This window comes from Eptatretus burgeri, chromosome 7, assembly GCF_056783735.1.
Source record: "Eptatretus burgeri isolate ZD-2024b chromosome 7, Ebu_testis_v1, whole genome shotgun sequence".
Taxonomy (NCBI): Eukaryota; Metazoa; Chordata; class Myxini; order Myxiniformes; family Myxinidae; genus Eptatretus; species Eptatretus burgeri.
Window position 1 is genome coordinate 80,646,706 of NC_140967.1, and position 144,179 is coordinate 80,790,884.

General features: G+C 44.2%; 5 protein-coding genes and 1 long non-coding RNA gene across 32 annotated transcripts in view; 3 read left to right on the forward strand and 3 right to left on the reverse strand.

Moving 5' to 3' along the window:
- Positions 1 to 3,348: 3,348 nt before the first annotated feature.
- Positions 3,349 to 11,807, reverse strand: CREBZF (CREB/ATF bZIP transcription factor). 5 transcript variants are annotated; one of them, XR_015060304.1, is made up of 4 exons: positions 11,536 to 11,807; positions 11,170 to 11,458; positions 6,810 to 7,608; positions 3,349 to 4,536 (listed from the first exon to the last, which is right to left on the reverse strand). XR_015060304.1 is itself a non-coding variant. In XM_085889211.1 (2 exons), exons 1-2 carry the CDS (start codon positions 11,659 to 11,661, stop codon positions 7,147 to 7,149), a joined length of 954 nt encoding a protein of 317 aa, XP_085745337.1. In that variant the 5' UTR covers positions 11,662 to 11,806; the 3' UTR covers positions 3,349 to 7,146. The 5 variants fall into 5 exon arrangements, 1 of the variants encoding a protein (XP_085745337.1); XR_015060302.1 differs by having other exon boundaries at positions 6,810 to 6,861; positions 7,056 to 7,608; positions 11,170 to 11,806; XR_015060303.1 differs by having other exon boundaries at positions 3,349 to 6,896; positions 7,056 to 7,608; positions 11,170 to 11,806.
- A 14,427-nt stretch (positions 11,808 to 26,234) lies between these two features.
- EIF4E2 (eukaryotic translation initiation factor 4E family member 2) lies at positions 26,235 to 71,866 on the reverse strand. Of its 8 annotated transcripts, none has more exons than XM_085889178.1 (8): positions 71,533 to 71,858; positions 71,228 to 71,318; positions 59,241 to 59,369; positions 55,901 to 56,050; positions 48,069 to 48,221; positions 29,576 to 29,712; positions 28,343 to 28,426; positions 26,235 to 26,809 (listed from the first exon to the last, which is right to left on the reverse strand). In XM_085889178.1, exons 1-7 carry the CDS (start codon positions 71,544 to 71,546, stop codon positions 28,387 to 28,389), a joined length of 714 nt encoding a protein of 237 aa, XP_085745304.1. In that variant the 5' UTR covers positions 71,547 to 71,858; the 3' UTR covers positions 26,235 to 26,809; positions 28,343 to 28,386. The 8 variants fall into 8 exon arrangements, with proteins under 8 accessions (XP_085745304.1, XP_085745307.1, XP_085745303.1 ...); XM_085889181.1 differs by having other exon boundaries at positions 55,901 to 56,005; positions 71,533 to 71,853; XM_085889177.1 differs by lacking the exon at positions 28,343 to 28,426 and having other exon boundaries at positions 71,533 to 71,857.
- A 432-nt stretch (positions 71,867 to 72,298) lies between these two features.
- MED4 (mediator complex subunit 4) lies at positions 72,299 to 86,973 on the forward strand. Of its 3 annotated transcripts, XM_085889214.1 has the most exons (8): positions 72,299 to 72,403; positions 77,393 to 77,459; positions 79,677 to 79,847; positions 82,593 to 82,640; positions 84,375 to 84,432; positions 84,631 to 84,717; positions 84,872 to 85,003; positions 85,313 to 86,973. In XM_085889214.1, exons 1-8 carry the CDS (start codon positions 72,339 to 72,341, stop codon positions 85,489 to 85,491), a joined length of 807 nt encoding a protein of 268 aa, XP_085745340.1. In that variant the 5' UTR covers positions 72,299 to 72,338; the 3' UTR covers positions 85,492 to 86,973. The 3 variants fall into 3 exon arrangements, with proteins under 3 accessions (XP_085745340.1, XP_085745341.1, XP_085745343.1); XM_085889215.1 differs by lacking the exon at positions 82,593 to 82,640; XM_085889217.1 differs by lacking the exons at positions 72,299 to 72,403; positions 77,393 to 77,459; positions 79,677 to 79,847; positions 82,593 to 82,640 and adding an exon at positions 82,660 to 83,383.
- A 9,644-nt stretch (positions 86,974 to 96,617) lies between these two features.
- On the forward strand, positions 96,618 to 112,136 carry LOC147023620 (transcription initiation factor TFIID subunit 9-like). 2 transcript variants are annotated; one of them, XM_085889212.1, is made up of 8 exons: positions 96,618 to 96,739; positions 96,879 to 96,960; positions 99,961 to 100,097; positions 107,297 to 107,431; positions 107,663 to 107,741; positions 109,398 to 109,508; positions 110,825 to 110,923; positions 111,312 to 112,136. In XM_085889212.1, the coding sequence occupies exons 1-8, from the start codon at positions 96,704 to 96,706 to the stop codon at positions 111,479 to 111,481; spliced, it is 849 nt and encodes a 282-aa protein (XP_085745338.1). In that variant the 5' UTR covers positions 96,618 to 96,703; the 3' UTR covers positions 111,482 to 112,136. The 2 variants fall into 2 exon arrangements, with proteins under 2 accessions (XP_085745338.1, XP_085745339.1); XM_085889213.1 differs by lacking the exon at positions 110,825 to 110,923 and having other exon boundaries at positions 96,623 to 96,739.
- Positions 112,137 to 113,112: 976 nt separating this feature from the next.
- Positions 113,113 to 144,179, forward strand: part of LOC147023621 (FERM, ARHGEF and pleckstrin domain-containing protein 1-like) — an 88,898-nt gene continuing 57,831 nt past the window's right edge. For 3 of the 12 annotated variants that reach the window (XM_085889186.1, XM_085889192.1, XM_085889193.1), the window contains exons 1-6: positions 113,113 to 113,436; positions 115,745 to 115,774; positions 124,917 to 125,060; positions 143,556 to 143,660; positions 143,834 to 143,876; positions 144,050 to 144,128. In XM_085889186.1, the coding sequence (XP_085745312.1) occupies positions 113,305 to 113,436; positions 115,745 to 115,774; positions 124,917 to 125,060; positions 143,556 to 143,660; positions 143,834 to 143,876; positions 144,050 to 144,128 (533 nt within the window). In that variant the 5' untranslated portion in view covers positions 113,113 to 113,304. Of the gene's footprint in view, positions 113,437 to 115,744; positions 115,809 to 124,916; positions 125,061 to 143,555; positions 143,661 to 143,833; positions 143,877 to 144,049; positions 144,129 to 144,179 lie in introns of all 12 variants that reach the window. The other 9 variants (XM_085889187.1, XM_085889188.1, XM_085889185.1 and 6 more) reach the window with 8 other exon arrangements.
- LOC147023622 (uncharacterized) overlaps positions 131,172 to 144,179 on the reverse strand; it is a 78,772-nt gene continuing 65,764 nt past the window's right edge. For both annotated transcript variants that reach the window (XR_015060307.1, XR_015060306.1), the window contains one exon: positions 131,172 to 131,395. This is a non-coding gene — a long non-coding RNA (uncharacterized LOC147023622). The remainder of the gene's footprint in view (positions 131,396 to 144,179) is intronic.

Genomic DNA, 144,179 nt, shown 5'->3' on the forward strand with positions numbered 1-144,179 from the left:
TTCCTTTCGATCATGAGCGCAATTTGATTCTCGGCTCAGCCACCAGGGGGCAAAAACTGAAAACCTAGAAATGGCTATTTCTCCTGAACAAATGGCTGGATCATCGCCAAATTTTTATCACAGGTATATCTGATGAGGATACATGATATATAACCCGGGTTTTTGATTTGACCTACTTTTCAAGGTCACAGAGGTCAAAGTTCATACTTCGGTGTTCAGGCGTCCCTCAACTTTTGGTTTCCGTCAATTTCGAGGAGAACGCCTTGTCCGATTAAATCCATTTTTGCAGGGTGTGTTGGGGTTGAGTAGAGGAAGGTTCCTTTCGAAAATGGGCGTGCTGCGATATTCACTAGCCGCCACAGTAGCCATCTTGAAGTCTGATTGATTTTCGATATGACGTCCAACGTGCTCTAACTGACTGCATCATCGTGATATCACTGCTTCCTTTTACAATGCATGGGCTGAGGGATTACGCCTGCTTTGCGGAGCTATTTTTAATAACTGGTATAAACCCCTGTGAACCTCTCAATGAAAGCATCAGCAGACCGTTCTGGGCTGTTTTCCTTCATAAACTGCATTTTGTCGTACCTTAAAATCCGACACTTGATGGCATCAAAGAGTTTTACAGGAAAGTGTTTTACGGCAGAGTTTCTCACTCCCCGCATTGGTGAATGGCATTCAACAGGTCGCAGTGTACAGAGCTCTGAAGCGGTCATGTTGGCATAATGATTGCTCAACTGGTTCTCCACAAGAGAACCTGAAAGCACACTCGCTTCAATTGAATGTCGTTTGCGTGTTGAAGCATTGCTAAATATGGCTGCCATGTCGATCACCTCACTTGTGACTTTTGCGATGAACCAAAAGCTCTGCAAAGAAGTCATTTTTTCCAAGCTAGCGTGAAAGAGAAATGTTACAGAGTTGTGGTAACGGTTCATTATCATCTCACACTCTGTACAAATGGATGTGCAGAACGTTGTTCCAACTATTCACTCTGTCTGCTTTGAAAAGTCATGCTTGGAAAAAGAGACTTCATCGTTCATGATACACGAATAATCTCACATTGGATTATTTGCTTGTTCATTAGATTCAGTACTTTATCGTTTCACGGATACATGCTTACAAAACGGCATGTTAAGTATAAAAAAAAATCCCGCTGATAAAGGTAATAATGACTCCCCACATTTACAAGTGTTGGCTCTTATCCTTCGAGATTTTAAATTGCACACACCAAAGACAACATGAAATTCAAGATGCATCATTTCATTTGATTTGATCTTTTGTATCTTATTGTAGTATCTATGGCCATATTGGAGACGTGCCCCAAAAGTTTTCACTGTGCATATTTCCATGTACATCCATCCATCCATTGGGACCATACTCTGTGCAGAGCGTTGGTGCTGCCTAAGCAGTCTCCTTGGCTATTGGACACAATTCTGGACGGGTCACCACTCTGACACAGGATACCAGCAAGCTGGCACTCATATTGCCGACCTCAGAAGGATGACGGGCAGAGTCAACCCCACCTGGTATTAATGTAACAGCCAAGTGGGATTTGAACTCAGGATCCTAGGATCCCAAGTCCCCATCCTAACCATCAAGCCAACACCAGACATCAAATTAGGAATGTAAGCTAGTTTCTCTGGCAAACTGCCTCAATGCTCTGCCATCTGAGCTATCTGGGTGACCCATATTTACATGTACATTACTAAAAGGACATATGTTAATTTATTTTTACAATTTATTTAGCCAGAAATATCAGTGAAGTGAGTGAAATGAACTGTTAATTGAATGTGTGCACATCTCCTTCAATGATGTCATGTGTATCAAATGGTAGTTATTCCAGTATGATCATTAAATTAAGTGCAACTGAATAACCAGCACCTGAGAAGTACATCGATTTGATAGTGTTGAGGGAATGATCTTTAGGGTTTAATAAAAACTGCTTAGTGGAACGAAAGTCATTTCTTAGCATTTGTTTCGATAAACCTGACATGGTATTTCCGCAATGGATATGCGTTGCATATATACAGTGAGATGTTTGTTTTCCCAACCCTACTCTTTTGTCCTCTATTCAAACCTCTGGCTGTACATTTTTAATGTTCTTTTTCTCTGTTTATATATCTTTACAAAGTCAGCACAAGAGCTTTGCAGCTCAAGCCATGAGAATGTGCAGGTAGGGCAAATCTGCATTGAAATATCCAGCAATTAGCCTCATCACAGGCACTGATGTATGGGGGGAATCTGCATTGAAGAAGTCTGCAGTTAGTCACAACAAGAGCTCACACAGTGCAGTGCTGGGTTTATCAGTTGATCTCACGCGTGGTTACGTTGACATTAATGGCTGCTCAGAAAGAGAAAGTGCTACTTCGAGGTCAGTTGGTAATACAACTTATGCAGAGGCACACTTTGCGAGACAGCTGGATTTTTGAGATGACCATTTGGAGGAACAGCAAAAGGAAGAACACCTGGATCTCTGGGTGTTTGGGGCTGAGAGTACCAGAGCTGTGAACATTTAATCCCTTGGTACACCTATAAGGCTTTCATCTGCAGCTTAATGGAGTACTGCTCTCCCCTTTGGGCTGGCTCCCCTGCAACACATCTTGCTCAGCTTGATGCTGTGGAAACTAAGGCTTATAAGATTATTGTAATCTCCCATGGTGAAGTTCTGTCTACGGGTCCATCACTGCATCACAGACAGGTCGGTGGTCTCTCTGTCTTCTATCGCCTTCTTTCTGGTCTTGAACCCTCTGCTCTTTCCATGCTTGGTCCCCCCAGGTTTCTGCAAGGCTCACATGGCCCATCATCAACCCCCTTTTGGTGAAGCTACTGAAATCCAGGATCGCTGCTCACCTCCACTCTTTTGTTCCTCTTTCGCACCTGTGGAACCAACTTCCACATCCTCTTAAATGTCATTCTTCCCTCCCAGTCTACAAGACAGCTGTTCACCACAATCTCAGATTGTCTCCAATCCAAAACCATGATCTTTTCTACCCTCGTTAACTACTCTCTCACCTCCCCCACCCCCAAAGCATTCCTACCCAATCCCTCCTTCCAAATGACAGACAACAAAAAAAAACTGCGCCAAAGGCCACTTGGGTGTGGTAATCAAGCTTTTAGGCCGTGTGGTGCACATCAGACCACGAGCTTCACTTGGCACCTGTGAGTCCACGTCCGAGATCCGAGATGTGTTGCTGGCACAAGAGAAATGCTGCAAATGTTATGTTCAAATACATAATTTACTGTGGCCAAAGATACTGCACAGAATCTGTGCATTCATCAATTATGGTTAAATTGGACAACTTTTTTCCAAATTTCATAATTGGAAAAAACAACTACAAAGAGCTTAACTGCAGAGTATCACCAAAGTAAATAGTTTATTTTCAGATCAAACAATCTACAATTCAAGTAGATCTACGTGCAGATGGATGGATGGATGGATAGATGGATGCAAGCACGCACTCCTTCATTGAACCGACAGACTAAGTATGTATTGAAACCCTCATGCACAATGGTCTGGGTAAAAATTTGGCTCATAGTGCCAGCGAGACATTTTGATCGACACAAATACATTGAAAAATAAATGATGAACTTGAACCTATGCATTTCGTTTTAATCTGCAAAAGACATCTGGACTTCATCCTTTGTCTTTTTTTTTTTTAACAGTTCGAAATTAACAGAAACCAAGGTGTGTTCAGCTGCCCACATCGAATAATTTATTACTCCGTGTCCAGGTACCTTTTGACATAAGAAAAGATCAGCTGATTGATACCAAATGTTTTCCTTGATGTGCAATCCTCAAGTTAACAACTTTTAACTGCAGAGTGCAAATGTCAATGATTCCTTTTTTTAAACTATTTTCTTTCTGCAATGGTTAAAAACAAAAAATGAAAAAAAAAATCTTTTGGCCAAGGAAAGCAAAGCATTCCCAAAGGAAGAAAAGATGCACCCGGACTGAGTTTAGACTCATAGTGGAATGTTTTCAGCATCAGAATTCATATACCTACCCTGCATTCTTCCAACACTTTTCTCTTCAAAACACTACTCAAACAGCTCCAGATGCAAGAACGCCAAGCACAGCACCTGTGAAATATCTGCCACACACATGAACCCCCAGAGGGGTGTCTGGAAGAGCCATGACATTTTGTTCCATTTTTTTTTATTTTTATTGACCGGTGCGACATTCACAAAGTACCAGAGAATTCTCACAAGTTTAGTGCCATGTTTCCAATGATGAACATTTACCAACATAGTCGGTTCCATTTGGCATTTGTTTCAATGCACACACACTCACTCACTTCAGTGGTTTGTACAAAGTCCAAACAGGTTTTCCTGTAATGTGGACAATGTGAAAAGGAATTCGTTCCCAAATTTTTGACGAGCCAATCTTCGGAACAAGCCGAGTGCAGTACCACAAATAGATGACAGGTGCATGAACCAACCTTTTTTTTTTTGAACCAACCGTACGTTTTTACACCTTTTTAAATGGACCACACCAAACAGGCAAGGACTGCAGCAGGCACGTCCGGCTGTAGCAGTCTTCGTGTAAAAAGGAAGAGAAGGGAAACAGTCCTTAGAGTTCGTAATCCTCAACATCTGCCAGAAGATTCAGGAAGGGTTTTTGCAAACAGACACTCTACGTGCACCAGGTGGTCAAACACTTTCAGTTTGGTTGGTCTAATCCACAAAACCAATTTGATAAAGGGAATTAAAAAAGAGAAGTTAAACTTTTTATTATTCTTGTGCTGTTCAAATTTGTATGCAAGGGGTAGCAACCATTTAACATAGCCACTTTTCTGAGGAAGTGGTCAACAATGTTGATCCAATCAACTTTAAAATAAATAAAAGTTTGAATTACGTAGTTCAAATTCAAATTTGGATTCACCTGTACACAAGTGTATGTACCGTTAACCCTTCATCAATCCTCTGTTCAAAATGAATCAAACCTGCCCTAACAGCCATCTGATCTCATCAGCAAAAATTTGACCCCTACAAAAACCCCGTGTACAACGCCCTTTAAACAGCGACCACAAAACATGACCTTCCTTGACCCGATCGCTTTTTGTACATGACAGTTATTATTTTATGAGCAACTCAGTTCTCAACTCGAAGGGCACTAGGTAGAGCGCATACCTCCGCCCTGGAATGCCTGATCCACGAGAACATATCAGGCCCAATACATTTTTGAGATATCGTGTCATATGTCATCGTTTTTGGCCCTATCTCTCAATGGTGAAGAATCACTTTAAAAATTTCTAGTTGTCGGATCTGGATCCAGATCTTCACCAAAATCTAATCAGTTTTTCCTTGTCACACGCCCAACCTAATCACAAAATTTTATCTGGATCCGTCCACAACTTTTTGAGATAACCTGCACACAAACAAGCAAACAGAAAAGTGTGACAACTTCACCTTCGGTGGTGTTGGTAAAAAGGCAGTCGACGGCTCATTTGTCAACTCTGGATTTTGTGTTGCCTACTTTTATTCTGATCAATGGAAAATGAAAAATTGTAAAATACCAGTTAAAAAAAAATTAAGTAAATCTATGCCCTGGCCCTGGGTTTAGTTTTGCCTTTAGATCAAGTGGCAAGTCCATGAAATAGTTGAGAGAAAAGCTACGACAATGACATATCCAAATAATAATAATAATAAAATAACCACCCCCCCCTCCTCCACCCCAGAGTCCAATGCATCGGCAAATGTTAAACTGCGTTGAAAATGTTGACCAAGTTTTGTTGTTGAAAATGTTGACCAAGTTTTGTTGTTGAAGTGTCTACGGATGTGAACAACACACACATCACTTTTTATGATACAAAGGGTTTGCACAAACTATCAAAATGATGACATGCAACAAGAGATGAGAATGGCACTCGGTGGAGTGCATACCTTGGCTAGGCTGAACAGTTTGTTTTGTATCCCACTGATAGGCCGGATATTCATCCGGACAGTAACCACAATCTTTACTTCCACTCACTTTTTGAATTAGCATCAAATCTGATAAATAATTTAAAGTTTAAAATTCAATGTGCATTGATTGTTGTTTTTTATCATGTCCAATTCAAAATTAGGAAAATACACTGGTCCAAAATATAAAATAAAAATTCCTGGTTACCTCAGACACCGAAGGTGGACGGAGGTTATGTTCTCACCCGTCTGTCCGTCTATGAGCAGGACATGTCAAAAAAGTTATGGACAGATTTGGTGGATAAGGGTTGGTGCGTGACAAATTGATTCGATTTTAGTGAAGATCTCGATCCGATAATTTTTAGGCGATTCTTCACCATTGAGAGATTGGGTCAAAAAATGACATATCTCAAAAGGTTATGGACGGATTCAGATGAAACTTTGTGGATGAGTTGCGTAGGTGACAAGAACAAGCCGATTAGATTTTGGTTAATGTCCGGATGAATATCTGGCCTATCAGTGGGATCCAAAAACAAACTAACTTCAGCTTGGCAAAGGTATGCGCTCTACTGAATGCCGTTATAGTTTCTTCATGAGTCTGAGAAATATTAGCGACCAATGTTTATATGCATTTTCTCTTGTTTATTGACCAATATGAACAAAATTGGTGTTATCTAATGATGCATACATGTAATGATACAATAAATAATCAATTTTTTTAACCAAAAAAAAAAGTCCACAATGGCCACGATGAGCGTTCCCATTGGGTGGTCGTTTGACAGGTTTGACGACATTAATAATTTTTTTTTTTAAGTTTCACAACAGGCAGGCACGCACATTGTCCTTTGAAGCCTGGAAAAAATATTCCTTCGTTGGGATATATGACAAAGCTTAACCACTTCCCTTACCGAGGGATATGGATGCTGGCAGGCAAATCGCCAGCAGTCTGTTCCGATTCACCTGCAAGGAAGAGATGACAACGGGGTGACAGGATGCTGCTCAGGTTAGAGGTTTGTCCCAATGATCCAAGAGAAGGAACAAAGTAAAATTAAAAAATAATAAATCTGAGGAAAACAAAAAAAACAAAAACAAAGGAATATAAAACAGGAGCAACAACAATTAATTAGGATGTTGTAGCCTTAACATCTCACAACCTATGTTAGTAGCTTGGCATTCCACGAAGAAAGCTGCTGAAAGGCATGAAAGACGACATTTCCTTCCGTAGGTTACATCACAAACAAAACATCATTCCTGAATGTTCTTCGCCTTGCGCAGGTCGGCAGCTTGTTGTGCGCACACAGCACACAACTCCACCGACACCAGACCACGGTCGACATGCAAACACAATCCACCAACAGATACTCCATTCTTGGGAGTCTCACTCTCGGTTAATGGATATCTCGATCCATTCCTTTCCGCTCTCTCCAGCACCGTGTCGACACACTCTGCTCGAAAAGACATTTTGTTTTCGCCACAACCTGCATAATCATGTTCCGCCGCAAGACTGTTTGTTCTGGGTGACGTGTGTGTCTTGAGAAGGCCAGTACGGCCAGCACAGGTCACCAGGTTCAGCAGACCGGCAAGGGCAGAATCGTTGGATAGCACGGAGCGAAGGTACACAACTTCACCTTCCAACTGCTTCACGCGACCTTCCAGATGCTCACACTCGTTTTGTAGCTGTTGTTTCTCATGTTCCAGGTCACCCACCTTAAGGCAAAAAAAAAATCCAAGGTTATTCTCAAAATTCTCGACAGTGGTGAGGGCAAGAGAGAGATTTAGGGGAAGGGGGATGGCAGAGGTGGAAGAAGAACGACTGGGGGAGGGGGGGGGTTGTGTGCAAGAGGAACGACTGGGTGGAGGGGCGGGGGTGTAAGAGGAACGACTGGGTGGGTGGAGGGGGTGTAAGAGGAACGACTGGGTGGGTGGAGGGGGTGGAAGAGGAACGACTGGGTGGGTGGAGGGGGTGGAAGAGGAACGACTGGGTGGGTGTCTGTAAGAGGAACAACTGGGTGGGTGGAGGGGGTGTAAGAGGAACGACTGGGGGATGGAGGGGGGTGTAAGAGGAACGACTGGGGGATGGAGGGGGTGTAAGAGGAACGACTGGGTGGATGGAGGGGGTGGAAGTGGAACGACTGGGTGGATGGAGGGGGTGGAAGTGGAACGACTGGGTGGATGGAGGGGGTGGAAGTGGAACGACTGGGTGGATGGAGGGGGTGGAAGTGGAACGACTGGGTGGATGGAGGGGGTGGAAGTGGAACGACTGGGTGGATGGAGGGGGTTGTGTGTAAGAGGAACGACTGGGTGGAGGGGCGGGGGTGTAAGAGGAACGACTGGGTGGGTGGAGGGGTGTCTGTAAGAGGAACAACTGGGTGGGTGGAGGGGGGTGTAAGAGGAACGACTGGGTGGGTGGAGGGGTGTCTGTAAGAGGAACGACTGGGTGGATGGAGGGGGTGTAAGAGGAACGACTGGGTGGATGGAGGAATGACTGGGTGTGGGGGGTGTAAGAGGAACGACTGGGTGGATGGAGGGGGTGGAAGTGGAACGACTTGGTGGGTGGAGGGGGTGTCAGAGGAACGACTGGGTGGATGGAGGGGGTGGAAGTGGAACGACTGGGTGGATGGAGGGGGTGGAAGTGGAACGACTGGGTGGATGGAGGGGGTGGAAGTGGAACGACTGGGTGGATGGAGGGGGTTGTGTGTAAGAGGAACGACTGGGTGGGAGGTGGGTGGAAGAGGAACACCTGGGGGGTGTGAGAGGAACGACTGGGTGGGTGGAGGGGGTGTGAGAGGAACGACTGGGTGGATGGAGGGGGTTGTGTGTAAGAGGAACGACTGGGTGGGTGGAGGGGGTGGAAGAGGAACGACTGGGTGGGTAGAGGGGGGGGTGTGAGAGGAACGACTGGGTGGGTGGAGGGGGTGTGAGAGGAACGACTGGGTGGATGGAGGGGGTTGTGTGTAAGAGGAACGACTGGGTGGGTGGAGGTGGGTGGAAGAGGAACACCTGGGGGGTGTGAGAGGAACGACTGGGTGGGTGGAGGGGGGTGTGAGGAACGACTGGGTGGGTGGAGGGGGTGTGAGGAACGACTGGGGGGGGGGGTTGTGTGTAAGTGGAACACCTGGGTGGGTGTAAGAGGAACGACTGGGTGGGTGGAGGGGGTGTGAGAGGAACGACAGGGTGGGTGGAGGGGGGTGTGAGAGGAACGACTGGGTGGGTGGAGGGGGGTGGAAGAGGAACGACTGGGGGGGGGGGTTGTGTGTAAGTGGAACACCTGGGTGGGTGTAAGAGGAACTGGGTGGGTAGAGGGGGTGTGAGAGGAACGACTGTGGGGGGGGGGGGGTTGTGTGTAAGAGGAACGACTGGGTGGATGGAGGGGTTGTGTGTAAGAGGAACGAATGGGTAGATGGAGAGGGGGTGGAAGAGGAACGACTGGGGGGGTTGTGTGTAAGTGGAACACCTGGGTGGGTGTAAGAGGAACTGGGTGGGTAGAGGGGGTGTGAGAGGAACGACTGGGTGGGGGGGGGGGGTTGTGTGTAAGAGGAACGACTGGGTGGATGGAGGGGGTTGTGTGTAAGAGGAACGACTGGGTGGGTGGAGAGGGGGTGGAAGAGGAACGGCTGGGGGAGGGGGGTTGTGTGTAAGAGGAACGACTGGGTGGATGGAGGGGGTGGAAGAGGAACGACTGGGGGGTTGTGTGTAAGTGGAACACCTGGGTGGGTGTAAGAGGAACTGGGTGGGTAGAGGGGGGTGTAAGAGGAACGACTGTGGGGGGGGGGGTTGTGGGTAAGTGGAACACCTGGGTGGGTGTAAGAGGAAAGACTGGGTGGGGGGTGTAAGAGGAACTGGGTGGGTAGAGGGGGGTGTAAGAGGAACGACTGGGTGGGTGGAGGGGGTGTAAGAGGAACGACTGGGTGGGTGGAGGGGGGTGGAAGAGGAACGACTGGGTGGGTGGAGGGGGGTGGAAGAGGAACGACTGGGTGGGTGGAGGGGGTGGAAGAGGAACGACTGGGTGGGTGGAGGGGGTGGAAGAGGAACGACTGGGTGGGTGGAGGGGGTGGAAGAGGAACGACTGGGTGGGTGGAGGGGGGTGGAAGAGGAACGACTGGGTGGGTGGAGGGGGTGGAAGAGGAACGACTGGGTGGGTGGAGGGGGTGGAAGAGGAACGACTGGGTGGGTGGAGGGGGTGGAAGAGGAACGACTGGGTGGGTGGAGGGGGTGGAAGAGGAACGACTGGGTGGGTGGAGGGGGGTGGAAGAGGAACGACTGGGTGGGTGGAGGGGGTGGAAGAGGAACGACTGGGTGGGTGGAGGGGGTGGAAGAGGAACGACTGGGTGGGTGGAGGGGGTGGAAGAGGAACGACTGGGTGGGTGGAGGGGGGTGGAAGAGGAACGACTGGGTGGGTGGAGGGGGTGGAAGAGGAACGACTGGGTGGGTGGAGGGGGTGGAAGAGGAACGACTGGGGGGTGGAGGGGGGTGGAAGAGGAACGACTGGGGGGTGGAGGGGGGTGGAAGAGGAACGACTGGGGGGTGGAGGGGGGTGTAAGAGGAACGACTGGGTGGGGGGGTGTAAGAGGAACAACTGGGTGTGGGGGGGATGTAAGAGGAACGACTGGGTGGAAGAATGACTGGGTGGGGGGTGGAATGGAGATGGTTGGGGTGGGGGGTGGAATGGAGATGGTTGGGGTGGGGGGGTGGAATGGAGATGGTTGGGGTGGGGGGTGGAATGGAGATGGTTGGGGTGGGGGGTGGAATGGAGATGGTTGGGGTGGGGGGTGGAATGGAGATGGTTGGGGTGGGGGGTGGAATGGAGATGGTTGGGGTGGGGGGTGGAATGGAGATGGTTGGGGTGGGGGGTGGAATGGAGATGGTTGGGGTGGGGGGTGGAATGGAGATGGTTGGGGTGGGGGGTGGAATGGAGATGGTTGGGGTGGGGGGTGGAATGGAGATGGTTGGGGTGGGGGGTGGAATGGAGATGGTTGGGGTGGGGGGTGGAATGGAGATGGTTGGGGTGGGGGGTGGAATGGAGATGGTTGGGGTGGGGGGGTGGAATGGAGATGGTTGGGGTGGGGGGGTACAGATTGGAGGAGGAGGAAATTGAAGAGGGTAGCTTGGTGCGGAGGTAAATCACAGACGACGTTGCGAACTTCAACAATAACCACATATTTACATTTCCTTCTTCTCATTCTGCACAATAAGAAAGTCCCTCATGAATCAAGATATTTAAAAATAAATTTTCGACTTATAATAAGGTAAAGTAACATTAAAACACACCTGGACCTCTAAACCCTCCACGTAACGTTTCTTTCTCTGTCTGTTGAGACGAGCTGCGATCGCATTCTTCCGATTCTTCTGGAGTTCCTCCTCCTCCTCCTCCTCCTCCTCGTCGTCCTCATCATGAGAAGCTGGTCTTGCGAGCCTCTTACGGCCACGTAGCATCTCCTTCACAGGATGACATCTCCGCCCGGATTTTCGTTCATCAGCCCCTCTCGACCTGGGCCCGGAATCCTCTCCAAGCCCCCGAGTCTCGCCCACATCCAAGGGAAGACCCACCTTCTCGAACCTGTCGGCATTTGTAAATGTCCGTAAACACGCTTCCATTTCCCTATCCTCCAAGCCGGGATCCCAATCCAAGGATACCTCAGGGTGAAGGGCTGTTTCCAGGCTCGTCTGGAGATCCTCAAGCGGTGATTGCAGCGAAAAGCCATGGAACACATCGTCCATGGTAGAAATTTCTGAAAGTTCCTTATTATTATTATTGACCATTACTCCCTGTAGTCGACACAGTTACATCAATATCGCTCCAACTGTTTCCCTCGTTATATTATACGTTCGAATAAGTTTTCAACGCTTGCGCAGGGCAATGGCGACGCACGAATCGACCCTTAAACAAGGGCCACTCTGATTGGTTAAAGTGAGAATGCAGTGAACGTCATTTCCCCCCAACACCTTGTTACCTCCATTGAAAAATGGAAATACAGTATAAACTCGAGGGGGAGCACTCGGTAGAGTGCAAAACCTCCGCCGCCAATACTGCTGGGTCACTTAAGTGAACGCGATATCCTATTCATTGTTGGTCAAAACGGATCAGAATCTACTGAACCACGATTGAATAAACTAAACTAGATCGACGCGCATATAGAAATGCCAAAATAATCAAATCGAAATTTTTTTGAAAAAAAAGATTTAAAATTTCTGGTTTTTTTCTCCAAGTTTTTTTTTGGGGGGGGGGTTGGAAATCACTTAAAACATGTAGAAATGCAAAAAAAAAATTCAAATATTTTTCAAAAAAAAATTTTTTTTTAAAGTTGCAAATTTTTTTTCACTAACAAATTTTTTTGGGGGGGGGTTGCAAATCACTAAAAACATGTAGAAATACAAAAACAAAAATAAGAATATTTTTTCAAAATGGCCGCCATATTGGATTTTGGACCAAGTCCAAAATCTAATGGCATGATCCTTGGACCATACCTAATCCCCGCACCAAGTTTCGTCGAAATCTGTCCAGGAGTTTTTCCATAATACTGTTCACAAACAAACAAACAGACAGGGGTGAAAACAGTAACCTCCATCCATCTTCGATGGCGGAGGTTAACTCGAGGGCACCACTCGGTAGAGCAAGCACACACACATACACACACACACACACACACACACACACACACACACACACACACACACACACACACACACACACACACACACACACACACACACACTCCTCCTCCTCCTCCTCCACCACCATGCCAACATATCTGGCCCAATAACTTTTTGAGATATGTTATATATCGTTTTTTGGCCCAATCTCTCAATGGTGGGGAATCACTTTGGAAATTAAATAATTCACGAAGCCAGATATGGATCTTCACCGACATCGAATCAATTCTTCTTTGTCACACAACCAACGTGTCCACCAAGTTTCGTCCGAATCCGTCCACAATTTTTTGAGATATCCTGCAGAGATGGAGAGCGAGAGGGAGAGACAGACAGACATATATTGTTATGAATCTGGAACCCACTGCACACAACAGCCAGAGTCCTTATAAATCAGTTATATCGGTAAGTATGTGTTTCTCGTTAGGGTCCCGTCCCTTGTTTAATGGGTAATTAAGTGTACGTGCGCTGCGAAGTTGTTTTATTGTCAGGCCTTTAAATCTTTTGATCCGACAAACCAACCACCCTGCCATTCCCATTCACAACTCCTCCACTGAACTAGCACTTTACCAGGCTCCCCTTGCTGTTCAGTTGGAGTTTTCACAGCGCGTCAACACGCTTCATCCCTGTCCAATCAGGAGCAAACAGCACATCAACACACCTGATCCCTGTCCAACCAAGCGCACACAGAGCGCCCCACACCGAGGCTCCGCCCCGCTCAGGGAGCGGATAAAAAGACCAGGCTCCCTTTGGAGGGGAGTTTGTGTTCATGTTCATGTTGGCGTGGGAGCCTGGTTGTGTGTCGGAGCCTGAGGAGAATCACTTGCTTCGCCGCCTCCTCGCTTGTTTTTGCCATCCGGATCATGCTGGCGTCTGCCGTCTAATGCAGGTACTCCTGGTGCCTTCGTCCTTGAAGCCACGTGAAAGCTGCGGGTTTGAGTCCCGCCACTGAGCCAGATCGTCGAAGACCGCACGAGGCGGACAGATCCAAGCACAGGCTCTGGCCTCCATCTCACCTTTCCTCGAGCTGGAAGCCTTCAATAAAGACACGACGGGGTCCGTTTCTTTTGGGTGTGTGTCTGTGTGTGGGCCCATCTCTTAAGTAGAATTGTTAAGTGCTTTTCCTCACTGTATATTGCCTGCCTGATATTCGGATAACTCTGCCCTTACGTGCTTCCCGCCCCGATTATTATTGTAATAAATTTCCATATTGTTGAATATCCCAGCTCTTTCCCTGTCATTTCTTTTATTGGCTTAGCACGGTGCATGCTGAGAAATCGCGAGGCAGTAAATTGTTCATTTGGACCGACGGGCCTTGGTAACCATCAGCTTGGGTTACACACGGTTCAGGCACGGTAACGGCTCGTTCCGCTTGAAGTCTGTCGAGGGTGTCAATTCCCCGGTAGCTTTTCCACGTGGGTAATTAGGGATATTGAAGTTTGGCAATTAACCCTACCCCACGTGGTCGAATTATTGGAAATTTATGGTCCTGTAAGGGACCGTGCCTTTCGGACTTATCCGAGGGTCATGGCCTAAATTCCGGTGTATTCGGTGGAGCCGACTCTACTGCACCCTCTCGCGGTCGTGCTTGCCACTGATACATGGCCCCACAACAATATAACCTCCTTCACCTTCGGTGGCAGAGGTAACTAGACCGGCACTCTTCAACATCGACAGATATGCCTCCACCCACATTATTATTGAAGGCTTTTATGTTAATTAAAAACAAAAAAAAGGCTGCCGTACTACGTGACCCATGACCATCTTTTTCCCAAACAATTTTGCCTTCGATGACCCGTAAAAATTTTCACTCAACAAAGAAAGCGTTCAACGTTTGCAATTATGACATCATAATGAAGCCACGTATGACATTAAAAAAACACACTTTCCGAATGGGGAGTACTTGACATGCCAAGTTTGTTTGTTTTTCCATACAGTGGTTTGAGATACAGAGGTTTTTCCTTTTTTCCAACATCGCTGCCACACTATGTGACCGATGACACCATAATTATCAGGAAACCATTTTACATGAGTAGTTGCACCTGTGGTGAAAATTGTGTCAATTGGTTAAGCAGTTGCAGAGAAAAGAGAAAATTAGCACGGACGGACGTAAGTACGAACGGACAGACAACCGAAAACATAATGCCGCTGGTGACTTAGTCAGCGAAGCCATAAAAAAAAACTTTTGTTGTGATTTGTATTTACCAGCATAATGTTGACAAGTACACGTATGGTAGTTAATGTAGCCGATAATGCGGTCCATACCTCAATGCTAAACATGTACAGAGTTGAAGGAAGAAACCTCCTCATTCAGTGACCTCAAACTACATTCCTTATTGTTCCCCTACTAGTACAGGTAACATGGTAAGGCCTATCTTACGGTTTCAGGGGACTGTTATATACTGATTTTTATTGAAACTATTGGGAAGCAGATATAGTTTGAAGTACTAAGAGGCAGTTCTAGCCAATAGCTAAAAAAAAATTGATATTAAAATAATGAAATAAAAAGCAATACTGACTCCATACTATTGTTACGGTTGTGGGGGTAGATGTTGGAATTTAATCGGAAAGTTAGGATTGAATAGAGTTGCTTGGTCCGTGGACGTGTAGGAGACATCTCGATGTCATTAAGTATGGAAACTGTGAGCTTGTGTTACTTGTCACCACACACGGGGGAGGAGGGGGGGTGGTGCGGTGTTAATTAGATTGGGATTAAGGCCAAGTTCCCCAGTTTGTCATTGCCCCCTGTGACCTCTTCCTACGTTTTTGCATTTACAAGCCAACCAGGAAGAAGTTACGTTTTTATAACAACCACAACCATAACACCAAGCAAGCAAAACATGCCGAGCAGGCAGAAGCCCTGCCCTCCCGGGTTTCGTGCCAGCAAGCTACGCCCAGAGGTGGAAGAAGGGAGAGGTTCGCAGTAGTAGTTGTGAGAGGAATGTGGCTGGGATGGAGGATCTTGCTTTGCTCTCCTCTTGGCACGACAAAATGGCTGAGTGGTTCTCCTGTCGTGCTGTGAATTGGCTCGTGTGGTGGAGTAAGACACTGGTCATCGACTCTTGGCTGGTCGTGAGAGACGGACCTTGAAGCCTCGTGTATGCAACCGAAGGGAGTGGCACCATTCTGCAGAGAGCGCATCGGCAGGTGCGATCGACGTGGAAGCCGCATGGCTGTCTCTGAGCCTTGGTGTTGAATATCGCCTCATGTGCGTTTCATGCTGCGAGACAGCGGCTTGGTGCCATTTTAGGCACGTCTACCCGTGCAGGATGAAGCTCCTCGATCCCAAAGTTCCGTAAAGACAATCTCTGGACCAACCTGAGTGCCAGAATAAAGGGAGGATTTGTTTTTCTTTTATTTCGTTTCCACCTTATCTGCATTTAAGTCCGAGTGGAGGCGCCTCGACTTTCGACCTTAATTACTTCACGTTATTATTATTATTATTACATTTTGAATTACCCTTGTAAATATTTCCATTAAATCCCCATTTATTTTAAGTTGCTGTGTCCATGTATTTGTCGTGGGGTTCGAGTATAAACCCTTGTGCTGTGCATCCATCTGTTCCATCGCTCTGCCAGTGCCACACCCTGCCCCTCCCTCACGCGCAATAATATCTGAGGATCACGTGTCTGCCTCCTAAGGAAAACCCCTCGGCGATCCGGGCCTGGTCGGTGTGAGTAAACTTAACCAACCAGACCCACGACACTATTCTTGACATCATAATAAATGATGAAATGAAACACTGAAGACCATTTGCAATTATTACAGATTTCCAGTGCACAAACTAATTCAATTATGAAATTACAAATTTTGAACAACATCATCTGGCAGGACTCGTAATGGAAAAACATAATACCAAATTGCAAGCATAATACTGAAAAACTTCACAATAAAGCAGTCTGCGGATAACTTGACAGTACACATGTACATGTTATATTATGCAAGAGAAGCATAGATCTGCATGGAAGATGAGTAGTTGCCATATTGCTAGCATCTCCCCACCATGGGTAACCTGTGCCCATGTACAAGTTCCATTCAGAAGCCAACAATATCATCTTCATCTTCACTAAATGCCAGCTGTGTTGTGCTTGAACAACCATATCCTCTGCAGTTTTCACAAGCAGGAGTACACTCAACGTCCTGCTTCTTGCATGTGCACCCCAAGTTGCTGGAGTCGGTCTGGCAGTTGAACATGATGACCCACAGCAGCTCGGTCTGTCTGGAGAGGGACAAGCCCCTCGTCACTCTCCTGTCATCCCCACTCTCTTGGAAGGAATCCATTCCCAGATCCCTTCCACTCTTGAAACTGAAAGTACACACAGAGGCTGTGGTACTTTGCTGCTACTGATGTCAGGTGGTGAGACACGCTGGAAGCCACAGACATTGAACCACGCATCAGATTCTCATCGAGGACAGCAACTTCCTCCAGGTCTATTCTTCCGCTCGTATCTGCAGATGACTTGAACCACCATCAGCTTCAGCAGAAGGAGTTGCAGCTGCTTCCTTCAGAATCCAGATCTTCAGACTCTGTCTTCCGAGTTGTCAGGTTGAACGTGGTAGTGGGACATCAAATGTCATGTGTTCAACAGCCGCAGGGCATTGAGTGCTGCGTCAACAATGAAATGTGCTCGAACTGCGTGAGTAATGACCTTGCCAGTGAGCATGTGGACTACTGCATTAAACGTAAAATGGAATTTGTAAGCATCCATGCATGGTACGAGTGGGGCAACTTAGCTAAATATAGCATAACAATTGTGCATTTGTGAGGAAAGCACCAAATTTGGCACACTAGTAGCCTATCATATTATGAACAGATTTGGAAATTGGGCCATCTCAAATTCAGCCGCTGATGGCTGTGGCAGCCATTTTTCAAAATGGCTGCCAGTGGTTACTGTTATGACACATATCTGCTTTACTGGAGAGGAATGCAGGTTGATAGTGAAAGTTTATTTACTAATAAAGCTCCAATAACGGTCAAAGAAAGTAACAATTTGATTTGGTTGAGAAAAAAAAGTTAAAGTGGACTAATTAGTCTTATTAAGACAGATTCTGAATGAAAACCAATGATAAACATTCATAGCACTATTGGCTTGGCACATGGTAGTAGAAGTGGTGTGCATGCATATTGACCCCAGAATCGCGCACGGTTGAGTTGCCAGCTTACACTTGTTAACTCGATTAATTGTTATTTTGTTCTGTGCCCATAGAGTTATCTATGCTATCCCATTGTTAACCGTAGTTCATCAAGTTGAGTTTGGTTTGTGGGGTGCAGTTTGGTCATAGGATTATCTCAGTCACGGGGTTCTGCATGTATTTTCGTTCCGTCTTCACGGCGCCAGTTCCAGTTTGCTACTGAGTGAGGAAGTTCTCTCTTCGTACCGGCGTGTTGGCGAGATATCTTTACCATGATAACTTGTTAGTTTTCGGGTTATCTTCATTCGATTGATGGCAATGCCAAACCATTTGTAAGTAGTTTTCCATTCTAGTTTCCATTTTCATGGCTAAGCTAATTTGTTTTGGTCAGTTTGTTGAGTAACCCTTCCGTTTTCTGAAACTGCGTTTTTATTGACTCTTACAGTCAATTGCAACACATCTCAGCACATCGGCTCAACACTGGGAGAGGCGAGAGGCCACACGTCATCACGACCAGACACCAAGTGTGCAAACCTCTTTCGCCAAGGATGTCCGTGCCCTTGTCAGCGTCATAGAAGAGCTTGGCAACCCCTTTGAGGAAGAGAGCATGGATCTGGTTGTCTTTGACACAAAGGAAATTGCAGGTCCTGCTGCAGTTGAGAATGTCAGGAATGTGAAGAAGATTGGCCAAGAGCAGTTCCAGGCTTTCACCAGAGAATGCCTGGTGGAAAGGACCAAGCCAATTGATGATGCAATTTGTTGGAACAAGCTGAAGGTGTTTAGCACTTCCACCCCGAGAAGTGTGAGCAAAGGGAAACAGCAGCTGGCCTCTCTCAGGAACGACATGGCACTTTTCTCACGGCTCTACATCGGTTGCCAGACGAGGGATGGAAACCTTGAAAAGTTCTTTAATCATGAGAATCAAGCATGTCCTCCAGCTCTCTCCGATGGAGAAAGTCTCCATCTAGGTATGGAGTGATCTCCTCAAATGCTTTGAAGAGTTCTCCAATGCCCAATCAGAGGCTCCTGATACCACCAGCCTAGTTCTTGATGGGGCAGTCATTGTCCAGATGCTGAAGCCTGTGGTAGCCAAGAACTTTGATGACGATGCCCAGGATGTCTTCATACCGTACCTGTCAACAAAACTTCAGACTGTGTCACGCCTGGACCTGGTCTGGGACCGCTACGTTGCTGATTCACTGAAAGGCAGTGCAAGATCAAAGCGTGGAAAAGGAGTGTGTAGACGCGTGGTTGGAGTTGCAGTTATACTTGGAAACTGGCAGAACTTCCTCCAAGTGGACACCAACAAGACCGAGCTGTTCAAGTTCCTATCAGAAGCTATCATGAGGTGGTTTGACCAGGATGACAAGCAGCTGGTTGTCACTGATGGATAGGCAGTCCTGAGCAAGCCACCGCTGCTAGACCTGGCCTTGCTCGCCCCATGCAGCCACGAAGAAGCTGATAGTCGAATGTTGTTGCATGCATCACATGCATCCAACCATGGTCACCACAAGATACTGATCAAGACAGTTGACACCGATGTTGTGGTGTTGACTGTGTCAGTGGCCCAGGGACTGCAACCAGAAGATGAACTGTGGCTAGCATTTGGCACTGGGAAGAGTTTTCGGTACCTGGCAGCCGACGAAATAGCAGCTGGTCTAGGACCAGAGGCACTCCCAATGTTTCACGCTCTGACTGGGTGTGACACTGTATCTAGCTTTACTGGACATGGTAAGAAGACTGCTTGGACAATCTGGACCGTTCTGCCAGAACTTACAGACACACTGCTGAAGCTATCCTCTGCATCAAGTGGCATACCAGACGATGTCATGCACACCATCGAGAGGTTCGTCATATTGCTCTATGACAGAACCAGCACGTGCAACGACATTGACAAGGCCCTGAAGAAACTCTTCGCGAAGAAGAACAACGTGCAGCTGATCCCACCAACCGAGGCAGCTCTGGAGGAGCATGTGAAGAGGGCGGCCTACCAAGGAGGCCATGTGTGGGGTCAAACACTGCTACCAACGCCAGAGCTGCCTTCTCCATCCAGCTGGGGCTGGGTCAAGAATGACGAGGGGGTGTACGAGCCACACTGGACGAAGCAACCCAAAGCAGCCCACACCTGCTATGAGCTAGTATCGTGCAAGTGCAAGAAGAGCTGTCTGAAGCGTTGCAAGTGCAAAAAGGCCGCACTTGAATGCACAGCTTTGTGTGTGTGTGAGAGGGAGAGTGCTCACAAAATTGAGAGAATATTAACAGAGCAGACTGTGTCACTGATTCAGAACATTTAAATCAGACATCTCTCGATCAATTTCTATGAGTGAGAGGTCGGTATTCATATGAATGAGACACAGCCCATGATTCGTTTGCAACCATGCTCAACAACCACTGACTTTACATAAGCGATGTTGGTATTCATATCAATCAGATGCAGCTCTTGATTCGTTTGCCACCATTCTTAACAACAACCAATTTCTATGAGTGAGATAGTCGTCCGGTACAACAAATAATTAGCAGCCATCTTGCAAAATGGCAGCTATCTTTAAACTTGAGGTGGCTACAGGTTATGTTTTTCTTAATTCAGCTTTTAATAAATGTTCAAACCAATGTTAGAGTGAAATTATAGTAACCGCTCGTGGCCATTTTGGAAAATGGCTGCCACAGCCATCAGCGGCTGAATTTGAGATGGCCCAATATCCAAATCTGTTCATAATATGTTAGGCTACTAGTGTGCCAAATTTGGTGCTTTCCTCACAAAATGCACAATTGTTATGCTAAGTTGCCCCACTATACAGGGAGTTGTAAAGGGTACAAATTTCCTCACTGGGGCTGTCAGAAGTACAGTTATATTAGTGCAATAAGTGCAGTGAATCTAGATACCTTCCTTGGCATGAGGCATTATAGAGGACACCTTCCAAGGTTTGATGCAAAGTGAGATAACTTCTGTTGCAATTGGTTCGCTGATAGTGCATAATGCCTGTACTATAGTGAAAAACACGACAAAAGACAGAGGGATTTCTATTTTTTACATGTTTAGGCCAAGGTAATGATAAGCCGTTACATGTAAACTTCAAATTCAAACCTGCTCGTGTTCTTTTCTGAATAGAGTTGGCCTGTTCAGTGAACCCTTGGCTCATGATGCAGGGAACCCAGGTTCAAATCTCAGATACATTTGCCCATCGTCAGTTAATGTCATAATTCATGCAAAAGTTGTTGCTTTGTAAGCAGCCTATGGCTGCTGGTTGCATTGTTTTCTGCAAATGTGGGTGTGCTGCTGATGCAATGCCAATTACTAGTGAGCTGGTACTCATTTTGCTGACCTTGGAAGAATGACAGGCTGAGTCAATCCAGCTGGTGTTAATTAATGGCACGACAGGGGCTCAAACCCAAGACCCGAAGATGTTAAACCAGCCACCTTAACCGTTAAGCCAACATCAGGCTTGTAGGTCATGTGGAGGTGGGTCGGTTCATTCAGTTTCGTTGTGCAGATCACCAATCTAAACGAAATTCACCCTGTACATTCATGAGAACACACCATTGAAATTCTTACTTGTTTCCACATGCACAAGTTGACACACCGACAGTTATTACCATTTGAAATTACCACCGTGAAGTGGGCATGGCATGCTTGTAATCGCGGAGGAAACGACCAGGAAACAACAAATCAAGATTGCGGCGTCCATGGTTGTCGTGTGATTGAGTGATTTTTGGTCTTTCAACAACCAAATATGCGTTCTTTTATACACTTGGGTGCGGAGGATGATGAGAAAGTGACGCAATTCACGGATAAGAGCTGGTGTAAGGTATGCGAGTGTGCAAAGGCTTGGTGCGACACCACAGAGAGTGAAACTATCAACAAATGCCGTTTGCTGGCTGACCAAATTATGAAACTGCTTCCAATGACTGATCCTCCTGCTAATGCCAGCTGTCACCGGTTCTGCTATGCGTCGTTTTGTAACAAGGATCATATAAAACGCACTGAAGCCAGGAAAAGGAAATCAGAAGCCTGCACTACTGCAGTTTCTGCTGGAGCCAGTGAGGTGGTGGGCAGACTCAAAGAAGAGGGACACTCATACCACAAAATACGTAGAAAATCCCTCAGAACCTCTGTAGAAGGGGTGGCTGTTAAATCAGCTGGTGTACTGCCAATAATTTGTATCATATGCCAGAAAAAAGACAAATTCATCCGTGTCAAAGGAAAATCTCAACGTAATCAGTTGTCCCTGGCAGAAACACAGGATGGAGGAAAGCTGAGGGAAACTGCTGAGCAGAGGAGAGATGAACGTGATGTGAGAATAATGACAACTCTAAAGGATAAAGACTGTGTGGCGCTGGAAGTTTGTTATCACCGTAAATGTTATTACGAGTATGTGAATGACACACCACAGACAGAGTGAAAGTAAACTCCAAACTCAGAAAGTGAACTACGACTCAACATTTGACATTTTCTGTGATAAAGTAATCCAGGTAAGACTCATTGATGGAAAGCAATCTATACATATGAAGAAGTTGTGTGAGATGTTCAATGACCAACTCAGAGTATGCGAAGGTCAGGATAAGGCCAACTACCAGGCAACAAGACTGAAGAAAAGACTGCAGGAACGGTACCCAGACATGATTTTCTATCGTCCACCAAAAATGTCTGAGAGCGAAGTGGTGTACATGAAGGACATTGATATTGGTTCCATTGCTCAGGCTGCTGTTGTAGACAGTCGCTATACAACAGAAACAGTCAACTCCAGAGGATGAAGCCAGCCAGGGTCCACAGCAGGGTGACTCAGGCCTCAATTTACATGTTCTATAATCGGGAGCACTCATGCTGAGGGATGACCTGAACAAACACCAAACTGTGGACATTACATGGCCACCACTTGCTCCTGACTTCGACATTTCAAATGCTGCAAGAGCCATCCCTGTTGCATTGTACAACTTTGTTGCATGGATAGCGGGCCTGTCAGACGAGCCAACCCTGGAGAAATTTGTGGAACTCCCACGGCATATTCATCTGAAAATGCTCTCTGTTCTTCAAGACGTTTCTATAGCATCAAGGGGTAGAACGTTTACTCCGAAGTCCTCTGCATTGGGCCTGACTGTGAAACATTGGACTGGTTCTATTCGACTGTTCGGACTGCTCTACAAGCTTGGGCATTGTGTCTCAGTCAGTACTACACAGGCGTTGGAAACTGCTTTGGCGCTGTTGCAGATTGATCAGGATGGAAAACTGCCCTCAAACTGCCTCAGAAATGTACCGACAATATTTGTGTACGATAACATCGATTTCAGTGAGGAGACCCTCACCGGTCATGGGATCACTCACCACACCAATGGATTGATGATACAAGACGCACCCTCTGAGCCGATTCAGCACGCTCGTCCAGTGACTCCAATTCGCCGTCGTCAGCGGTCATTAGTTGGGAACACGCCACCCATTCTCAAGTATGGTGGTGGGAAAAGGCAAGGGACCACAGCCTTTTACAGTTGTGACATTGACATCAGTCTGTCACAAAAGGACAGGCAATCGCTGGATGTACTCTATTACACAATGAAAACGGTCCAGAAAACGGACAGGCGGTTGCCGACATGGACTGGGTACAACACCATCCTTCGTCAGGATGAAGAGTTGACCAAGTCAGCCATCATCTACCTTCCCATGATCGAGGCATCACCCACGGAACTGGACACCATTTACACGGTCCTACGCCAAAGCATCGATATGGTTGATAAACTGGAACGTGAAGAAGTAGTTCTCGTCTTCGACCTTGCAATCTACAGTAAGGCGCAGGAGATTCGTTGGTTGGCACCCGGAGTTGACAGAAAGGTTGGTAATTCGTCTTGGCGAATTCCACCAACTCATGAGCTTCCTCGGCGTGATCGGCAAAAGATTCAGAGACGCAGGTCTGCTAGACCTCATAATAGAGTCTGGTATTGCCGCTCAGCGTTCTGCAAATTCAGTAATAAACGGCCACCACTATAACAGGAGTCTGCGCTGTCACAAGCTCGTCTACGAAGCGCTAGGAAGACTATGCTTCCAGGCATTCGTGGACTCCCTCGCAGAGGAGACGCGTGCGCGATTCGAGAGGTTATAGAGCGTCTCCAGGAAACGTTTCCGTCTCCGTTGTTCGAACAGTTACTGTCATCGGAAGAGGTCTCTAAAATGTTCACACGCTACAGCAACTTCAGACAGCAGCAATGTACAGCGAGCAAAATATTCACATTCTGGTGCTCCTACTTGGAATTGCTGGAGCTAGCACTAAAGCTTATATGGGCAACTCGTACTTCGAACTGGTCGAAACACCTTGCGATCACGAGAGCGTCAATGCCCTGGTACTTTGCGTACGATCACCTAAACTATGCAAGGTACTTACCCGTTTACTGGCTGGAAATGGCCGGGCTAGAGCACTCCCACCCAGACACCTATCAAGCATGCATGGACAGCAAATGGACTGCCCAACGGCATACTCGTTATGGATTTAGTAGTGTTGGGTGCGATCAGATCATAGAGCAGACTTTTAATAGGGACAGCAAGACCAGTGGAGGCATCATTGGTTACACTCAGAAAAGCACAGCTGTGAAGAAGTGGATCCTGTCCCAACCAGCACTTGCGGAAATCGCAAGGAAATGTGAGTCCATGGCAGGTATCCATGACGAGCCCCGAATGAGAGAGGACTTGGATGTGTCGAGCTCGAAGAAGAACGAAGCAGCGGTGGTACAAGTGATGGACACAGTACTTCAAATGATTAACCCTTTCTCCGGCGCTCACCTTGAACTCGTCAATATTAGTTCAGGTGTCATCACATCGCCAGCCACTTCTGTGGACTTGATGAACGCATATGTCAAGGGAGAGAATGCTGTTGTGCAATTCATGCATGATTGGCTTCTCTCGGGTGAGGTCCCATTCTTCAGTCCGATTTCGAAGGCCAAATTGGCAACTTTCTCGAAGGCGCGAGGCAAGTCAGTGACTCCCCACCTGCAGACGCCGAAGGTTAAAATTGCGAATGAACGTCGTCTTTTCACACGACTGCTGTTGATTGGCGAGAAAAGCAATGTAACACTCCACGATCTGCTCGCGTACCCACTGGCGAACATATCTTTCCCGCTGGCATCTGGTGATGGTTCGATTGCTAAGACGGACAAAGCCAAACTCCGCAACCATATACTGAAACTGTGACCCGATTGCCGTGTGGACGCTCGGCCTATCCAAGGTGCAACGATTGTGGATGGAATGGCGGTTATTCAGGCGATAAAGGCTGGTTCACTGCAAAACACTTTCAGCAAACTGGAAGAGATGGTGCTGAACATCGTAGTGGCCAAAGCACGACATAAACAATCTTCGAGACTGGACGTGGTGTTTGATATTTACCCAAGTATCAGCATCGAGTGCCTGGAGCACGCCAGACGAGTGGGTAGGGCAGGCGATCTTCAGGTGCGAACCATCTACGGATGCGATCAAGCCTTCCAAAACAGTGGGCCAATTATCTCCTGAGCGGAGCCAACAAGGAGGCGTTGATAGAGTTCATCGTCGAATCGTGGACGAGAAACATCTCTCCATCAAAACTGGGCGACATGCTGTTGTACGTCAGTCATGCCGGCAAAAGTCAGAAAATCGAGGCGTCGAATGGTGTCATGACTGTGTCGTCAGTAACTGAACTTGAATGTGACCATGACGAAGCTGACACGAAGCTCCTGCTACATGCCGCTCACGCGTGACAGAATGAAGAGTCGGTGCGCATAGAGAGTTTCGACATCGATGTGTTTGTGTTGGCGTTGGCTCACTCGAAGTCGATTCGAGCACGAAATTTCCATCTGGTCACAGGAAGTCCCAAGGACATTATCGTCGTTGACATTAGGAAGCCGAGTAATGCTTTGGAAAGTTCTGTCTGCGATGCGTTGATAGGTTTGCACAATTTCACGGGAAGTGATACCACCAGTGCATTCCACGGTAAGGGCAAAACAAGCCCATTTGACTTGATGATGAAACAATAATAGGTGCTGTAACTGCCTTTAATAGTCAATGTAACTACCTTTAATAGCCAGTGTGGCTGCCTTTTAAGCAAAAAGTTGCCTTGGTCAACTCGAAGGCCTGTCTGGTCGGGCCAGACGTTTTCGGCAGGTAAAAATATGTAACTGCTTCGGTTTACGACCTTTAATTATAAACATCTTTAATAACAGTGAATTGGGCTCTGTATAAACATATTGTATCATTTTGAGACCTCACAAGAGGTTTTTGACATACATATCAGTCTAACCTTGATTCTTCATTTCTGTGTCAAAATTGTGCTTTAATGTTCGGTGTACCTTTAATTGCCAAAATGACCAATTGCGTCACATCCTCGACGTGGAAACAAGTGGATTTGGACTCAGCGTCTAAAATTATTTAAGTATGCCAAATTTCATTCAGATTGGTGATCTGCACAACGAAAATCATTTTCTGAAGGTAATAGCGAGTACCTCCACATGGTCTATTGATCATCATGTAAAAGTACACTGGTGTCTGTCCTACATGTGATTGATGTCCAACCTTTTCCATGAGCCTTATTCAGAGCACGAAAAACCTTTGGCATTTTCTGTTTATTCACAAAACACACAGTGTTTTTCTTGACCTCCCCACCCCATTTTTCATTTTGTTTATTCATGCACAGCCAAAGCTCTAGCCTTAAAAACCTTTGCACAAAATACTGTAGATAGGCTTCAACTATCCCTTGTTTACAATGACAGAGGGATAAAATTGTAATGGCTGCAAATTTTAATTTGCTTCGACTGTCCCTATTTGCTGGGACGGCAGTGGTCACCCCCCAAATAGCAGAACGCCAACTCACCAATCAAAAATGCATCATTATCACAAAAATCCTTGCAATCACCAGTCTTTTTAAGGAAACAGGATTCCCAGTACCAGACGGCAAGAAATGGGAAGTCAGCAACTACACCAATGGATGCAATTCAGAAAACTTGTTTTGACTGTGCATCTTATGGGGTGTTTTTTTCAGAAAATAGCATCCTGTGTTGATGCAGTCAGCACTGGCCGTAACATGAGAGTGGGAAGAGTGAGGCAACAGAGATGTTTTCTTGCAATCATCCTTAATCTCATCGTCGGAATAGCTCCGTATTCCGGAAGCTGGAGTTGTCCCTAAGGCGGAGAAAAAAAAAGTGACAATGAATGAATAAAATAAAAATACAAGAAGTTGGTTATTTGCTTTGATAATATTTTGTTATTTATGAAGGCAAGCTTACGCAACCATGAAAGATTTCAGCATCTCAGATGGTGACACTTATTCATACATCCGTGTAGTTATTATACACATGGAGAAGGAGGAAGAGTACACTTGAGTATGTGCAGAACTGCACTGCAAAGTCCGACCAATGGTCACGAAAGAGATAGACTTAATGATATGAGAATGCAATAACTCATGGTACCTGAGAGAAACCAGTGCAGAATGTAACTACAGAGCTCAAAGAACACCTTACTCAACCACATGGTCTTGAGAAAAAGGGACATGGTAAGGGTTACCCCCTCCATTTTAAAGTCAAGATGTGAAGCTTCTGGCAGCCTGTTTGGCAGCCCAAATAATGTTGACATCTCATGTATTATAAAGAATGAACTTTGAGAAAAAAAAAAGAGACAATAAACAGACAGATTTTTATGGACGAAGTTAGCTCAGACATTGCATCGCTGAGCGCCACCATTTTGTCTGAATATCGATGTTCCCCTGCCCTGAGAGCTCGAGCGGAAAATTTGAGATGAGATGAGTACAATTTTGCTCGAGTTCTGCTAAACTGAAGCATTTTGAAAAGTACAAACAAAGCGATTTATGGTGAAAAGCATTCAAAAGAAACAATTTAATTGAAATAAAAGAAAAGTTTGAAAGGCTGTAGAAAAATACAAAGCAAACCATCGATTCGGAAGTCAACACCTTCTTTTACACGTCACATTAGTTATTCGTGCCTGTTGTTCGTGTCCTTGATGACGTCCCTAAAAACTCTGCATTTGCCATTTGGAATGATTTTGAATTTATTTATTTTTGACAGATAAACAGACAAACAAATGATTAAAGCAATTGCTTAGTAAACCCCAGTGTGCATGTACACGCCGGATGAGACACCGTACAATTTTGCCAAATTCAAATCCAAAGTACTGCTACGCTGCAGGTTTTGAAAGTGCAAAACAGCCCGTTTGGGTTCTAGAGTTCGAAATATGAAATTAAATTTGAAATAAAGTACCTTCTCGATCACAGACAGACAGACAGACACTGAACCAATTGCTTCCCCCTCCCCCACCCACCCCCCACCTTGCGCTACTTCTGCCAAAAAACAATAAGCAATTTTAAAAGGATGCAAATATTTAATGAATGATGGCGAGGGGTGAGGCAACGAGAAGGGGGGAGGGGGGAGGAGAGGCAATGGGAAGGAGAGGCAATAAGAAGGAGAGGCAATGGGAGTGGAAGCAATGGGAGGGGAAGGCAATAATGTGAGGGGAAGGCAATAATGTGAGGGGAAGGCAATAATGTGAGGGGAAGACAATAATGTGAGGGGATGCCCACCCATCCTCTCTTTAAAAAAGCATTTGCAACCAACATGCCAAAGCTTGCAAAACCAGGTGAAAAGAAGCGCAAGGCAGAATGAGACTTAGGAGAAAAGGACCACCCACACCAGGCATTCTGACCTTGCTTCAAGAGGCTCAAAGGGCAGTCACCCTTCCTGCAAGCCTCATCTGCTCGTTACAAGCCCATGGAATTCTTCCCAGGCCCTAGGATGACGGGCACAAAGTGAGGGGTGGAGGGAAGGCACTGTTTTTTAATACCCGATCATTCCTTTTTTTAAAAAAATTTGTTTACAACATTGAGATGCCAAGTCTGGCTCTTCCCTCCACTTCTTCAAGTTGAACGCCCACTGTCATCATGCCAAAACCAGCACAGATCTGTGACTGCTTTTGCTCCATATCAGGAAAGTGCGGTTACTGTGCGAATGCAAGTAAAAAGTGTTGGTTTAATGTTTCTGTTAGGAGCTTGACATTCGAATTTGAGGTACAAACTTAATGGAAAGAAAATTACTTAATCCATTTAGCATGGCTATATGACATCTACACCATTGTGATAAATCTCTCAGCTTGTCATTCACATTTCCACATTTAAAGGTGTACAATCATGGAACTCAGCAAAAAGAATGGTTGGAGATTAATCATTTGATTAGAATCCAACATGCGAGAAATAACAGGAACAAAGTAGCTTTGTTCTCAGTTGCTTTAAGCTTGAAGCAACTTTTGCCGAGATAAATTCATGACATCATAATAAAAAGCATGCAAAGCCTCGACTATACCTCCACATACTGGCACTGGCTTATCTCTTACTATGGAAAGAAAGAAGATGATGTAACAGAGCAATTCTGAGTATTTCACATAAAGTTCTGCATGAGCTGGGAATGTAGTACAAGAGCATGACAAAGCTGGAGTGGAACCATGATAAAGGTCTGAATAAAGGCTGAATCTGGAACAGTGTCCAAGCCTTATACGGTCTAAAGATTACCTCCTACAACAAAACAAAGCACCCCTCACAGCACACCTGGAAAGCATGCATGCAGAACAAACTCGGAAAACAAAATGCACGTTTAAACTTTCAACACTTTGCACGCTGACAATGACAAATGCAACCCGATGGATGGAGAACCGAAGACCAGGGATTCGTAAGGGCACATTTACAAGCAGTATGTCTTCAGCTCAGCTGTGTTATTGGTCAATCCCAAGGGATTTACGATAAATTCAAATGGAATTAAATTTCAACAAAATAAGCAAAAATAAAACAAGCAAATGCAAAAGAAAAAAATATATATATGTATATATAAAAGTCCTGGAAATGTAAAAGCCTGCAAGCGGAATGTTAACGCCATAAAAGTGACTGACTTGATGCTGTCCGTGTGCGTTTTGTATTCCATGACTGTGTTGGGTGGTAAATTCAAGACTCGACGGAGTGTGTCGCGGATGCGTGATGTGGTTGCATGGTCACTTGCAGTCTTGTTCCAGATCGAAATGATGTCTTCCTGCAGACAAGAAAGTAGAAAAACTTTTCATACTATTTTGCATTTGTTCAGAATGCTTTTTGGGGGAGGCGGGAAGATTATCCATCATATTGTTGCGGTTCTGCAAAACCGCATGCCTCTAAGGCAATAGCACCCAACATACAGTGATCCCCAGGCACTTATTTCATTAGTATTCGTGTATTTAGTCCTCCCCTTATATTGAGTGGGTTCACGGGACGAAGTGCGTTGCGTGGGTCTCGTAGTTAGGTCAAATAAATATATGCGATTGATACTCTGACCCCTATCTAACCCTTTGCTTTTAGCCATAGTACAGGACAAGCACGCAAGCATACACCCCATTCAATAGACAATCGTTAAAAAGCACACCGCGATTCCTCCCATGGCTCGGATCATCCCCATCCTAGTTGCACACAAGACAACCCACACATGGGAATTTGAGCACCATTATTTCGTTCAAATCTGCGTGCCAATTCTCAACGGCACCTCAACTTACTCCACACCTCACTCACCAAATCTCACCACTTTAACCACAAACATCTCCTGCATAGGGGAAAGATATTCCGGCACCTCAGCATCGCTACAATTGACTATTCTATTTTGAGGAGCACCGCGCGGCGTCGGATTGTCCTCGGAGCCACGCGATGCTTGACCACGAAACACGTGTGAATAGCTCCATCGCATCTCACTGGGAACGTCTCAGGTGAGCGTCCAGAATTGTTGAAACCCTCACCCTGTTGTCACACCACGGCACGACCCAAAGCAACGAGGATGGGTTGCGGAAAGGGCGATCCGGAAGTTTGGCTTGGGTCCAGGGTGTGCATTTTGGCTCGTGAAGAAGCCCGTGGGTGGCTGAGAAAGTCTGCTGCCATCCGACATACAGATTACACTCTGTGCACGTTCAGGGCTGGGGCGCCAGCTCAGGGAGCATGCCCTCATGTTGAGTCAGGAGGTCTGAGCCAAGCTGAAGTTGGAAGGCATCTGAGTGTTTCCAGTCCCAGAGCCTGGAAGGGCATGGCTGGAGCCACTGTGGCCCAATAGAGAAGCAAGATTTGGGCCACAGCGCGTCACTTTCTAGTCCTCGCCCCACCCTTCGCCTGGGGCTAAAAAAAGGGGGTAGTGCAAAGCCGTGAGAGCGCGCTCTTTCTTAGAGAACCTGATCCGAGGAGACTGCCATCCTTTGAGACTCCCTGAACTGCTGTCGATGTCCCACCACCCCGCGCAGACAGACGGACCAGTGTGGAGACAAAGTTGCCACGAGCCCTGGCAAATTAATAGGCAGAAAATAACGCGCCATATCACGAGGTGTGAACACTCAGGTGGAGCGTCCCAGAGATACACGCTACACATACAGACCTTTACACGGCTAAGTGAGGGATCTTCCTTCTCACACATCTATTCCTCTATTTTTTTTTCTCACACACACACACATATATATATATATATATATATATATATATATATATATATATATATATATATATATATATATATATATATATTGTTGCGGATTTCGCGCCCGCCGGCGTGCGACGGCCACGTAACTCGAATCGCGGCACGTCGCCCACCGGACGGACAATCCAGTCGTGACCCTCTCGGACTAACGCCGGGAACCAGTCACGGGTGGACCTTTCGGTCTCACCGCGATCGAGCCAATCAGCCCCCGCGTGGGATAGGGTTGCTCGCCAAATTCGAACTACCTAAGTACCCACGCGGAGGGTAGACCGGGCGATCGCACCTCGCCGCAGGTCGACTTCGGACACGGGCCACTTAAGCGACCCGTTCCGTACTATCAGAATAACCGAGCGGTGTTATCGTCGACCTCGACGGTTCGATTAATTATCGGGCGTATTCAGCCCACTACCAACCCTTTACGTGAAGCAAGATGGGGATTCAATGGGGGAAAAGACGAAGCGAAGCGGGAGAACAGTTCAACAATAAAGCACATTTATTCTCGGCACACGGGAAGCACACAAATACAATTCCACCAAATGCACACAAAAAAAAGAAAACACAATTCCATTTACACAAAAAGCAAACATAAAAGTGAAAACACAGTGCAGAGCTAATACCGACTACCGAGCACACGGCAACACTTATACAATTCTACTTCACAGACGGCGCCGACAACACATACCCAAAACCAAGGAAAAGAAATACCCCAAGAATGAGGTAGGCCTGGGGCCGAGACCGGGTCGGGCCTACCCGTCTGGTGATGAGACGCGGAGCGGCGATGGCCCCGCAACCCGCGGGCCTCGTGGACAGTGCCTGGCAGGGGGTGGGAACGGGGCCCCCTTGGTCGCACTATCTCAGCGCGGGGGGAAACAAGAAGGGTTGCTGATGCTCGGGGTATAGAGGATCTTTATTATGTGCGACGAGCGTCTCCACCTCGGCCAGGTCGCGCTGTCGGCCTCCCTCGGGTGCAGCTTCCTGCACGACGCGAGCACCCCCTCGTCTGGTGTCGCCGCCTTTCCACAGCTCCGTCCCCTCCGTTCCGACTCCAACGCACACGACGAGCAGCTCCACCGCCCGCGAAGTCTTGACCCTCTGCTTCCGACTCTCCTCTTCTTGACTCTCCGTTCTCGTTCTGCTGACTCTCCCTCGTTCTCGTTCTGCTGACTCTCCTTTTCTTGACTCTCCGACTCCGTTCTGCTGACTCTGACTCGTTCCCGTTCTGCTGACTCTCCTTTTCTTGACTCTCCGACTGACGAACACCGTCCTTTTATCCTCCCGTAACTTTGCCTTTGACCCCCTCCCTTTGACCTTTCACCTCGCTCCCCATTGGCCCGAGAAAAAGTGGGCGTGAAGGCTTTTTGATCCACAAATTTGCATATATCGATCGTTCTGGAGGTGGGGCCAAATCGCCCCTCGCTCACCGATTGAACGGCAAAAAAGTGGGCGTGTGTCGTTTTTGATCCGTTTTTGAAGCAGAAAATCCGTGGTTTTGTACACGCTGTTCAACGTGCGCCCTACACGAGTCCAGCATCGGTGCCCATGAGTGGCGCGAGATGACGGTGATGCGATGGTGGCGAGTTGTGACGGTAAAGGTCGTGGCGGTTGTGGTGAAGCGGTGGTTGTGGTCGGTGGTTGATGTTGTGGTTGTGATGGTAATCATGGCTGTTGGTCCAAAATAAAGATAGTAAAAGAAAAACGGCTATCCTGAAGAGTCGCAGCACGTATAAATGACATGTATTCCCACTAGACAACGGGTTTGGGCCTAACTACACATGTACTTACCGAGATACCTCACCTAAGGGACCTGAATGGTGGTTTGCGAATCTGGTAACACAACAATATATATATATATATATATATATATATATATTTATATATATATATATTTATATATTGTTACGAATTTCGGTCCGCCCGGCGTGCGATCGGACACGTAACTCAAATCGCGACCGAGTCGCCCACCGGAATGGACAATTCAGTCGTGACCCTCCTTGGAACTATCACCAGGAGCTAGTCACGGGTGGGTCTTTCGACCACACCACAATTGTGCCAATCGGCCACCCGCGCAGGATAGGGTTGTTCGCCAAACTCGACCTACCAATGTACCTGCGCGAGTAGTAAACCTGGCGATCGTACCTTGCAACGAGCCGGCCTAGGACACGAACCGCTTAAACGGTCCGTTCCGTGCTTCAGTGATAACCGAGTGGTGTTATCGCCGACCCCGACGGATGTGATTCTATTTACTGGGTGCTTACACCATTCTACCAATTCCTTCCGTGATGCAAGATGGAACTTTCAAACAAGGGAAAGGACGCAATGAAATGGGGAACAGTTCAACAAGCACATTTATTTCACACTCAGACAAGGCACATATTTACAGCCATACAGTAAATCATGCACGTACACAATGAAATCAAGCAAAGGAAGAATTTACCACGAATAAAGTGTCTTTATTTCACACGCACACTGAGACAATTCTACTTATAAGACGGCGCCACCACATGCATTTACACAAAAGCAAAGAAAAGCCACCCTCCAAGACAAGGGTGGCAGACAGGTCCATGGACCAAATGTACGTGGAACCTGGATGAGCGGCCAGGTCCACGAGACCGAAGGGTCTTACCCACGCCCTCGTGGCGCGATGGCGGGCAAGCCGCGATGTCAGCGTAGCTGCGCCTGGCTTCGTGCCCCTGGCATGGCCGGTGAGCTCTCTTCGGCGTTCTCCGTGCAGGCACGTGTTTCACCGTCGGCACCACGGTTGGGGAGGGGAACGGACGGGGTTACCGGCGCTTTCTTAACGCGGAGCTCGGAAAGGGAGAGGGGAATTGCTGACGCTCCGTCCAATGAGTTGACGCTCTGGACCGTACTGGCTCCGGCGAACTCCTCCTGGCTGTGGCCTCCACAACGCCCATTCTCCGGCAGCGGTCCCCACTCAGCCCTCTGGTTCGCCTCTGAGCCCTCCTCCGCGTCCCTGCTCCACTCAGCAACTCGCCCTCCTAGCCCCTCAACTTCGACCTGAGCTCCGAGCTCCTTCCTCTCCGTCGATCGGCCCCCGTCTGCCTTTCCCCATCTGCTTCGAGCTCCGTCTCCCGACTCTGCCCCACCGACACTGCTCCGTCTCCCGACTCTGCCGCACCGACACTGTGGCGAGCTGCGTTGTGCTCTCGCTTATATAGGCCGGGGGAGGAGTGCATATGTAAATTTGTGGATCTCAGCAGGTTTGGAGGCGGGGCTACACCACCTGATGCTCAGCCATTGGATGGATGAAAAGTGGGCGTACATGATTCCTGATCCGATTTCTTTTGTGAAAGGATCCCATTCACAACCCATGGCATGACGTTCGGTAGAAAGGCGAAGGCGGTGGGAGTTTGCTGTGGTGGTTTGGGAAGGGTGTTGGTGGTGGCCATTTGGTTCTTGGTGGGCGTCGTTTCAGAGTGGGGGTGAGGCGATTTTTGCGGGGTGGGGTTGTGGAGGTGAAGGGGGCGAAGGTGGTGGTGGTTTGGTGTAGTTGTTTGGGGGCGTTGGTGGTGGAGATTTGGTTGTTGGGGGATGATTGGTCCAAAATAACGACAGCAAAAGAAAAACGGCTATCTCAAAGGATCGCAGCCCTGTGAACACGGAAATTCCCTCTAAACAACGGTGGGGAAATCTAACTACACAGATACTTATCGTCATAACTGATCTAAGGTCCTTTATGGTGGTCTGCGAATATCCACAGCCGTAACACTATATACATCTCTGGAAGCACAAAGAAGAACGTTACTGTTTTTCACAATCTCTCGCAATCCAATTTTCCTCTGGCACGACACCGCACCCCTCACATCCCTTACATAGCACCTCCTCACTCCCACACCAAAGACACCGGTATCTTTCCAACTGCCCCTCCCAAAGCGTTTTGGGCCGTGTTTGTCAGCCGACCATGCCAGGTATTTGGAGGGCGCTCATCTTCACGTGTGTGTGTGTGTGTGTGTGTGTGTGTGTGTGTGTGTGTGTGTGTGTGTGTGTGTGTGTGTGTGTGTGTGTGTGTGTGTGTGTGTGTGTGTGTGTGTGTGTGTGTGTGTAATGGCGCCTGTCCTAGATTAAGTAAGATTGAAGAAGATAGTCGGGATAATCCTTCCGTGTCCTCTTTTGTAAGTTGTTGCCTTTTGCCGCACCCACAAATTCCTTGCTATCCCCTGCTGTGCATACAATAAAACCCCATTCACAGTGCCACATCCTTTTCCTCGCTTGGTTGTAAATAAATGAATTGTATATAAATGTTCCCAGCTCGTTTTCGTGTTTTCTTTCATTGGTCCGGCATGGCCCGAACCCTTAGCCGGGACGTTATTCCCCAACGATCTGTTTCCGAGCCGGTACGTGCTTTGTAGTTCCGCTCGGCTGTGTCTGATCTGGTAGGGTGATCCGGTTTGAGCAAGTGCGTATCAAGGGCATGTTCCCCGGTAATTAGATCACATGACCTTTAGATAAACGGTATTAGATGGAGGACCCTAAGTCACGTGGTTCAGTTATTGGCGTTCGCGGTCGATAAGCGACCCACCGGATCACAAAGTTATTCGTGTGCGACGGCGTACGATTGCGGAGAGTCTGGTAGGAACCCGAGGAAGTTCACCCCTCGTGGTCTTCACCCCCGACCCCGGATCCGCAACAGTATCTTATCTGTACAATAAAAACGAAAAACATGGTGAAGCCAGCCGTAAAGCCTCGGTCGACCCACATCACAATGCCTTTTAATTACGTACCATTAGGAACTAACCTTTTAAACCATTAGACCCTTTAGACTGCTGAGAGCCCTTTCTCCTTTAGATCATGACAACCTTTAAACCCTTGAAGATCCTTTTGACACCTTTACACCCCTTCGACCTTTCAACCCAAAAGACCCCATATAACCCTTGAAACTCCAACATACCTTTTACACCAATTTTGACACTTTAGACCCCTTAATCCCCTTTCAACCCAAACTACTATTAGAACATACCCTTTAGACCTTTAGAACTCTTATAGACCCCTACCAACTTGCGAGACCTCTTTAAACACACCACATAAGCATCAAAAGTGCCTTCTTATGCTTATATACACAGACTATACTTTTTTCAGCAAGTAATTTACAAACTTTACCTACCCAGAGGTTGGGTACTCTGCTAGCATCTGCTAGAAGAGGATATTTGCAAAAGATTGGAACCTCTCCTTGAATAACTCTATTACAGCATGAAAATACATGCGATAAAGTGGACACAAGGATGCAACACCAGTGATGAGGAAGGCATATCTGAGTATTTGATAATGATTTGAATTTTATGTACTCCTGATGTCTCCATCTTTGCTCTTTGCTTCTTCAGGTTCCCTCAGATGAATCAAATGCAGTATTTGGTCTTTCATTTGATTACGTTTGTTCCATATCCTGATGCTGTGTGCTCCTCGTTGACAGACCTCTGGTAGTTTATATACCTGTTGTTATGCTTGAGCCTTGGGGAACAGCTGCTGAAATCTATATCCGGGTTCTTCCCAACATCTTTGTTCCTTACTCTTTCACACCTCTTTCTCCCTTTTCATATTTCTTCTCAGTGATGCTAATTATTGCTTTTTCTTTTCTATCATCTCTCTCTTACTTTTAATTTCTCTTTCTTTTTCTATCTGTTGATGGAGAAGCAAATTCTTACAAAAATTTTTTTTAAGCCTCACTTGGCTGTGCTTGGATGGGCTACCTTTGAATGGTGATGGAATTCACAGAACCAAGGTCTTGAAGGGGAAGACCAAGACTGTGCATGTGCCAATTGAAACCAGCAGCCAATGGGATTTAAAGTTTGCCGCTCTCAGGGCTCACCAGCCAAAAAAGGGAGAGGAGTGATGTCATGCAGGGTCATTTTAATTGCGTGTCCTAAAACAGCGAACTGACTTCACAGGTCTTTGAACGACGAGGTTCCATGGACATTCAGCCAGAGATCCAGCAAAGCAATTCTGCAGAAGTCCTTCAGCAAGCTATTCATCCCCAGGTGGTTACTGTCTCTCCAATAATCTCCTGGTAATATAAATTTACAAGTCAAAAAAACTAGCATCCGTTGAAGACAAAGTCTTCAATATCCCCCGCCCCAGTAAAATATATATTTTTTTAATCTGTAAACATCAAAAGGCACGAGTTCACGACTTGCTTGATATGTGTACCAAATTTCGTAAAGATAACTTGAGGGGATTTGTAGTTAAGCTCCGGAAACGAAATGAGACGGACGGACGGACGGCCGTACGGACGGAACCCATTTCTATATCCCCCGCCAACTTCGTTGGTTGGCGGGGATTAAAAAAAAAATGAAAAAAAAAACATGAAGGGATGGAATCCCCTAAAAATAACCAAACAAGGTAGGAAGGAATGACGAGAAATGACAAGGCAGCAATTACACAATAAAACGCCACAATCTTTTATGGATTGCTATCATGACATATTTTGTTATAAATGGTAATAGTAACAACTGTATGAAGATGTCGATGTTAGAGGTCATTGTTGATTTGTCGTGTGGGTTGTTGTAATTGTGTATTATATTTGTTGTGGGATTCAGAAGGAAAAATGTCTCCAACATCTCCGTAGGATTGTACTGCAGCCAAAAGCGGGAAGATAAATCAGTCCACCTCGAAGAAGGACAGACAGGTTAATGACAGGTTAGCCTCAATAACATGTTGGTCTAAACAACACAGGAATCAAGAAAATGACCAAATACCAGGACCTCAAAAATGAAGTGAAAATATTTTGGAAGCTGAAGAATGCTGAAATTGTACCAGTGATAATTTGAGCAGCAGGAATGAAGAATATGAACCTTGAGATCTCAAAAACCATCCCTGGGAAGATTACTACAAATAAACTGCAATTGGAAGCTGTCCGGTATGCTGCATCACGTGATTGGGTTTTCGTATATCATGACTCACCCGCTAGGGGTGGCAGGAATGTACATTAGGACGCGCAATAAAGCGGAGTTGCTGCTAACACTCTTGCTTCTCGTGTTCCACTGCACCTCGTACACCACAGTTGGCTGACGAGGATGGTTGATCAACGAGTCACGGCTCACGGACATGTGCCCGTTTTCGTCGGAGACGACTTCGAATTGTTTTCAGAACAATTGGGATGCTATTTCCATGCGAATGATGTGGTCGACGAGAGCAAACAGAAGTCGATCTTGCTCGCCTCGCTATCGACGGAACATTATCGACTACCGAGTGATTTGGTAGTGCCGGACAAGCCCCGTGATGACGGGCTGTCTTTTCAGGACATTGTGCAGAAGATGAAAGCACACATGGCGCCGGAGATGTCATTACAGCTCGCTCGATACCAGTTTGATCGCCTCTCGAAAGGTGCAGAGGAGCGCATCGCTGATTTTGTGGCGCGAGTGAAGCATTCTTCCGTGGCATGCAAGTTCACAGCGGAGGAGCGTCCAGCTCGGCTCAGAGATCGTTTTATTGCTGGTTTACAAGATGCGAAGATGGTTTCGGAGGTTCTACGGCTGAAGGGTGAAGCCATTACATTTGACTCTGCGTTCGGCACTGCAACAGCTGTCGAGCAGACTCGCGGAGATGTTCGGGCCATCATCGGCCACGCGGGGTCGCGAGCGCCCCGGGACGCACGCACGACCTTGGGTGCGGGTCGGACATCGCCGCGCGGCCGCACGAGCGACGAGGTGACCCCGCGGACGTGTTTGGGATGCGGAGGTCGACACCTGTGCCGTGCGTGCCCGTATAAAGGCACCATGTGTTTAAATTGTCACAAGGTGGGTCATCTGAAGCGTGTGTGCCGTGGGGCGCTGGCCACCGTTAAGGTCATGAACGGCGATGTGCGAGGCGACCCGGGGCGGAACCAGCAGCCGTTGTTGAGCCTGTTTTCAATTGGCCCGGCGGCGGCGCGCCCGATGACGGTGGAAATCGAAGTGAACAAAACGCCGATCACGTTTCAGGTTGATACGGGAGCGGCTGTGTCGATCATAGGCGAACAGACCGCGCGTAGACTCAACAGCCTGAAGCTTATCAGGTCAAACCTCACGCTGTTCACGTACACCCGCGAGAAGATAATGCCAGTCGGGATGGCAGACGTGTCTGTGCGGTACCAAGGCCAGGTCGCCGCGCTTCCGTTGTACGTCGTGCGGGGGAGGGGACCGTCTCTCCTCGGCGGAGACTGGCTGTCCCGCATCAGGCTAGACTGGGCCGCAGTTCACCTTGTGCAACCCATGCCGAGACGGTGGAAGGATCAGTTGGAGAAGATTCTTCAAAGACATCAAGGTTTGTTTTGCGACGACCTTGGGAAACTCAAGGGCGTGGAGGCAAAGCTCTTCCTGAAGGAGGGGGTGGTTCCTCGTTTTTGTAAACCACGATCGGTGCCGTATGCCCTGCGGGACAAGGTCAAGGGTGAACTGGATAGGCTGGAGGCCTGTGGAGTGATCGAACGGGTGTCGAACTCAGATTGGGCCACCCCGGTCGTCACGGTGCTGAAACGGAATGGAGACGTCCGATTGTGCGGGGACTTCAAGGCCACGGTTAACCCGGGGCTCAGCGTGAAGCAATATCCACTGCCGTCAATCGATGAAATATATGCACGATTGGCGGGGAGTCGATACTTCACGAAGCTAGACCTGAGTGATGCATAATTTCACCTGGCGATGGATCCCGGGAGTAGCGAGCTTTTGACAATCAACACGTGTCAAGGGCTCTATCGATATACCCGACTCTGTTTTGGGATTGCTTCGGCCCCAGCCTTGTGGCAGAAAGCCATGGATCAGGTTTGCATTGGCCTGCCCACTCAGACCTACCTGGACGATGTGCTCATTGCGGGGAAAACTGTGGACGAGGACCTTGCGAACATTGCCCAAGTGCTGACAAAGCTAGAAGCGTGCGGCCTGCGCTTGAACAGGGACAAGTGCGCGTTCTTCAAGCAGTGCTTGGAATACCTCGGGAACATCAACACGCCAGAGGGGCTGTTGAAAGGCCCTTGGAAGGTGGAGGCGATTCAGCACATGCCACTGCCTCGCGACAAGACGCAGGTGCGCTCGTTCATTGGTATGGCCCAGTATTACCAAAGGTTCGTGCGCAGGCTCAGCTCACAACTTGCGCCGTTAACACAGTTGCTCAGGAAGGACGAGCGCTGGGCCTGGGGGCCTGCACACCAGGCGTCGTTTTACCGCGTCAAGCGGCTGCTCACAGAGGATACGGTCCTCATGCACTACGAGCCTGCGCGTCCGCTCTTATTGGCATGCGACAGCTCTGCATATGGCATCAGGGCAGTGCTCTACCACAGGATGGACGATGGTTCGGAGCGGCCTGTTTGTTTTGCATCCCGGAACCTGTCCGCAGCAGAGCGGGAATATGCCCAGATCGAGCGCGAGGCTCTCAGCCTCGTCTGGGGTGTGCGGAGGTTTCATCAATACCTGCTGGGGAGGAATTTCACTTTGCAGACGGATCACAAACCACTTCAATTCATCCTGAGACCCGAACGCAGAGTACCGGTGGTAGCGGCCGCGCCATACAGCGGTGGTGTCTGTTTCTTGCTGCTTACAATTACGATATTCAGTTCTGAAGCACCGAGAAGCATGCTAACTGCGACGGGCTCTCGCGCTTGCCGTGTGCGGAGGGTCCAGCTGCGTCTGAGTCGGCCGACCGGGTCGATGTGTTCGCGCTGGGCCAGGTCCAGAGCGGGCCGATCATGGCCAAACAGGTCGCGGTGGAATCGGCTCATGATCCAGTGCTCGCCCGCGTCGTCCAGGCAATTTCTACGGGGAATTGGAGCGATCTGCCTTCGACACCGGCATTTCAGCCTTTCACGTCGCGCGCATCGGAGCTGTCGTTGGTCCAACGGTGCGTTATGTGGGGAATGAGGGCGGTGATTCCGCTGAAGTTCAGGCAGTGGTGTTTGGAAGAACTGCATGTCAGTCACCTTGGCGTCGTGAAGACCAAGAGTCTTGCTCGTAGCCTGTTGTGGTGGCCGGAGTTGGACAAAGACATTGAGCAGTTGGTTAAGCATTGCTCCACATGTCAAACAGATGCTGATAACCCGCGTCGAGCCTCGGGACTATGGCCGACCCCAGACAGAGCTTGGCAGAGGGTCCATGTAGATTTTGCGGGGCCGGTTAATGGCAAAATGTTTTTGATTGTGATCGATGCAATACTACAACCTCCGGCCATTTAGGGAATGCAGCATACATTAGCAAACATTACAGTAGAGAAACTGTGGACGATCTTTGCTAATAAAGGATTACCGGAGATCCTGGTCTCTGATAACGGTCCGCAGTTCATCGCAGGTGTATTTGATGAGTTTATGCGTCAAAATGGTATTCGACATCTAAGGTCCGCACCGTATCATCCTGAGACGAATGGGCAGGCTGAGTCGTTTGTTAAGATGTTGAAACGGGCTTTGCGCAGGGGGGGGGGGGGTGTTGCACCTGTGCAGACGGTGGTCGATGTCTTTTTGCTCCATTACAGGAACGCGATTCATCCTGTCACGGGTGATTCTCCTGCCATTCGTCTCGATGGACGGCCATTGCGGTCCAGACTGGATTTGCTGCGACCTGGAGGGTCGGTGAGTGGGGCGGTGTCACGCTCGACGCTGCTGCACGGTTTTGATGTGGGACAGCGGGTAATGGTGCGTGATTATCTCCACGGTTCCAAATGGGTGCCGGCTGTGGTCTCTGTGGTACTGGGGCCGGCAAACTGCATGGTGCGGACTGATAGTGGGGAGGTGTGGAAGTGGCACGTGGACCAAATGCATGATCGCTGTTCAGCGTCACCCCCCCGTGCAGAGCGATGTGGGACCCCCACCTGTAATGTCGCCGTGGCCAGACGTTGTATCGCCAGGGCCGGATGTGCCGACGCCCACGGGGTCTTCACCTGATTCAGTCCTGCCCGAGGACGTCGGACAGGCTGGTCGGCCAGGGGCGGTTGTTATTGCGGATGGCGCAAGTCCGGCGAGGGTGTCACCTCGAGCGAGCCGGGAGGCGTCTGAGCCTGGGCCATCTGGCGTCGCTGCCCGTCCGAGGCGGGTCAGGATGCGGCCGCGGTACTTGGAGGATTTTGAGTGTTGATTGGTTTCGGTTGGTCATGTTATTATTGTCCTTTCATCATTTGACTTGTCATTTTACGAGGGGAGGAGTGTGCTGTATCACGTGATTGGGTTTTCGTATATCATGACTCGCCCGCTAGGGGTGGCAGGAATGTACATCAGGACGCGCAACAAAGCGGAGTTGCTGCTAACACTCTTGCTTCTCGTGTTCCACTGCACCTCGTACACCACATCCGGGGCTTGGTGACGATCCTGAAAAGAGCCCTCGGAACAAAACTTTGAGACCAAGAAAACGTCACAGCTTGGTCCACGAATTGTGATGCTTTACTGAAACTGAGGTGGATACTGAAGAGACCCAAGGGGACTCTGTTCCACCTTCTGAAACCCACATATGGAGATAGCAACCAAGGACACACACACACACACACACACACACACACACACACACACACACACACACACACACACACACACACACACACACACACGGTCCTTGCTCTTGGCTGATGCCCCTGCTTTCCCACCTTACTCTTCTTGGGATGGTCAAAAGCAAGGCCTTATGCACCATTGGTTTCCAAGGAAGAAGAGGGAGTCACAGCAGTTCATTCTTCCATGGTGGAAATTGGCATGCTCCATTTCATACAGACTTGCACATAGCCTTGCTCCTCCGTGTGACCTCTGTCCTCCCTTAGTCATCCCTGGCTTTTCAGCAGGACTTTTAAGTAGCTTGGCATGAATGGATGACTGTGTGCAACTGTGTTGTTGTGGTGTCATATCTGTGAGGGTCTCAAGGGATAGTGTGTATATTCTCATCCAAAAACCACCTTAGCTCACACCTCACACCCCTCCTTAAAAAGGGGGGAAATCGTTGCTGTTAAGAAATATGATGATTTTGGAATTTCACACGACAATACATGCCTGGTGTTGGCTTGATGGCTAGGGTGGTGGGCTTGGGATCCTCGGATTCTGGGTTCAAATCCCACCCAGCTGTTTAATTAATACGAGGTGGGGTTGACTCTGTGGTGTCGGCGTGATCACGTGCATGCAAGGGATATAGGAGTGCGCGCCGCCTGAGGCGTTGTAGTGGTTGCTGTAGTCGTTGTGGCTTGTAGAGTGCATCGAGTACGTAATAAAGCGGAGCTACGGGCAACGTACGCTCACGCTCCCGCTCGTGCAGCAAAGCGGAGTTGTGTTACCCTCCGGCTCGTGTCTGCCTGTTCGCACCTCTGCCACGACACCACAGTTTGGCGACGAGGCTGTTCGGATCGGCGTGTGCAGGGTGGTTGGGTTCGGATCGGCAGCGAGTAACTTAGCGCACCCCGCGCGGTTCGAGGTCCCGGAGGGGCGCATCGCGAAGAGCGCATCACAGGCTCCGGGGCCAGGCATCTCACCAGCATGGCAGAAGGTCGGGGCACGGCGCACCGACGCGTGCCCGTCTTCGTGGGAGATGAATTCGAATTGTTTTCTGAACAATTGGGCTGCTATTTCCACGCGAATGATGTGGATGATGAAGGCAAACCCAAGTCGATCTTGCTCGCCTCGCTGTCAACGGAGCACTACCGGCTGCTGAGTGATTTGGTAGCTCCAGATAAGCCCAGTGATGACGGGCTATCGTTTCAGGATATCGTGGAGAAGATGAAGACCCACTTGGCGCCAGAGAAGTCATTGCAGCTCGCTCGGTACCAGTTCGATCACCTCGCAAAGGGTGCGGAGGAGGACATGTCGGCTGATCCCGGGGTCCACGCGATGACCCAGGTGCCCCAGGTCGCGCGCGCGTCTGGCGGTGCGGGCCGGGGGCGCGCGCCCGCACCGGGAGCGAGGTGGATTTCTAGGGGTGCTGGGGGTGTGGTGGTCCGCACCTGCGACGAGTGTGCCCGTATAAGAACACCGTGTGTTGCATTGTCACAAGGTGGGACATTTGAAGCGTGTGTGTCGGATGGCGGGGGCCTCCGTTGGGGTCTTGGATGGCGAGGTGCGGGAGGACCCCAGTGACCTGGGGAGCGGCCTGCAGCCGGGGCATAGCGATGCAGGCGGGCCAGAGCAGGAGAGGCAACCAATGTTGAGTCTGTTTTCGATTGGTCCGGAGGTGACAAGACCAATCACGGTGGAAGTCGAGGTGAATGGCGAGCCGACCGTGTTTTACGTTGACACCGGAGCTGCAGTGTCCGTCATGGGCGAGCAGGCGGCTCGTAGTCTTCGCGGTGTTCGCCTGGTCAAGACGACCTTGTCGCTGTGCACGTACACCGGCGAAGCGATTGCACCGCTTGCGGTGGCAGACGTCTCGGTGGTCTACCGGGGTCGAAGCGCCCTACTCTCTGTGTTTGTGGTACGAGGGGAGGGACCCGCCCTTTTGGGTCGGGACTGGTTGGCGCACCTCGAGCTGGATCTCCAGTTCGTGCCTCCAGGTGCGCCGGTTCTTCCTTCGAGACCCGAGGGCGAGGTTCTGGCGGCAGGAGCCGCATCGATGCAACGGGAGCGGCCGTTCGTTGCTTCCTGCAACGATGATCGGCGGTTCGGGAGCAACGGGAGCCGTGCCAGCTCTCGCGCTGAGCTCTCGCGCTTCGGCTGCGCTCATGATGCAATGCGCGCCTGTGTCGGTCAGGCGATTTCAACGGGGAGTTGCAGCGAGCCCGTCGCGTTCAAGAAGTTCGCGGATCGGGACTGTCGACGACAAGCAGGTCATCGCAACGTCGCGACGACAGCCGGGAGACGGACACGTGATGTGGTTCATGGGTTGCTGTTCATTGCTCAAGTGATGCAGTTTAACGTTGTTGAAATAAATGCCGACAGTTCATGTGTGAGAAAATGTTTGGCTGGGATCAATCGATGGGATTTTCGTTATAATCAATGTGGTGTGAAGGCTTTGGGAGCGATCATGACAAATAAAGAGGTTTTATTGGCCTCTCGCGGCCACGGGCCACGGGTTGTTACTTTGTCATGTGCGGGGATTTTATCGGAAGAACGCGCTGTACAAAAAAAGGAGTTTGCAATTGCACAGATGATGTTCTTATTGATTTATGACGAGCCTGGGTTTGATGTGTGGTTTGTATGGAATTGCTACCGTCTAATTGCCGTGTGGGTCTCAGAGATCGACTCAGAGCCGGTGCTGGTTCGCTGTTCAGCGTTACCCCCACCTCTGGTTTCGGCAAGGTCAGACGTGTCTGGCGCCTGGGGCGCGACTCTCTGTTCTCGCCCGAGGCCGTTTGGACGTACGTTGGAATCTCGGCTGATTGTAGTGCGTGGGTTGTTGTGGGGTGATTGGTGCATCCAGACGACGGCGCTGTTCAGCGTCCCCACCCAAGGTCAGTCGGGTTTGGCATTGGCGCCACGGCTTCCAGACAGCGGGCTTCCGGCCTCGGAATGTTTATCTGCTTCTAGTCTGGCTGGGGGAGATGTGCCGCTTTGTCGGCCGGGGGCGTTTTATGGTGCCGGGGGAGGTTTGCTCGGGAGGTCGCCACGACCTCGCCGGAGGGCGTATAAGCATGAGCCGCCTGGGGGCGCTTTTGCTGCGTTGTTATGCTGTGCTTCTCGCCTTGCTGCTTGATATCTGTAACGCGGTCAGAGTTTTTGTGGGTTCATTGGGCAACTCAGTCTTTGGGACCTGGCCGTTGCAGCTCCACTCGCTCGCATCGACACGTTATATGGTGTGATGTGCCTATGCTTTTTCTTTTAGAGGCTATTATCGTTTTTGTACCTTATCTGCTTTTATATCGTGGTATCCTGTGCTGCTTATGCTTATTATGACGATGGTCATTTAATAATCATGGTTTTAGGAGGGAGGAGTGTGGTGTAGCGGGCCTGCGGGGGCAGGGCATGATGTGGAGGAGTGGTCGGCGTGATCACGTGCGTGCAAGGGATATAGGAGTGCGCGCCGCCTGAGGCGTTGTAGTGGTTGCTGTAGTCGTTGTGGCTTGTAGAGTGCATCGAGTACGTAATAAAGCGGAGCTATGGGCAACGTACGCTCACGCTCCCGCTCGTGCAGCAAAGCGGAGTTGTGTTACCCTCCGGCTCGTGTCTGCCTGTTCGCACCTCTGCCACGACACCACAGACTCTGCCTGTCATCCTTCCATGGCTGGTAAAATAAGTGCCAGCTTGCTGGTATCCTGTGTCGGAGTGGTGACCTGTCCAGGATTGTGCCCAATAACCAAGGAGAATTCAGACCTATTATAATTAGCATTCTGACTACGACCCCCGGACGGGATCTCATGGGAGCTACTAATGTCAAGTGTTGTAATTTCAACACAAATATCAGCAGCAAGGTCGACAATCAACTGGTTTGTCTCTTCATCTGGAACTTCGGGGATACCAAACACCCGGATGTTGCCTTTCCTCGAGTACTGCTCACGACAATCCAATTTGAATCTTTGAAGCTGCACTGCTCTGATGAGTCCTGCCAAATGTTTGTCAGACTCTTCTGTCTTTCACCAGCACCCCCATCAGATCAGCCATCACTTGTTTCGTGGATGCAATAATAGCTGCAGTTTTGACACTTACAAGCATCTGTTGCAATACTGACATTACTCGAGTCGTGATCTCACCTACATTAGACCCATCAATCATTAGAGGTTGTTTAACACTGCTGCCATTGACAAAACTATTTTTGCTTTGTGCAAGTTTTCCTCCAACATTTCGTTTACTTTCACAGGTGTTAACTGAACTTGTGTTGCGCTCAGACATAGCCTGGTTAATTGCACTGCTTACATCGTTCAGAGGCTCAGAAGTTATTCCGTCAATCGACCTTTCCGAGTCCAACCTCAGAGCATCAAAACCGCCCACCCATACCAGACGCCATCTTCTTCTTCTTATGTGGCGTTATTGATAGGGGGCCACTTTTGCAGGCCACTGTAATCCATGGTAAGTTTACCCAATCAAAATTTTTGAATAAATCAATAAGTTGTTACACTCATTTTACTCTCTTCTTTTCTTTAAGTGTAAGGTGCACACAACTGAAGATAGTCCTCATTGAACCTCCCATTGAGCTCTTTCAACCAGTGCAAGAACAAAAGGCTTCCCTCTTTTTTTTTAATCATGGTATTTTTACCATGGATTTCTGCAAGTAATAAAATAAAATTATATATTTCCCCACTTTTATTTTAGCACCCTAGGGATATCCCTGATCGTGCCACTTTGTCTCATCCCCACTCCTCTCCTCATTTCTCCAATGAAAATGCATCGTTTTGACAGATATATTTGGTCTGGCGTTGATGTGACGCAGACATGAAAGGCCAAATGGCCTCCTCTTGCATCGAGTTTCTTTGTTGTATTTAATATCCTCATAAATTCCCCTTATTTATTCCCATACACTTGCACATTACTACGTTTCTTTCCATCTACTATCGCTCTCCACATGTTGTCTGATTGTCCCACTGTTAGCTCATGGTTGTTGTGTGTCTGTCTCTCTGTGTCTCCAATTAAAGCCAAGTGAAACAGCCATAATAAATAATCATACTTTCCTAATGATCAACACGTTGGCCTGTTCGTGTTTCCATTTGAACACCTGGCTCATGATGTAGAGACAGAGGTTCAAATCCCATATACCATAAGAGTTTGACCGTTGTCTAATAATGTCCTTAAAATTCATGTAAAGGTAGAATGATGTTCCTGTCTGGAGTTGGTGATTGGTTTGAATACATGCGATTTATGTGCAGGCCACACTAGATTAATGAGAATATTTTTTAAGCCCACACACCACACGCTCTTGATTCAATTTATCTTGCTGAAAGATATGCAATGACAAATCATGATGTGCATTAGCAGTAATCTCAGGAGACAAGCCTCTCACTGATGCAACAATTTTAATAAGAATTTAAGAGTGGCAATAACGAATGATGATGTACTATTAAAAAAAAAAACGACATGGGTCAGGGGTCTGAATGCCAACCTGGAAGCGAATGGAGACGACAGCACCACAAATCTCTTCTCCCACCATGAACTGCTCACCAAGCATGGCCAAGATGAGGTTTTCCCAGCAGCGAGATGCCAACCCTTTTCGCAGCCGCACGATCCACTTCCCACCATTCTTGTTCGCTTCATCCTGTACTCATGCATGGATCCAAGTTCTTTTTTTATATCTTCTTCTTCTTTACAATTCTCACCAAAGTTCAAAATCACACTTCAGTTTAACCACTGTGAATTATCCCAATGCAATTCAGCTTTGGGATTTGCAAGCTATCTACCATAGAGTGGTAGATTTTATCCATTAGGCCTTAGTTATTTTATAACTTGGTTTACGCAGTTCTTCAGCTAAAATGTAGGGTTGGTCGGTCGAAATATAAATATAATTTCCATTTTTAGAAATTAAATATTTTTATGATTTTTTTTCGGTTGTTCCATGGAAAAGACAAGGGTAGGTGGGGGGGGGAATAAATATAAATCCCAGACCAGGAGAATCTAAGAAAACATTGAAGATGGAAGACCATTCAAATGCAGGATGCCCATGTTCACTGTATCATCTGATGTGAAAAACAATAAAGGATTAAAACTTGTTTTTACAATATAGTCTGGCATGTTTTTCTTATAGAAACCTGTTGGATCATCAAACAAATGGAAACAATGCTGAGAAAATTACTGTCCAAGTCGTAGATGTGTGTGTCCACACCAGTGCATAGTGCTGGATATGATTAAAAAAAGGTGTCAACAAGGAATCAACACGCTCAAAACGGTCAATCAGAGCCATAACCAGCTCTTACTTTTCAGTGGGCATCTGATCGTACCGTCTCCCCATCCCCATGAACACATCAAAGGCTGATTTCTGGTCCGTTGAAAGCTTAATATCAGCATCTCGCAGGGAAACTTTGACATAATTGGCCTCAAAATCTTTCAATACGAACAGCGGTGTACAACTTTCGATGGAAACAAAATCGGCACGATCGAGAGTAGCCTGCGAATCATCGCTGCTGCAGCACTGAATTGATGCAATCGTTCGGCCAGAATATTCGTCGTCAAGATGTTGCGTGATTAAATCACCAATACAATCACTCGAATTTATACCGCTGACATACTTCTTAACAATCACTTTCGCCTCAGAAACCACAGTCAATCTGAACCACGCTGGCCACTGCTCAGACGCCATGACCGAAGACGGCTGCACAGTTTGGTAAAGGCCCTGTCACACCTTGACGATTTAGCCAACGTATGCCTGACGTGTGCGAAATTGGGCTAAAACGCCGGCACACGTCGAATACGTTATGGGTAAGTTTGTATACGTTAAGAGCATGCTGGCATACGTCTTAGTACGCTGGCAAACGTCGTAGTTCGCCTAGCTGTTTGACAAATTTTCGATGCTTGAAATTTCCTGACGTATGCCAGCGTATGACTCACACGTTCCGCATAATGCTGGCCATAAGTTGTAGGCATGTTACGCGATCGTTGACACACATTACTTGTAAGTTACTCATAAGTCGAAACACGTCGAGGTAATGTTTAGCATACCCGAAACTTATTTCTAACCTATGAGTAGCGTGTTGTAGGCACGTTACGCGATCCTTGACACACAGACACACTTTACTTGCAAGGTACTCATAAGTCGAAACACGTCAATGTAATGGTTAGTGTCAGTGTTCCAGACTCCCTGGTATTTTTTTTTTTATTTCGGTATGACGGTTATGTTGACACTTCGATTTCTAGTGCGGTTATAATATAATATAATTGGCTGCCGCTCAACGATTTAAATCATAACCATCATACCGAAGGAAAAAAAAAACAAAAAAAAACGGAGTCTGGAACACTGACGCTAACCATTACCTTGACGTGTTTCGACTTATGAGTAACGTACAAGTAACGTATGTCGACGTGTGTCAACGATCGCGTAACGTGCCTACAACTTATGCTAGCGTATGCGGAATGTGCGTCATACGTCGAGAAATTTTCAACATGCTGAAAATTTATCGATGTACAATGACGTATGCCAGGGTACTACGACGTATGCCAGCGTGCTCTTAATGTATACAAAACTTACCCATAACGTATTCGACGTGTGCCAGCGTTTGAGAACAATTTTTCATACGTCGGCATACGCTGGCTAAAACGTCAAGGTGTGACAGCGGCTTCACACTTCGATGTCTAGTGCGGTTATGATTTGAATCGTCGAGCCGCAGCCTATTAATAGCCTACGCCACGTGATCGTCGGCGATACGCTGCCGCGCTATGCATAAGTTAGACTATCGCTGGGCATAGGTTATAAACGCCGACAACACGCTCAGTATTCGTTGGTACAAGTTATCTATATGTGATTAAAACATTCTGTGTACGTTAGTAATACGTTATGCATACGTCCAGCACGTTATTATACGCCCAAAAAAAACCCCAAAAAAAAACATCAACAGTTCAGCGTACGCCAGCGTTTTACATACATGTTGATACGTTGCCATAAGCTGGCTAAAACGTCAAGGTGTGACAGCGGCTTCAAAGGTGACTCGGCATTTTAGTGCGCGAGCACGAAGTTATAATTTGAAAATAAATGCCGACATTTACATTTCGCGTTTTGAAACGTTTGCACCTTCGGCAGAAAATGTATAAATATAAAAGGCTAAAAATGTGTTACGTTTATATTTCTTTTAGGCAAATATACCGTCGGCAGATCTGTAAACAAAGTTATAAAATAACTAAGGCCTTCAGAGTGTTTGCCACACTCGATAAAAATGGGAGATGACAATTCGAGTCATTATCAACAACTAAACATTGCACAGGAGAGAATTACACCGTCATAGGAAATGCTCTCCGAATGCAAAGGGCAATCAATGATGGCTGGGACTCGATCATAAGCAATAATGCTGTATTTGTTCAATGTCATGTTTCAGAGATGGTCAAATTGCATGACACTGCAAGATTTTCTAAAATATTGTTCAAACTTGGTTTTTCTTTCCAGCTGAATTCTTATGGAACCAGAACAGCACTCGGTAGAGCGCACACCTCCACCAGACTGAACGGTTGACATTCTGTATCCCACTGATAAGCCTGGTGTTGGCTTAATGGTTAAGGTGGCTGGCTTAAATCTTAGGGTCTTGAGTTTGAGACTGTTGTGCTGTTAAATAACACCAGGAGTGTTGACTCAGCCTGTCAACCTTCCGAGGTCGGCAAAATGAGTACTAGTTTACTGGAAACAGGGAACATCATCATGCGCAGTCACGCTCCCAGCAATGATGCAACCAGCAGCTACAGGCTGCGTACAAAATAGTAATAATAACAATAATAACAAGAGCAAGAATTGCTTTGCAATACGTGTCCCCCACTGATGTGGTATTTATTTTCTCAGTCTAAAAAGGGCACAACTCTAGAAAAATTGATGAAATGCCCTGAAACTCAAACTTTTTCTGTAACTTATAGCCATGTACCAAATTTCAGTTGAACATCATAAAGGGTAAGGGGGGGGAAAAAAAAGTAAAAAAACAAAACAAAACCCACAGGTGGGACAGATGGACAGACAGGACAGGACAGGAAACCTATAGGCTACAGCCCCCACTGGTGAAATCGGTAAGACACTGACAATCCCACTTGTAACCCAAATCCTTATTAGGACCTTAACCAAAATCCAATCGGCTTGTTCTCATCACCTCCCCAAATAATCTGCCAAGTGTCATCCAAATCCGTCCATAACTTTTTAAGATATCGTAGTATATAATCGTTTTTCGCCTCATCTCTAAATGGTGAAGAATCACTCAAAAAAAAATTCTAGTATCTGGATCCGGATCATCACCAAAATCAAACCAATTTGTCCCAGTCACAGAACTAACCTGTCCACTAAATTTTATCTGAATCTGTCCACAACATTTTTAGATATCCTGCTCGCAGACAAGCAAACCAAACAGACAAGCCAGTAGGTGGCGATGGGTCGTCAAGCATGGAAACTATAAGATATAGACAAAATGGATGTCATATAGCGGATAGGGAATCACCTTAAGATTATGCATATCAAATCTCATCCAGCTCCATCTACTGATAACTACTCTGTATCCATTTGAATGAAAAATACTGAAAATGCGGTTTGAAATCGGAAATCCCCAAAGTTCGAGGGGGTGCTGTGGGTGAACAAAGATCTAAATCGAAAATCCGGCTCGATTGTTTGTGCACAATGTATTCCAGACGATTAGTGTGAATTTTCATGACCATCCGACCATAACCCTAGGATTAGCATTTGGTGCGAAGGCACCTCCAGCTCTCGCATATTATCGATTTTTGCATCAATTGACCCTCGACCTAAGCGAAATCGGTCAATATGTCCTGAGGCAAAGTTGTAGTACTCATTGAGTACCATGAACCTGCAAAGTTTCATTTGTATCGATGCACTCACCTGGTCGCTAGGGGGCCTTCAATTTTCGCCAATTTTCACGCATACCCTAATTGTAGGGGGCGCTGTGGGTAAAGTATTCCATAAATGACAAAAACCGGAATATATATATATATATATATATATATATATATATATATATATATATATATATATATATATATATATATATATATATATATATATATATATATATATATATATATATATATATATATATATATATATATATATCCTGGTGTTGGCGCAGCGGTAAGGGCAGCAGCTTGGGATCCAAAAGGTCCTGAGTTCAAGCCCCGTTGGGCCACTGAATTAATACACCAGGGGGTTGATTCAGCCTGTCATCCTTCCGAGGTCGGCAAAGTGAGTACCAGTGTACTGGGCCGGTGTATACCCCGGTTAGAATAGATGTACCATATCCCTGTGTCGTAAGAGGCGACCAGGGTTGCGTCAGGAAGGGCATCCGGCATAAAACATGTGCCAAATCACTATGCGGATCATACAGATGATCCGCTGTGGCGACCCCTAACGGGAGCAGCCGAAAGAAGGAGAAGAAATATATATATATATATATATATATATATATATATATATATATATATATATATATATATATATATATATATATATATATATATATATATATATATAATAGAGCATCACCTGTAGACCATTCGTGCCAAATTTCATAACCCTACGTGGGATAATGGCTTTCGGAATTGATTTCACGTGAACGGTACAGATTTTGAAGGTTTTTTGGTTGTTGCTGGGGAACCAAAGTGTCCCGAGCAACCATCACAATTTCCAAAGCAAGAGGTCATAAGATGTACCTACCACCCGAGTTTGGTCAAAATCCACCCACGTTTACTACCAATTATGCTGATGACAAACGAACAAACATCCAAACAGACAGAAATACTGACAATAAGGGTCACCTATTTCGGCTACCCAACAGAGGTGAAAACATAACCTTCATCCACCTTCAGTGGCAGAGGTAAAAAGTATTTGCAGTAACCTGTTAACTTTTGCAGTAAACATCATGCAATGCAAAATATAGTATTCCACACTCGATTCAAGCTCAATGAAGAGCAAAGTGAGCCATTTGTCGGTCCACCATGAAAACAAATGGTTGATGGAAGCGTTCATTTGGTCGAAGGTTTCTATCAGAGTATGAACACCTGTTTTGATCGGCTTTCCCAAAAATATTAAAGCAAAAAGTTATATAGTTCCTTTTTACTTAAATTCCGAGAATGGTAACAATAAGACTGCCTGATGAAAAGAAAATACACTGTATTTAATCGTAATACATGTTTGACTTGTATGCACTCCTAAACTGCTGGATGCAATGACTTGAAATTTGGTAGTTATACTTGGGGTGTGCCTGGGGAGGTTTTACGCATAAAAATAAAATAAATAAAATCAGTCATGGGGGGAGGGTGGTTGACTCTACGGTGGTGACTAATCAGCACTTTATCACAAACAGGCTTTAATGTTCTGTCTGTCTGTCAGTCTCTCTCAGCTAACTGCCTGCTACATTATTTTCCTCAAAGCAGACTCCATCTGCCACTTCTACTGCCAATCCCCAACAAATCTCCTTCTCACCACTTTTATACATTGCAGTATTGTATAAAACTTGGGCTCGCCAAACAACCTGTCTAAGTAAGTGAATGTTACTTGCACGGAACAGGGTGGGGTGATGTAGATGGGTGGGGGTTGGGAGAGCAGTCGTATACAAGTGTCTCCTCTCTGCAACTTTGGGTGCTGGGTCTCTCTATCCACTAGCTTCCATCATTATGTAACCCACCTCCACGGTGGAGTCTCGCAACACTCACTACCACATGCATCAAATGAAACACCGTGCCAATTTTGCACCAGCTGTACCAAGCTCAAGTGCTTGGTGGCAATGAAGAGTGGGGTTTGGATTGGAAAAGAGAAAAGCAGGTTATTATAATCAGAAAAATAATTGGGGGTTTACAAAGGCTTTCTGGACACCTTGTTGCTCTCGAACGATTGGCATTTGGCCTTTAACGCATGGTTACAAAACCTCAAGTGACTATTACTGAGGTGAAGCACCAACAACAAAACAGAGACAAACAGACAAACAATAGCAATTTATATAACACTTGTATACGACTGCTCTCCCAACACCCCACCCATCTACATCACCCCACCCTGTTCCATGCAAGTAACATTCACTTACTTAGATGAGTTGTTTGGCGAGCCCAAGTTTTATACAATACTGCAATGTATAAAAGTGGTGAGATTTGTTGGGGATTATTTAGATTTGGAAACCTGTCCAGTTTGCAAGATGGCAACCACACAAACAGCGGTACGGATGGCCCCAGAGCCTTTCACAAAACTGAGAATAATTTTTCAAAATACAGCATTTTTTTGTATTTTTATGCAACAAGTTTAGAAGGTTAGTCAAGCCAACAAATTTATAATTTGGTAATTTCAGCAGCACAAAGGTAAACCACTACCCACGATAATAATTAGAGAATTATGTCTAAAAGCAAGTGAAAACTGATGAAACAGCAAAATGAGACTCTTGAAGGACGGTGTACTCGATGATGCAATGGGCTGACTGAGAAGCATGAGGAGAGCATCTTGCAGTTGCAGACCTTCGTCTCGGGATTTTACAACTCAGATGCATGGATGTATACTAAAGATTTACTTCCAATCCTAAACAGTCAACTCTCGCCAATTTGAATACCTTTTACATATGCTCAGGAGGTTATAGAAATTGGTGAAAATTAGAAATAAAGAAATGCAGAGACGCAATATTATAGAGAAGTGATCATCGTCCTTATCATCATGTATGAAGTCACTTGGCCGGACTGACCGATGCAGAGAGTCGGTGCTGCCGAAGCAGTTACTCGGCCACAATCAGAGTCGGGTCGCCACTTCGACTCAGGAAGTCAGGGCAGAAATTTGGAATTTGGTCATGGTGCTGGCAATAGCTCGCCTACTTTTCATGAAGGACACCATGGGATCTTTATTGTCCACCAATGAATGCTGGCAGATAGAACGCCCGTTTAACATCCATCCAGGGGAAGGCGCACACATTGATGAATCGCCCTGCCTGCGAAACACCGGGATGACAGTGTGTAACTGGGTCGAGATTCAAACACAGGCTAGACAGTTTAGAGGCGAGCGTGCATACCTCTAAGCCATCTTGCCAGCCAGAAAAGTGATAGTTCCAATAGAAAACAACAAGCAAGCAAGCAAACAAACAATAAGTATATTTGAATCAGCAAGAATAGTTGGCACTCATACGACACTATTCAAATAAAAGAGTGAAATGGGAGGGGGCATTTAAATTGGTGACAATCAACTGCGATAATAAAATAATGACAATTCATTCATTCAGAGGTGCTTGATACAGCGTTGGCATTTTGTACAATTTGTCTGGCATGTTAAAATCATACCTCCCACATTGGTTTGATTCCCTCTTTGAAAAGATGGAAATCACTGTGGCCTGTGAGGTCACTTGGCCGGACAATGTGGCTGTAATATCTCCAGAAGTGCTCGACCTGAGGTAGAAAGTGCAGAGGGTTCATAACCCATGAACATTTGAACTGTAAATGGAAACACAAGGGTGTGTTGAAAAGTAACGCCGCCTATTTTTTTCTCCTCCAAAACAGATATAGATATTCAAATGAAACAAAGACAGGTACAAACATCAATCTTTATTTTACCATGGTGCATAGATATTTCTCAACATAATCACCACTGCAGTCCACATCTTCCTGCCAAGGTTCAACTAGTTGTATGATGTTGTCCTGATATAAAAGAGTCCTGCTGACTTAACCAGCATTTGACATCATCGTCAGAAGAAACATGGTCTCTACGAAGGTGTTCTTTAAGTTTGGGGAAGAAAAGTCGGGGCTGGTGATCCTTTGTGGTGGTACTCCATTGACCGTTTCTTCCTCTCAGGATCGTAATGGTGCACCCAACTCCCATCTCCAGCGATTCACAGCACTGACAACGTCGTGCTGCTCTCTGCCACGTTGACCAATGTAGCACTGAGACATCTCGTGTCAGAATCACAAAACTTCGCACCCAGTGGTGGGAGGAACTAATGTGCAGACTGGACTTTGTTTCATTCAAACATCTTTACTTGTTTTGGAGAAAAAGAACAGGAGGCATTACTTTTCAATATTCCCTCACACTATGCATATTACAACAATTGGAGTCATTCAATGCCAACTCGCTTTGCAGACTTTGATATTAAAAAATTTCACCCTCACTACCCCACCAAAATAAATAAATAAATAAAAACTATGGCTCCCTAAAATTATGGAGTTAGGCCTTCTGAAATACGATGTCAATTTTAGCACTCGCTCATTTATTCTATGTTCAATTGAAATTGGATTGAAGATATCTTGCTGAAACTGAAACCCAGGTAATTTTGACGAAAGCTTTCAGATTCTGCTTGTCTCTGTTCTGAGGAAGATATTAGAACACCAAATGTCGATGACTATATTTACATTTTAGGTATCCCCTCTGATTCTGGTGAACTGCAGTCATCTTCAACTTGAAGAAAATTGATGGAAAAGGACAAAATATCACGAACAAAGAAACCTGGATCGACGTCGATCCACGACATGAGGGATGCAGGACAGAATAATTATCCTTGCACAGTGTGACAAAGTTCCAAAATCGTTATCAATTGCATTGCTTCTTTCAAAAAAAAAATGTATTCCACGAAGACATCTGCACTTTGTAAAACACCGTTGTTGTAACTGCCATTTTGGAGGTTCCACCACTGGCAAAGGGAGGTGACTGACCCCAATCACCCCCCCCACCTCAAATATTTCAATCAAATAAAAATTCCAACCGGTGAAGAAAAATTTGTGTCAGTCACATAACCAGAAACAGGCAACCCCCCCCCCCACCCCACCACAAGTGTGTATGTGAAAATCCTGAAAATCCAATCACACGACATATTGTTGTGGGTCGGGTATCGGCGATGAGCACGACCGCTAGGTGGAGCAGTAGAGTTGGCTCCACTGATCACCCGGAATTCAGATCGTTACCCTCGGATAACTCCGAGGGTACGGGTCCCTTACAGGACCGTGAATCGTCAATAAATTAACCGCGTGGGCACAGGGTTATTTGCCAAACTTCAAAATACCGAGGCCCATGTGGCGAACTACCGAGTATTCACACCCTCGACGGGGCTCGAACGGGACGAGTCGTTTCCGTGCTCGAACCGTGCGTAACCTGAGCGGATGGTTACCAAGGTCCCGTCGGTCCAAATGTATTTCTACAGCAGCAACGGACTTTTTAATCACCCAACACGCACCGTGTTAAACCAATGAAGAAAACACAGAAATGAGCTGACACATTCAACAAATGGATATTTATTTACAATAGGTGGGGAAGGAACACATCAAGGGCAGAGTTATCAGACAATAAGAAATGCAGTATGTACAAGGCAAAAAAAGCACTTAACAGTTTCTACTTACAGACAGTGCCCTAGACACAGACACACAGACACACAGACACACAGACACACACACACCAATGGTCTTTATTGAAGGCTTCCAGCTCGAGAACAGATGAGCTCGAGAGCAGAGCCTGCGCTTGGACCTGTCCACCTCTTGTGGTCTTCGACGATCCGGCTCAACAGGACTCGAACCCGCAACACGATGCCGCTCCAAGCACCGGGCACCATGCTCTCCAACCGGCCACGCACCAATCGACCACGGCCAGGGAGAAGATCAGAGGCAATGATGATCCAGCTTGGCGGGACTCGAACCCGCAACACGATGATGACCACCATGACCCCAAGACGACCAACCAACCAACCAACAATATTTTCTTCTTGTCCGGGGTCGGAAAATCACCCTCTGAGGTGGCCTCTACCCTAATTGGCCGGCGTGTCGTGAGAAAAATCGCCCTCTGAGGTGGTGGCCTCCACCCTCATTGGCCGGCGTGTCGTGGGAAAACCGCCTTCTGTGGCCATCTCTACCCTCATTGGCCAGCGCGTCGTGGGAAAACCGCCTTCTGTGGCCATCTCAACTCTCATTGGCCGGCGTGTCATGGGAAAACCGAACTCTGTGGCCTGATTGGACAAGGGGCACGCCCCTGCCTTCCTGAGCGGAGTCCGGGTCTGAGGCGATGGAAATCTCCGCCCACGTTTGTAGACAATGGCGTCGGTGTGAGGAAGCGAGGTGTGATGGTTTCGGTTGGCTGGAGGCTCGTTTTGTATTGCAAAAACCCTGACTAAAAAAGTAATTCGCAGCAAACATTTAATTCCCATTAGACACAGGTAGGGGGCCCTAACTATAAACACACACTTATTGAAATAACTAAGCTTAGGGACTGCTGTCTGTATGCACAAGGCTTCCAGATTCATAACAATATATCAGTTTTTAAAAGGTACACTATATCAGTTTTAAAAGGTAAAAGGTACAATATATTAGTTTTTAAAAGGTACACTTTCAGGGATGGTTAAGGGGACAGATTCTAAAAGACGAGATTAAAATTTCAGATTGATGCATTAACAAAAGGTCAATATATGAGCCTGTCCAAAGGTCAATCAAGCATTGCTATGAAGAGTGATTGCATAAAATGGATGTGAAACCCAATTTTTAGACAGACAGGTAATTAAAATGACTTGTAGCTGGGGTGTTGAAATTTACTGTTCGTTAATATTATCCAAAAAGGTAGTTTTCACCCCAAATAACATTTTGAAAGTCAGACAAGTTGGCATTGAGTAACCCAACAATGATGTGAAAGTGGTGGATCAAAGAAGCTCACCGATGCAAAGCTGCCGATGCATTTGATGTTCTGTTCGTAGTTCTGCGAGCTCGCCTGGCGCCCGGGTGTACGACGCGAAAACCACAAGGAGTAATGATACTGCAAGGGGTGTTCTTCTGGTGCCACCACCTTAAGATTAAAATAAAAATGATAATCAATTATACAAGGCCATCAAGCAGTGCACAGTAATGAGGACAACATGAGCACAATCCTTAGTCTCAAATATACTGTATACGAGCAGTTCTCTTGTGTTCTATAAAATCATTGTTCTTTTGCCCATATTTTGGGCAACATCTGATAGATTGTCCTACCAGAACTCGTTCAGCACAATCTTGTATTGCGTTTTAACACTCAATGAAAAAAAATATATATTCAATTTTTCTTTCTTTTTTAAGTGGCTCTTCAAGGTGACAGATGATCCTGACCAAATGTCAATCAAGAAATTCTGGAAAAAAATGACATCAACAATGTAGAAAACATCAGCAAAGCTTGGAAGAAGTAACCGTCACTGCGATGAACTTTGCGTGATGGAATGTGTGGGCAGAAGCCAGGAACAAGTTCGCCGGGTTTGAGGTGGAGGACGTTGTCACTCAGGAGATTGTCCAGCTAGCTAACTACACTGGTCTCGAGGAAGTTAATGCCGACAATGTTGAGGAGCTACTAGCATCACACGGGCCAAGCTTGATTAATGATGAGTTGGTTACAGGAGCTCGAGAAGCACCATGCCAAGCAAGACAGTGGAGATGAAGACAGTGAAACCGAGAAATTCTTCGGCACCAAAACGTTAAAAGATAGTTATCGGAAGTTGTGCGAGATGATTGATTGAGAGCATCTCGGAAAGTGACCGAGATATGGAGTGCAGTACAGCAGTGAAGAGAGGTCTTTTGCAACATTTCTCAGTACAGGAAGAACAGATGCTTGTCGAGACTTGACAGAAAGAGAAAGAGCAAGCAAACAACCCTCAATAGCTTCCTGATAAAGAAACGAGCTCAGCTTCAGTGGAGGATGAGCCAAAGGAGGGGGAGGAGATTGGGACCATACTCTGTGCAGAACGTTGGTGCTGCTTAAGCAGTCTCCTTGGCTATTGGGCACAATCCTGGATGAGTCGTCACTCCTACACAGAACACCAGCATGCTGGCACTCATTTTGCCGACCTCGGAAGGATGACAGGCTGAGTTAACCCCACCTGGTATTAATTCAAAAGCTGAGGGGGATTTGAACTCAGGACCCAAAGCCCGCCACCCTAACCATTAAGCCAACACGAGGCAGATGAGCCAAAGGTTGGCTCATTAATTTAATACATTTATTTGTGAACAAAGTCTTCGTATTCATAATGAAACACCTTTATACTTAATACTGATTTCCAAGGAAGCTGTCCAATAGTATTTTAGAGGTAATGATTGTGTTGTTGGGAGCATATCTCCAATAGGCACCATGTTATAATGGCCTTGTTTTATGCTATGTTGTAGAACACTCTCCTCAAGAACAAATTCTGAGCATTATACATGGTCTGACTGTATTCACCAATTGAAAGCAAAGAACTTTCCTTTATGCAGTGTCATCGGTGGAAGGGGTGACCACAATGTTGAGGTTCGTTTGTCGCAATGTTCAAATTTGTCATCCATCCATTGGGACCATACTCTGTACAGAGCGTTGGTGCTGCCGAAGCAGTCTCCTTGGCTATTGGGCACAATCCTGGACAGGTCGCCACTCTGACGCAGGATACTTGAATGACTCGGTCATCCCAGCAAGCTGGTACTCATTTTGCCGACCACGGAAGGATGGCAGGCTGTCAACCCCTGGTGAATTAATTCAGCGGGCAATGAGGCTTGAACTCAGGACCCTCAGATCCCAAGCCGCCACCCTAACCACTGAGCCAACACCAGGCTGTGCAGAAGTGCAGCACAGTGTGGACCATCAGCACAGTGTGGACACAAATTTGTCAGGAGGACCATCAAAGAATGAAGCCGCTTCAAATCATCTCCATGTTCTGTGGAACGTTCTACAAGTTTTAGGGGTGCCTTCATTCAACGTTTGAGTCGTAGCCTCCTCGGGTTGTGTGGTTGCATATGATTGTTGAGTGACTTACCCCATCACAAAACCCCTACAAAGCATAACCATGCTGTCAGATCAGAGCAACAGAATGCCTATGACAATGCAGAACCATGTCTAACCTATCTAATGAGTAATTTGTTGTCTCGGTGAAGCAATACAAGTATGTAATAAATTGATCCATCACTTTGTAGCCACCTCATACATTGCGCACACACACTCAAAATCAACAAAGTATTGTACTAATTATTCAAATGAAATATGCCAATTATGACTCAGCAAAAATAAACCAAGAAATTATTTTTGCAATTGAACAACAATATTTCCTATGCGCTGGGTGAAACCTGGTCATGACTACGAACCAAAAATCAATCAAAGCAACAAAGTTCAGTGTGGAAACATTCAAACTCTACACCAAACTAATGAACAATTCTCATGAAGAAAAGTTGGCGTTTTGCAATATTGTTAACGTAAAGCATCACTGGGTTTTATGGTTGAATTACTATTTACAAAACATGTCATGGAGGCACCCAAATTGCATTGAAGTCTTTTGAGATGATTACAATAAAAATGCAGAGTTCCAGGACTGAACACTGGAACACAGAAGAGACAATTTACAAGAGAAGAAGATAGCATATTGCTACGAATCTGCCAACGGCCCAGCGTGCGAACAGCCACTTTAGCCAATGGCGGCCGTCTCGCCCACCGGACGGAAAATTCAGTCGAGACTTTCAGGAACAACGCCGAAAACCAGTCACAAGTGCGCTCCAAGCACATACCACGGCCTAGTCAACACTCTACCTGCGCGCGGCAGGGTCAATCGCCGAATTATCAATATACCTCAGTATTCGCGCGGGCAGACTACCGAGAGACCGTACCTCAACGAAGGCCTGCTTGGACACGAACCGCTTAAGCTGTTCGTTCCGTTCTGGGATAACCGAGCGGTGGATTATCGCCAGGCCTCGTTGGACCCAATTCTATTATCGGCGATTAAAAAGCCAGCTATTATTCCGAAGGCAAGATAGCAGTTCAATGGGGAAAGAGGACACGAACGGGTTAACATTCACACAAGGACATTTATTTATAAAACGACACATATACAATCAAGCATGCAGGTATGGAATCAAAACACCAACATGCACGTAAACAGAGAAGCAATGGAATTGGCGGGAAGCAGCAAGACACGAACAAGGCAAAGCACTACAACCGTCTATTATTTATTATTCACAAGCACTTAACAGGTTCTACTTATTGGACTCGGCACCACAACATTCATTCAAAGAAACAAGGAAAGACCCCCTCAAAGACAAGGGGGTCAGACTGGGCCCGTAGGCCTTTATAACGTGGAGCTTGGTGGACCGAAGGAGTTCCACAAGACCGTTGCAGGTTACCTCCACCCTCGATGGTCCTTCTCCAGCGACCCACCGACTGCGGGGACTCTGGACTCCAGGCTCCAGTGCGGCTACCTACAACTCCGCACGAGCCCAGACCTCCACTACTGCTGACTGACTCCACCGACTCACTTTGACCCAGGCAGAGAGCAACCACTACCTCCAGACCTCCACACTCACAGCCCCACTCTCCACTCTCGACCACTCGTTCCGCGTGCCCTTTTATCTTGACGGCGCATCGCCCTCCCTTCGCGGTGCGCGGGGGAGGAAATTCCAGCAGAGATCAGCTTGACTCATTTGATCGTTGCCCAACCGTCACTTCTGTTTGCCAGTTCTGAGGGGAAATTCCAAGAAGTGTGGTGTCTAATTTTCCTCCTGAGCAATGGGTTTTTTACCGTTTCCGTTCTTTCTTGTTCAGTAACCATCACGTTGGGTGGCAGAGATGTTATTCGATGGTGGTGTCCGTTGTTTGTGGAGATGGTGGTTGTGGTTGGCGCTGTGGTGGGGATGGCGTGGTTGTTGAGAAGGTGGTTGAGATGCAGTTGTGGAGAAGGTGGTTGTGGTTGGCGCTGTGGTGGGGATGGCATGGTTGTTGAGATGCGGTTGTGGAGAAGGTGGTTGAGATGCGGTTGTGGAGAAGGTGGTTGAGATGCGGTTGTGGAGAAGGTGGTTGTGGTTGTTGTGGTTGGCACTGTGGTGGGGATGGGGTGGTTGTTGAGATGCGGTTGTGGACAAGGTGGTTGAGATGCGGTTGTGGTGGTTGTTGCAAAATAACGATAGTAAAAGAAAAACTGCTAACTCAAAGATCACAGCCCTGTCCACACGGATAAAAACCCATTAAACAACGGTGGGGAAATCTAACTGAACACGGACTTATCGGCATAACTGAACTAAGGACCTATATGGTGTTCTGCGAATTTCCAAAGCCGTAACAATATATGTATGTATGTATGTATGTATGTATGTATGTATGTATGTATGCATGTATGTATGCATGTATGTATGCATGTATGTATGCATGTATGTATGCATGTATATATATATATATATATATATATATATATATATATATATATATATATATATATGTATATATATATATATATATATATATATATATATATATATATATATATATATATACATACATACATACATACATACATACATACACACACACACACACACACACACACACACACACACACACACACACACACACACACACACACACACACACACACACACACACACACACACACACACACACACACACACACACACACACACACACACACACACATATACATACAGAGACATGACAGAAGTAAATAGACACCTTAAATCTATTCATTTCATCTGTTTAAAGCAAGTTTTACTCAGTGATTTGTACTAATATTCAACTATATATTTGCAGGAACGAGTTCCTGGGTCATGTATGACAATTAACTCTGCCTCAAACCCAAGGAGCACATGTCCTTTGCGGTTTTCAAAGAGGATGAATTGTTGGCCAATCGGATGGTGGAGTCAACCAGCGTCAGACAGCTCAGAACCTTGGCATTCTGCTTTCTACGGCCAATGAGGTGATTGTGCAATTTACCAGTGAAGTAAAGGAATCCACAGCTTCCCGTTCTGGTTGATCTGGGTCCTCAGAAAGATGTCTTCGAGCTGTCAAGCGGTCCATTGAAAAACTCCCCGTTGCAAGGCAGCAGATGTTGCAGAGGAGGTCCAAGTTAGCTCAAAGAACTGCCGTGCAGTACCTCCATCAACTGGGCTACTATGGGAGAGCAACACGGAGAAAACCTCTTAGTTGACCAGCCAACATTCAAAGGAGAAAGAAGTGAGCTGACGAGATGGCCACCAGACCCTTGGAGTTTTGGCAAACTGTCATTTTTTTCAGATGAGTCCCAATTTGTTAAATTTTCTGACAGTGGACGCGTATGGATCTGGAGACTTCCCAGTCAAGAGTTCTCTTTGAACCGATTGCAGTCAACTGTCAAACACTGTGGTTTTTCAGTGATGGTGTGGGGAGCAATCTGGAGCACTGGTCAGCCAGAGCTTCTGGAGTGTGTTGGCAACATCAACTCTTCGATATACATGTCTATCCTTGAGGATGGACTTCTCCCAGTCTTCTCCACTGGTCAGATTGTCAAAAATAACACTATGTTCATGGAAGGTGGAACTCCATGCCACACTGCAAAAAAGACCAAATAATGGCAGGACAGAAATGAGATCAAGTGACTTCCATGGCCAAGTCAGTCTCCTGACATGAATCCTATTCAACACGTCTGGGCCATATTGGATCGAGTTGTGCGCAAAAAAGTCCAGGAAACCAACATCACGGGCAGAATTCCTAAACTTTTGGCATGAAGTTTGGGCAGAAATCCCACAAGAGAAAATTTTGGAACTCGTTAGTTCGATGTCTGAAAGAGTAAAAGCATTGAAATCTGCAAATGGCAAGTCTACCAAATACTCGTGTATGTCTAAAAATGGATCAAATGTTCTTCAAATACTCAAGAAATAAATTATTTCAAAATCCTGCTGTCTATTTACTTCTGTCATGTCTGTACACAGTATACCGGGTGAGTCAAAAGTAGTGCCCGATTTCTGTTTTTTCGGCTGTCAGATTCTTTCTGGGAAGTCATGTTGTTAATAATAGTCTTGCAGATTATTAATTTTCGTAATTTAATTATTTTTGATTTTGTTTTGCAGGTTATTGCGGCGAGTTTAGAAAGTTACTGAATTTGCACCAAATTGAGCTTAAGGCCCGGTCACACTTTGACGTTTTAGCCAACGTATGCCGATTTTTGAATTTTTTTTCTAAAACGCTGGCACACGTTGAATACGTTATGGGTAAGTTTTGATAACATTGAGAGCACGCTGAAAAACACTGCCATACGTCGTTGTACGTTGGCTTTAAACGTTGTACTTTTTGGTTGTCCTCAAACTTTTTCATGCTTGAAATTTCACGACGTATGCCGGCGTATGACTCACACGTTCCGCTACGCTGGCCACAAGTTGTATGCACGGTCTGCGATCGTTGACAGACGTCAACACATGCTACTTGTAAGTTAATCATAAGTTGAGACACACCGAGGTAATGTTTAGCGTACCCGAAACTTATTTCTAACCTATGATTAACGTGTTGTTGGCACGTTACGCGATCGTTGTCACACATCGACAGACGTTACTTTTAAGTTACTCATAGGCTGAAAGACGTCGGTATAATGGATCGTCCTTGCGTCAGCGTCCAAGGCCACGGCCAGGACACTTATTTGCAGCATTCTTCAAACTTTTCTTCGGCATGATGAGGATGTTCACACTTCGATGTCTAGCTTGGCTATGATTCCAATTGTTGAGCGCAAGCGTCTACTTTCAATAGTGGAGTTTGAGCGATTTAGCACGTTCAATCGAAACGATTAAAATTTCCGAGCGCCAGCGTCAAAAAACAAAGGCGAGTGACAGCAATTTAAATCGTTCATTGTAATCAAAGAAACTAGCTGAGTGGTACCGTTTAAAAGTCGTTGAGTGTAAGAAAAATCCAATTGTTGAGCGCAAGCGTCTACTTTCAATAGTGGAGATGCAGCCATTTAAATCGTTGAGTTTATCATTTAAATCGTTAAACGCAAGGACAATCCATCATAACCCACACCCTCCCCCTCACACTCACCTACTACTGCCAACATGAACAAACTACTACTAATACTAATACTAATACTGATACTGCTGACATGGACATCGACTCAAAAAGGACTCGAAAACACTGTTGGGTTCCCCTTTTATGAGCAGCATTTTTATACACCAATTCCCAAAACCGCTGGGAACACGTCTTTATATGGCAGTTGTAAGCTAGAAACACGTTAATTTATTTTTTTTGTCGACCGGAAGACGTCATTGGAATACGTCTACATACGTCGATGTGTGATGTGTTGGGACTACGTAAAGAATTGGTTCAAAGCACGTCAAACACAAGTTAGAAATAAGTTTCACGTAAAAAAAGACATTACCGCGACGTGTTTCGACTTATGAGTAGCTTATAAGTAGCCTTTGTAGACGTGTGTAAGCATCCGCATATCGTGTGTAAAACTTATCCCCATCGCATGCGGAACGTGTCATACGCCGAGTACGTCGTAAAATTTTGAACATGTTTAAAATTTCTTGACGTACTCTACTTACTACGACGTATGATAGCGTACTTTAGCGTTGTACTCACGTATACCAAACTTACTCATACCGTATTTGACGTGCCCCAACGTTTTAGACACATTTTTCTTAGGTCGGCATACGCTGGCAAGATCGCCAAGGTGTGACTGCGATGTTGACACTTCCATTTCTACGGCAGTTATGATTCGAATCGTTGTGAGTCAGCCTTTTAATAGGCTACGTCACGACATCGTCGGCGATGCGTGCAACGCGCTATGCCTAAGTTAGACTATCGTTGGGCATCGGTTGTGTAGGCCGACAACAGGTTCAGCATTCGTTGGTATAAGTTATCTATAACACAACGAAACGTTCTGTGTCCGTTACCAATGCGTTATACATAAGACCAAGTCGCTATGAATACGTCCGAATCTTTAAAAAACAACATCAAAAGTTCAACGTAAGCCAGCGTTTTAGATACATTTTAATACGTTGCCATCGCTGGCTAAAACGTCAAGGTGTGACCGGGCCTTTAATGGCACAATTAACAGACACAATTGTGTCTACTGGGCTGCGAATAACCCAAGAGTGACAGTTGAGAAGGAGGTCAATTTACCTGGAGTGACAGTTTGGGCAGCCATATCTCCAGTCGGGATAATTGGACCCTTTTTCTTTGGGGTCATTCCATGTCAAATCAGCGAAAAAAAATGAAATTCTGCGGTGACCCCCTCAGATTTGCCTGAAAAAATTCTCAAAGCTACCTCAACATATATGAGGAAGGTTTGCCAAGTTATAGCTCAAAATTCCAAGTAGTGTCCGAGATATGGCCCTACAACACCCTCGGGGTGTTTCAATTCTGGCAATCGAGAGTTGCAGATTTGTATCTGAAGCATTTTTGGAGGGCTCTAAATTCCAGAGTTTTACAAACAGTTCTGAAAATTCACACAAATGGTGTCTATTAGTGAGGCTTTCAGAACCTGACATAAAAAAATGTTCTACTTAAAATACTTTTTGAGATAAGTACTCTCAAAAGTAGTGATTTGCAACATGGTCAAAAAAATTTGAGTTTTCAAATTGCTGCCAACAGTCAGTTGATTCATCATGAAGAATTTTGTTGCCCGATTTACATTATCTAGTGACTGGATCATTTACACAAGAAAACTGAAACCTTTTGGAGCAATATCTTGGGTGCTGTCGGTGTCTGAACTTTGCTGCAGACTCAACGACACTGAAATTTACCCCGGTTTTACCCCAAGCGTTCACCATGTTGATAGTTACACAGCTCTTTTAAATTTTTGTCACTTAAAGACACATACATAGGCAAACTGTGGTAGAAAATTCAAGAGTTGTTCTCAATCCCTTCTATTTTTAAACGAATTTTTTTTTAAATGCATCAATTTCTAATGATTCTGCAGTCCCAAAAGCTACTTTTTTTTAAATAATTTTTTTACTAACAAACATATAGAAAAAATAAAGATATTGCAAGGAAGTACGACTTAAGTGGAATCTAAAAATATATAAATCAGTTGAGTAAACCTTAAAGAAGTGTACCAAAATCATTTCCAAAGTTAGGCATGAAGCACAACTCTATCATATTTAGGCTTTAACCTAATACACAGCCCTGTAGTAACTGCCAATGCTCATTGTTACATTTTATTATATCCTGGCAATTATAAAACTAATCACTGTTCACTTTGTACAATGGATCCAAGTACATTTGTCCAAACAATTTTATATGAAAAAAAAAGTTTAATCAGATATTGTACCTACATTTACAAATGTATGTATACTTTCGTACAATGTACACTAAGTATATAAACAATTATATATGCAAATGATTATTTATAATGGTGATTATTATGATCACATTATGTGTCTTAATTCATAGTTGAGATTGGTGGTGGCCTTAAACTAAAATATCCTTTTTTAAAAAATGAGCCAAATTAAAGTAACCACATACTTGTTCTGACCAAAAAAACACAACAATTAGATCATTGTGGTGCCAACTTATGAATGTTTGGCATGGCTTCAACTTCAAAAGCACACCTATTGCTATTATTCTACATCCTTCATCAAACATGTTTTTTTTTAAATAGTGGGCCTTTTTAAAAATAGAAGGGATTGAGAACAACTCTTGAATTTTCTACCACAGTTTGCCTATGTATGTGTCTTTAAGTGACATAAAATTAAAAGAGCTGTGTAACTGTCAACATGGTGAACGCTTGGGGTAAAACCGGGGTAAATTTCAGTGTCGTTGAGTCTGGAGCAAAGTTCAGACACCGATAGCACTCAAGATTTTGCTCCAAAAGGTTTCAGTTTTCTTGTGTAAATGATCCAGTCACTAGATTATGTAAATCAGGCAACAAAATTCTTCATGATGAATAAACTGACTGTTGGCAGCAATTTGAAAACTCAAATTTTTTGACTGCATGTTACAAATCACTACTTTTGAGAGTACTTATCTTAAAAAGTATTTCAAGTAGAGCATTTTTGATGTCAGATTCTGAAAGCCTCACTAATAGACACCATTCGTGTGAATTTTCAGAACTCTGTTTGTAAAACTCTGGAATTTAGAGCCCTCCAAAAATGCTTCAGATATAAACCCCTTGGGTGTTTGTAGGGCCATATCTCGGACACTACTTGGAATTTTGAGCTATAACTTGGCAACCCTTCCTCATATATGTTAAGGTAGCTTTGAGAATTTTTTCAGAAAAATATGAGGGGGTCACTGCAACCCCCGGCTGAAATGACACGGAATGAGCCTTTGAGGGATCTGTCACTGCAGAAATTTACCTGGATATGCTGCAAACCTTCTTTTGGCCCAGGGTACAAGATCAGGACTGTTATTTCTGGCATGATGGAGCTCCACCTCATTATGGACGTTATGTTCGTCAGTGGCTTGAGGAAAACTTTCCCAGAAAGTGGATCGGCCGCCGCGGTCCGATTGAGTGGCCGGCACGCTCCCCAGACCTAACACCTCCAGATTTCTTTCTTTGAGAGCTCATGAAAGACCTTGTTTATTGTGAAAAGCCTCGTACCATTCAGGAATTGAAGGCTCAAATCACTGCAAAGTTTGAGGAAATTGATATCGAATTCTGCAGACGTGTGTTCCGCTCTGTGCCTGCTCGGCTGCAATTGTGCATCGATCCACGAGGGAGGGCACTTTGAAAATTGCAAGTAAAACAGCTTGGTGCAGTTCCGTAATAATTTTTTCTTGAATAAATAGTTAGATAAACATGTCATTCATTTATTTCTACCTTCTTGTACACTGTAATACAAATGGCAAACAAACAATCAACTGACAGAAATTGGGTGTTACTTCTGACTCACCCTGTATCTATCTATAATTCCAGCAATGTGTATGTGTGTGTGTCCGCTGTTTCTCGACAACCACTGGTCCGATCTAATTGAAACTTGCCAGGTATATTGCTGGGGACCCGAGTATGTGCCTTTTCAAGGTTTGATATTAATCAGACAAGTGGTTCACAAGTTATGGCCATTTATTTTCCAAATCAATGACAAGACACGTTGCTGCGGCCATTTATTTACCAAACCAATGACAAGACACGTTGCTGCGTAGGCGTGGCCGATGGGGAAAGGGCACCTTAGTTACTGTGGCGTAGGAGTGACAATGGTCAATGACAGCGAATGTCATAGCTCGCAAAGACAGGGAGGTAAAGTTAATTTTAATTAACTCTGTGTGTGCAAGTATCACAGCAGTTGTTACTTCAATGCAAGCGATAATTCGTGGAATGCATGTGAACATTCCGTACGGGCACGCACTCCTTCCGGATAGTGATGACTTACTGTATTCTAATAATTTCTCGATTTCTTATGCGCATTTATAAACACAATGCCCCAATCCAGTCGTCGTTTATGAGAGCGAAGGAACTGTGTGGTTGTTTGAAAGTGTTTGAAAGGAAAGGCCTGTGTGGTTGTTTGAAAGTTTTTTTTTTATTTTTTGCATGTACGGCCACGCACGTACGGACAGGCACGTGAGAGCGATGGAACGGCCTGTGTGGTTGTTTCTGGCACGCGGTTTGAAAGTAATTTTTTTCTCTTTTTTTTTTTTTTTTTTTTTTTACACATACGGCCACGCACTAGTTTGTACAATGAATGAAATGAGGGCTCATTATCACATCCACCCACAGAGTGGGAGATGGGGTTTTGTAACCGCATGGTGGTGTGTGTGTGTGTGTGTGTGTGTGTGTGTGTGTGTGTGTGTGTGTGTGTGTGTGTGTGTGTGTGTGTGTGTGTGTGTGTGTTTCATTTGTTTTCTCTCTCAGCAACCTTATGAGCACAACTACATTTCATGAGGTCACTAATTGGGATGCCCACACACATCACAGGTTATTACTAATCGAACTTTTCCACCATAAAACGGTTACAATTGAACATCGTCACCTGTTTATCAGCAGGTTTTTCCTCCTCGTTGTCTTTCTGTACAACACCGTCTTCATTGCCCTCATGGTCAAGTGCGATGTCATTTTTTAATCTGTCTCAGACAACATGAAGGGGATCAATAAATAAATAATCATGTCAAAGCAATCTCTCACAACATTCCACCACATAATGCAAACAGAAAAAAAACGAACATTATAATGTACGTTACCAGCGGTGTGGTGTCGTTATGTTTATCAACTAGATATACTACTCGTGTGAGAAAGACGAGTCTTCAGCACCTGCCGGCCGCACACTTAACGACTTACCTGCAGTCGTTCATGGTAGCAAAGGGGCTTCGGGGAATGAGAACACTCGAGTTCCACAAATCAGACAAACATCGATGTCGAATGAAGATGAGCTCTATGAGCACGGCCCCGAGACTTTATGAAGCGTTTGACGCCGGAACCTGGATTTTTTTTTTCTTTTTACCTCACCGACAGGTTTTCAAATCTCGCTGAGGTAACTATGCGACCGGAAGAAAAAAATTAAAGGTTAACGCAACATTCACGACGACATGATATTTGAAACCGAACAAGACACGTGAATCTGCCACCTTCTGACAAGAGAGAGGAAATTAAATTTGCTTAAATTAAAAAAAAAAAAAAAAAAAAAAAAAAAAAAAATCAGGTCCACGTCACGTGACGAGCCCTCCCGTTCAATTTTTCTCAACCTTATGTTGATGTTGTTGTGCAAGTTCAGTTTTGGATTTCGTACGACGAGCAAGACATTTCAATGCTCCGATGTTATTGAAATTTCAGGAATTATATCGCTGCGAATGACCAAAATAGATAAAGGGAAGAATCACTGCATCACTAAAGTGCAGTCGTTTATATACACCACGCTTTGCTTTTTTTTTTTGAGACATTTAAGTCAAACATTGTCGTATTTTTTTTTAATATCAATGAAAACAAATAACTGAATGAAGGCATAAAAAATATTAAGTAATTAATTTAGAAACAGATTTCATCTCTTCCCAATTCTGAAGCGATAAAAAACAACAACAACAACAAAGACGACAACAACAACAACAACAACTCCTGCCTCGTCAAGCGCTCTGTGCACGAGTGGCAACATGGCCGCTTCCAGCACTCGCGTTCGTTTGGAGGCGTTGCTCGACGACATCGAGATTCTTTCCAAGTATATTTGTTTTGAAAACATGTTGTTTATTGATGATATGAAGTGTTTTGTCTGATTTGATCTTTTGAAGCGAAACACGTGAGTATCCTGAAGATGATTCACTGACCGGTGTTTGTTATGACGAAAATGTATTGTCTATAATATGTATGATGTTTGTGAGTCCGATAACTCTTTGATAACGAGATCAAAATTGTGGCCTTGGATTTTCACAAGAAGGCCCCAGCGTGGTGGTGGTCGTATGGCAGCTATCATTTCTTGAAACGCGACTGTGTCGCTGATGCAGTGCCCCTCTACCAGTACCACACACTGGAACTGGTACTCATTTCACCGACCTCGGAAGGATGACAGGCTGAGTCAACCCCCCGGTGTATTAATTCAGCGGCAGACGGGGCTTGAACTCGGGACCCTAGGATCCCAAGCCGCCACCCTAATCACTGAGCCAACACCAGGCTAAGACCCCAGGGTCATGGAGGAGTGCTCGTAAGTGGCTCACTGATAATCCTGACCATTGGTTTCTGATTTGTCCATACCTCGAAGCGTTTTTCCAAACAAGTAGATTAGTAGAGTGTATGGTACTTCTGTATGCCAGCAACAAGAGCCAGAGTTTCTCGTTCGATGTTCGAATATGCCGACAGCATGGGTGTCAGAGTTCACGACGTGAAAGCAACAGGTTTGTCGTCATGCAAAAGTCATGCACCCAGTCCCTTCTGTGACGCATCCACTTCCAAAACTGTCTCCTTGTCATGATGACAATACATCCGACAGGCGTCTACGTCAACGCTCCATTTCAGTTCCTCAAAGCCAAACTGATGGTCTTCCTCCCACAGGAATGGCACTCCGATCTTCAGTAAATCTCAGAGGGGTTCCTCTTTATCCGCAAAGTGCGGCATATGTGGTGACGGATCGTTCATCGGTCCAATGAATCGACTCAGGTCTTCCTTATCCTGCGGTTATGGCATCTTCCGGATGTCGCAGGTCTTCCCAGGATCGGGTGAGATTCCATATTTACTGTAAGTTGAGCTGAAGAAGTTTATACGGTCTGTCTTGATATATATTTCAACGAGTTGAAAACCAGACCCTCCCTTTGAGCTATTTCCATCAGGTTCAGAAGATTGCGATCATGTTCCTCTTTGGTTCGTCCTGATACCACCACGTCATCCGGGATACCAATACAGCCTGGCGATTGCTTTAGTTTACGGTCCATGGCTTGCTGGAACAGATCCTGGCTGACACGTAACCCAAAAGGCAATCGTTTGAAGCACCAGCACCTGATTCAGGTGTGTGAAATGTGATCAAATCCTGACTTTCCTCATCTAGATGCACAGCCCAATAGCCTGCCCAGGTATCTAGTTTCGTGAATATTGTGGTGTCAGCAAATTCTGGGTTCAGCTCGTCTGTTGTCGGTATCTTACGTGGACACCTCTTCAGCGAAGAGTTCAGGCATTTCGGATCCAGACATACCCTTAAGCTCCCATCTTTCTTCACACTATTACAGATGAAAGAGCACCAATCGGTATGGTAGTCCAATTTCCTGATGATACCCTGTTTTTCCATTTTCATCAGTTACTCCTTAAGTTTCCCCTTGACGTGAACACCACGCTTCCACGGTGCATCAATCGACGCCTTTGCATCAGGCTTTAGATGAAGCCTCTCTTTACCTTTAAAATTCCCGTTGCAGTCAAATCCGGCTGGGAACAGCCTCTTCAAATCATCCACAGAATCCACCTTGTTGGGCTGTTCGTCATGGCCCAGTGGTTTTGGAATCCTTGGTGCTGATGTTGAGCTGTTCACACGCTGGTTGTCCAAGTTCTGCAGATCCAGGTACTTGAACCAACCTGAGTCTTTTTATCGACACAAGAGCTTGAGGATTCCATGGCACTTTATCTCACTGCCATTGTAAGCAGTAAGCTTGATCCCACCAAGCAGAGCCAGTTTTGTCATCCATTTGTTTCCATACATGTCTTTCACAATACGCGTTGGCCAAGTATTCCCTGATGTACCTGTGTCCACTTTCAACTGCAGCTTGTGTACACCTTTCATATCGGGGCACACTTCGTCTCTCGTCTCCTTCATACACAGTGCAGGTACCCTGATCGTGTAAAATGGCTTGGTATGTTCACATACTTCAGTGTCACTTTCGTAGCTGTCATCATTGCCTTCGGTAAAATACCTAGACACTTCATTCACAGAGTTCCCATGATTGTTACTTCCGCAAAACAGACCTCTCGATCTGTTTTTGCTGGCACGACAGCCTCTTGCATCTCTGGCAGGACGACATCTCCACTCGTATCCATCAGCATATCTTGTGCTTCGTTTGGTATTTTCACAATGAGCCCAGTGTCTGAGTTCACCACAATACTTGCAATAGTCATTGTATGTTGGGTAATTCTGTGGTGGATGTGATAGTCCACACTCTTTGCACTTCTGTCGATGCGTCGTGGCATTCACAGATGAGGAAGGCCCTTCCATCTTTTGGATGGCCTGCTTTCCAATTACCACTGCTTCATACTTGCATCCCTCACTTAAAACCATGTCCATGTCATAGCTGACCTACTGGTTGAGCAGATGTTTATGGAAGGTATCATGTGGCGTGCTCGCACCAATCAACTTGATAATCCATTCCGAGAGTTGTGCTTCAGAGAAATTAAACAACCTCCCCTTCCTTCGGCATCTGTTGACGAAATCATCAATGGACTCTCCTTGCTGCCGGAACCTCATAATTTCCAGCCGGTGACTCCTAAGCTTTACATGAATGTCCAACTGATCCTTGAGTGGTTTATATAATTTATCTGGATCCTTTTTATCATCCTCGCTTCGAGTCTATGCATTGATACGCTGCAGTCCCTCCTCTCCCACAGCAATCTGAATCTTCATGACTTGCCTGGCCTTACCATCAATGCCTTCATCTGACGGCACCAAGTAAAGTTCATTCATTGTTTGAACAGCTTGAAAGTGTCCACCGGCTAACGAGCTGGACCATTCCATTGTCGAGAGCTTAGACATGTTGGTAAAAAAACAAACATGGAACGTGCCGTCGTCACGATCCGCCAAGGTCCAAAGTTCAAATTTGGGAAAGGATACCAGACCAAAAGTCAAATCACTTGTTGATCTTCAAGATCCTGCCACTACCACCTTGTAGTAAAGTCAGCACACAGCTTGGATCAATTTCTTTATTGGATACAATGCTGGCCTATCATGGGACATAACACCATCTCGGCTTCAAGCAACCGGCACCCAAGGCACGCCCCCAGCAGTCACTATGCAGTACATAGTGCCAATCACAACAGATAGGGGTGTTTTTTTTTTATCTTTGCCGGTTGTCTTTTTGGAGATGGCAGACAAATTATGTATGTAAATGTGTATCGTGCTCCAGGTGGGAGAAGGTATGACAAGTCCGCACCATTAACAGCACAGTATCCCTGTCCCCGCATTTTCCATTGCAGTGAGGTGTTTTGAATTGCAAGCAGTCGGTAAATATTTGCTTCATGTTCATGTAACCTGGGTTATTTTTATTTTATTTTTGGGAGCAATTGAGGCAGCTGTCAATTGCCTATACACTCCCCCAAATAAAAGTATGCATCAAATGAACGTGTTGCATGCTTGGAACAAGATCGCCCGTCGGTTGGGTACTCTGCGAGTTGTGATAAATTTGTCCTTTGTAATACGTTTTATTCTGTCATACTTGTCCTTCTCGCTAACGTAGTCATTCAGTAGCAATGATGCAGTCTTTGTGGGAATGGCACACAATATGTCGTCTTCAATATTAATGGTTTGTTAAGGTACCAGGCATTTTGATGACATGATTATTGTATTGTGTCAAAATCAAATTGGCTTGTTCTTATCACTGAACCATCTCATCATTAGTCCATAACTTTTTTGAGATCTCGTGCTGTATTGCTGTTTTGACCCAACCTCTCAATGGTGAAGAATCAATTTTAAAAAACATCAGATCCGGATTCAGATCTTCACCAAAATCGAATCTATTCTTCCTTGTCATACACCCAACCTGTCCACTTAGTTTCGTTCGAATCCGTCCAAAATTTTCGAGATATCCTGTTCACGGACAGACAGAGGTGAAAACATAACCTTTGTCCACCTTTGGTGGCTTTGGTAATAAGCTTGTGGAGCGCTCAACAAGTGGCTTAAGCACTCTAACAAGACTGTTGATGAGGAATGTTTGGCTTTGCCAGCGATGGCAAGCTGATTGGTTATGTAACACACCCCATGTTGTGAAGACCGAAGAGTGTGATTTTTGGAAAGGTTTGTGAAGCATTACGGACTTCTCAACGGGGAGTCTTAGAGACACAAAGCGTTCTGGTCATCCAGCATCACGTCAGGATTAGGTGGACATTGTTGAAGCATCTTGTTCAAGATCACTTGAACCGTTCAACAATGGAGGAAAATGATGAAGAAGAATCTTGGGTTGAAGGCATTTAAGCCTGGACTCATCAATTAACTCGGTGATAGGAACTCGGATACACGTGAGGCTGCTTGCAAAGCACTCTTGGGACGTTTCCTCATTCATGACTCCCAACGAACCGGTGGAGCGTAACGTACAGATGAGCAGTAAATTTACCGCAAAAAGGAGCTTTGTGCCGACCCTGTATAACGGCAACAAAAGCAATCCTATGATGGTTGTGCTTGAAGAACCCCATGGATGCGGTGATATCTAACGTCGAGAACATTTGGACGAGTCCACTTTCCACTCGGCTGAACAGAATGAAGGAAGTTGGAAGTAAATTTGGATTCCGAAAGCGGAATTGGAAGATATTGTTAATTGTGCCTGCAGAGCATGGTGGTGATGTGCAGAGTGGTGTGAGAAAGGAGATAAATAAGAGAGAAAGACACTCATATTATTCTTATCGATTTCTGGATATGCAAGTGGGATGATTTGCTTTGTGCGTTTCACTTTTATTTATTTTTTGGTTTGTTTTTTTTGAAATGGAGCATGCTTTCTTGAAAATCTTGAAACATTGTTTGTTTCTGCAGGGAATTGCTGGAAATTCTCGCCGTCTCAAGAACACAAAAGTCAAACCAGCCAGGTGACGAAGTGCAGGTAAGGGCTATCGTGAGTTGAGGGTTTGGCACATTCCCAAAAGTCCAATTGACTTTTTCGGGGAAATGTGCACCATTTCCTCCACAGTCCAAAAGACCTCGCTGTGATGCATCACAAAGACAAGTCGGCTGGTGTAGTCCTTTCAATCCCAATTGCTAATAATCTTTTACTGAAAGGAGAAATGTGTGTGTGCGTCCATCACACTTTATTCTAAAGGGTTCCAGCTTGTAGCACTGTTGGAACCGTTACACTAATGGCAAATGATCAAATGAGGCTACTGTCTTCATGTCAATGTGGAGATATCTAACTTGCAGAGAGTGAGTGAGCTTCATGAGCAGTGCAGGATGTTGTACAGTCTAAAGCTCAAATTATGTCCAGGGAGGTGGCCCTCACATCTGTAATATGATGCCTTTTATTGGTTTTGGGGTACCCACACTTCTGGAGTCAAATTCCAAAAACACGAGGAGTTGGATGCTAAAACTGGGGGATTTGCCGTGAAAGGTACCGAAGTAACACTTGCTCGAAATACAAGAATTATTGAGGACTAGCAGGGATACCCATCATTACACGGTCAATTTTTTTTTCTAGGTCTAAAATGCTTCCCTATACCCACGAACGAAGTAATGGGGTCGGGGATCATTTAATATTACCTTCCATGTAGCTACAAAGGCTTTGGCACGATATTGGAATTGAAAAAACAAGTTCGAATTGCGAACATACCCCGTGGGAGTTCATTCGTGCAACTCTCAGGTGCTAGAGCGATAGCACAGACGACAGTTTTGAAATTTGGTCAGATTTTCATCGCATCAGAAAAATAAACCAGAACACCTCACAAGAGTGAGGCTAGTTTCATATCATCATTTGCAACTTAATTTTGCGTTGGGCATTGCCCAGCACATTTTTTTCTTTTTAAATAACAATTTTAAGAAAATGGGCCGAAAGGGCAGGAATCGCACTTTGGGCTCAGTTAATGCCTGGGGAATGGTCTCCAGAATATACCTGTCAAGTTTGGTTTAGTTCCACCCACTAATAACCAAGAAATAATTTTAAGAAAATGGGCCAAAAGGGCCGGAATCGCACCTTAGGCCCAGTTAATGCCTGGGGAATGATCTCTGGAATATACTTATCAAGTTTGGTTCGGTTCCGTTTACAAACAACCGAGAAATAGCAATTAAAAAAAAAATTGGCCGAGAGGGCCATTTGTCGGCCCAGAGGGCCATAATCTCACTTTGGGCTCAGTAATTTCCTGCAGAGTGACCTCAAGAATATACCTGCCAAATTTGGTCCGTTTCTTTCACGAATAACCGAGAAATGGCAATTTTAAGAAAATGGACAGAAATGGCCATTTCTCGGCCCAAAGGGCCGGAAACGCACTTTGGGCTCAGTTATTGCTTGCACATATGTCGAGTGCATGCCTGTCAATTTTCATCGAATTCTGTTCACGAACAATGGAGAAATAGGCGTTCAAATGAACTGTACACAAGAAAAGAGAGAACGCAAGCGGCGCTTTGACCCCGTGGGGTGGAAGACCCCACGGGGTAAAAATGGCCCGTCATGGTTGTCTGTCCAACTCGCAATCCTGTGAGATTTGCGGAAACCTTGGCTAAGAGGCATTGGAAAAGTGTTACCTGAGAAGTGAAATTGGATGCTCATGAATGGGCCGTTCATGTTTCTGGGTTAAGTTTGCCCCCTTCATGAAGACCTTCTTCATTAAGGGGGGAAACTTCTTCAGGAAGAAGAAGATGGTCCACCACCAACTTCGACCACTTCCAGAAGAGGTTTATTTGTATTTAAATGTCTGGTAATTGCTTTTTTATTTATTAATGCATATGTGTACTTGAATATAACGTATTCATCAAAAAGGCTTAGGCACCATAAGAGTAATTTTTTTTGTTGTTGTTGTTTGTTTGTTGTTCTTCAAATATATCTTTTTTTTGTCTGAAACACTCCCTCTTACTCAGACGAGCCCCTGAAAGTTTGACGAAAATCCATTCAGCCATCTCTGAGAAAAATGACACACACACACACACACACACACACACACACACACACACACACACACACACACACACACACACACACACACACACGGCTCTCTTCTTGTATCGTTTGCCAGATGGGGATAATGAGTCTGTGTGATAAATTCCACAAGTGAAAATATCTGGATATGTGCATGGAGTAAGTGAAGTGACAGACAAACACATTTCTCATGGCCAGGTGATGGAACTTCTAATCGCGAAAGAGAACGAGCTGCAAGAACTGCTCGTTGTTGCATCGGGGCAGGTCGCTGCACAACAGGAAGTGGAACGCCTACAGGAAGAGCTACACCGCTATGATGTGGCCATCCAACAGCTGCAGTGGCAACTGAAGGAGGCAGAACATATCCTTGTGAGTCTGTTTTGTATTTCCTCTTGATATGTATCTTTGGAAATTGGTGATCAGGAAAGCACTGACAAAAATCTAGCAGTTAAATGAAACGGAGTCTCGAGGTCACCTTTTCCAACATTTCAGTTTTAAAAACCATTAGCTGTGCTAAACCCGTCACTTAGCTGACAGGTTTAATCAAAAGAGAGCATGTTGCACTTGACGAACATATTGCACGTCTATCTGTGAGTTTCATTGAGGAGGTAAAATGAACAGAAACTTGTGGGGAAAAATAAATAAAAGGTTCATTTTTACCGATTGTGTGCAGCCTTTTGGTTGGGGTGCAGCTATGCCGCTGATGCAGTGCCCCTATTACCAGTACACTGGTGCTTATTTCACTGACCTCGGAAGGATGACGGGCTGAGTCAACCACCTGGTGTTAATTCAGCGGCCGACGGGGCTCAAACACAGGACCCTAGGATCCTAAGCCACCACCCTAACCGCTAAGCCAAACACAAGGCAGGATCCTTTGTAAAACATTGTTGTTGCGATCAGCGTGGCTGTGGTGATTGTGTGTGCTGCTTCCGTGTACTTATATATTTTTCTATTGCTTTGAGAAGTATGACTGCTTTCACGTCCGTCACGCTTTATTCTCTAAAGTACAGTAGGTGTGGGAAATAATTTTTTGATCTGACCCGCATGGCAATATTTTGTTCAGTGTTTTATGAAGCTGTTATCACTTCACTTGAAAAGATCCAAAGAATAGCAACAAGTCTCCCCCTCCCTCCCCCAACACAGACACTCTTATCAAAAGGAAGCAATCTCTGAAGTCCGATTAGTGAAGTTTAAAATAGTTATTAGTGTTATGACTATGAGGAAAATGTGTATGGCTTCATATGTTACTTTTGTGTAGTTTGCATCAATAACTAGGATGTCTAGTTACATTGCAATCATTTTTAGCTCGCCTGTTCGCCAGGCGAGCTATAGTGATACCCCTGGCGTCGGCGTCAGCGTCAGTGCCAGTGTCAGCGTCAGCGTGAAAATGTTAAAGTTTTTGGTGCAAGTTATTTTTTCCTTTCTAATGTTTTTATCTACCACACTTTTTTATACACCATATATATATATATATATATATATATATATATATATATATATATATATATATATATATATATATATATATATATATATATATATATATATATATATATATATATATATATATATCGGGGCGTATTATGTGATTCCGTTCCTGTCCGCACTCTAACTCCCAAAGTTTTCAACTTTCACGTTTCATATTTGGTACATAGGTACAGACTGTGGAGACGGTGTGTCGCGACATATGTTCGTCATCTAAAGTGGTTGCCATGGCAACCAGGATGCTGTTTTCCATGTAGTAGCACAATTCTGTATATACCTTCTTGTTCGGGCGTATATTGTGCTCACTTGCACTCTTGTTACTGATTACAATATACAAATACATATATTGCTGAAAAATTATTTGGATCAGACTTCAATGCAATGCTTTATAAAAAATATTAATTATTAGACGTCTTTTAAAAACGATAAATGTATAAACAGGCGAGCATTGGGTGGCTTTGACACCAACTCTGGTTATATCTACATTAACAACAGTCAGAATGATTAACTACATTAGTTATCTGCACATGTGCTGTTTAAATTGATAACACATCATTAGGCAGAATCCGGCCCACAAGAAGATTAAAAATACTTGTTATGACCCTTCCACGATGAAAGCCCTCCTCACCCCCCCTCCCCCCCCAAACCTGTTTGAAAGTGTTCCTGCTGTCATACCATTGAAACTGCAACATTTGAGGTCCCACTTCTTCCTCTTCCATACATGAAAGTCATCCATCTAAAACTGGGCATTTTTATCATGCCACAAGCACGAATTCGAAATTCCAACTAAATCAACCATGACTCTCCGTTGTACAACTGTTTTTTGCTCGTGATGTACATTTTCATGAATAAGGATTATTTTCAATTTGCACAATTTGGTTTGTGGAGGAGATCCTGGTGGGTAAGGAAATGGTGTGAGTGGGGAGGGGTTGTTAACATTGTGCTATTTTGCATTTGTGCTTTGTAAATGCCTTCAATATTTAACAATTGGTTGCCTCTTGAGTTCCTGCATTCGTACTGATGAATTATTATTCCTATGCTTTACAAATATTGTAATTTGCTCCATCCGTCCATCACACTATCTCCTAAACTGTTGTGCAGGAATTCACCAAAGTTGGTAGTCGTGATCACCGCAAGGCAAGAAGGTGCAAGAGCAGTGCAGTCCGTTTTGGCCCCAAACCAAAAAAGTTCGAGTTCTGAAAATTGTGATTACAGGCACATTTTAAACATTTTAAAATGAAACTTTGTACGTGCGATCAGCATTGGGGGACGCCTGAAATATGTCACGATTTTTTTGGATTTGACTCCTGGTTCATGCCCCATGGGGTGGGAAATTGGGGTCACGGGGTCAAAACGGGGGGAAAAAAAATAACTAAAAAGATACCGGGTCATTCTTGGTGGAATTTTTTGCCATATTTCAACTTTTATTTTGGTGGGATGCGTGGAGATTTGTGATGGCATGCCATCACAAATCTCCAGTTTATCTCTTCCTGAAGGGGATGCCAGACTATTGCAATGCCCCTGTCTGTCTGTGTATGTGTCTACATCTCTCTATTTTTACCTGAGCCACCGAAGGTGAAGGAGGTCATGTTTTCACCCATTTGTCTTTGTTTGTTTGTTTGTGTACAGGAGATATCAAAACGTTGTGGACGGATTCGGACGAAACTTCGTGGACAGGTTGGATGTGTGGCAAGGAGGAATTGTTTTGATTTTGGTGAAGATCCGAATCTGGATCTGGATATGAGAATTTTTTAATTTTTAAGTGATTCTTCACCATTGAGAGATGGGGCCAAAGACTATATCGTACTCTTGAGCATGATATTTCAAAAATGTATCGGGCCCAATATGTTCTCGTGGATCAGGCATTACGTGGCAGAGGTATGCGCTCCACAGAGTGCCCTTCCAGTCGCTTTTAAAATGTTTCTCTCTGCAAATGCTTGTCAGATCGATGCGGAACTTTAAACATTGGAGCGACTCCTCATGGAGAATATTTTGTTGATAACTCTGCTGTCATTGGTCACATGGTATGGCAGCCATATTGGATTAAAGGAAAAACATTGGAGATATTTTTCTTCAAAACCGCTCAACAAAAAAAAATTGAAACTTGGAATATGGCATCAACTTCCCATTGGGTATAGAAGGTGATAACGATGAAAACATTGGTGAAGTGGTATTCCAGCCATAATTCCTTCCTCGGCCCACCTGAGCTCCTGACCACATACAACGCTTTCGTCGACCACATACAACGACCACATACAACGCTCGTCCGCAGCCTGATGGAGTACTGCTCTCCCCAAGGGCTGGTGCTCCTGCCTCTCACCTATCTCGGCTTCACGCTGTGGAAACCAAGGCATTTAGGATCATTGGAATCTCCCACGATGAGGCTATCTTTGGGCCTCTCGCTCTCTCACCACAGGCAGGTCGGTGGTCTTTCTGTCTTCCACCGTCTCCTCTCTGGTCTCGCCCCCCGCCCCCCTGCTCTGTCTGCAATCTGTCCCCCCCCATAATTCCACAGGGCACTCAAGGTCTGCCAGCAACCCCTTCTGGTAAAACTACCAAAATCACGAATCACTGCTCACCTTCACTCTTTCATTCCTCTTTTTTTTTTTTTGTCCTGCCTTTCGAGGAAACTCCCACACTCTCTTCAATCCCATTCTTCCCTCCCAGTCTTCAAAACAACTCTTCACCACCACCTCTTATCTTCCCTCATCCAAAACCTCGATCTTTTATACCCCCGTTAATCCCCCCCCAACCCCACCTCCTTCAAATTCCCTGCTTTCATTTCCTGAAAGTCCCTGTAATGTCCATCTTGTATTCCCCATGTTCCCCACCCCATCCCTCTACCATCTACAGATCTCCTAATGTTTCTGTATGTGTTGTGTGTTCGCTCTCATACGAGCCTCGACAATGTATACAAAAAAAAATTGGTCAAAACTGAAACTTCGTATATCTGATCTCCAACCCGATGTGAGTGAAGAATTAAATTTGCCATCCTCAGTCATATGGTCTGGCAGCCATATTGCATTGAAAATAAAAATGTTTTAAAAAAATATTCTCCAGAACCGCTTTACATATCGATTGAAATTTCATATATATGATCAACTCGCCATGGGGAATATAGCTTGATGTACTTTTTTTCTTATGCATCTTCATTGATGCAATTTAGCCTTAATATTCATAAAAGTGGTCATTAATTATCTTCATAATTAATCAATGAAGCTATGGATACTGGCAATGTATGTGACATGATGCACGTATATCGGCAATAATAGTAGCGTTTTCAGTTAACAATGGTATTTTTATTCAGAATGAGCACGCGAGGCGAGATCGTGTGCTCTACGAGTGCCTTCTCGTTTATTTTTGTAATGACATCATTATCATCTTGTCAGTTGTATTTTTAATGTCTTGCAGGCCACTGCTGTGTACCAGGCGAAAGAGAAATTGAAATCTATTGAACAGGCAAAGAAAGGTAATGGCAGAACGATAACATCTCAAAATATTGCTTTGTCACGTGTGTTTTTATTGGTCTTATCTTTAGATTTATGTAATTGTACTTTGTATTCCCATATAAAGTTGATTTGCCATCCCAAATCGATCACCTGTTTTAAATTATGCTTGTTCTTGTGGCTATGACGGTGTTAAACACTACACTATTCCTACTCCCCAGGTTCCGTGATGTCCGAAGAATTGATAAAGTATGCTCACCGCATTAGTGCCAGCAATGCTGTGGCTGCCCCTCTCGCCTGGATACCGGGTATGCTGCCATTGCATGTGCTCTGTTTGAACCAATCTTCATTAAACTTTATTTTGAATACCTCATTATGCACAAACAAATCAAATATTGACTCGTTGGTGTTATTTTTATTTTATTTTATTTTTTTTAAGTAATATTCTGCTCAATTGTGCAGGTGATCCTCGGCGTCCATACCCCACTGATCTGGAGATGCGCAGTGGAACTTTGGGCCAGCTGAGTCACTTGCACACCAGTGGCCTGAATGGTCACCTTGCTACGGATGCACTCGCAGATGGTCGCCTGCCTGGTTTGTTGGCTGCTTCCTTTTCTCTCCTCTCTCCTTTTCTCTCCTTTATCCCTCTCTCTCCTCTATATCCATGCTCAACTTGACCTATTCAATTTATTTTAGTCTTCCGAACCATTTTTTTTTCGTATGTGCACAAGGGCAATACAGTGCTTTACACAAACGAGGTGTGCTGATTGACTTGGGCAGATGCTCATCATCTAGAATTTCAAAGTTTTATAATGATCTTGATATCAGTGCAACCCATCCCACATCACATTTCATTTTCAAACCAGTTTTGTTTACTCCTTATCTCTTCCTGTTTGGATGCAGAAGTGCTTACCCCCCAATATCCCGGCACCTGGGGCAGCGGTGGGGAACTTGGAGTGGGGATGCTGAGCAATACTGGACAAGACGTTGGTCTGGAGTTGGCTGGGCACAACAAGGAAAACGAGGATGAGGTTGATGTCATGTCCACTGACTCAAGCAGCAGCAGTTCAGACTCTGACTGAATGCTCAGCATGGCATCCATGACTTTGTTGGAACTTACTCGGGAATTATTTTGGTAGGTTTGTGCTATCAAAGTCTTTTTCTTGATACTACTACTACAACCGACTACTATTTTAATAGCCCCAGTTATTCTCACCTTCTTTGTGAGGTCCATTGTTTAGGTCTTTCATGCAATGTCTGGCCAGACTTGATTTGAGCAGGATTTTGTAATTTGTTCTGGGTGCCGATGATGACTCGCCCACACACTTATTTATTATTTTTTTTGTAAAATATGCCATGGAATCCTTAACATCCATCACTTTGCAATAGGAATCAATAATGGGGATGGCGTAGCTTGTGATACTTCATGTTAGGAATCTAACTCTGATGACGAGACAGCTCGAAGATAATTGCACTATCTCTGCACCATCTTGGCGGACAACATTTGTTTTCTTGACATCCTCACGGATTTTCTTGTTGGTGACATTGTGGATAATGACGCTATTTTCTTCATGCCAATGTGGAGATAAGTATTTAAGAAGGAAGAAGAGCTCACTACTTTCATAAAAGTTTCAAAAAATTTTAATTCCACTTTTCCATTCTTATTCCTCCCCTCTCATTCCATCAATATAAACCTTAAATACTGGTGGGTGGATCGATGATTGAAAGTATCTCGGCTTCAGCCAGACAGGCTGCCTTCAAAGCAGCTGAGCAACCTACACACCCTGTGCATCACAGAATCATAGGAGAACTAACTGCCTGTACGACGACTCGAAAGGCACAACCTTTCATCAGAGCAACTCGACCCTTCATCCGGTCAAACGGGCAGGGCGTACGACAGTGGCTTCTCAGCGAGTGGAGCAGGAAACAGCCTATTAGTATATTGCAACAAATACTGCCAATCTCTATCCAGCATACTGGCTACTGCCAACCGTGCAAGGTGTGCCATCTGAACCGTCTCTGGACAGGTGTTGGGTGCTTCGATGTATGTATGCATGCACACCTGGAACCTGCTGACACTACAGCTTGTGACTGTGGTGAGATACAGACAGCAGAACACTGATGAGGAATGTACTACCTTGATGGAGGATGGAATTCGCTGCAAAAGCTCACTGCACAAGCGCAGGAGGGGCTGAGGACTGCCCATTCCACCAGTTTGTTTGCTCAACAAAAAGCAACTGTTTCTTTTGTTTTGTAACATCCTGATCTGTTCTATGTTCTTGACTTTGTATTAAAAAAAAAACAGTTACTTAGGGGTTAATTATAGTTCAAAACAAAGTTTGGCATTAGGAATAATGAAAGGTGGTATGTAAACCTGGCAGCCACCTCATGCTGGTTATTTAATGTGACTATAATTCTTCATTTTATTTTGGGTGCCTAATAATGACAGCATAGTACAAGTTTTACTGTGCAGTGGGATTTTTCTCACATGAGCAAAAATATTCACTCCTGTATTGTAACGTCTCCAATATGAATGCTAACAAAGTCATTGCTTTGAGTATGAAGTTTTGATTCACTTTGGTTATGCTTTAATCTATCCATACTATAATGGAGCTAAGTGTTTATTATCTCCTCCGAGACGAAGCATCAGCGGTTCATAAAACTCAGCTATATTGTACTTGGTATAGATGATCGCAATACTTTTTAGCACGTTTAGCAATAATGAGCAAAAATTAGAGGGGTTAAAAAGTGAAGTTGACTTCCGGTTCCGGTTTTGAGCGGCAAGAGGTCTCCTTCGGGGCTCCCTGCTGACGTTCTCAAAGTTAAGTTCCGGTTGTTATTTGTCCCGTTTTAACTGTTTAATTTTCTCACCTACATGTTAATGTGTGTTCCTAGTTCGGTTTTGTTTCAAAAATCGTGCTATTTTGTGAATATTTATGTCTACGTTCTTACCTGGTGTTTGAGGCCTAGTCCTAGGCTTGAGGCCTACCGGTTCCACTCGGTGTTCGATCGTTTTTTTTTTTTGTTTGTTTGTTTGTTTTTTCTCCCCATTACCTTCAATTTCTATCCTCCCCATTACCTTCAATTTTCATCCTCCCCACTTTCCAAACATCCCCCATTCTCCCAACTAATCTCTTTCTTATCTCAAAAAAAAAAAAAATATATATATATATATATATATATATATATATATATATATATATATATATATATATATATATATACCCAACAACAACAACAACACGCTCACCTTCTCCCGATTCTGCTACTTCTTCTTCCTCTTAACTTCCTCCTCGTCTTCCTCGATTTCTTTTTTTTTTTACACTTCCATGACCTAATCTGTTGAACTCTCTCATACATTAATATTAACAACAAAAACGATCTTATAATGCTTCATCTTCCTCTCTCACACATGTGGTACTCTTTACTGTTTCACAATGCACTACTCTTCTGCTATTTTAACAGACTGCTCTCATTTCGACCTCTCCTTCATTCCTTGCCTAAAAATCCAACTATTACAGCGCTTCTTCTCTCCATGCTCTGAATTCGCCTTCATTGCATCCATCAAGAATTGTGTTAAATCGCATCTCTGACCTAAAACTTTTAAAAACCACAGTTTGCCATGGATGCTCGCTTTCCATCAACCATTCTTTTTTTCCAACTTCAGTGCCAACTCACCCCCTCACCCCTCACTCTCACTCTCAAAGCAACCATCCCACTCTTCTCCCTCCAAGCCTCCCTCTCACCTCTTTCAAAAATTCCCCCTCACCTTTCTCCCACCTTTCATCCCCCTCACTCTTCCTTCTCTAAGTTGCCCCCCTCTCATCCACCAACCTGCCTCCCTCCACTGCCCTCTCACCTCCATCTCTTCACTCCACCTCCTCAAATCCTCAACTGCCATCTTCCTTGTCTCTTGTCCCCCCTCTCTCCCAGCACCACAGAGCCTTTTCTACTCCTCATTCGGCCCCCTCCCCTCGCTATTCTGCAATACCCCACACTCCTTCAGCAACCCTCCTTACCTCCCCCTCATCCCTCGTCCTACCCTCCCCCGCCCCTCCACCTCCTGCACCCAAAGCCTCCTCCCCTACCTCTTCATTAAAAGTGTGGACCTCAAATATCCGGGGCCTTCGCTCAAACCTTTCAGATCTTTCCATGCAGGTTGCCACTGACAAACCAGACATTATCTGCCTAACAGAAACTTTCCTCTCCCAAGACGTGTCTGACTCCCAAGTATCTCTCCCTGGTTACTCCCTCTTACGGTATGACAGACCTGAGCCTCGTCCTGGTGGAGGTGTTGCTCTCTTCATCAGACTCTATTCCTCACTCTCCCTGCACTGCCCTCACTCCCCCACACCCCCAGGAATACCTCTGGCTTCGGCTTCCCCTCCACTCCCACCTCATGTTTATATGTGTACTGTACCGTCCACCGAACAGTGATGACTCCATCTACACCTCACTCTCCGAAAACATGGACCATCTTCTATCTTCTCATCCAAACTCTCTCTTCCTCTTATGTGGCGACTTCAATTGTCATCACGCCAGTTGGCTAGGTGTGGGTACCTCTCTCACCTGCCATGGGACATCAGCAAAAGCTTTCTGTGACTCATTGGGACTGACTCAATCGGTCAACTTCCCGACCCGGATCTCAACCAATGGTACTCCATCTCTTCTGGATCTGATTTTGACAAATTTCCCTGACAATATCTGCTGCTCTTCCTTCGCTCCAATCGGTTCTTCTGACCACGTCCTTATTAAAGTGGACATCTCTCTGGCTGTTATCAGAGAACCACCTCACCGCCGTCGAGTCTGGCATTTCACTCAAGCCGACTGGCAGGGTCTCCGAGCAGCCATCAAACTTACAGACTGGTCTCCTATCACTACTTTCTCAAACATCAACTCATCCTGGGAATTCTTTCAAAGAAACTTGCTCTCCCTCATGCACAGATTTATCCCCTCTCGTGTTCAGTTGTCTTACCCTTCCTCCCGCCCTTGGTTTACTGAAGCTTGTGGCGAGGCAGTTGTCCTGAAACAACTTGCCTTTGCCTCATGGAAAGCAAACCCAACTGAGGGCAATCTCAGTTCTTTCCACAAAGCTCGGAACAAGTGTGTATCTACCCTCAGGAGAGCCAGAAAACAACATCTTTCTCATCTCAAGTCTGAACTCTCAAACCTCTCTCCCTCCTCAAAATCCTGGTGGCGTTTAATCAGATCTGTTTCTGGTGTATGTTCCCCCTCCATCCCCTCCCTTACCTCAAATGGCCGCACTGCTGATTCCACACGTGATAAAGCTGAATGTCTAAACTCGGTGTTTGCAGCTAAATCTTGTGTCCTAAACCCATCACTATCTCTACCCACCTTACCCAGTCGCACCCAACTGTCCCTGGACTCTGTATCCTTTTCTCCTGACAAGGTGGAGAGCTTGCTTTCAAACCTCGAGTCAGATTCTGCAACCGGTCCAGACGGCATCAGCCCACGTGTCCTCAAAGCCTGCTCTTCTGCTCTTGCTCACCCTCTCTCTGTTCTATTCACCCTCTCATTTTCCCAAGGTCATCTGCCATCTGCTTGGAAATCTGCTAACATCACTGCCCTGCATAAAAAGGTGCAAAAACAGATCCCTGTAACTACAGACCAATCAGCCTTCTCCCAATCATCAGCAAGGTTATGGAATCCATCATCGCTTCAGACATGAAATCCTTCCTCTTCTCCAATGGCTTGATTTCCAATCATCAATTTGGTTTCAGACCAGGTCACTCTACCCTGGATATGCTGCTACTGCTCTCCCATCAATGGATGGAGGTCCTCAATGCCAGACAGGAAATCCGAGCCGTATCCCTGGACATATCACGTGCTTTTGACACAGTCTGGCACCCTGCCCTACTCACCAAACTCTCTTCCCATGGTATTCAAGGCCATCTCCACTCATGGCTCGCAGACTTCCTCTCCTGTCGCAGTCAACGTGTGGCCCTAAATGGAGTTCTTTCATCCCCTCTTCCTGTGCAGGCTGGAGTTCCTCAAGGTAGCGTTCTGGGCCCTGTTCTTTTTCTGGTTTTCATCAATGATCTCTCGGACTCTCTGGAAAATCCTCTATTTCTCTTTGCCGATGACTCCACCCTCTGCCGTACCATCTGTCATCCCTCAGACCGGCAAGCAGCAGCTTCTTCGCTCATTGCAGATCTGGATAAAATCACAAACTGGTCCAACAAGTGGAACATGTCTTTCAATCCAGACAAATCTCACACTCTCACTATGTCTCTTCGAAAGGACCGTTTACAAAACCCCCCCCATCCACTTTCTCAACAATCCTCTGGAAGAAGTCTTTTCTTTCAAGCTTCTGGGTCTCACTATCTGCCATGACCTTTCCTGGGAAAGTCACATTTCCAACCTTGCCTCAAAAGCCAGTCGCCGACTGGGAATCCTCCGTCGTGCAAAGTCCTTCCTCGGCCCTCTTGAGCTCCTGACCACTTACAAAGCTTTTGTCCGTAGCCTGATGGAGTACTGCTCTCCCCTCTGGGCTGGTGCTCCTGCCTCCCACCTTTCTCGACTTCACGCTGTCGAAACCAGGGCTTTTAAGATCATCGGCATCTCCCGCAATGAAGCTGAGTCTTTGGGCCTCTCACTCAATCACCGCAGGTTAGTGCGGTGGTCTTTCTGTCTTCTACCGACTCCTCTCCAGCCTTGCCCCCCCCTGCTCTCTCTGCGATTTGTCCCCACCACATTTCCACAGGGCGCTCAAGGTCCGCCAACAACCCCCTTCTGGTAAAACTACCAAAATCACGAATCACTGCTCATCTTCACTCTTTCATTCCTCTTTTTTTCCCGCCTTTGGAATAAACTTCCTCACTCTATTCTTTCCCATTCTTCCCTCCAGGCTTTCAAAACAGCTGTTCACCACCACCTCTTATCTTCCCCCATCCAAATCCTCGATCTTTTCACCCAATCCACCCAAGCCCACTTCCTTCAATTCTCCTGCTTTCCTTCCTGAAAGTCCCTGTAATGTCCATCTTCTCCTCGCCATGTTCCCCGTCCCATCCCCATCCCTCTCCCTTCCACAGTTCACCTGTGTCTGTTCCCCAATGTTTTGTCCCTTCCACTCCCGCCCCTCTTGTCTCATGCCTCCTTGCTGTGAGTTGTGTGTTAGCTCTCATACGAGCCTCGACCAAGGTATACAAAAAAAAAAAAAAAAAAAAAAAAAAAAAAGTCAAGTATTTGCTATGCAGCCCGAGGTACATCACCGAACATGATTGGTCCAGTGCTTTCACATGCCTACCAAAGAGCAGACGACCACCTCTGCCACCCATCCATGGGATGGGTAATCTACTAGTATACAGTAATAGTAATGGGTAACCTGGGCTAACGTGACCTGCAAAAGTATTCACCCCCTACCGATAATGTCACATTTCGATGAATGATATAGAAACAATTTTTCAAAATGAACTTTTTTATTAATAACTGAAATGATCAATCTAAACACTGTTGTAGTTGAAGGGGGTTACATGTCAGGAATACCTGCAAAAAATATGTACAAATCAAAATTCACTGGTTGCAAAAGTATTCAGCCCCTTAGGTCAGTACATGATGAAAGCACCTTTTGCAGCAATGAGTGTTTGTGGGTTGGTCTCTATGAGCTTTGCACAGTGAGATGGTGAAATCTTTGTCCATTCTTCATGGAAAAATTGCTTTAATTCTGTCAAGTTTGTTGAGGATTATTGATGGACTGCAATCAAGTCTTGCCACAAATGTTTAAATTGGGTTCAAGTCAGGACTTTGACTGGGCAACTCAAGAACATTTATTTTCTTCTTGTTCAGCCACTCGAATGTGGTTTTAGCTTTGTGCTTCGGATCATCATCCTGCTGAAATGTGAATCTCCGACCCAGTTTCAGAGTCATGGCTGACTCGAGCAGGTTTTCATCAAAGATTCTCCTGTACTTTGCACCATCCATTGTCTCTTCTGCCCTGACAAGCTTGCCAGTTCCCGCTGATGAAGAGCAAGTCGCATTACATGCTGCTACCACATTGCTTGACAGTAGGGATGGTGTTGACTGTGTGATGTGCAGTGTTCGGCTTGCACCAGACGTAACGCCTTGAATTCAGACGAAAAAGTTCTATTTTAGTCTCCTCTGACCACAAAACGTATCTCCACATGCTTGCAGTATCATTATGATGCTTTTTTTGCAAATGTCATGAAAAGTTTTTGTGTGTTTAACTTCTATGGACTCTTGAAGCTGGGTGGAATTAGTTGACAACTGCTCGTTGAACTTGTGATGTTGGATTTCGGCGTTAAAATAAATTATAGCCATCAGGGTTCGAGATGGGGGAGAATCCCCAATTCTCTCGATATGTAAATACAGCACCGCTCCGGTGAGAAGTAGTATTACAAGTCATATAAAAATGTGCCAATCCTGGGGGAATTCATCCATCCATGTAAAGATGGGGTGTAGAAAAGATCATGGTATTGGATAGGGGATGATCTGAGATGATGGTGAATAGCTGGCTTGAAGATTGGAGGGAAGGATGAGATTGAAGTTAATGTGGAAGTTGGTTCCACATGTGGGAAAAATAATGAGTGAGTGGAGGTGAGCAGTGATTTCATTGAATCCATGGTTGGAGAAACCAAATGTATTCAACAAACCAAACATGAAAACTCTATTGCACTGGACCATCAAACTCAAAAGAAGAAAAAGAAGTTACACCATTTTATAACTTTCTGAGAAATACGACTGGATGTTGCGTGCACTTGGCCAACATCACTTTCACATGTGGTGATGTGAAGTAGATTTGGTTTTCTGTGAGGAAAATCTATTTTCTGCACAAACTTTAAACATCCTGGAGTGTACTTTTCATCGGTGACAATTTGTTAGCACTTTTACATCGTGAACTTTGTTCCATTTACTTGTGCAATCAATGGCAGTGGCACAGACGTGGTTTGTGTATGGTTTCTAACCAATAATTTTGCCTGACACTACTACCAGGCTTTTGGACCTCCTGCTCGAGGGACAAGGGTGTTGGAAAGCTTTAATGGAAAGGTGATGATGCTTCCTTGCCTGGCAGCTCACTATTTTACATCGTCGTGGAAATGATTCACGGACTTGAATTTCACTGGAGTTAAACAAAAGTTCACTGGAGTTAAACCATATTCACAGCTCTGTCTTCAGCAACGCATTTCCTCTTGACTCACGGAGCTTCATGCCATGTGTTGCATTGTGACTCGCTATCTTCAGTGGGGTTTAACTGCAGGACTTCTATTATCATACCCCTTTTGGAGAGCAGTTTATTTCTACGGGAATTGTACATTTATGACACCCACGTCATTCGGTGAATCGTATTTTGTGGACATGACGCCGAATTGGTCCACCGGTGATAAGACATGTCTTGCTTCTTTTTGAACTTGTGACTGTATTCACCCACACTCAAGCTTAACAGCTAATGGTGCACCGGATTGAACGAAGTCATCAACCTTTAGCGGTGAGTCAAAGTCGAAAACTCGATTTTTCTATACATCTGTACAAACACTTGCTTCAAAGTATAAGGCAGACGAACCAAAACTTCCTCACCAGGCAAGAGTTTTTAACGATTATTCATTTTAAGGAGGCCTACATTACCAATGTCACTTCAATGCAGCTGTCAATACGTATCACAATAAAAAGAATTCAGACAAAAGTTGAGGTAACGAAACGTTACAAAAAAAAACACCCCGTTTAAAGAGGGGCACACCCTCTTCCAACTCGGCCACATCACTCTCACACGGTTGTGCCGACAATCACACCCCCACTTTGATGAGTTGATGGCCCTGGTGATAGGTCAAGGAATGTCTCTGGATGTTATGTCGTGGAAATGGGGTCATCATCATCATTAAAATACACAATTTGGTGTCTGTGTGTTTTTGTGACCGCGATACATTTCATGGTTACTTATCCAATCTTAACCAAACTTGACAGGAGGACTAAGGGTCACATGGTGGAGGTTGAAGCGACTTCATTTGCGCCCCTCCCTCAGGGGGTTTTCCGTCTTGGGCGAAATCCGTGTTAAGGTGTATATTCGTGTGAAGGTAGCTAATAGTGGCATTTTTCCAAGGGCGTTTCTAATAAGAAAACTAATAACAACGCCAATGATAACAGCATAATATTGTTATGACAAAACAATATTAATACTAATAATATCCCCTCTACCCAATGGGTCTTTCCTCCTTGGACAAACACCATGTTGTAAACATATTTATATAACATGCTTAGCTATTTATATAGCTTATCGTGACATTTTGTGGGCACCCCGAATGGTAGTAAAACTATTAGGCCCATAAACCACATACACGTATGATTACCCTTTTAAAACAGTCGCTACTGCTGTTTGACATGAAACCGAAAGGGAGGAAACTCGATGTTCTTGTCTGTGTCCGGGGTAAGAATTGTGACCTGAAATGGCTGACAAAGCTTCTGAAAGAAGCCAAAAATACTTGGAAAAGTACCTGAGAAAAAAGGGCTGTGCCTCTGCACAACAAAAGACTTGGAGAACTTTCTCCACTCACTGAGCGGGCAGCTGCTTGTAGTGAAAACAACACCCGACCAATGACCACGTGGCTCGGTACAAGTCCCGAGCGGAAGGACATGTGCGACACAAACCCCCGACGGATCGCTACCTGTTAATGGACTGTGTATCTGGACTAGGTGCTTCTGAACACCGATGTACCGTTGGATCAGATCAAATCATTCACAAGCCCTATATTTGGGGTGTATGAATGTACAGGGAAAGTTAAAAAATGATGATATTTAGTGTTTGGTTCTGGGGCCACAAACGACATTATACGAGATTTTTGCATCTATTGGTAAAAGTTGAAGTTTCTGGTGGTGTGTGTGTGGGTATGTGTATGTGTGTTATAACCGTTTGGCTGACGATAGCATGGACTAAGAGGAAATGGTACGAAGCCAACACCACTCATCCATGGATATTTCTCGTATTCCCACACGTCCGTGAGTCTGATTTGTATTTAGGAACCAAATGATTATGGTTAACCAACTTTAAATTGCCACTCTTTCACCTAAAACCTGAAAATAATGTGTCAATGACTATTTGAATCAGATTTTGCGCTTGAAACGGCGGGTCGTCATTTTGAAAGTTGCGTTTAGAGATCACACTGCCCTGAAATGTCCTTGTAAGTCTTCACATTTGTGACCGGTTCATTTAAGTGATGTTTCATGAGTGAATGTTCACATCTTCTTCTTCTTCTTCATTTTTAGATCCTCGTGGAGGATCTCTAAGTCTTACTCACGTTGTTGTTCTTCATCTTCTGCTTGTGGACTTTTTTGTTTCACAGCCTACAGTTTTCATCGAAATTTTCTGAAACTTGGCATATATATGTAAAAAATACCCTGCGCAGACAGTAACCATCTCCGATTTTGAAAATTCCTCCGAGAAAAAAAGTTATGACGTCACAACATCTCCGCTAATGGAAATCGCCTAAAAAATTATTTCCGAAACTCGGCAAGCTTTTTGAATTCTGTGTGCTGGAATCGAACAGGGCATTAGCAGAGATGAATTACCGCACATATGATACATCACTATGATGTCATATCAATTTTTATGACGTCATTCCTATTTTTTTACATTTTTTGTTTCACAACCCAGAGTTTTCATCGGATCTTCGTGAAACTTGCAATGTATATGCAGAAAGCCGACGCACAGGCAGTAACCATCTCCGATTTTGGAAATTCTTCCAAGAAAAAAGTTGACGTCATAATATCGCCGCCAATGGTAATCGCCTATACCATAATGGCCGAAACTCGGCAAGTTGTTTGAATTTTGTTTGCGGGAATCAAGCCGGGCATGAGCACAGATAATTTATCGCAAACCTGATACATCATAATGACGTCATTTTCGTTTTTATGACGTCATCATTAAGAGGACGAGGATCTTAGCTCATTTGAGCTTGTTTATGTGCATTGAGGCCTCATGGTATCAATTGCTGCTGCTGTTGCCCCACCTTCTGTACATTACTCAGAAAAATATTTTCGATTTTATTTTAATTGCGATAAATCGTATGAACCTAATTGAGGTCTTCAGTGCATTTTTAACGACTGATGAAACGGTACAGTATTTGTCTATCATGGCGGTGTACACCGCGACAGTAATGTATAATAATTCAGTCGCAATTTGTAAAGCTGTTTCATCGTATATTTCGTCAAAGTTTAGAGGAGGTGATTTAGGGACGATTATATGTGTAAAAAAAATATTGTAAGACCAGAACGTAAAAATTTTTTTTTTAATCGAAAACCGAGGAGGGAGGAGGAAGTGCGCACAAAATGGCGGCGCCCAAGAGCACTCCGAAAGATGCGCAGGCAAGTTTTTTTTTATTTATTTTAAAAAATCTTTATAAACCTTTTCCTCCGGTTTTATCATGTTCACATAACTGCGAGCTTTTATAAGATTGTATGAAAGCTTCATTCGTTCACCCGAAGCCCGTCCGTCTCTTCGTAGGTGATGGTGGCGATCTTGAAGGATATGGGAGTGACGGAGTTTGAGCCACGGGTTGTGAACCTCATGCTCGAGTTTACGTACAGTGAGTGCGATCATCGCAACCATTCAGGATCGGAATATGAACTCAATTGTAACTTAGCGGTTCAAACCACAGCATATTCGATGCACTGGAGCTATATGATTGATGCCATTGCAATGTGTGGACTCACCATGGCAACTGATCACCATGAAACCCGCACATCGATGTCCAACACCAAGATCCATCGAGTTTGTCTCCTTACATCCGATGGACCACACTCTGTGTGCTGCAGTGTGTTGGTTCTACCGAAGCAGTTTGTTGGCAACGGTCATTCTGGATGGCTTATCATCATCCCTCTCCCAGCAGTAGTTATGGTGGGGATTTGTTGTTGTCCAGGGTGCCGGCGATAGCTCGCGTCCTCTTCGTGAAGGACACCGTAAGATCGTTAACGTCCACCGACTAATTCTGGCAGATGCGATTCCCGTTTTAAGTCCATCTGAGGGACGGCGCACACATTGATGAATCACCCTGCCTGTGAAACACCAGGGTGGCAGTTTGGAGCTGGGTCGGGATTCCAACCCAGGCTAGACAGCTTAGAGGCGAGTGCGTGTACTCGAGGCTATCTTGCCAGCCTTTTGTCTGCTCATCGGTCTTGAATTGCAACACGTACTTGCTATCGGTATTGAATTTGTTTCACAGGAAGGGCGAGGCATCAATGTTGTGTTCCGTCCCTCGGTTGGACGCTAAACTCGGTGTCCCGTCTGCCCGGATTAGTTGGTGGACATTAAAGAGCCCACGGTGTCTTTCGCAAAGATAGAGTCTGGGCTCATGGAGGAGTTATGACACGGAATGGACCAGAACGTAAAAGAATGAGAAGTCTTGAAGACGACGATGGTTCACGAGCGGTATTTGACGATGTAGATTGTTTCAGAAGTCAAGTATGAGACGATGTGATAATTTTTGACGAAGTTATAATTAATTCTAAGGGCCTTCAATCAACAGCTGCAAAATGTCCAAAACCCGGTTTTGTTCAACAACTTTCAAAATTTGACCTTTGCATTACCTTTAAAGGTCACAAAACAATGTTGTGGACATTAAAATAAGGAAACAGGATACGTGCTATAGCTTATTGGAGTTAGTTTGTCGAAGAAGGTCGAAAACCCGGTTCGATTCCCACAACTTTGAAAATTTGACCTTTGTGGCCTTTAAAGGTCAAGGATTATGACCTTTGGTGCAAAACTTCCTCTGGAACATTCCAGGAACAATGTAACGTCATATCGGCTATATGGCATTTCGCACTCCTCGGATTATCCATACTTTGATGAAATCAGCGTAAAAACAAACTTGAAGGGGGCGCCACGGGCAAGGTGTTCAAGATAGAGCAAAATGGTTTTAAGACTTTAGGTGGGGAATGACCTCAAGATTATGCATAAAAAATATTGTCATCCTCGCTCTCAAAGTTTGGGCGGTCATATGATTTTTTTATGTCAAAATTCGCAATTTTCTGAGTTTTTGACCTTGTGACCTTGACCTTGGGACAAAAATGAAAAATGGGACAACGACTAGTTTTAGATAATTCACTTTGCTATTCAAATACCGAAGAACCCATTCCATTCACTCAATTCCTGAGGAGAAGATAGATTTTTAATCCGACTACCCCCTAAAAATGGCTATTTTTTGGGCGTGGCTCTGCCCACAATGGGCGTCGCCACACCCTCATCCAGGAAAACACAACTAGACATTGATATCGAACACATAACCAAGTTTCATCAAGATCGGATCAAAGTCCAAGGAGTTATGCTCTGGACAGATAGACAAACCGACATAACGAATATAGTGGTCACTGGCTGGTGCTCATGAACCAAAAATAAATTCTGTGTATCAAACTAAGGTGCAAATAATTCTCATATATCGATGCATGCATAGTATGGATGATGTTTGCAACTTTAAAATGAAGCAGACATGACACCATATCGCACGTCATCCCCCATCCCAACGCTCCATTTTTTTTGTGTGTTCCCCCATCAACCCAACCTTCTTGCAGGTTACAGTGCTCCCTCCATTTCTCTCTTTGGCCTCTTTCTCTCTTTATTCCTTTGCTTGTTTTTTCCAACTCTGGTCCAACTGCCCCTCTGCCAGCCCTTTGCTGCCTTACCATTGATGTGCCAACTCGCTTCTTACATGAGCCTCGATCTTGGATAAAAGAAAATGCAACCTGTACCATACTCCTTAAAGAGCGTTGTTGCTGCCAAAGCAGTTTCTTGGCAAGGGTTAAACTTGTTGGTTTGCCATTGCCTTCCCAGTGCTTTTTGTCCTTGCTCTATCCTTTTAAATCCAGGGCATCGAGAAAGGAAGCAACATGTATCATTTTTGAAAAGCTTTTGGTATGACTCAGATGGGGTTTCAACCACCGACCTAGACTCTGTGGATGGTCCAAATATTATGATCAGCACTCTGCTGATTTTGTATAGACGAAATTTCTTTTTTTGGTGCAAACCGGCATTTGAAATGCTTCCCATGCAACTGTGATGAAACTATGATGTCATAAGCGGAACTTGAACGTGATTTTGCTGTATGGTGCTGTATGAGCCATGAACTCGTGTTTTGTTTTGTTTGTGCATCAGTCTCTCTGTTGTTGCCGGAGGAGCGCGGGACATTAAAATTAGCTCCGTCTAACCGACCGACATTCTTGTGTACGCGATATTTCAAAAGCCGTTGAACATTTAGTTTTCATGTTGCAGATATCTACTCCTCATGATATTATCTCAACCTGATTATATTACGGCTGTGATTGGCTGAATTATGTTTCCATGACAACCATCTTGGTAACTCGGCTTGTGTGCGTGATGTTTCAAAAACCGTTCAAGATTTTCCTTTCCTATTAGACAGTCTGATCTATTCCTCATACCACCCAAAAGGTGGGAGACCCAGAGTACTGCATCAGGTCCTTGTTATCTTGTTATCTTGGTGATTGTGATTGGTTGTATGCACAAACTTTGTTCTCAATGTTGTTGTCTCTTTTCGATAGTTTTTCATGTCATGATCCCTCATCTATCCTTCCAGGGTACGTGACTGGCATCTTGGACGATGCACGAGTTTACTCCAATCATGCCAAGAAAAACAACATTGATTCTGATGATGTTAAACTTGCTGTTCAATGCCGCATGGACCATTCTTTCAGCTCTCCACCACCCAGAGATGTGCGTACCAATGTTGATCGTTCTACCAACCGCCATGTGTATAACTCCCCAACCCTGCTCTGCAAACGCAAGGTTTTTCCTTTCCCAGGACTTCGCTTGCCGCCGTGACTATTTTCATGAATTTGTTCATGAGTTTTCATGCAATGCGAACCATGACCCACCCAAAGTGTAATCGAAGGAACAAACATAAACTTGTACAAATGGGATTGTTGGCCATACTTGTGCTTGCAGGGAACAAAAGCTGAGACTATTTCATGTTTGAGGCATTGATGCAAAGAACGTATATATTAAGCTCGGAAATACATGAGGGCCTACAAGTAAGATAATGCCTCATCTTCACTAACCTGGCATTGCTGGTTTATGATTCGGAGAATCGGCAAAACCTTCGGAGATTCATAAAATTCTTATGCGTATCGTGATGAACATCATTGGTTTATCTTTCTTCTTTTTGTTCCCTGCCCGGAGACGGGGGATATTAAAATTACCTCCATCCGTCTCACCGACCGATCATCTGTCCATGTACTTGTGTGTACGCAATATTTCAAAAACCATTGAATTCTTGATAGGGTAATTCTTGAGAGGGAGTTCTTAAAAACCATTGAATTCTTTGCTCGGATAATTATTGATAGGGTTCACCACCATCTACTTGAGTACCAGCGTGCAGAGCAGTCAGGCTTTACACCAAAGAGGTCAACGATTGACAGTATCCTTGCTCTTCGGGTCCTCACCTAACACAGACGAGAGTTTCGGCAGGGGCTGCTTGCAGCCTATGTTGATCTTTGTAAAGCGTTTGATTCAGTGAATCGGGATGCCCTCTGGAGGATTCTTGGTCTTCATGGGGTGCCACCAAAACTGATCGATCTGATGTCTGAACTATACTCTGGTACTGAGAGTGCTGTGAAATGTGGTGGTACCATCTCTGACTTATTTCTAGTTGTTACTGGAGTTCGTCAGGGGTGTGTTCTGGCCCCCACACTTTTCAGCGCTTATATGGACTGGATTCTATGGAGGATGTTGGAGAGATAAAGCTGCGGTGCATCGTTTGGGAATGTCAAGATCTCTGACCTTTATTTCGTAGATGATGCAGTCATCTTTGTGGAGACTGTGGATATCCTTTTGGGGGCCCTCGAGGTGCTGAATGAGGAGTCTGAACCGCTGGGATTACGTGTTTCCTGGGTCACAACTAAGATCCCGGCTTTCACTGACATCTTGGATGCTGCTGTCCTGTCTGTACCTGTTTGTAATGAGGATGTTGAGGTCATGGAGAGATTCACTTACCTTGGCAGTGATATTCATGTCTCTGCTTGCTGTGAGCCAGAGGTCAATAGTTGTCTGGGTCGTGCCTGTGGGAGTCATAGATTCACTGGATCATGGGGTGTAGCATTGCAGGTACCTGAGCACGAGGACAAAAGTCTGAGTCTTCAGGTCTTTGGTGCTTCCAATCTTGCTCTATGGATGTGAGACTTGGACTCTGACCAGGGATCTGAGACGGTGACAATTATTTTGGTACCAGGTCTCTCTCCGGAGACTCCTTGGCTATCGCTGGTTGGACTTTGTGTCTAATGAGCGGTTGATGAGAGAGACTGAAATGAGATTTGTTACCTGCATAGTCTGTGAGCGTCAGCTGTGGCTGTATGGACATTTGGCTCATTTTCCTGAAGCTGATCCTACTCACCAGATTCTCTCAACGAGGTAGCCTCGTGAGTGGAGGAGGCCAATGGGCTGAGCATGTGCCTCGTGGTTGCAGCAGGTTGATCAGCTTCTCAAGGAGTTGGAGATGGGCCAGGCATCTGCCTGGTGGTTGGCCAGACGGAGGCCCCTGGAGTACCGGCAGAAAGTGGACGCAGCAACTTGCTGCTTCGGTGCATGCTCCCATACCTGCCATGACCTGACTTTATTGTAAAGGGTTGTTGTTGTTGTAGAATAATAGAAATGGTACCGTTGGATCGGTAATAATCAATTTACTTGGAACATAAATTTGTTTGTTTAACCACAAGCTTTCCTGTTTTGAAAGTCTCTTGCTGAGTAAGAAGAAAAATAATAATAATAATAAGAAGAAGAAGCGCTGGTGGTTTCTTCACGCAGTAATTCGAACAGAAACATTTATTATTCTAACAAAGTAGGAATCCTTGATCAGCCCATGGGAGGAGGGAGTGAACAAATTGATATTTCGTTTTACCTCTCGAAGTAATAGAAAAAAAATGTTAAAAAGTACATGGAATAAGCACGTAAAGAACAAGAAAAACAACAACATCAACTCAACCACAATAACAATTACTTGTAAAATTTCTTTTTCACACATTTTACTCCACTTCATTTTACATCCTCATTGACACTCATAGATAGACATGAAATATGTTTGAAGTACAACTTGCTGTCTTGTGATTAAACGCCTCATGCGACGTCGTGCACCTGAACGAGTATACTATATTTTAGTACACTGTTGTCAAACATCTGAAGCTGTTATCACCCATGATATGGTATACTATGAATCCCTGGCTTTGAATGCAAATACAGTACTCAAATGTGAAAAATTCGTGAATTATTAATCACTTCATTCATCTGACACTGCCATTGGATGTGGGATACTTTGAAATGCTTGCTTGGCAAATTTCATGGCAACATGAACCTGGTGTTGGCTTATTGGTTAGGGTGTTGGCTTCACGGTTTGGGTGGTGGCTTAGCAGTTAGGGTGGTGGCTTATGATCCTAGAGTCCTGAGTTCAAGCCCCGTTTTCACGGAATTAACACCAGGGGGTTGACTCAGCCTGTCATCCTTCTGAGGTCGGTGAAATGAGTACTCGTTTCGCAGCCAAAAGGCTGCACACGAAGGGAAAGAGTATCAACTGATTGATTAAATCTGATATTGGTGTGATGCAGGCATTGATGGGCCAAATGGCCTCTTTCTGCGCATAAAAATTCCTTGTAAATCTTTGTAACGTGTCAGCTTATTTTTAAATTGAAATGTCATGCGAAAGTTCAAATTCATGAGTCGAGTCTGAAAATGGAGCCTTGTCTCCCATTGATTTTCCTACTCACGTTTCACCTCTCCCCCCCCCCCGCCCTCCAAAAAAAAAAAATCCCAATTTTCATTTTCTATTTATTTCTTTAAAATTGCCAATACCTGCACTGTATTTCTGGATTTGATTTTACCCATTTCGAAAATTCATACTGTGCATTGATCTGTGAATCATATTCTTTCATAAGTAATCACACTTTTAATTGTATACATTTGAAATTTTCTTGTGGAATTGTTAAAGTAAGTTTTTTTTTTTGGTTTTTTTTTTTTTTTTTTTTTTTTTTCAAAGGGCTCCCTCCTCCCTCCTCCCATGATGAATTTGTCATATCCAGATTCAATTCATGTTTTACTAAACTTGCAATGTTTTGTACATCTAACACTTTCATTCCATTATCCTTCATGAACATTTAATCCATTGATTGGGTGTATGGTGACCATAGCTGTTGATAAGTGAAACAGACAAACACACCATCCTCATATCGAAAAACGACAACACTTATGATTCATCCTGCTTCAGACCAATCACAGTTAATAACTCTCTCGTGGTAACGTAGTGTAACGGTAGACCGTGGGTGGACACAAGATCAAACAATCTTTAAAAAAAATTTTTTTATGGCTTTGCTGATGAAGTCACCAGAGGCATGATGCTTTCAGGTTGTCTGTCCGTAATAGGTTTTCATTACCACGACAACTTAAGAGCGGCTGAAGGGATTTTAACCAAACTTTGTTCAAGTATGTATAATGTAATAATGTTGGCGGTGGCATATCGGTCGATATCCCGATGTCAAATTATGTCCAATTGCTTTTCTTTTTTTTGTATACAGAGTCTAGGCTCGTGAAAGAGCTACAACAGAACGGATCAGGATGCAACAGAGCAAGGAACAGTAGAAAGAGGGGGTGACGGGGAGGGGAACACCAACATCAGGGCCAAGGGACAGAATATATGGAGATGGGCAAACAAGAGATGCAGGTAAGGATGAGGGATGGGAGAGGGTTGATGATGGACCACGTCTGCCCTGCAAAAACATTGCAGTAGGGACAAAGCACGGAAATAGCAGGGATGCAATACCAGAAAGGGGGTGGTAGAAGACAGAGAGAGATCACCAACTTGTCTGCAAAGGGAAAGTGATAGGCCCATAGATTCAGCTTCAGCATGGGAGATTCAAATGATCTTTGAAGACCTTGGTTTCCACGGCATCAAGCTGAGCAAGATGTGAGGCAAGGGAGCCAGACCCGAGGGGAGAGCAGTACTCCATCAAGCTGTGAATGAAAGCCTTGTACACTACCGGTCAAAAGTTTTAGAAAACCCCCATTTTTCCAGTTTTTACTGAAATTTAAGCAGTTCAAGTCCAGTGAATAACCTGAAATGGTACAAAGCTAAGCTGTAAACTGCCAGAGGTTTAAAAAAAGTTTAGGTTACAAAAAACTGAAAAATAATGTAAATTTCAGAGTTGTTAAAAAAGGCCCTTTTCAGGGAACAAGTAATGGGTTCGCAACTGCAGCCGTTCTGCAGCAATGGAAGTAAATTAAGCCTTGAAACCTGATGCAAACAATTCCTTCAGGTGTCTCAACTTTTGTTGATTGGTTACAAACCCTCTGTATAAAAGCAGTGTTGGAACAGATTGTGTTGCTGCACCCTCTGAAGCATTATTTGGACAATATTGCACTGCAGGAAGTAGTATATTGCAATCATAATGGCGAGAAAAAGACAATTAACAGATTATAAAAGTGTAGGATTATATGACAGACGGAGCATTATAACCCTTAAAAGTGTAGGTCTTTCCTTTGGAGAGATTGTAAAGAAAGCCAAGGTGTTAGTGAGTACAGTTTCCTACACCATCAAAAGGCACTTGGAAACTGGAGGAAACTCTGACAGGAAGAGGTCGAGGTATGGCAGACCCAAAGCCACAACACAATCAGAAGACAAGTTTCTGAGAGTCAACAGCTTGCGTGATGGGTGGCTCACAGGACAGCAGCTTCAAGCACAGCTTAACACTGGTCGAAGTAAGGAAGTCTCAGTTTCAACTGTGAAGAGAAGACTTCGATCTGCAGGTTTGACAGGTGGGTGGCAGGAAGAAAGCCATTTCTGGGATGGAAAATAAGAAATAGATGCTTGCCTGGGCCATGAAGCACCGCCAGTGGACTACTGAAAAGTGGAAGAAGGTCTTATAGACCGATGAATCAAAATTTGAAATCTTTGGTTCATCATGCAGGGTTTTTGTATGCCGTCGAGTAGGCGGAAGGATGGTTCCTCAGTGTGTGACACCAACTGTCAAACATGGAGGAGGAAGCGAGATGATCTGGGGCTCTTTTGCTGGATCCAGAGTCAGCAACCTGTGCAGAGTGACTGTCACCCTGAACCAAAAGGGCTACCACAGCATTTTGCAGCGCCATGCAATACCCTCTGGTCTATGCCTAGTTGGTCAGGGGTTCATCCTACAGCAAGATAACGACCCAAAACATACCTCCAGGCTATGTCAGAACTACCTTAGAAGAAAAGAACAAGACTGTAGGCTTCAAATCATGGAATGGCCAGCACAGTCTCCAGACTTAAACCCCATTGAGCTGGTTTGGGATGAACTTGACAGAAGGGTGAAAGCAAAGCAACCTGCAAGTGCAACACATTTGTGGGAACTTCTGCAACAGTGTTGGGAAGAACTTTCCGAACAATATTTGATTTCCATTGCAGAAAGAATTCCACGAGTTTGTTCGACTGTTATATCTGCAAAAAGTGGCTACTTTGATGAGTCAAAAATTTGGATTAAATTTTGTTCAACAAAACGATTCCATGATTTCTTTTTTATCTGCAATTGTTTGTTTGTCCTATGCTTTAATTTCAGAGTACATGGAAACATTAAACTGCTTAAATTTCAGTAAAAACTGGAAAAATGGGGGTGTTCTAAAACTTCAGACCTGTAGTGTAGGTGGATAAGAGTTGAGCTGTGCCAAGGAAGGATGTTCCAAGACGAAGGTTGCTCATTCAACAACTGCCTTTCGAGGCCAACTTTGAAATGTTCTTTGCCCAAGAAAGATCATGGCTGATATAATGAGACACAGGCATTTGAGTGACTGAACTTCTTGAAGATTGTTAAAGTAGATAGCAGGGTTTGCCAGATGGTCTTTTTCGGAGTGAGAGTGTGAGATTGGTCAGGCTTGAAAGACGTATTCCAAGTGTTTGACCATCTTGTGATTTTTGTCAAGGTCTGAAGAGGGGGAAGAGAAAAAAGCCTGCCTGTCTGAAGGATGAGGGATGTCATGACAGAGGGTGGAGTCATCAGCAAATGGATAAAGAGGATTTTCGAGGGAATCAGAAAGATTCATTGATGAAGATGAGGAACAAGACTGAGCCCAAGACCATGCCTTGGGGCATTGCAGCCTTGACCGGGAAAGGAAATGAAACTGTTCCATTTAGAGCCAAACAATTACGAGAGTCGAGGAAGTCAGGGACCCACGAGTAGAGTTGGCCTTTGATGTCATTAGCAGAGTCTCTGGAGCGCAAGGTGGGATACCAGACTATCAAAAGCTTGATATATGTCTGGAGAAAAGTGAGAAGCAGGGGCTTCTATAACACCTCCTTTAGCTAATGTTTAACTGCTCTAGGCATTCCAAATGGAAAGAGAAAAGCCATGATATATCTTAGGATAAAGCATCCAAGACTGCACTTGCAGCAATTTTTAAAATCATTTGGATATGTTGAAACACCAAAGCATTGCAGCAAATGGAACTATGTATAATACATGCCTCAAGGAAAAGGGGCCATTGAGTGTTCAGGAAACCAGTTTAACCCACCACAGTCTGGTCCGAAGTCCAGAGACGTCATATCAACAAATGATGTGGAGAATTAAAGCAGTTTATGTGATTTTATTTTTATTTTTCTCAAGCCATCTTCAGAAAGAACAGTGCTGGAGTGTTTACCCTTGTATAGATGAAGGCAGGCTCTGAGGATGGCTGTTGATACGTTTTATTACACCCACAGCTTTTATTTTATTTTTTAATATCACAATAACTTTTCTTTGGCAAAGTGTGACTCATAATAAAGAATTATTGAGATTAAATCTTGTGAAAAGATCATTTGAATTGAGGGAAGCTTTTAAATGGTCATGACCAATAAATCTTGACTCACTTATGACATCTGTTCTGACGCTGCTCGTCTTTTGGCGTATTTAACAACTACTTTTCAGTTCTTGCTAGAGATTGCACGGCAGAAAAACCAGTTGCCACTTCCTCTGATAAAGCCCTATGCTGGGCCAAGGCTGCCACCAGACCGTTACTGCCTTACAGCTCCTAACTACCGCCTTAAGTCGCTTGGGAAGAAGGTAGGTAATCAGCGAGTGGCTTTCTACCTTTGAATGAAGTCAGTGAAATTTTAATCTTGTGCGTGCATGCGTGCACCCGTGAGTCTTGTGTGTGGGTGCGTGCAAACGCAAGCCTTGCGCGTGCATGTCTTTTGTGTGCACGTATGTCTGGAATGGTCTTGCTCTTGCCATGAATGTCTTTTTTTCTGGAAGCCATAATTCCATTCAACTTTATTTTATTCTCACACCCAGATGACAGCTGGTCGCATAACACTGCCGCGGATCAGTGTGGGATCAGTTGCCACAACTCGCACTACACCGTTGACCGTCAGTAAGTTTGTTCTTCATGCCGATTTAATTTGTATTGATGATCATTTTTCTCTGTTTATAAAAGAGTTTTGCTACATGAGCTTGCAGTGCTGTTGTGGAAATTGAGCTTTGGATTGCTGAATGTTTTGTAGCAAAATTTAAGTATTTTTTATATATGTGTAGAATTATTCCCACAATATAATAATTGAATGTGATGTTATAAAGCTTGATTCACAAATTCAGAACTTCCATAAATGAATGGATGCTTCAAACACTGTCTTTGCTTAATTGGTGTGGTACATGCCGGCAAGACCTATGTGGGAAAATCTGTGCAGCATCTGAGATTTGAACCTGGGATCTGTCTCATGAACGAGGTATGCAGATGGGAATTCCAAACAGGCCTGATTATTTATTTTTCACACAAGCCTCCTGATGGAGGTAATATGCATCGTCAACTGTTCGACACTGATGTGCTACAAACGTAGATAAGGTAGCAATCGAGAATTATCTGCAAACTTTCCATGGGAATTTTTTGCCCCCCCTTCTCGTTGGATATTTACCCCGTGCACGCGAAGCGAAAAGTGAGGTTAAGCAATAGGTTCATGTCTGTCTGTCTTTCCTTCCGTCCGTCCACAAACATCAGTTTATGATCGAGGAACAACTTGTTTAAATTGAATGTTATATTTTGAACACGAATCCAAAAACGAACCTGCCATTTCGCAGTACTTTGTCCCTGAATTTGTCCCGATTGCACAAACATGGAGAGGAGCGAGATAATATTTTTTTTTACTTGAATGCTTGTCTGGCAGTCAAACATAATTGAAAATCATTCCAAGCAGAAAACTTTTTTTTTAAGGACGTCATAAAATAAACAAACGACGGGAATGAAGAACTAATGTCACGTGTTCAATAAGGTGGTGTAAAAGACGCTTCATCAACGACAGTAAACTTGCTGAATTAATTTTTTTTATATACAACCTTTAAAATCCTTCTTACATTTCAATCTAATTATATACTTCGACAATGTCGAACACAAATCGCCTTTTTGCCGCTTCCAAAATAACCTCCAGTTTAACAGTACTTGGACATGTTAAATAAGGTGGTGTTATAAGACTGCATCAACGGCGGTGAAGTTCCGGAATGTTTTTATGCAACCTTGAAAATCAATATTTTATTTCATTTTAATTATACGTTTGAATAATCCTTGGGTTTAGGTGTTCTATGAACCTTCCAGATGCCTCAACCATCTGCGATGGACGAAGGTTGTGGTTTCACCCTTGTCTGTTTGTGTGAAGGATATCTCAAGTTGTAGACACATTCGGATGACATTTGGTAGGCAGGTTGTGTGTGTGACAAGGACGAATTCATTCGATTTTGGAAAAGATCTGGATACAAATATGATGATGAAAGATTGGTCCAAAAATGATATATTGCATGATAATCCAAAAAGTTGTGGTCAGATTATGAGACCTTGGTGGATGAGTTGGGTAGGTTACAAGAACAAGCAGATTAGATGTTGTCTCAGGTCTGGATGCAGATCCAGCCTATCGGTGGGATACAAAACGTAAACTGTTCAGCACAGTGTAGGGTATGTGCTCTATCGAGTGCTGTTCTAGTTTATATTGTGATTGGTGAAGTTAACTTGTCCTTCATTAATGTTATTTTATTTTATTTTTAGCACCTGGTGGCCCTTCCGGTATCACTGTGGCTGCAAAGATCGGCACACCGGTGTCACTCGGACAGCGGATCACACTGCAGCTACCTTCCACCACAACCACAGTAAAACCTGGTGTGTGCTCCTTGTGGTGGGACTTTTCTTTGCAATTAAGTGAAATTCAATGTTTCACTTCGCTTGAGATTTGTGGAAGAGCTATTATCGATCATCGACTCAAATTGGACAGGACAATACATATATGGACTTTGTAAAGGACAATTATAAAGGCAAATTTAAAATGAGAATTGGTTTAAAAGGCAGGAAACCAGATGGATATAACATGAGAACTCCGACCTGAGAAAAAAGGAATCGTAGAATGGTTGCAGAATAGTTTTGACAAGGAATAGTAAAGTTGGTGCTGCACCTATATAGTCAGGAACAGCTGGAGCACCATCACAAGGCCCTCTGCAATTCTGCGGTGATGTAGGCAAAAGCCCTGGGGGCTTCGTATTTATCCTGGTTCATGTATGGTTCATGGAAAACGGTTATCCTGTAAGATGCCAAGAGCTTGCAATACTTTTGTCTTTGCTAGTTTGAAAAGAGATGGGTGGGCGAGAGTGGTTCCGGCATATAACGGGTTTGTATTGATGCATCTCACATACGCCTTGGATGCTTGAGGACTGATGAGATGTGGAGAATAATACAAAAGCATAAAATTTGTGAAGCAAGATTGTGATGGGTAAGGCCACAAATCTCTGGAATATCTAAATTGGCAAGAGCTTGTTGAGTGGAACAATAAACTTGCTTGGCAAGGTTATCCTTATTCAGAGAAACCTTACGAAACTTCAGATTTACGAGAAATGAAAATTGTGCTAATTTTGAAATTACAAAGGTTGATCTTGGAAAGAACAATGTTACTGAGGCAGTTGTTCTCGACTTGGGAAGAGTAGAATCCTTGGTAAACAGATTTCGAGGTGCTTTCATATGAAGGTGGAAAGTATCAGGACACTGGTATCCATCCATCCATTGGGAGAATACTCTGTGCAGAGCGTCGGTGTTGCTAAAGCAGTCTCCTGGGCTATTGAGCACAATCCTGGATGGGTCGCCACTCCAACGCAGGATACTCGAATGGCTCAATCATCCCAGCAAGCTGGTTCTCATTTTGCTGACCTTAGAAGGATAACAGGCTGAGTCAACCCCACCTGATATCAATTCAACGACAGAGCAGAATTTGAACTCGGGACCCTCGGATCCCAAGCCCACCACCCTAACCATTAAGCCAACGCCAGGCATATGCTGGTATGAGAGACCACAAATGGATTGGAAAAGATCGGGAGTGGCTGTGTATCTGGAGATCATCTTGTGCTGGTGCGATCTGGGTAAAGTCTGCAATACACAATCGTGGCAGATAAGTTTTTTTCTGTTTAATTTATTTTCTTCTTTTTTTCCAGAAGCGAGGCTCATGGAAGAGCGAGGTGGAACTGACAGTTGGACAAACATCAAGGGAATGAAAGCAAGGCAATGCATTGTACCATACAGTGTTCAGCAAGGTGCAAGGGAATCTGAGGAAACTTATTTTAAGTTCTTATCTCAAATTCAAGATAATCTTTACTCGCTCTAGAAGCGTTGATTGGCCAGACCGAAAATGGCGATTAATTGAAATCCGAAAGAAAATGTAGCATTTCTTTGTTATGGTTGACTCTTCCTTTGTAGATAATAGTTGGTAAACGGACATAAGATATACTTTATATCACCAGGTTTGGACATCTTGATTACAAACACTGATGTATTTCGGTGTCAGGACAACAATTTCTGTGGATATTTGTAATAATTTTGAAGTTTTTGCGAATTTAAGATTATGAACGAAATAAGAGTTCGTTTTGATGTCGATGACGTACATACGCGATGGAGTTTTTAATTTGTTTGGTTCTCTTTCAGCCGGCAGTGTGACACCTGGCGTGCAGAGCTTACTCATCAATGCGCCGACACTCGTCGGGCCAGGAAAGAACATTCTGATCACAACGAGCAGCACCGTCCAGCAGCCTCCCGAGCTCAGCACCCTGAAGCGCAAACGTGAGGAAGACGACGAGGATTTTGATGCTTCGTGAAGAAGGGGACATGTCTGTCTCCGTCTGAGGACATGCACATAACTGTAATTCTGTATATATATATTTTTTTCTTTTCATTTTGTCGTTTTATTTTTATTTTTATTTTTTGAAGCTTTAGAAGAATTCCGTCCAAGGTACAACGTGGTCTCGAATGCACGAAATGGAATTTCCGACTACTTTTGGATGGTCGATCTTTGGCACGCGCTTTGAATTTTGATCCCTTCCAGGCTTGTTTTTCCCCTTAGCCAAACTACTGCCAATACACTGTACGCTGCATGAGATAGGCTGGCTAAAAGTACAAACGGTTGTCTCCACGCTGTGCTAAACGTGACCTCTGCCAGTAAACACTTCCAGAGTCGGCATTCGTTTTCAAACTTCACGTGCCGGAGTTTGGTGTTACATTGCGGCGCATGCAACTCCATTTAGATTAGATTACGCAATGGGAACGGATTTGGAAATGCATTTGATTCCATTTGCACTGGGAAGCAGGCAGACTAACTTACCTTTTTTTTTTTTTTTTAATACAACATGTTTGTTAAGGTTCAGCTAGTTATCGTCGATGTTTGAACGGTGATTTATCTGTCGTGATATCGTACTGCTTTTGATTGTTTTGAATTTGTTTTATTGTTGAATAAATTTTTGACATGGAGCAGGACCAGTTTACAAATGGGTGCAGGAACCTTGTCGAAGAGTCGGACCCCACGAGCCCATGTTCCGAATGTGAAGTTGTTTATAAATCTCCTATCGCAAGCGATTCACATTTCTTCCAACAGGGAGCAGCCGATGTCATCACGTATTTATTTATTTATTGGCAAAATTACACGAAGTAAATGCGGTTAAGTTCGCCGTCCTCCTTCCCTTCCTCCTGGTTAACATCGTGATAAGGGAGTTGAGTTTGGATTCCAAAGCCGTCATAGGAGTTGGTGGTGAGGCAGCCAAATTAAAGTGAAACCTTGTGTGGGAGCCCCGGTTTGGCGGGAGGACGGAACAGTTCCGCGAATTCCTTTGAGGTCAATTTTCTGGATCTCATTACCCCCAACTAGAGCAGGGTTGCGGTCTCGCTTGATTAGCTGTGGCTGGAGTTGGCAAAAGTATGGTTCATGGAAAACGGTAATTGAGTGGTTACGTATTGTAGTCAGTTTCGCTGCGAAAACAGTCAAACAAGGAGTCTGAGGGGAATGTATTAGTCTCCTCTCTTTTGCATACGTCTCGGTGTCGAACCGGTGGCAATTGGGATATAAACGTGTCATGTTCAGGGTGACACGTTTACATCCTAATTACCACCGGTTCAGCTTTTTGTGAGATTTTCGGGACAGAAAACGTTTGACAATTATTCTGTGACTGGAAGAACAGGCGAGGTAAGTGCGGCGTCGCCTGCCTGGCTGCACCGCCCACTCCCCCCACCGCCATGACTCTGCCAATCTACACCATTACCCCTACTCCTCCAGCAGGCAGTCCCAATGGCCTTGATATGCTACACAGCAATGAAACAACAAACTCATTGTTGAAACGAGTCTGGTGAATGTGATGCTCGCAACGATGTTGTTAAAGATAACATTTTAAATTTACTTCCTGCTGCTCATCATCGAGCACGAGGTGTTTTCATTTGGTAGTGTATCAGCAAATAAAGCGAAGCAACATGTTTTCATTTGTTTTAGAGCGAGAGAAATGCTATTCGTCAACTTGCGTACAACTTTCCATTCAGTTAGGGTGTATAACTCAGGTAGCTTAGCATTCTGGTTGACTTTTCTGACAGTCATGCAGAAAGGGCTCCGGTGCTCGACGGAGCAGGGAAGCGGGTAGAGAAAGAGAGAAGGGGGCGGATGGAATCCCCTCCCCTACCCCCATCTCTCCACATCCCTCTTTCCGCCGAACCTGGAGCCTGTACGGAGGGAGCAGGATCCGGAGAGCGACTAGGTGACGTACGGACTTGCATACGGCGCACACGTATACACGTATGTAAGCGCATGTCGGTGTGCATGTCGCGTGCTCGTACTGAACCGTGCTGCCCAAGGCGAGGTTCGGTAAGCTCGGCGGTTCGATGCTGCCTCGGGGATCAGGCACTCTCCTTTGTGAGCAGCTATTGCTGCGAGGCGAGGATTTGTTTAAGGAAATACCATCGTATCATATTGTATGGTTATACATCCACCTCCTGGATACCGCTTCGCCACCCCATGTGACGCTCCCGTCCAACACATCATGTACCAACCCAAGGAGCACTCGGGCTAGCTGGCTAGTCCGTGTCCTCGTTTGGGATGGTGTGCGTTGAGTGCTTATCGGTCACCTGGGCAAATATAATTAGGCAAATCGAAGTAGGTTAGAGAGCTGCGCGTTTGTTGTTTGCTTTGTTCTTTACTTGGTTGTGGAGATTAACATTTTGATTAAATGTTTCGGAAATCCTGCACTGTAAGTCACCATTGGTGTTCTTGTGACTGGCTGGACGCGTGACATTATTTTAGTCTATCTGCTCGGGTGTAGTCGCTTGTACTTGCATCGCGTGCATCGCTCGGCGTTGATCAAAGCATCAAGTTCGACAACTGAGCAGCTCAAATGCTTTTCTGCATTCTTTTTTCCCTGCAAAGTTCAAGGCCTGAGATTGGCATCAGGCAGGCATGGCGTTTGGTGTTCTGGCCCTGGGAATTCCGACACCAATTGTTTGTCTCGCCAAAGATGCACAGCTGATAGACATTTGCTGTCTTTGAAGTGTTATTCCTCAAACGACTTTTTTGTGACCTTGGGTTGCAACTTATTTTTATCAAGAAGATTTTTTTTTATCAAGATTTTTTTATCATTATTATTTTTTATTTATTTTTTTTTACCTCACAATATCAAGAAGGTGCACCATCTGGACAAGTAATCGATGAATTGATGCAAAGCAGAAAGCAAGAGAGCTGGGAGGATCTTGTGTCGACCTGTGTTTACTCACCTCAAGGTTGTCTCGCGTGGGTTCAAATCTCGGCTCAGCTATAAACCGTCACCGTCATATTATACGTGCAAAGCATTGCATCAATGTGTGCCATCCGGTGGAAGGACGTGAAACCGGTGGACTTATCTGCCAGCCCTGGTCCTTAGCGGACATTAAAGATCCCACCGTGCCTTCTGGGAAGAGTAGCCGAGTTATCACCGGCAGCCTGAACAAGTTCTAAATTCCTTCCAGTCGAGCGTCATACCTGGCCACCCGGTTCGTGAAAGATTTGTCCACAAGGTAAATTGTTTATAAGTAGAGCCTTTAAAGAATAAGAAGAGAAGAACGAAACCAAGTCCGATAGATTCCCATACCTGTGTGGTTCAGTCAGGTTGAAGCATTATACATTTGGCTGGTCCAAGTTTCATATTCAGGGATGAGGACAAAATTCAAACTGCTAATGGCTAACAGATCCACCGGTTGAGTATCTGGCATCCTGACAGGTTCTCAGGGCTTTGTCTTGACTGCTAGGGCAGTGGTGACTAGTGAGAGTACTTTCGAGATGTGCTGGCTCAGCACTCTGTAGGATTTGTGTGCGGTGAGCCATGGTCATCGAGGGAGCCTTTTACTGTCCGGATGTGTAATGAACTGGAATTTATGTCAGAAGCACGACGTGCTGTGTGAATGTGCAATACATCCACACAGCACAGGAGAATGTGCCTTGCTGTGATTTCTTTGCCAAATTGCTTGTTCCTTTGCTGCCACACCTGATATACCAAGATATTTTCTTATGCAGCGTATCGGATTTTGTGTCCCACTCTCTGCCCACAAGAAGTCACGTGCTTGACAAAAACAAGTTTGTGTGAAATTAGATTTTCTTTCTTTCTTTCATCATTTCCATGATTTCCCCCCCTCCTCCCCCCCCCTTTGTGCATGCTTCACAAAGTTGATATGAACGAATGGAATCACCAGCACCTTTCATGGGGTGGCATTGCAAGGTGTTGAGCAAAATCAAAATTGTGAAAGAAAGAGAAAACAATTTAGGAACTTGTCTGTGATTGTAGATAATATTAAGTCCCGTTGATATTTGACCCCCTGACCCTCAATGTGGCAGGAGATAATTTCTGAGCAAATGTTGGGAAGTCAAAATTGAGGGAGAGCAGTGGATTACGTGAAGGGCGTTAAAAAATCCTTTTTTGAAAGCGTCATCAAGAATGTTTTTAGAAAGCAGTGACAATCGGACCATGGTGTAAATGAATTGGGATTTCTAGAGGTGGGGTGAATTTATTTGAAAAATGGCACCTGGATATTTGAAAAATGGCTCTCTCTCTCTCTCTCTCTCTCTCTTTTTCTTATAGTGGGCACAACATGGAGACTGGGATTTGCAGGTGGGAGAGTGCAGGCAGGGTTGTGAGGAAGAAGGTATGCAATTTTATTGATAGGTTTGTAATTGAGCAGCTCATGATTTCATAGTTGCACTGGGTATGGTGGAGGGAGGAAGAGGAAGAGGCAGACTTGTATGTGCTGGGGGAATTGGGTGAAGGTTACAACCAAGCCGTCTCTGCCAGAGCTTCGGGACGCAGTACAGGATCGGGATGGTTGGAGAAATCTGATCAACGTCACCAGAAGTCAGAGGCCACTTTACGGAACAAGAGGATGATGATGACATTTATTGTTGTTATTGTTTTATTTCCTATATTCCCTTTCATCTCGTTTCTCCTGTCATTATGAAACCTATTAGTTCTCTTGGACCTTTGATGCTTGATTTTCCATGAAGGCCCTTTGATGTTTACCCCTAAACCCTAATTCAGTAGTGTAGACCTTGAATGTTTGCTGTTGTCCCACCATTCATTAAAAAGGTTGGTAAACATCAAAGGGCGTTTCTCGGTCTTCGATCTTTGACCTCTGACCCTATAGCCCGGCTCTTTTGACTTGATCCATTTCCATCACGATGTATATCCTTCTTCCATCCACATTTCATTACTTAGCTCTGACGAAGGGATAACGCTTGAAACTTATGTGTGCCTCGCTTCCCATGCTTTCATGGGATAAATCAGTGATTTCTATTTATGATTTGTTGATGAATGGGGAGCCAATGGAGCTCCAGGAGAATGGGTATGTATGATTATTTGTGTGATCAATAGTGACCAATTTTGCAAATGAATTCTGAATCGATTGGAGATGGTGAAGTGAAGACGTAGGAAGAACAGCAAATATTGGGTTGCAATCATCAAACGGGAATAAATAAAGAGCATATACAGGACTATGCTTGGTGTTGGCTTAATGGTTGGTGTGGTCGGCTTGGGATCCTAGGATCCTGAGTTCAAATCCCACTAGGCTGTTGAATTAATATCAGGTGGGGTTGACTCTGCCTGTCATCCTTCCAAGGTCGGCAAAATGAGTGCCAGCTTGCTAGTATCCTGTGTCGGAGTGGTGATCCGTCCAGGATTGTGCCCAATAGCCAAGGAGACTGCTTAGGCAGCACCAACGCTCTGCACAGAGTATGGTCCCAATGAACGGATGGATACACAGGACTAAAGTTTATCCTGTTAGCACATTGATTCAGGAGCTGATTTTGGCAATGCAGTGTCCGTACTGCACGGGGTAATGGGTGTATCATGGTTGGAGATGTTTTGCAAATATAAAGGTTATAATGGAGTGAGGGTCTCGATAAGTCTTTGGGTGTAGATATGTTGGGCAGCAATGAGTTAGAGCAGAGCCACAGTTGATCAATATTGGAAAAGAGAATTAATTGGTGCAGACTTCCCAAGTCAAAAGATGGATTCTATTTGTGGTAATATTGCCTTATCAGCAATTGCAGTGAAAAATAGAATGATGACTGTGGGTCTTATTCCGCATGCAGCGAAAGGCTGCGAGGTAGCATCATCAGCTGAAGGCGTGGCTGTGTCGCTGATGCAGTGCCCACTGTAAGCTAGGGCAGGAATTTGTAATTTGGTCATGGTACCAGCGATAGTTCGACTACTCATCGCGAAGGAGATCATGGGATTTTGAACATCCAACAACTAATACTGGCAGACAGGACTTCCACTTTACCATCCATTTGAGGGATGGCACACACAGTAGATTAATCACCCTGTTTGTGAAACACCAGGATGACAGATGGCAATTGTGTGTCCCTCTCAGCCATCCTGCCAGCCCGACTGTGTTACATCATCCAAAGGATGTAGATACATAGTAAAAACTAGAACGGCACTCGGTAGGGCACATACTCTGCCAGGCTGAACAGTTTATCTTTTGGATCACACTGATAGGTTGGAAATGCATCTGGACATGAACCAAAATTGAATGGGTTTGTTCTTGTCACCGAGCCAACTCATCCACCAGATTTTGTCATAACTCATCCATAACTTTTTGAGATATCATGCTGACAGACAGGGGTGAAAACATAACTTCCATCCACCTTCAGTGGTGAAGGTAATAAGTGGTCTCACAACTGAGCCTTGGGGGACCCCAAGAAGATGGGAGTTGGTGAAACAATCAGAGAGGGGTGTTGGAACAGATAATGCTGGGGGGCTTGCCATTGCCTTTGCAGACATGGTTGCATTATATTAGTTCACTAGCAAATACCACCTATCGCTTCACTGATGGTAATACTAAAGGGGGGAGGGAGAAAACGAGGGGGAAAGAGGGAGAGGGAGTGAGGAGGGTGAAAAGGTGGAGGGGAAAAGAGAGGAGGGTGAGGACTGGGGGGAGGGGTGAGGAGGGGTGGGGGAAGGGAAGACAAGACAGTGAGAGGAAGGGAAGGCATACGTGCAGTGGAGTGTTGATTACAATTCATTCTGTTTCATCAAAATGATTCTGCATAGAATCACAGTGAAGATGGAAACAAAATAATATCTGAAATCCATTTTCTCATACGATAAACACGGTCCAGAGACAAATACCGCCCAGACATAACCACTGTCTGGATATGTCCAGAGACAGACAGACAGACACACAGAGAGAGAGATATATATATATATATATATATATATATATATATATATATATATATATATATATATATATATATATATATATATATATATATATATATATATATATATATATATATATATATATATAGGGGTAGGGATAAAAATATGTTATGCTTCATGGACAACATACACACACACACACACACACACACACACACACACACACACACACACACACACACACACACACACACACACACACACACACACACACACACACACACACACACACACACACGCTTGGCTGATATCGGCAATTTTTTCAGGAATCGGCAGGGTGGAGTCAGTGTGATTACCGACTGCAGTACATACTGTGTATAACCCAGAAACCTTGAGTGGCTTTCACCGAAAAACAACATTACATTTATATTGACGTTTCAAGGATATGAACACTAACATTAATCTTCACTATCAACAATGGGCCCTTGGCAAGAGGCTTAAGCACTCATGCAAGCACTCCAATTAAATGGTTGATAAGGAATGCTTCGCCAGGCTGTCACTACATACCATAAAGGATACCTTTAACTTTAAAGCCCATCTTCACCATGCATGCAGCAGTTAATGAAATAAAATGAATTTGTTCAAAAAATGACTTTATCCACAAAAGAGTTGCAGCTTAATGCAAAACAACCCTGGAGACATGACAAAGTTCAATCGCCTATGAAATAAACATTGCAGATAATCTGCCATCTTGCCTGATCCTCTGTGCACGTGTCATGTGGTACATTGGTTTGTGGTCCATGCAAACGTTATAACTTTTTTTTCAATGTCCGTTTTTTTTTTACCAGATTTGATTTGATTCCCTGAAGAGAACCTCGCAACACCTCCGAAAATATACACAAATCTGGCAGACGCTATGGATATCCCTCTGGGGGATAGGGCATGAGGTCTTGCAGTGAATGCATGAAATCATATAGCTAAATGAAGCTCGTTAATTTTGTTACGTTCCTAAATTTTTTTGTTCACTCAATATAATTCTAAGCCTGGTGTTGGCTTAGTGGTTAGGGTGGTGGCTTGGGATCCCAGGGTCCTGAGTTCAAGCCCTGTTGGCTGCTGAATTAACACCAGGGGGTTGACTCAGCCTGTCATCCTTCTGAGGTCGGCGAAATGAGTACCAGTGTACTGGTCCCGGTGTATGCCCCAGTTAGAATAAGTGTACCATATCCCTGTGTGTCGTAAGAGACGACCAGGGTTGGCGTCAGGAAGGGCATCCGGCCATAAAAACATTGCCTCAAGAAAAAGCCAACCCCTGCACAGCAGCGAAAAATGGCTGTAAAAACGGTCACTCAATACAATTCTCAAAACAATCGAAAAAGATAAGTTTGATGCTTTGGAAATAACACTTTTCTTGTGTATGTACGGATGAGGGAATATGGCCTTGCTTGCTTAAATTAAATAGGTATATCGGCTTCGTTATAAGACTCGTTAAATGTCTTTAAATTATGAGATTTCACAACAGATTTCAACACTCATTTTGTCCGGACGATATCCGATCCTTAAAACTGAAACAATATTTCAATGATATCCTTTAATTCGTCCATGAGTGTACATCGGGGACAATCGTATCGTTTTAGACATGAAATTGCTCCAAGCTCCTAATTTGAAAACTTATAGTACTTACAACAGCGGTGTATACAACGATTTGTAGCTATGATGAACAGGCATTCCATATAAGTGAGGAAAGCGAAGAAAAAAAAAAACTTTATCATTAAGAAATCGTTGCATCCTGTTCCAAGTCAAGGCATGGTTGAGCAGGCCAAAAAACATGGCGGCTTCAGACCCCAACGAGGTTACCCAGGAAACGCCTTAAGACCCCAGACAGGGAGGTGGCCGAGGATCGCCTGATGAAGGATATAATTAAATAATGCCGTTAATTATCTTCAAAAGGGGTGTTTTAATTAACCCAAACACCCAATTTTCACTTTTGCACTTCTTTGAAGTTTTATTAGTATGCATGTAAAGTTTCAGGCTGATAGGTTTTATACTTTTTGAGTTATGGAGGAGACTGACACACACACGTACACACACACACACACACACACACACACACACACACACACACACACACACACACACACACACACACACACACACACACACACACACACACACACACTGCCTTTAATTAGTATAGGTAGCTCAAGATTCTTTCAAATGAGAATAGTTATGGCAGTTTCCAGGGTAAGTGGAACAGTTGCTGCTGTTGTTAATGGATTTATGTTTGTCATTAGCAAGAAGAAAAACTGGTTAGCAAAGGTATTGTTACAGCAGTCGGGTCGGCCAGTTGCCTGGTTCAAATTCCGATAAACTGTGTCAAAGCGGTCGCGATGGCCAACTGAGTCTATTGTTCTGAGTCGCATCGCATGCCTGTTTACCACGGTACCGACCGTACTCCAAAGGAACCACCAAGACAGTCGATGCGTCACGCTGATCGGGGCTGTTATTCCGTTAGATTAATGGCGACCGAGCGAATCGCCGGACGCTGACACTATCTCATCTTGGGCACGAATTGCCTGAACCCAATCTGACCTATCATGGACATGTATAATTAAACTTGCGATCAGAGACACTCGAATGCACCCGGAGACCAAGTGGCTTTAAAATGTAATGGCACATGGGGTGGAGATACAAAATAGAAGCAACATTGTACAATTATTCATTCATAACCCAAACCCATACACGTCCTCGACTCAAAAGAATGAACGTGAAGGCCTCATGCTTTCTTCAGGAGATAGACAAGATATAGACGGCACAAGGCAGGAAATACCACAGTCTGCACCTGGCAAGATAGAGCAAATTCCAAGTGGTGACACTGCTTGTCTGGGACAGTCTTGAGCTGACGCAAGTGAGGAAAGTGTGTTTGGCTTCTTGGGTGAGGGCGTGCCAGTCACCTGTGCTGCAAAAGCCCATTAATATGGGGGAATCTCGCTGCTACACTCACACAGGCTCTGCAGCTAAACTCCCTTTGCGAATCACCCCTGCGGAGCCGGACACGTCATTTATCCCCTCGGTCCTCACCACAACCCGTGACGCACTGAGCCCCTCCCCACTCGGCTGCTCTGAGCTCGTGGTCCGGTCCATGGGCGGGGCTGATCCTCCTCCGACATTTCACCCAGCACTTTTGGTGTGCTTCGCTGTCATGGTGGCTTTCCTGCCTAAACCTGTGCCACCAGCCTGTTGGATGCTTCCAAAAGAACATTTCAGACAGATGACAAAGGTAAGGACATCGAAAAGGGTATAAAGCGGTTTTAGACACACACGTGAGGAAGGTTGACAACAGCTTTCTACACATAAAACAATGCACGTTTTCTGTCACAATGAAATTACCTCATGGTCATTTTAAAACTTGTAATATGGGAAATAACTATCGCTATACTCCACAAAGTTACCAAGAAGGCATTCCCAGAACAGTATTGTCACGTCTGAGGCTCACGAATGTGATTTTCCTCAGTGGTGGGATCCTTTGTCCCAGGAAACGGCCGACCAGTTTCTAACCTACTGCGTTCAGTTATTCTTTACAACTTTGCCATTCCCCAATGTTACCCAAATGAGTGGAAACTGATGGCGCACAGAGGAAGCAGGTGGATCGAACATGCTTGTTTACCTTTTTTACGGTTTATTTATAATTAATATGGGGGAAAAGGTGGACAAGACGAGCAGTTTAGAACAAACCAAGAGAATCAACAGACACGAACAGGGAGAAGGGAACATGCAAACTTGTACACAATGATGAGAAATAAATAAAATCTAACCCACACTAAGCACCACAGATCACACTTGTACAAACATTAAAATTGCAGGTGAGGACTTTCCTTTGGCAAGATGTGCAAGGTGGAAGGCAATGCTACAGATCATAATGGAGACCATGGACAAAGTGAGCCAGCGCCAAGACAAGCCAGCCACAAGGAGCATCAGCACCTCACCTTGGGACGTGCACAATGAACCAACACTCGTGACCCTCCATCTTTTCTCAAAGCATTTCTTCTTCGTCCTTGTCTTCCTGCATGCTGGGAGTTTCATGTCCTTTCTCTCAGCCCCTCATTGTCCTTCTCGGAAGAGTCCTCCTCTGGGCCGTCCCGCCCATAGTGCTGCGCCAATAAAAATTTATTCATTGCTTGCTCCCGGGCCCTACAACACATTATGCTGCCTTGGTTGGCATACATTGGCCAGAGAGATTGTGACGGCCTTTTTGAATTGTGTGATGTGTGCCTCTTTGTAATGGGAAGTCATAAGCCTTGTATTGGCTTCATGGTTAAGGTGCCTGGCTTAAGATCCTTGGGTCTTGGGTTCAAGCCACTGTCAAGCCATTGAATTAACACCAGGTATGGTTGACTAATCCTGTCATTCTTCCGAGGTCGGCAAAATGAGGAGCAGCTTACTGGTAACAGGGGCACTGCATCAGCGGCACAGCTGCACTTCCATGAAATGATGCAACCAGCAGCCACAGGATTCATATAAAACATGGAAGTCCTCACCTGGCCCTATCCACAAACAATAGGTGTTTACACCTATCATTTTTCCCCTGACCACCCTGACTATCCTGTCTATAAATTAGATACGCTGCCTCCTCAGCATCAAGTGGAACAAAACGACTTACTCTGACAGATCCCTCTTACATGGCAATCTAACGTACTTGCAACACACGGACCATACTATGCTTACCACAGTACAGCTATGGATCCACCTCCTCTCCCTCCATGTAACAGTGTTATGGTTTAAGGGATGTATGGTCCAGCGAACAGGTGTATTTTGTGGCTGACTCGGTGACAAATCTCATTTAATCTGAATAAATAGGTAAGAACTCGGATAATACCAATTTGTTGATGATTGAGGTATCGAGTCAGTTCGTAGAAACATTTCCAAACGAGTTTCAAATGTTCATAATTGCATCATGAAAGTGGGTTCAGGAATATCAGCAAATATCATGCGCAAAGCATGTTCAGGAATATCATGTGCAAACCAATCAGGAATACCGAGCAATGCACATTCATGGAAAAGAATCCCTGTTGCTCATTCTGAATTCGCTCACCATGGAAAATAGTTATTTTGAATTTGGGGAGTAATTATTATACTCATCGTTAATTATTTAATTTATACTGGCTGCCACATTTGCATTGTGGACATTATAGATACCATGGAATCTTCTATTACTGTTAAACAGTGATCCAAGGTTCATGTATTACATAGAGGACAAGGATACAAAAAGATATCGAAGCCGAGATGACGAGCACTCTCGTAGAAACTGGACAAATCAATAAATTATGTGGGATTTCAATCTGGGATTTGTTGAGCCAAGTGCTGAGTTGTAACTGCATCCAGGCCAATGATTCATGAGAATATGCCTTGGGAGAAATTCCAACTACCATTTATGGTTTCAACATAGGGTTGACAACATTCCCTAATATTTATGCCTTTACTTGTCTATCCCATTGCGGTGACCAATGCAGAGTGAGCATCCAGTTTAAGATTGAACTATGATTAAGCATCACTCTTTATCCTAAAGGATAGGGGGAAGCTTGTACCTGTTGTGGGGTTTGTTTCTACAATTAGTGCCCCCAATTTTTAATTGTACCCCAGAGTTTTTTTTAGACCCCAAGCAGTATTAAACTACCATTTAGGTTTTTCTCCTTGTTTTTTCTGCCAATGTCTGAGGACTTTCAGAATGAAATTTTGAATCAATAATGGGAACATCATATATTATGGGGTTGACTTTTTTTGACCTTGACCTCATCTTAAGGTAATGGCCCAATTATAGACATTTAAACATTTTTCATCATAGCTCGACTAAGGTTTGGCCGATCGGAATGAAATTGCCTCAACTTAGAGCAAGGCACATTTATGCTTAATTTACACCATTACCTATTCTGGGTTAAAGGTCAAGGTCAAATGGTAGTCTGAAAAAAAAAGAAGCATTTATTGTCATCCCTCAATTTTGGCAATGCAGAATCTGAAAGACCACTTGTCCTTCCAAGATGTTCTTGCATCATAATAGTGTACCTGCATCGAAGTTGTACACCTGATATTTGATTCTTGTCCTTGTCCTACCTTTTCCAGATTGTGCCCAAATTAACAAAAAACACCTTTTTGATCATAACTTGAACAATTTTTCTCTGATTTTCGCGATGTTGAGTTTTATGGATAGATTGTAGATAGGGACACATTTTCATAATTTGCATTCGATCCCTAAATGTTAATCCAGATCATATGGCGGTCTGAAACAAATATGGACATCATTGGATCGCATGACAAGAGTAAGTCGCGGGGCGATCGCTTTGTGATCCTAGATATATAGTTCTAATTGTACAAGTAGAACACTTGCATTACGGCATTCGCTTTGGCGAACGTGAAATTAGTGATGTTCTTCGGTGTCATCGATATGCTTAAAGATGTAGCAATAACAGGTTATATATTTATCACATTTATTCCTTAACTATGCAAGTCTAACAGGAGTTGCTGACAGTCAGCCAATTATGACTTATCGATGAAAGTGAGATGATTTGAGTGTAATTGATGACCGTATCATTTGCATCAGGACAGACAATACGACCTTGAAACAGAGATAAGGAGGAGGTCACTGGGCATGGCCTGGCCGGCCTCCAACTCGGTGCCTCCTGGAAATCTCATGTCTCTGAAGGTTCATTTCCTTGATGACACACAGGAGATGTTTTCTGTGCAGGTGCGTATGCGGTGCCTTCTTGTATTAGCCCATATTGCCAAGTAACGGCTTGTTTCTTTGTCTGCCATGTGATATTCCGCTCACCTGCATTATGTTTCACTTCCTACTTTCACCTGTAAGTGTAAAGCTATTGCTTTGATTAACTACAGCAAATTCATATTTAGGGTTTTGATGTGCATGGGATTAACAAATTGCTCAATGTATTATCTTGGTCAAATGCTGTAGTGCATCTTCTGTGCACCTGGATATCATGCGTAATTAATTATGACTGGATTGAGTGCAATCAGTGTACATGTATTAAGAGTTGTGCTTACCTTGTAATGAAACGGAAGACCAAGAAGGAACCCAAAGAAGTAAAGAGCAAAGATGGAGTCATCAGGAGGAACCTGGATAGGATTCGGGTTTCAGCCGCTACTCCACTCCCCACAAACCCACCCAGACGCAGCCAATTGAGCTTACAGAAAAATTTCTGCAAGAATTCATTTCTCCTTAGAGAGATAGATAAAGAAAGAGAGGAATAGATAGTAAAAGAGATGAAAGGTGAAAAAAAATATAAAAATATATAAAAAAAACTGTGAAGGGAACAAAGACATCAGGAAGAACCTCGACAGGTAGCGTTCAGCAGTTACTCCCCAGGCTCAAACGCAGCAACATGTACGAGCTACCAGAGTTAACTGCAGTATGTCACTATATACAGTACATGGTGTATTTATTTAATGCAAACCTTATGTGGTATATGAGAAATGTGTGCTCTCCACCCCAGAGGTCTTAAAAAAATCACATCCCTGGGTGTGAGACAGGTTGCTTGTGTCTGCTCTGGCTTTATCTGAGTATAGCATTTAAATAATTTGATATAAACTAGTAATTTCGACTAAAAATAACAAGACAAGTATCTTGTACAAGGAATGATTCTGATAAAAAATTTTTGTAAATATTTGTGCTCTTAAAAACATTTTATAATGGTTAAACCTATTTTTAGTCTGAGATGCTGGAAAGCTTGTGGCCAGGTTATAGTGCCAAGTTGACATGCGTGCGCGCGCGCGCACACACTCACACACACACACACACACACACACACACACACACACACACACACACACACACACACACACCAATTACATTATGTTCTTTGAACGTTCCTTCACATTGACACATCGATTTTAGCACTTTCATTTCTGATTTCATTACTTATACCTTCAGGCCTGGAGTTCACTTAACATTCTAGGGTCTTAAGTTCAAGCCCCTCATCAGGCTTTTGAATGAACACCAGATATGGTTGACTCAGCCTGTCATCCTTCTGAGGTTAGCAAATCGAGTGCCAGTGTGCTGGTAACAGGGGGAATTGCATCAGTGGCATGGCCACACATCCAGATTATGATGCAACCAAGCAGCCACAGGTTGCATACAAATAAATAAATTTTACATCTTCAATAGTATGTGTCTCGTGGTATAAACCACAGTCGGTTGGCCGTGAGGTGTGGTCGGAAAATGTGGTTAGAAATTGACTTTTGTCGCAACCTCAGGGGCACAACTGTACTTACTTGAAATATAGTTTTGGCAAATGGATAAGTTGCTGAATCCATAATCATGTGATTACACGTTTGAACCAGCACTAGTTTTAATACACAGCCTTCTGAATATACCGAAACAGGAGAAAAAGTGCCAATTTTGGCCTTTAGGATATTTTCAAGGCATTACCATGAATTATGTGGATGGACGAGAGAGCTGAAAATTGGTCGATCTGTACATTTTAGTACTCAGGCAAAAATGCTACAGTTACAACTATAGTATATGAGATTTCTACCCTCATATACTATAGTTGGTAACAGGTCCTACAACAATAGTCTGCAGAGAATTTTTGCCAGGGTAACCTTGATATAAAAAAATTAAACTATCAGAGTCTATCAATTTAGACACTGTGACTGTTGAAAGTACACCAATTATTTTAATATGGTTGTCAAGTATATCTCGAATGAATCCAATGTTAACTAGTCCCCAAATTAAGAAGTGGCAGCTCTGTATGGCAGCCATATTAGTACTGTATAGTATATTTCAATGCACATGGTAATTGTCAAAGAAAAGAAAATAATAATATTGGGAAGCGGTATGCAAAGCATTTTATAGGAGTAGGTGGGGGGAGGGGGGGATCACAATAACCTGGAAAAAGGAGTGCTTGGGAATGGGGTCATTTTGGAGTAGAAGAGATCACGGGTATGGATGGGCAGATAACCAGCTGTATTGAAGCCTTGGATGGAAGAATGGAACTGATCAAACTGAGGAAGTTGGTTCCACAGGTGAGAGAAAAGAGGAACAAATGATTGGAGGTGAGTCGTGATTCTGGATTTAGGTAGTTTCACCAGAAGGAGGTTGCTGGTGGACTGTGTGTACACTGAAGAAACCTTGGGGGGACAAAGTATGGAAAGAGCAGAGGGTGCGAGACCAGAGAGGAGGCGATAGAAGACAGAGAGGCTACTAACCTGTGTGTGATGGGAAAGTGATAGGCCAACAAACTCTGCTTCATTGCGGGAGATTCCAATGATCTCTAAGACTTTGGTTTCCACGACATCAAGCTGAGCAAGGTATGAGGCAGTGGCACCAGCCCAGAGCGGAGAGCAGTACTACATCAAGCTGCAGATGAAAGCCTCATAGGTGGATCAGAGTTCAGGTGTGCCAAGGATGGACTTTGAATGATGGAGGATACCCCATCGTCAACTGGCTGTGGAGGCCACCTTTGAAGTGTGAGGATCACTTTGGCTACAAGAGTAGAGGAAGTCAGTGAGCAGCTAAGTGTGGAGTTCCTTGGAAGCCATAGGCAGAGAGTTTGGAGACAAGGTCAACATTCCAATAGTCTGCCAGACTATTGGAAGCATAAGCTCTGTCCAGGGAGATGGTGTTGATTTATTTTTTGACATTGAGGGCCTCCATCAATTGTTGGGAGAGTTCGATAACCCTATGCTAGAGAGTAGCATGTCCAAGGTAGAGTGACATGGTCTGAATCCAAATTGATGATCTGAGATGAGGTTGTTGGAGAAAAGGAATGATTTGATATCAACTGCGATGATGGATTCCATGACCATGCTGATGATTGGAAGGAAGCTAATTGGTCTGTAGTTAAGGGGATCGATTTTTGCCCTTTTTTATGTAATTGTGATGTCAGATTTCCAAGCAGATTTTTAGATGACCAAGCACCAATGATATGATGAAAAGAGCAGAAAAAGGATGTGTGAGAGCCAGAGAGCAGGTTTTTAGGACGTGTGAGCTTATGCCGTCCGGTCCAGTTACAGAGTCAGGATCGAGGGTTGCCAAGAACTTCTCCACCTTGTCAGGTGCAAAAGACAGAGTCCAGGAACAGTTGGGTTTTGGCATGTATACCTTCAACCTCACCGTCAGTGCTGTCATTTTCTTCACTCTTATTCCATGATGGCAATGACACCCTTTCCAACAAACTACCCTGCAATGTATTCTCAGTGAAAACTATTTCATTCAGAAACTTCTTTGATGATGAATGTGTCCTTTTACTGAAGCCTCTGCTTCAACTTGGAACTCCTAAAAGAATAGACAAAGCTTTATTGTACTAATATAATAGGCAAAGACCTCAGCCCTAAAGCATACACCTTGTATGATTTACTCAATCACAAATCAAAATGTTTAGTGTCAAGCTCTATTTAAGAAAGGCCAAATTACTGATTCAGGGGATCAGATCCCAGCATAATAATCCAGGTCCCTCAAAAGTCAACACCAGTCTAATACGAGGATTCCATGTTTAACAGACTCTTAATTTATACAACTAAAACTGTTTTTCCCATCAAGTCTGTTCAATAGGGGTTCGACTGTCATGAATCATGAAACCTGCCCCTACCTTCATCAACAGTTTCAGCCTGAACTCGCTTGTCTCTCTGCCTCTGTCTCCTCTGACAACAATGTTTACTTATGGTTTCCTGCAAATGGCTGCTAATACATGCTGTGCTCATGATGGTACAGTGGAGACAAAGGCCAAGGCATGATTGGATCTGAGCTGGTGTTTTTGTGATGGGGTACCTGGCTGTCCTGCACCCTGTTCATCAACTTCACCAGACTGTGAGGTTTACATTTCCTCACTACAAGTGGTGCACTTCATGGGCCTCTCAAGTTTGGTTTTGTCAGTGAATCTGGCATAACACTTTTTGTGGACTAGTAGCCAAACTCCTGCTGAATCACTTCTTCACCACCTAACATGAAACAACAACACCACCAACTAACCCAGTAAATGGAGTCAATCATCCCAGATTTTTGTCAACCAAAAATGGATGATACACTGAATTGTATGAGGAAAATACTTTCTCGATTGCGACATGGGGACAGCCATGTTTACCCACTGATGCACTTCGTTGTCTTTATTCTGTACTGCGACATCCTCAAATAGTGATCTCTGATCGGTAAAGCAACAGCCACGGCACCGACATGACAGTAACACGCTCGGGTGAATAGTTCCACTTCCAATCGTTGTTAACTGGCGCATATTTGAACGTGAAAACAACTGAATTTTTATTTAGTCTTTTTTTTTTTAAACTACCGATTCGTGAAACAACCGTTAGGTGCAATTGAAGTGAACAATAAATGGGAAACTCTCATGGTCTACAGGTGTCCCCAAAGAAAAATGTCAAGCATTGTTAAATCTGGACTACGTGGGAGCCATTCTTTCAGTTCACGACATCCTATCCACCTCAAAGGCATCATCTCAAAAAACAAAGAAATAAAAATATATTTATTTTGATTGTGGACCTGTATGATGCCAACATGACGAGTGTCAATAACACAGCACTTTTTTTAGGGGGTGTTTGTGTTCTTCAGTGTGGAAAGAAAAATTGTTAATTTACTTCCACTTTTCTACTGGGAACTCTCAGACATTTTGCCAGTTTCATGGTTGCGTGGTTCATTAGAAGCAGAAATGACTCAACTCAAACAGTTCAAAACTTGGCAGATGGGAACTGATGATTAAAAAGAAGGTGCCCTGTGGGAACCAAGATAAGCGAAGACAAAAGCATATAATTTGGTTTGAAATTTGATAACCAGAGAAACAACGGAGATGATAAAGTGTGAAATTTTAGTGCGCCGCGTTACTGGGACATGCTTGATGAGTCGTGTGCACTCTGAAGTGGCAATTTCACTTCAATTTTCGCTTTGGCCCAGATGTAATATTTAAGATAAAAATTAAATGCGCTCTTAACGATTGTACAGTATTTTCCAAAAAAAACGAGCAACGGCGCGTTTCTCGGTGCACGACGGGCAATAGCTGAGACAAGAGCCTTTTTGGATGTGTATTTCTGCAGGAACAGCTAGCATAATCCTGTAACATTCCCCATGGGGCTCTACTGTGACGTGCAGAGCTGTGGGAGAGTTGCTAAAAGCCAAGAAGTGACAATGGAAAACTTCCAAAAATGTATTGGTTTGGCATTGGCTTCTTGCCTGCTGTTGCGAGCTGGGAATTAGGAAGTTCATGGCCACTGCCCTTGATCGAGGTCATTCACCATGTCTGATCAGGGGAAGGGGGGGGGAGGAATCACCCCCAACCTTCTTTTGGGGAAGCTGAATGACTTCCATCATTACTAATGCGACTAGCAGTGATAATTAATTTTAAAACTCCAGCTGTGGAATAAAATTAAATTGCAGACATGGACAATCTGTGTGATAGTGAACTTGTATGTTCTCTGTACACTGTAAGGAATTGCCTCCCATAGTTTGCATCTACTGTTCCATGTGTTGTTTTTTTTTTTCCCAGAGGTACAAAGCTTGCTAAGAATGGTGGCCTTTTGAAATTCTTCTTGCAGCAAACGCTTATTGCACCGAGTTTCAATGACTAACTTGGCCCATTGGTTGCTTCGTTAATGCGGAGTGATTGTACTCCTGCGCATGAGGGCAGGAATTCAGAATGTGACCAGTAGACCGATACAATGGCTTGCTCTATTAGAAACGCACCAAAGGATCTTCAATGACCACCAGCAAATGCTCGCAAATGAAATACCTAGTTTCACGTCCTTCCGCAAGATGGTACACTCATTGATGCGAGCAACACCTTGCCTGTGAAGTGCCAGGACGACGGTTTATATTCAGGTTGCAAATTAAAGCCAGACGAGACAGTTCAAAGTCGAGTTTATTACCTCTGAGCTGTCTTGTCAGCCCCATGGTTTAACTGAAACAATGTGGTACAACATTACAATCGTGACGAATACAATACAGCTGGGACAAAAGACAAAGCCACCTGGGTATGCAATGGAATCTTGAGGTCATGGCTAGCCAACCTTGTTTTTCATTGGCAGTGATCATTTCTCAATGTATGCCAGGCCCCATTTCTCCACCTGGTGTTTGGCATAAAAAGAAGGATGACAAAGTTTTCTCTCTGGGTACCAAAAAGAACGACAGAAAAGTAAGGATGACAAATATTGCTTTCTCTTCAAAGAAAAATAAGAACCCTTTTTGATAAGTCACATGACATCTATCTATAATTCCAGCAATGTGTGTGTGTGTGTGTGTGTGTGTGTGTGTGTGTGTGTGTGTGTGTGTGTGTGTGTGTGTGTGTGTGTGTGTGTGTGTGTGTGTGTGTGTGTGTGTGTGTGTGTGTGTGTGAGACCGCTGTTTCTCGACAACCTCTGGTCCGATCTAATTGAAACTTGCCAGGTATATTGCTGGGGACCTGAGGATGTGCCTTTTCAAGGTTTGATATTAATCGGACAAGTGCTTCCCAAGTTATGGCCATTTATTTACCAAACCAATGGGAAGACACGTTGTTGCGTGGGCGTGGCCGATGGGAAAGGGAAGCACAGCCGCGTTCCACATTACAACGTACGGGCTTCCGGAGAGTGATGACTTCGTGTATTCTAATAATTTCTCAATTTCTTATGCGCATTTATAGATAAACAGAATGGCCCAAGTTATGATCGTTTTCATATTAGACGGTGTATACATTTCGGGAACATCAGAGTGCTGGTATGCTCCGAACCAGGAAGTAAATTTTTTCTCTCTCTTCTCTTCTCTTTTTGTTTTTCCTTGCCACGACATTGCGAAAAGGTAAAATACGTTGGTGCTAATTGAATAATTGGGTATTAAAAATAAATTGCGAATAATCGTAACTGCGAATAATATCGAACTTCCGGGTCACGCACGTCCGGGCACGTGAGAGTGAAGAAACGGCCTGTGGTGGTTTATTTATTTATTATTATTATTATTATTATTTTTTTTTATTTTTTTTTTATTTTTTTTTTTACGGGCACGTACTAGTAATTACAATTACGCTAGGAGCCATTGTTCGCAGTGATTGAAAAATGATGAACATCTTAATGGCAAAAAGGAATAATCAATGTATTATACACACAGTGTATTATATTAGGAGCAAATACAATCTGTCGCTTCACTGACGGGAATATTAAGTGTGGGAAGGGGGGAGGGGGAAAGGGGGAGAGGAGGGAGAGACGAGGTAGGGAAGGGGGGAGAGGGACAGAGGGGAGGTGGAGAGGGAGAGAGGAGTGGGAGGGAGAGGGAAGAGGAGTGGGAGGGAGAGGGAAGAAGAGTGGGAGGGAGAGGGAAGAGGAGTGGAAGAGAAAGGGATAGCAGTGGGATAGGGGCGAGAGAGGGAAGGAGGGGATGGATCGAGAGGAGTGAGGGGAGGGAGAGGGGATGGATCAAGAGGAATGAGGATATGGATCAAGAGGAGTGAGGGGATGGATCGAGAGGTGTTAGGGAAGTGAGGGGATGTTTCAAGAGGAGTGAAGGGATGGATCAGGGGTTGTTTGGGGAGGGAGAGAGGAGGGAGGGGGGAGGATTCCGATGGCTGACTGGCAGCCATTTTAGTTGTAAAAAAACCCGATGTACATAATTTGTACATAAACATGGGCTAGCACTTTAATTCCACACAGCAAAATCATTAAAACAATGGGGGCTATTTTGGAAATACAGTATTATGAAGGTGATTTGTATTCTGTAGTGTTCAAGTATATAATTCAATTTCAGCAGTAGCGACTGGGAGACTTGTAAGGATAGAGGGAATAATGAATGGAGCCAAATACAGGCAAATCCTTGAGGAGAACCTGCTTCAGCAAAAGACCTTAGACTGAGGCGAAGATTTACGTTCCAACAGGACAATGACCCCAAGCATACAGCTAAAGCAACACTGGAATGGCTTCAGAACAAGAACATGGAAGTCCTTGAGTGGCCCAGCCAAAGTCCAGACTTGAATCCTATTAAGAATCTGTGGAAAGATTTGAAGATTGCTGTTCACCGACACTCCCTGTCAAACTTGACAGAGCTTGAGCAAATCTGCAAGGAAGAATGGGAGAAAATCCCCAAATCCAGATGTACAAAGCTGACACAGACATGCCCTAGAAGACTTGAAGCTGTAATTACCACCAAAGGCGCTTCTACAAAGTACTGATTCAGGGGGTTGAGTGTTTCTTAACACAAGACATTTCAGCTTTTCATTTTTAATAAATGTGTAAAAAAATCTTCAAAACATGTTTTCACTTTATCATGATGGGGTATTTTGTGTAGATCGGTGACAAAAAATTTAAATGTAACCCATTTTAAATTCAGGCTGTAACTCAACAAAGTGTGAAAAAGTCAAGCGCTGAGAATACTTTCTGAAGGCACTGTAAATGCCAATTTTCAATGACAAGCTGGCAAAGACAAAGACAACTAGAATGACACTTGTTAGAGTGCATACCTCCACAAGGTTGAACAGATTATGTGTTGTATCCCACTAGTATGCCAGATCTGGATTTGGACGTTAACCAAAATCGAATTGGCTTGTTCTTGTCACCTACCCAACTCATCTACCTTGTTTTGTCATAACACTTGTCCACACCGTTTTGAGATATCATGCTATTTATCATTTTGGTCCCATCTCTCAATGATGAAGAATCACTTTACAAATTAAAAAAAACCTATTGTACCCAGATCTGGATCCTCACCAAAATCGAATCAGTTTGTCCTTATCACATACCCAACCTGTCTGCCAAGATTTGTCTGAATGCGTCCATAACTTTTGAGATATCCTCCTCACAGACAGACAAACAAACAGCCAACAGAGGTGAAAGCACAACCTCTCTCCAGAGAGGAGGTAAATATTTCAAAAAGGCATGTATAGAGTATAGAGAAGAAGACCAGAGCAGGAAAAAGTAGAAGGGCACTCGGTAGAGTGCATACCTGTCATGTAATGCCTGATCCACGACAACATATTGGGCCCAATACATTTTTGAAATATCATGTTATATTTCGTTTTTGGTCCTATCTCCCAATGATGAAGAATCACTTTTAAAATTAAATAACTGTCATACTCAGATCCAGATCCGGATCTTCACCAAAATCGAAACAATTTGTCATGGTCACACACTCAACCTGTAAACCAAGTTTCATCCGAATGCGTCCACAACTAGTTAAGATATTGTGCTATATATTAGTTTAGCCCTATCTCTCATTGGAGAAGAATCACTTAAAAATTTCTCGAATTCGGATCTGGATTCGGATTTTCACCAAAATTGAATCAATTCTTCCTTGTCACACACCCAATGTGCTGCCCCCCAAGTTTCATCCAAATCCATCCATAACTTTTTGATATATGGTATATATCATTTTGGCCCTATCTCTCAATGGTGAAGAATCACTTTAAAATTCCAGGAGTCGAATCCGGATCTGGATCTTTTCCAAAATCTAATAAGTTCGTCCTTGTCACACACCCAACCTGCCTACCAAATTTCATTTGGATCCATCCACAACTTTTTAAGATATCCTACACACAAAAACAAACAGACAAATGAATAAACCAATGTCACCTGAAAGGGTGACCCGTATCTTGCCAAAAGGTGACCACGTGTGACTTCTTTGAGGTCACACCGAGGTGAACAGAGCTGCTATCCACCAGGAGCGACTCCTTGAGGAATATCTGCCTACGAGAGATTCCGATGATAATCGTTCTACAGAGTAACCTTGAAAAATATGCTTTTGCCTCATAACATCACCAAATGACGTCATAATGTCTCAAGCTTTACATATCTAGAAAGCACTCATCGAGATGTTCAATTTGAGGTACTACACGATATGGTTCTTAAAACTTGAAAATTTGACCTTGGGGTCAAATATGTTTGACCTCAGGCGCTAACCATGAAGGTCAAGGCCAATCACCACCAAAAATTAATCAGCTGAGCGCCAGACCATGAACTATATTCCCATGAAGTTTGAAGACGATCCGATCAAAATTACTCAAAAAATAAGGGTTTCGTCGACTCCCCTGATTTGCGCCAAAGTGACCTTGACCTTTGACCTTGACCTTCAAAATTTTGTGCACTGAAAGGGACCTCTATAGGCCTCTGATATGCGAAGTTACAAAAATTTCCAATGACAATTGTGCTCTGCAGAGTGATTTATACGTGATTACAGACCAAAAAAACAAAAAAACAAAAAAAACAAAAAACATATGAAGGTCAAGGCCAATCGCCACCAAAAATTAATCAGCTGAGCGCCAGACCATGAACTATATTCCCATGAAGTTTGAAGACGATCCAATCAAAATTACTCAAAAAATAAGGGTTTCGTCGACTCCCCTGATTTGCGCCAAAGTGACCTTGACCTTTGACCTTCAAAATTTTGTGCACTGAAAGGGACCTCTATCGGCCTCTGATATGCGAAGTTACAAAAATTTCCGATGATAACTGTGCTCTGCAGAATTTTGTATAAGTGATTACAGACAAACAAAGAAAAAAAAAACATACAAGCTGACTAACATATCTTGCCAAAACGAATCATCATAGAGTGACAACTTAGCAAAACAGCACAAAGTAGAATAGCACTCGGTCGGGCGCAGTCCTCTGCCAGGTGGAACAGTTTACGTTTTGTATCCCACCGATGGGCTGTATCCGAACTAAAATCTAATCCTCTTGTTATTGTCACCTATCCAACTCATCCACCTTGTTTTGTCATAACTCGTCCACAATTTTTTGAGATATAGTGATAGTTTTTGACCTGAATTATCAATTTTAGAAATTTGGCCTGTGTTGACTTTTTGACCTTAAAATTAATTGGTAGTTGAATTCAGCGACCTGACATGAAAATGGTCTTCAAATTTCAATTCAATCAGATGAAAATTGAGGATTTTAGAAAAATTGCCCCAAATTGGCATTTTGGCCTATTTTGACCTTTTGGCCTATGTTTACCTTAAAATTAATAGGTGTTTGCATTTATCGACCTGACATGAAACTGCTCTTCAAATTTCAAGTCAATCGGATGATAATTTAATTGAGGATTTTAGAAATTCTGCCAATGTTGACTTTTTGGTCAATTTTGACCTTTTTGCCTATGCTGACCACAAAAATAATAGGTGGTTGAATTCAGTGACCTGATATGCAAATGCTCTTCAAATTTCAAGTTAATAGGATTAAAATTGAGGATTTTAGAAATTTCACCTGTGTTGACCTTTTGGTCTATGTTGAACTTTTCATCTATGGTGACCACAAAAATAATAGGTGGTTGAATTCAGTGACCTGATATGTCAATCCTTTTCCTTTTCAAATCGTGATAATTTGGGTACATCTCACACTTGTGAGCTCAGCCTCTGCTGGGCTTTTGATATCCATGGAATGATTATATCGGAGTAAAATGGCTTTCGCAGACATTGTGCACTGCAAGATTGCCAGCTGGTGCAAACAAAAATTTACTCATTTTGTGCAAAATGTATCACACTGTGGTATCATTAGACTACAAAAGCAAAATGATTTTCTTTTTCTGGACGGTAAACTGTCTGTACAGAATGTGCAGTGGAATCATTTTTGTACTTCCTGTGACTATGAGCATCATGTATTGTACCACACTTTGATTGAAATATAAGCCAATTGCAGTGTTTTGTGTTTGTGTGTCAATATGACAAGTCTTTGGCATTCTCATTGTGAAGACTTAGCTCACCCGAAGTTCGCATTTTATGTATTCTGTTGATTTGTCCAATGTCCCCTGGTGTTCCTTGCAATTAATGTAAAAGTCTGCTGATGCCTCCTCATGTCCTGGGCAATGGTCCAGCTGTGGCTTGAATTCCTGCGTGTATTTGGATTTATAACCTCCACCATAAACCTGAGATCCCTGTATATTACAAGAGATGAATTAGCAAGAATATATTGACACACTAGTTGTCTTTGGTGAATAAGCAGGTAGGTGTTTTTCAGCCCATCTACTTGTGTAGCGGGAGATGGGGTTGTGTGTGTGTGTGTGTGTGTGTGTGTGTGTGTGTGTGTGTGTGTGTGTGTGTGTGTGTGTGTGTGTGTGTGTGTGTGTGTGTGTGTGTGTCCAGGCCATAACTTTTGCCATTTCAGCTTTTGTCATCAAACATTATGGGAATATGGAGTAGAATCCTTGCGATAATTGATGGACCGATATTGGTTTCTGTGTTTGTTTGTTTGTCGTGCTACTCCTCCTACAGTTCTGGCCCGATTACATCCAGACTTGCTACATAGGATCAGCATGACCCCATTTAGTGTATGGGATGTTTTTATCTTTGTCGTTGGTTTGGGGGGGGGGGTGGTCGGGGGACACAAATTATCTCTGTGAATGCGTATCATGTAGTGCCGCTCCAGGTGGGAGAGGGTATTACAAGTCTCCACCATTTACAGTATAGAACAGTAAACTCTAATATCGCAGGTGTTAGGTTCCTGGAAAATGTCACAATAGTTGAAACCGCGATCATGGAAACCAAGGGCCAATGGGAAGAGAGGGGTTCAGTTCCTGGACTTCGAGAAAATATTGAGGAAGATCGATGGTAGCCAGAAATAAACACATTACTATTGAAATATACATGTAAATATGAATATAAAACATGTTGACATTGAAATAAACTTGTCAATAAAATAAATACAATGTAAATTAAACAAAAATACATGACTTTTACCTTTTAAATTTATTACAACACAGCAAGGTGGGTGATGGTAAACATATTACATACTTGCACTGTACTTTGCCGCAAAAAGAAAACACAAGACTTAGCTCAGGATGAGATGATACTATTAAGGGGGGAGGGTGGAGTGGAGTGGGGGAAAGGGTGAGCGAGGAAGGGGTGACTGGGGAGGGTGGAGTGGAGCGGGGGAAAGGGTGAGCGAGGAAGGGGTGAGCAGGGAAGGGTGAGTGTGGAAGGTGATTCAGCGAACAGAAAAGCAGCATTAACTTTACGATGACGTGTGGTGCCTGCAGCATTGTTACAACCTACAATGGAGAAGGGTAACACGGTCCTTAACCACCTTACCTTGAACTACGATTTTCCCTGCTTGGGGCCCAAGGTATGGGATGGCATCCTCTTGCAGAATCATGCTGTCTCGTCAGTGTTAAAAACCTGCTCTGTCATTACTCCCTTTGCCTCAATTTGTTTCATGAGCTGCGCATGAGAATGTGTGTTTGAGAATGGGGGTTCAAATCCGGGAGTCGAAAAGTAAGTGTTTGGCAATAAGGTTCGAATCTGGAGTTGGAAAATGAATGTTTGGTAATGAGATTTGAAGGATAATGAATGTTTACGAAAAAGGAGGAGTACAATGGGGAAGGTTTTTCACCCAACGTCATAACCTTTCTCTGCCTTTTGGTACAACTAACTTTGTCCATCGCTTCACATTTGGGCTCATTAAAAACGGTGCGCGAGAAGCATCAGAAGGCTCGTAATGGAAGGTAATCGTTCACGTATGGGACGCAAACGATGACGCATCTCAACTCCAAAACCACGATTGGTCGAAATAAAATCCCACGATAACGGAATCAGAACACAATAGGTTGCCCGTGATTGGCAGAAACCCGTGATAGTAGAACCCGCGATATTGGAGGGTTTACTGTATTCTTGTCTCCACATTTTCCAGTACAGTAAGACATTTTTAATTATAAGCAGTAGGTATGTTTTTCCTTCATGTGCACGCTACCCGGGTTATTTTTATTTTATTTTTGGGAGTGATCAAGGCAGCTAACAGTTGTTAGTAATTAATAATTGGGTCAAAATGTTAAAGGACGAAGTCACAATGAGTACAAATAGGCATTGTTTTCGCCGATCCGCAGTGCAGCACAAGGCGGCCTGGTTTTTGTCATAACTTCCATGTTTCTTTATTTTGTCCAATTGCTTTTTGAGCTTTCTTGTTTGCCATTTGAGCTTTCGTCATCAAATTTTCAACAAACCATCATTTAAAAAATATGGAGAAGACTAATTAATAAAATTTACATTGTTTTTGTTTTGAACAGTTGTTTTCGTCAAGTTGAGTTTGAGTACAAAGTGGACTGGACGGGCTGTGAATTTTGGGACGCTTTCCAGTTTGTGATAGTTTGCATTTACATAACTTCCTCATGTTGACCTTACCATTTTCAAGCACCATAATCGCCCTCATACGTGCCTTCGCCTAGGCTGTGGATGTGTGGTTGATTGACTGTCTCTGTTGAGGTTACTTGACCACCAATGAATGCACAAGTTAAAACTATTTTGCTCATCATGTCTCCAAGATGGAGGATTCCACTCTGGAGTATTCTACACTTGAAATTGATAGTTTTCATCAAATAAATTTTACTCCATTGGCAGTAAAATAAATTGCATTGGGGGTGGTGAAACCCAAGACATTCATTTACAGATTGCTGATTGATGTTCTCAGTTGACCTGAGTGACTGGGAAATAGAGCCATGATGTCAATCTATTCCATATCCATCCATCAGGCCCATACTCTACAGAGCATCAGTGCTGCTGAAGCAGCCGCCTGGGCTTTTACGCACAATCCTGGACTGGTCACCACTCTGACACAGAATACTCAAATGGCTCAATCATCCCGGCAAGCTAGTCTTCATTTTTTCCAAGCTCAGAAGGATTGCTTTTTCACCAAGTCCAGAGATGCTTGAGCCAGGATGAGATTACAGATTCATGATTTATGGTCTCAGTTGACCTGAGTGTCTGGGAAACAGAGCCATGATGTCAATTATATCACTATCGGAGTATACAGAGGCAAGTTAAGAAAATAACTCGGCAAGCCAAAAGAGAGTATGAGAAGGACATGGCTAAGATTATTAAACATAATAGCAAGCCTTTAAGTATATCAGGGGAAAAGAACAGGTTAGGACCAGTGTGGGCCCATTGGGGAATGCCAACAGGAGAGTGGTTCGTGATGAAAGTGAGATGGCAGGCTTATTAAACAGGTATTTTGCTTCAACTTTTACACAAGAACAGTCAGGAGAATTGCCACTCGCTGAGAATATTTATCAAGGAGGTGAAGAAGGGCTTTTACAGAAGATCCAGGTTGGAGTGGAGGAAGTAAAGAAACAGCTAGGAAATCTAATAGTAGATAAGGCTCCGAGATAATATGTACCCGAGATTATTGATGGAGGTGGCTGAGCAGTTAAGTGAGATATTAATGGATATTTTCAATAGTTCACTGGAATCAGGACAGGTACCGGAGGATTGGAGAGTAACAAATGTACCACCATTATTTAAGAAAGGATCCAGAGAAGAATTGGGAAACTATAGACTTGTAGTTTGACTTCAGTTGTGGGGAAGGTGTTGGAGACATTAATTAAGGACCAGATGAGGAACCATTTAAATAAATACAAACGGATTAAAGGTAGTCAGCATGGGTTTACCAAAGTTAGTTCCTGTTTAACAAATCTTTTAGAGTTCTCTGAAGCAGTGTCTGAATCGGTGGATGATGAAAAGGCAGTGGACATCGTATATCTAGACTTTATGAAGTCATTTGATAAGGTACATCGGTGGTTGTTAGCCAAGTTGAAGGCTTGTGGAGTGGCTGGTCAGGTAGCTAATTGGATTGCAAACTGGCTTCGTGGTAGGAAGCAAAGAGTGGCTGTGAGTGGGAGGATGTTTTGCTGGGAGGATAAATTAGTGCGGTACCTCAGGGATCAGTACACAGACCATTACTATTCATTATTTACATTAATGATTTGGATAGTGGGGTGAAGAGTAAGCTTTCCAAATTTGCAGATGAAACAAAGCTCGGAGGTAAGGTGGATAGCAGAGGGGGTGGTGATCAGATTCAGGAAAGTATTGATACTTGCATAGATTGGGCAAAATATTGGCAGATGTAATTTAACCTGAGCAAGTGTAAGGTGTTGTGGATGGGAAAGAACAATGAAAATAGAGATTACAGGATGCAAGGGGTAATGTTGGATTGTGTCACACGTGAGAAGGATCTGGGGCTGGTAATAGATATGGGAGGTAAGCAGGCAGCACAATGGCTGGCAGCTACAGGTAAAGCAAATAGGGTTTTAGATTGTATTCGGAGGGGGATCATTCATAAATCAAAAGAGGTGGTGTTAACATTGTACAGGAATTTAGTGAGGGCTACATCGAGAATATTGTGTGCAGTTTTAGTCACCACAACTCAGGAAGGACAAAGATGGCATAGAGAGGATTCAGCGCAGGGCTACTCGATTGATTCCGGGTCTAGCTAGACTCAGCTATGAGGAGCGGCTGAAGGAGACAGGGCTACATACACTAGAAAGAAGGCGGTTAAAAGGAGATATGATAGAGATGTTTAACATAATGACAGGTATAGATAAAATAAGTACAGATGAATTATTCAACAGAGTAGACAGTGATAGGACCAGGGGCCATTGCTTGAGAGTAAAGAAGAGGAGAGTTAAGATGGTTGTAAGGCAAGGGGACTTTCACTCAGAGAGTAGTTAATGCACAGAATGACCTCCCTGGAAAGGTAGTGGCAGCAGAAAAAGTAGATAAGTTTAAAATATAATTAGATAGGTACCTGGAAGTTATGGAGATAGAGGGGTGTAGGATGTTGACAGGACTTTTAGGTAGTTTGAGCATTGATGGGTGATTGTGTGCACGTGTACAGAGTGCTGTTGGTGGGAGTCTCATCAAGGGGTGTTCTGTGGTTGATGTGTGTGTTTTAACCAAGCTCATGCCCCCTCCCCTGAGGAGAAGAATCTTTTTTTCAAAAACTACAAAAACTTAAAAGAAATCAACAAATGTATAAATAACCACAAAAAACACTAAAAATAATAAATTTTGCATTTTCTTCTTTGGATCTGGTGTTGATAAATTAGTGTGATGTTGATGTCACGCAGGCATGATGGGCTGAATGGCCTTTACCTGTGTCTGATTTCCTTGTGTTATATCTTCGTTATTATTATTGCCAAATGATACGACTACTGTTATTGTCGTTCATATAATTAGTATTAATTCATATATGCTTTGTTACAATCTTATTATTTTTGTTATATATTTTCTAATTAGAAGGCCATGTTGTGGAATGGCTGCTCTTTTCACCTGCTTTTAGAATTATAAGGCTGCTCTTTTCACCTTAAGATGGTGTGCATTTAAAACATAGGAATTCTCACAGACTATCTGTAGTTAATTAGCCTAATGAACTCAGGAGGTCATGGCGATTATTTTGGTCTTCCACATTCCACATCAGAATGCACAGTAGAACTCCACAAAAAAACATACCACACACACACACACACACACACACACACACACACACACACACACACACACACACACACACACACACACACACACACACACACACACACACACACAGACTCACACACACACACACACACACACACACACACACACACACACACACACACACACACACACACACACACACACACACACGTCCATTTATAGTAGATACTGTATATATAGGTTTTCTTGAGAGCACTTTTGACCCCAATTCAGATGCCAGTTGTAGAATTGTTTGCTTTTTCTTGCTTTATAGAGGAAACGGGCACTCCGGCTACGGATTTGTCGCCGTCGATTGTTGTCTGTGACATTCTGTGCCAAATCACATGGCTTTACCTCCTTTTCTGGAAACAGAGTAGCTCATAGACTCGTAATTGAAAAATAATTCGTGAAAACGTGATTTATATTTTAAAACAAAATTCCTTGCCTTGATTGCCATTTCCTCAATACAACTATTTAATATCTCCCCCAACTTAAATTTGTACAACAAAGCCAGTTAAAAAAAACAACAACAAAACAAATCACTAATAAATGTGCAGCTGCACACAAGGTATCACTTGGGAAGGGTGGTGCAATACTGTTTATTATATATATTTGACATAATGTTCTGGAGTTCAGCACTTGGCTTGTTACACGTTGGAAAGTGTACTCCCATCCGCACCATTAAAGAAGTACAATAATGCCCATCAGATGATGATGTCACAAATAGGTAAACAATGAAATGGTCTCAGAAGATTCTTATCATCCCTTTTTCAAACACAAAAAAAATACATTTTTCGAAACCAAAGTTTTTCCAACTGATTGGCTATATCATGAATTATTCTTATATGCTTTCTTTTTTTGCCTAAATTGCATTTAGTCACATCTTTGAAACCATACTTGGCTTTCAGTGCAGAGGGCAATCTCAGTCTGGGATTGAGTATATGTGGGACAGAGCTGAGGCTTGTATTCTGACTTTAAGAAAGGAACATTAGGCTTTTGATGCTGGTGGTTTTGGTAACACAGTGTATATGTGTTTTTCACAAATTTATGTGCAGCAAAAAGCGAGAGGCGATGCCCTGCTGTCGGCTGCATTTGACCACCTTGGCCTGCTTGAAAGAGAGTATTTTGGCCTAGAATTCTATGACAGGTCTGAAAACTTGGTAAGCATTACAAAAGCGTTTTCCACATTTATTCCTTACTTTTAGAGTTGCTCTCACATATGCCTCATTTCTACCTTATCCTTACCTGTTCGTCATAATGCATTTTATACAGAATATCTTGCACAAAATGGTGAGCCATAATACAAATATTTTGACCGGGTTTTCCTTTGCAGGTGTGGCTTAATCCAGTGAAGGCCATTGGACAACAGGTCAAAAGTAAGCAATAGACCAGCATGCTCTTAAAATAGTGATCCTCCAGAAATATCAGCTTTGACAATTTTTTTTTGAATCAGAGTGAAGTGTATTTTAAAACGCATGGAATTCTCACTGTCATGTGCAACTTTTTGTTCTGACTGGATAAAGGCCGTATACTATTACTATTGTTTTAGAGCCACGGAGCACCGTGTTCAAGTTGTGTGTCAAGTTTTACCCACCGGATCCCACTCAGTTACAAGATGAGCTTACAAGGTAGGTCGATACCAATCTTTTCTTCACCATGAGCCGAAGAGCCCACTTGCA

Coding starts and splice junctions, on each gene's coding strand:
- CREBZF (XM_085889211.1), bottom strand. CDS start 11,661: ATGGTCAATAATAATAATAAGGAACTTTCAGAAATTTCTACCATGGAC. Junction 7,609..11,169: donor TGGAGGGTTTAGAGGTCCAG/GTGTGTTTTAAT, acceptor TTTTGCCTTAAG/GTGGGTGACCTGGAACATGA.
- MED4 (XM_085889214.1), top strand. CDS start 72,339: ATGGCCGCTTCCAGCACTCGCGTTCGTTTGGAGGCGTTGCTCGACGAC. Junction 72,404..77,392: donor GACATCGAGATTCTTTCCAA/GTATATTTGTTT, acceptor TTGTTTCTGCAG/GGAATTGCTGGAAATTCTCG. Junction 84,718..84,871: donor CCCTCTCGCCTGGATACCGG/GTATGCTGCCAT, acceptor TCAATTGTGCAG/GTGATCCTCGGCGTCCATAC.
- EIF4E2 (XM_085889176.1), bottom strand. Junction 59,370..71,227: donor AAAAACCTGCTGATAAACAG/GTGACGATGTTC, acceptor TTTAATCTTAAG/GTGGTGGCACCAGAAGAACA. Junction 28,637..29,575: donor ACGCACACGGACAGCATCAA/GTCAGTCACTTT, acceptor GCATTCGCACAG/TAACCGCACTTTCCTGATAT.
- LOC147023620 (XM_085889212.1), top strand. CDS start 96,704: ATGGCGGCGCCCAAGAGCACTCCGAAAGATGCGCAG. Junction 96,740..96,878: donor GCACTCCGAAAGATGCGCAG/GCAAGTTTTTTT, acceptor GTCTCTTCGTAG/GTGATGGTGGCGATCTTGAA. Junction 107,742..109,397: donor CACTACACCGTTGACCGTCA/GTAAGTTTGTTC, acceptor TTTTATTTTTAG/CACCTGGTGGCCCTTCCGGT.